A 144,179-nucleotide genomic window follows, 5' to 3' on the forward strand; every position below is an offset into this window, starting at 1 on the left:
ACATCAACATTGACAAAGGGACATGTACACAGTCACTTGGACACAGTTACTTGGACATAGAAACCTGAACACAACCACTTGGACACAGCCACTTGGACACAAACACATGGACACAGCAAATAGGACATAGGCACTTGGACACAGTCACTGGGACACAACCACTTGGACAGAACCACTTTGACACATCCACATTGACACTGGGACTTGGACACAGCCACTTGGACACAACCACATGGGCACTGGGACTTGGACACAGTCACTTGGACACAACCACTTTGATACAGTTACTTGGAGACAGTCACTTTGATACAGTTTCTTGGAGACAGTCACTTTGACACAGTCACTTGGCCACAGCCACTTGGACACAACCACTTGGATACAGTCACTTAGAATTAGAAACAGAGCAATGCAAAAGATGTACAGTGACCACAACACAGCAGTTGCAACATCAGGATCTGCGGGTTGGTACAAGAATTCAATCAACTACGAACCACTTAGTTTGATGAAAGGGAACAGTAGAGCAACAGAAGTGCACTTACATCGCATCAGTCTTGGATACCCATGTGCATGGGAAATAGGCTTACAGGTTCCGGATGATGAGAGGAAATGTCAACACTGTGGAGAAATGCCCGACAGACCACTGGAACATTATCTAACACAGTGCACAGTTACAAACCCATTAGGATTTCAACTTAGATTCAACCGAACAGAAGAAGTTGTTAAACACATATGGCAAAATCTTACTGAAACGACCATACGAGTAATAAATACTCATACTCCACCCAAGTAAAACAGAAACAAGCAACACTTAGTGGGCCAGCCAGAGGCTTAGGGCCGGCACAGGAATATACCTGCAAAAAAAAAAAAGTCACTTAGACGCCATCACTTGGACACAGCCACTTGACCACAGTCACTTGGGCACAGCCTCTTGGACACAACCACTTGGACACGATCATTTGGACACAGCCACTTGGGCACAGCCTCTTGGATAGAGTCACTTAGACATAGCCACTTGGGTACAGTCACTTGGACACAGTCACTTGGACACAGCCACTTGGACACAGCCTTTTGGACACAGCCACTTCGACACAGTCACTTGGACACAGCCACTTGGACACAGATACTTGGACACAACCACTTGGACACATTTACTTGGACACAGTCACTTGGACTCAGTTAATTCGACACAATCACTTGAACTCAGTCAATTCGACACAGTCACTTGGACACAACCACTTCCACACAGCCTCTTGAACACAGTCACTTAAACACAGCCACATGGACACAACCACTTGGACACAGTCACTTGGACACGGCACGGCAACCTGTTTTCTTAAAAAGAACGTCGCTTTTGGCCCTTTGCCCGTATAGCCGAATTTGGACGTAATTTGAAATTGAAAAAAAATGAAAATAAATTTGGGATTTTTTTTTCAACAACAGTAAGTTGAGGGTCCTCTGATAGGTTAGGTGGGCAGGAAATTCTCATAAAGTTTCAAAACGTTATGAAAAACGTTAATTTAAAGTGTCATCTTATAACCTCTGCGCGTAAGCCGGACGACTCAAATAGAAAACGGAACAGAACATCACTTTTGTTAGTAGATTTCATTTCAAATTACGTCCAAATTTGGCCATAGCGCGCATACGAGCCAAAAGTGACGTAATTTTTCAGAGGACGGGTTGCATGGACACAGCCACTTGGACACAGTTACTTGGACACAGCCACATGGACACAGCCTCTTGGGCACAACCACTTGGAAACAACAACTTGGACACAGCCAATTGGACACAGCCTCTTGGATACAACCACTTGGACACGATCACTTGAACACAGCCACAGTCCATACCTAGTTAAACACACGACAATGCTAGAGAAGATTCAGCGGTATGCCACCAGGCTCGTCCCGGAACTGACAGGAATGAGTTACGAGGAAAGGCTAAAGGAGCTGAACCTCACGTCCCTGGAAAACAGAAGAGAAAGGGAAGACATAATAACCACCTTCAAAATTCTCAGGGGAATTGACAGGGTGGACAAAGACAAACTCTTCAGCATGGGTGGGACACGAACAAGGCGACACAGGTGGAAACTTAGTACCCAGATGAACCACAGAGACGTTAGAAAGAATTTTTTCATTGTCAGAGTAGTTAATAAATGGAATGCACTAGGAAGTGATGTGGTGGAAGCTGACTCCTTACAAAGTTTCAAATGTAGCTATGATAGAGCCCAGTAGGCTCAGGAACCTGAACACCAGTTGATTGACAGTTGAGAGGCGGGACCAAAGAGCCAAAGCTAAACCCCCGCATGCACAATTAGGTGAGCAAATAGGTGAGTACAGGCACTTGGACACAACCACTTGGAGAGAACCACTTCGACACATCCACATTGACACAGGGACATGGACACAGTCACTTGAACACAGTCACTTGGACACAGTTAATTGGACACAGAAACTTGGACACAACCACTTGGACACTGCCACTGGGACACAGACACTTGGACACAGCAAATAGGACACAAGCACTTGGACAGAACCACTTGGACACATCCACATCCACATCCACATCCACATGATCTTCCAGATTGAATTGACTCGTTCCTTTCGATGTTTGCTGATGACGCGAAAATTATGAGGAGAATCAGGACGGAGGAGGATAGTATGAGGCTACAAGATGACCTAGACAAACTGAAGGAATGGTCCGACAAATGGCTACTAAAGTTCATCCCAAGTAAATGTAAGGTAATGAAACTAGGAGGCCAGTCTCTGGATACCGAATGGGAAATGAACGCCTTCAAGAAACGGACAGAGAGAAAGATCTGGGAGTTGATATCACGCCAAACCTGTCTCCTGAAGCCCACATCAAAATTAAAACATCAGCGGCCTATGCGAGGCTGGCTAACATCAGAACTGTTTTCAGAAACCTGTGTAAGGAATCCTTCAGAACCTTGTATACCACATATGTAAGGCCAATCCTGGAGTATGCAGCCCCAGCATGGAGCCCGTACCTAGTCAAGTAAAACGAAGCTGGAAAAAGTTCAGAGGTATGCCACTAGGTTAGTCCCAGAACTAAGAGGCATGAGTAATGAGGAAAGACTACGTGAACTTCACCTCACGTCGCTCGAACACAGAAGAGCTAGGAGAGACATGATCATCACATACAAAATTCTCAGGGGAATTGACAGGGTGGACAAGGATGGATTATTTAACACGGGTGGCACACGCACAATGGGACACAGGTGGAAGCTGATTACCCAAAAGAGCCACAGAGACATTATAAAGAACTTTTTCAGTGTCAGAATAGTTAGTAAATGGAATGCACTAGGAAGTGATGTGGTGGAGGCTGACTCCATACACTGTTTCAAAAGTAGATATGACAGAGCCCAGTAGGCTCAGGAATTTGTACATCAGTTGACAGACGGTTGAGAAGCGGGACCAAAGAGCTAGAGCTCAGCCCCCGCAAACACAACTAGGTGAGTACAACTAAGTGAGTACATTGACACAGGGACTTGGACATAGTCATTTGGACATAGGCACTAGAACACAACCACTTGGACACAGTTACTTGGAGACAGCCACTTTCACACAGTCACTTGGCCACAGCCACTTAGACACAACCAAAGCAAACGAAACAAAGCTAACGAAAACTATAACAAACGCAGTGTTTCTACAGGGCTACTATGTAGTGAGGAAAGAGAGAGAAGGGAGAGGAGGAGGTGGTGCAGCTTTGCTACTAAAAGAAGGTTGGAGCTTCGAAGAGATGGTAATTCAGAACTGTAAAGGTTTCAGTGACTACATTTCAGGCACCATAGCAACTGGAGGACAGAAAATTATAGTAGTAGTCATATATAACCCCCCACCGAATGACAGAAGACCCAAACAGGAATATGATAGAAACAACTTGGCCACCATCAATATAATAGAGAGAGCAGCTTCTGTGGCTAGCAGGAACGGATCCAGACTTCTAATCACGGGAGACTTCAACCATGGGAAGATAGATTGGGGGAACAGCGACCCACTTGGAGGCCCAGACACATGGAGAGCTAAGCTGCTGGATGTGGCAACAAGAAACTTTCTAAGTCAACACGTCAAGGGACCGACAAGAATGAGAGGAGGGGATGAACCAGCCTTGCTTGATCTGATATTTACCCTAAATGAATCGGATATAAGGGAAGTTAAGTTGGAAGCCCCATTGGGAATGACTGATCATAGTGTATTGAGCTTTGAGTACCTGGTTGAGCTAGGAATTATCAACCCCAAAAAAAGAACTGGGAAACAAAGGGCTGGCGTACCGAAAGGGAAACTATGAGGAGATGAATAAATTCCTATGGGATATACATTGGGACACAGAACTCGGAACCAAGTCCGTACAAGACATGATGGACTATGTCACCCAAAAATGTCAGGAGGCTGTAAGCAGGTTTATACCAGCCCGACAGGGAAAAACAGAGAAGCAAAGGAAGAATCCGTGGTTTAATAGGGAATGTATGAAAACAAAGGAGCTGAACAAAAGAGCATGGTGGAACTTCCGTAATAACAGAACACCAGGAAGTAGAGAGAGATATCAGAGAACCAGGAACGAGTATGTTAGTGTGAGAAGAGCTGCTGAGAAAAGGTATGAAAATGATATAGCTAATAAAGCCAAGACCGAACCAAAGCTACTACACAGTCACATCAAGAGGAAGACAACAGTGAAGGAACAGGTGATGAAACTTAGGGTGGGCGAGGACAGGTGCACAGAGAATGACAAAGAGGTGTGTGAAGAACTCAACAAAAGGTTCCAGCAAAAGGTTCCACCACATTACTTGGACACAACCATTTGGAAACAACAACTAGGATACATCCACTTGGACGCAGCTACTTGGACACAGTCACTTGGACACAGGCACTTGGACACAGGCACTTGGACGCAGCCACTTGGACAATCACTTAGACACAGCCACTTGAACACAGTCACTTGGACACAGCCACTTGGACACAACCAATTGGACACAGTCAGTCACTTGGACACTGTTAAATGGACACAGCAACTTGGACACAGTAACTTGGACACAGCCAATTGGACACTGGCTCTGGGATACAGTCACTTGGACAGAACCACTTGGAGAGAACCACTTGGACATATCCACATTGATACATGTACTTGGACACGGTCACTTGGACACAGCCACTTGGACACAACCACATAGACACAGAGACTTTGACACAGTCAATTGGACACAGCCACTTGGACACAACCACATGGACACAACCACTTGGACACAGCCACATGGATAAAGTCACTTGGACACAGCCACGTGAACATAGTCACTTGGACGCAGCCATTTGAACACAGTTACTTGGACACAGCCACTTGGACGCAGCTTCTTGGAGACATCCACTTGGACACAGCCCCTTGGACACAGCCACTTAGACGCAGCCACTTGGGCACAGCAGCTAGGACACAGAAGCGTGGACACAGTCACTTGAACACAACTCCATGGACACAACCACTTGGACAGAGTCACCTGGACACAACCACTTCAACCACTCCAAGCAACCTTGGAGGAATTTGACCTCACCAGTGATGAGGTCAAAAGGTGTCTGCTGGAGCTGGATGTGACAAAGGCTGTTGGGCCTGATAGAATCTCACCGTGGATACTAAAGGAAGGTGCAGAAGCACTAAGTGTGCCACTCTCTATGGTGTATAACAGGTCACTGGAAACAGGAGACTTACCAGAAAGTTGGAAAACAGCTAACGTGGTCCCAATATACAAAAAGGGTGACAGGCAAGAGGCACTGAATTACAGGCCAGTTTCCTTAACTTGTATACCATGCAAGGTGATGGAGAAGATTGTGAGGAAAAGGCTCGTAGAGCATCTGGAGGGAAATAACTTTGAAACGCTCCACCAACATTAGTTCAGAGATGGTAATGCGTGCCTCACAGGTTTAATAGAATTTTATGACCAGGCAACGAAAATTAGGCAGGAAAGAGAAGGGTGGGCCGACTGCATTTTCCTGGATTGCCAAAAAGCCTTTGACACAGTACCGCATAAAAGGCTGTTAATAATAATGGAGCAAAAGGCAGGAGTAAAATGGAAGGTGCTCCAGTGGATAAGGGAGTACTTAAGCAACAGGAAACAGCGAGTAACAGTGAGGAGGGAGACATCAGAGTGGCGAGATGTCACCAGCGGAGTCCCACAGGGCTCAGTACTTGGACCCATCCTGTTTCTAATATATGTGAACGATCTTCCAGAGGGTATAGACTTGTTCCTCTCGATGTTTGCTGATGATGCAAAAATTATGAGAAGAATCAAGACGGATGAAGATAGACAAAGACTACAGGATGACCTGGATAAACTGGAGGAATGGTCTAGAAAATGGCTGCTAAAGTTCATCTCAGGAAAGTGTAAGGTGAAGAAATTAGGCGAAGGGAGCAGGAGGCTAAACACAAGGTATCATCTGGGAGGTGAAATCCTGCAAGAGTCAAATAGAGAGAAGGATCTGGGGGTTGATATCTCACCGAACCTGTTCCCAGAGGCCCACATCAAAAGAATATCATCAGCGGCATGATATTCTAGTTGGCTAGACTGGCCAACATAAGAATTGCCTTCAGAAACTTGTGTAAGGAATCTTTCAGAACCCTGTATACCACATATGTAAGATCAATCCTGGAATATGCAGCTCCAGCCTGGAGTCCATACCTAGTTAAACACAAGACAAAGTTAGAGAAGATTCAGCGGTATGCCACCAGGCTCGTCCCGGAACTGAGAGGATTGAGCTACGAGGAAAGGCTAAAGGAGCTGAACCTCACATCCCTGGAAAACAGAAGAGTAAGGGGAGACATGATAACCACCTACAAAATTCTCAGGGGAATTGACAGGGTGGACAAAGACAAACTCTGCAGCACGGGTGGGACACGAAGACAGGTGGAAACTTAGTACCCAGATGAACCACAGAGACGTTTGAAAGAATTTTGTCAGTGTCAGAGTAGTTAATAAATGGAATGCACTAGGAAGTGATGTGGTGGAGGATGACTCCATACACAGTTTCAAATGTAGCTATGATAGAGCCCAGTAGGCTCAGGAATCGGTACACCAGTTGATTGACAGTTGAAAGGCGAGACCAAAGACCCAAAGCCCAACCCCCGCATGCACAATTAGGTGAGTACTTGGACACAGCCACTTATATGCAGCCACTTGGGCACAGCCACTGGGGCGCAGTCTCGTCGACATAGTCACTTGGACACAGCAACTTAGATGCAGCCACTTGGGCACAGCCACTGGGACGCAGTCACGTCGACATAGTCACTTGGACACAACCACTTGGATACAGTCATTTGGACACAACCACTTGGACACAGGCACTTGGACACAACCAGTTGGACACAGTCACTTGGACACAGCCAGAAGGACACAGGCACTTGGACACAACCAGTTGGACACAGTTACTTGGACACAACCACTTGAACACAATCACTGTGGGCACAGCCACTTGGACACAGCCACTTGGACTAAGCCACTTGGACACAACCACTTGGACACAGTCACATGGACACAGTCACTTGGACACAGCAACTGGGACACAACCACGTGAACACAGTCACATAGACACAGCCACTTGGGCACAAATACTTGGACACAACGACTGGGACACAACCACTTGGCCACAGCCACTGGGAAAAAACCTCTTAGACACAGTCACTTGGACACAAAATCTTCGCCAGAGCCACTAGGATACAAGCTCGTGGCCGCAGCCACTAGGGCAGAAACTCTTGGACACAACCACTTGTACACAGCCACTTGGACATAACCTCTTGGACACCGCCACTTTGACACAGCCTTTTAGGCACAACCACTTCGACACAGTCACTTGGACACAGTCACATGGACTCAGTCTCTTGGACACAGCCACTTGGACACAACCACTTGAACACAAAACTTGGACACAACCACTTTGACAGAGCCGCTTGGACATCATCACATTGACATAGTTACTTGGACACAGGCACTTGCACACATTCACTTGGACGCAGCCACTTGAACGCAGCCTCTTGGACACAGCCACTTAGACACAGTCACTTGGAGGCAGCCACTTGAACACAGTCACTTGAACACAGCCACTTGGACGCAGCCTCTTGGACAAATCCACTTGGACACAGTCACTTGGACACAACCACTTGGTCACAGCCACTTGGACACAGCCACTTGGACACAGCCACTTGGACACCGCACTTGGGCACAGCCACTAGGACACAACCACTTGGATACAGTCACCTAGACACAGTCACCTGGACACAATCACTTGGAAACAGTCACTTGGACACAACCACTTGAACAAAGTCCCTTGGACACAGGCACTTGCACACAGCCACATGGATCCAGCCACTTGGACAAAGCGACATGTGTTGGAAATTTCCAACACTAATACAATACTGTTGTATTGTAATAAATCAGTATTAAAATATACTAATTACAGTAGTTACTAAAACTTACTAACAGTAATGTTCACATAAACTATTATATCTGCATATGGATACTGGAATTCTTACGAAACCAAGCACCAGTATTGCGTCAGATTATATCTAGTTAAACACATTTATAGTCAATGTGTTAGAGAATTGAATGTGATTCTCTAAAATCATCAGTATTCCGTGTGATAATTATTTATGGATAACATAACTCCCAGATAATTCTAAATCGAGAGTTTTTAGTTACAATTGTTATTAAGTAAGAAATTTACCGTCACGCGTGAATGCCATGGAGAAAACTAAAATCTTCTCCATTTCTTGTTTACCACCATGAGACGAGAAAGTAATAATATTTAAATCCCTAGAATTACAACCCAGTCTTTATTAAAGTCTTTCAGCCACAATTGCGCGAAATAATATTATTCGTGATAAATAATTTCTGTGGTGAATGCGGGGACGCGGGTTGAAGAAGGAAGAGGAACGCCATTGTGTGTGTGTGGTGTACTCATGTTGCGGAATTGAGCAACAAAAGTCGTGGCGTCAGAGTTTGAGACACGTGACGTTGGGATTATCAGCAAGAATTACACTGATATTCAACCCAGAATGAATAATTATTATTCTACGTGATCTGCAGTGCTCGGTCAACTAATAACGCGTCGATATTCAAGCCAAGCTATCAACCACGTGTACGACATTGTGGAAGTTTGAGACTGAGACGCGATTCCGGCAGGCTTCACCATAATTTGCACCTTTCGATAAGTATATAGTTCTTTTTTGATGCATCATAAGAGATTGTATATGTCGTGGGCAGCCTGTCATTATATCGAACGACTACAAAAAATCCAACGTTAGTACCGAACTAATTTTTATTTTATATATCATGAATATTGAGATTTAAGTAGCCTAGTTCAATGCTACGTAATATCCCTTAAATTACAGCTCGTATGTGAGGAGTCAACGAGCTGTTACCTACATTCGTGTTATTCACCTCTAAGGGCTTCTACGTGGAATTCCTGAGATCACGAGGACGAGGCGTGAATGATGTCATAGAAATCGTTTTAAAGCTAAGACTTTTTTGTACACATTTAATTACTCCAATTTTTGTTATTTGTTCATGATTCTCTCAAATTGAATACTCGTCATGTACATTGGAGATAATATGTGTTTATTTAGATGATTGCTTGCTAATGCTAATAATCTTTATAATTTCTATTGGTAATCGCCTATTGATTCTTTAATATTTTGGTCACAATATTATTTATCAAACAATGAACTGGTGCACGAACCACACTAGTTCCTAGACGTATATGAAGTTCTAGCAATACCCCCCCCCCAATGTAGGTGTTTGAGGCTTTGACTTTAGTTAATTAACCATACAGCCCATTACTTATTTAAGTGATTATGCTTTCTAATATTTAGCCATAGACACTGGTTCTTCCTTGTGTTTCTAATGATCACTTTTTATTAGTTCCCTCTTTTCTTAAAAGTGGGTGGTCCTTCGTTATTGATTTCATTCATCATTATGCCTTATGTAGAAAAACTTCTACCCAATCCATGACAACTGGGGAGAATTCCACGAATTCTACCACAGTACAATATTGCAAGGTACATCAAGAAATAAATGTACTTGCTACTGAGTCAGGCAATAATACCACTCTGCCTACAGCTCAACTTAGATTAATTAACAGGAAATCTAGAGTTAACACTAGAGGTCTCTTTGATCAAGGATCACAGAAAACCTTCATTACACAACAATTAGTCGAGCAGTTAAAATTAAAACCTGCCAAAAGTGTGAGATTGAATATTTCTGGTTTCTTGACTAATAGCGGACCTCGTAAATACCAAGTAGTTAAGGTATTAGTGAGACTTGGATCTTCCACTAGTCCAATACAAGTGGTAGTAGTAGACAAACTTCCTACAGACCTGCAGGTCACAGGATTAGCTCGCACTGCGAAATATCTTAAACGAAACCGCATGAGGCTAGCAGATTACAAAATAAATTCTGACTGCCTCACTGATGTTGGAATACTTATAGGCGCTGACCATTATTATAAATTTATAACGGGATGCACCAGACAACACGGAATGAATTTGTTGTCATCTGCTGGAGGCAAGTTGCTTACTGGACCGGTGCTTTTCCAACAAAATCCAGTGTCAACCAACCAACAATCTAACAATACAATAGTGGCGTGACTAGGCTTGGAACAGTCACCCCTACATTTCAGAGAAATATCTGAAGATATTGAGTCTGACCCACCTGTACATCGTCTGTGGGATTTAGACACTTTAGGTATTATCCTTGAACAACCAAGCCCTGATGATATGTGGACTTACCAGCAATACCTGGATACAGTTGTCTATAAAGATAAACAATACTGGGTGAGACTGCCATGGAAGTTGAATCATCCACAACTTCCAGTTAATTATTTCATGGCAGCCTCACAATTACAGTCTCAATTAACACGACTGAAGAAGCAGCCAGACAAACTGAACATGTATCATCAACTAATCCAACAACAACTCAACAGTAAATTTATCGAGGTTGTTGATAATGATGACTGAAAAATAGGTCACTATTTACCCCATCACGCTGTGGTGAAAGATTCATTGACGACACCAATACGTATTGTCTTCAATTGTAGTGCTAAAGTGAAGCCAAACAGCGTGTCTTTGAATGAATGTCTCCAAACGGGACCTAGCCTAACACAAAGGCTACATGATGTGTTATTACGATTCCGAACTGGTATTTTTAAATACTGCTGATATCAGTAAAGCTTTCCTTAGAGTAGGTTTACAAGAGGAGGATCGTAATTACACCAAGTTTCTCTGGATTAAGGACCCACTGGATCCTAACAGTGATATCATAACTTATCGTTTTGCCTCAGTGCTATTCGGAGCGACTTCCTCCCCGTTTCTACTTCAAGCAACATTAGATACACATTTGAGGAAATCAAATAGCCCTTATAAGGCAGAAATCAGTGACAACTTGTATGTCGATAATTTCCAGGAACTACAAATGATCAATACAATTTGGTAGAAATCTACCATGAGGCTAACCGTGAGTTGTTAGGAGCCAATATGCCACTACAATCATGGGCCTCAAATAATAAATCATTAAACCAGATAATCGAGAAAGAGTTTCCAGGTTATCAGGTACCTAATCAATTAAAAGTTCTGGGTGTGGAATGGAACACAAGTACTGACGAGATGAATGTCAAGTCAGTACAAACCGATAATTCATCCCTTACCATGAGAAAATTACTCTCATATGTCAGTCAACCATTTGACCCTTTAGGCTTACTTAGTCCTATATTAATAAGGGGCAAACTCCTAATGCAGGAATGCTGGCAGAAACATATGGGATGGGATGATCCGTTGCCAATTGAGTTGCAAGATAAATGGCAGATACTCACAACGGATTTCAATCAGTTAGGTGTTTTGAAATTTCCTCGTAATGCTTCAGGACAAAACTTGCCCACAAATTTCCATGTTTTTTGCGATGCCTCTGGCAAAGCGTATGGCGCTGTAGCCTACTTAGTCAATAGTGCAGAATCAGTTTTGCTCACATCTAAAGCAAGAGTTGCTCCCATTAAGAAGAGATCTTTACCTCAAATGGAGTTAACTGCACTACTGGTGGGAGTAAGATTGGCTCATTGCCTGATCAAGACACTCAATAATATCCACTTTGGTGAAATCGTCGTGTAGTCAGACAATGAGGTAGTCTTACAATGAGTAAGAAACAACAACAATACAACTCCCTACGTCAGTAATCGTGTTAGGGAAATTCATGAATTATCTGCTGGATATAAATTCAGACATGTTCCCACTAAGGACAATCCTGCAGATTACTTATCTCGAGGATTGACACTAAAACAACTTATCAAATCTTCGATGTGGTTTAATGGACCTTCATGGCTTGTTAGTGGTCAGTGGCCCAAACAAAAGGCACAAGTCATAGTGACCAATATCACTACTCCCATGAAAGAACCAGTGTTGTAATCCACAAGTTAGTAGGAATTATTAGCTAGAGGATCATTACTACAACACTTAACGAATGATGATTGGAAGTACATGTAAGTAGACAGACTATGGATCACATATCTAAGAAAGGTCAATGGATTACGACCGAAGCATTTTAGCCAAATTAATAATTCCTGGAAAGAGGAATTATTCTTCGTCAGGCTTCTAGGATCAAGATTACCGCTCTAGGGATAAGGTTAATCGGATTATACCTTCCTTGAGAGGCCATGGCTGACTGGAGGCAGTCTGATTGTGGGAGTTGAACTGGCAAGTCCTCTGGATCCCCGTTTGCGGCAGCAGCGAAGTGTAGCAGACAGCAATGCGAGAACCTGATGTGATCTTAAACCAAGTTAAGTCTGCAGTATGTGAGTATTGAATGAAAGACTAACCGGGTGTGGAGCGTTGTAGTAATAATTCCATATTAGGGACTTAGGCGGAAGTTACGAGTGTGGGTGGTGATCGTGGAGGTCAAGTGGTCTATGGGTATTGGAAGTGTATGGACCTAATAGAGTATGTTAATATTTTATTATTTGTCAGAGTCTATTCTTTGTAATTAAATGACAAAACCCGACGGCCTTTAAAGACCTTCCATCTGTCCCCTCATAGTGTTCCTGGTGTGGTTGATGAGGGAATGTTAGGGAATTGGTAGGCGACATATTTGGTGGCAGCGCAAACAGGTTTTAGAACACTGTGCGAGATGAAGGAAGTGTGGTTCTGGTTTAGTTGGTGAGGGAATGTTCGGGAAATGATAGACGTCGGGTTGTGGTGAGAGTGGTGGTTACTAGACGGAGGAAAGAAGGGTCAGGTGAGACCAGGTCAGAGGAGTTAGTTAATTAAAAGGACTAGGCCATTGTGGGGCACATGTGGGGTTTATTTCTTTCTTTCCAGATTCCCGCAACGAGAGACGGCTAAAATGCAAGTCTGGACCACTGAAGCATCGGGATACAAAACAAGTGCAGTGTTCGTAGTGCGGATTATTCAGTGTTCGTTGTGCGGATTATAGAGCGTGGCGAGGTAAACTAGCGCGGGTGAATGTGGGCCAGCGTGGGCCATGTGCGGCCATGTGCGGGCCAAGCGATGGGTGGGCCAAGCGAGCCACACCTTGGAGCTTATTTTATATCGTTGGTAAGGCGGAAATAGTGAGAAACCGTTGCTAAGGTGAAATTAAGCGTGAAAACTACGTAATTTAAAGTTAAGTAAATTTCATGTAACGTGTAAATCGAATATTTTAAGGATAATGAAATATTACCTAAAGTACTGTGCGAGTTCCGGCGTTGTCAGGAGTAGATACAGAAAATAGGCGCAGTGAATTATGGACGCCTTGGCATAGCGAGCGGCGCATAATTTGACGTCTGGGGTTCGCCGTCTAGTGTACCCTGGAGAGGGCCATGGAGATTTTTAGTGGGTGCAGGTAGCATTATGGAGAATGTTACCTTGGGACACGGGGAGCGTGTCCCGTTGGTGGGGGTGTGTGGCGCCGGGAGTAGTGCATGGTTGTGTATTGGTGTTTGGACGCCAAGTGTAGTGCATGGTTGTGTATTGGCGTTTGTACGCCAGGGTGTGTAGTGTAATGCACGTGTAGTGGCTTATTAAACGCCAGCGTAATGCATAGTATTTACTGTAGTGAAATGTGCATGTGTTGACTGTTGATATTATGGATGTAGTATAGTGCATGACATTGTTGGCATTGTAGCGCCAAGGTGTAGCATGTGTAGCATAACTGGTTGTTGTAACACTGGGTGTATTGTAGACATTAGCGTTGAAGTATGTTAACGCAGGTGGTAGTGTGTGGCGGGTGGCCACTACACAAGAAATTATGCCTGACGAGTGTTGGTCAGGTAATTAACGGATTACGAGAGAGAACGGAGTGTGTGTGGCGTCTGATAACTTATTGGTGGGTTTATTGGTGGTGACGTCTCGTGGTGTTTTGATGCGCTCTGGCGCAAGGCATATGCCTGTGGTGGTAATGGTGTTGGGGACGCCGTGTGTTGTGTTGATGGCGTTGAAGACGCTGTGTGTATGTTGAGGGCGTTGGGGACGCCGTGTGTTGTGTTGAGGGCGTTGGGGACGCCGTGTGTTGTGTTGAGGGCGTTGGGGACGCCGTGTGTTGTGTTGATGGCGTTGGGGACGCCGAGTGTTGATGGCGTTGGGGACGCCGGGTGTTGTGTTGATGGCGTTGGGGACGCCGGGTGTTGTGTTGATGGCGTTGGGGACGCCGTGTGTTGTGTTGATGGCGTTGAGGACGCCGTGTGTTGTGTTGATGGCGTTGGGGACGCCGTGTGTTGTGTTGAGGGCGTTGGGGACGCCGTGTGTTGTGTTGATGGCGTTGGGGACGCCGAGTGTTGATGGCGTTGGGGACGCCGGGTGTTGTGTTGATGGCGTTGGGGACGCCGGGTGTTGTGTTGATGGCGTTGGGGACGCCGTGTGTTGTGTTGATGGCGTTGAGGACGCCGTGTGTTGTGTTGATGGCGTTGGGGACGCCGTGTGTTGTGTTGATGGCATTGGGGACGCCGAGAGTTGATGGCATTTGGGACGCCATTGGGTGGTGTAGTGTGGTGGCGTTTGGACGCCTGGTATGGAGTGTGGTGTTGTGGAGTATATGGTGGCGCAGGGGCGCCAGGTAGTGGTCGGTAAGGTGAGTGTTGGCTTAGCAAGGTCGGTGCGTTAGGACGCAGGAAGTGGTTGTAGGGATGTGTGGCGTTATATTGAGGTCATCAGTGGTAGGGATGACCAGAGGTAATGGTGTGTCGGAGTGGGTAAGTCTTATGGATAAGATGAAATGTGGATAATTGCAGGAGTTGGTGGCTGCAGTAGGCGAGCCAAGTCGATATATCTAGCAAAACTCATAAAAGACCAATAAAAATTCATTATTCTCATTAAAATTTTCATTAATTATAACAGAGTGGGTAAGTCTTATGGATAAGATTACAAGGTAGAATTTCAAAATTTCAGGTGTTGGTGGTTGCAGTGGGCGAGCGAAGTAGATATACTAATTTCTTATTAAGTTGTTACAGGAATCTCGCTAGAGGCGAGCCAGTGGCAATATGATGTTTTAGTGACATAAGTTGGAAATTATGTTAATGAGGTATTTATTGTGATAATATATGTGTATGTATATATTGTATATTACCTCATCGGCACCATTACTGAGTGTTAGGCTTGAGAAGGTCCCCCGGGATCATGTCACAGAGCTTCAGATAGAGTAGAAGAGAAGCCATGAGGCTACACTCAGTAATTCTAGAAAAAAGGGGGAGGAAGTGAAGCCAACGTGACGTTATAGGCGAAATTCGCCCCCTGACATCAAAGCAGGGATAAGGGCCAGCTGCAATGGTTTTGCAGCTGCGCTCAGGCTATATACAGGGAGAGAGTAAGGAGCCGAGGGGGTTCTGTAATAATGGGATCGAGCCAGGGGGCTCCGAGGGAATATTTTGCAGGTTCAGCGGTCGGGAAGGTGTGAATACAGGTGGACACACTCTGGGCAGATGGGCCTAGAGTAATGTGCTACAGCTGTGGTGAGCACAGCAAGGAAGGATGACCAGAGAGCTGTGAGGTATCTACAGCGTTCTGGGATTGGTGCCCTGGAACGAGACGTCAGCACAGACCCGAGGGAACATGACCCTGGGGTAGGAATCTCCGTTGCTCTGGAGGCCAGGATCACGTTAGCTCAGAGCAACGATGGGACATTGACAACATTCACCAGGCTGGACAGCCTGGGTTTTGTCTGGGTCATGGAGGATCTATGACCTAGCAACCATGGGACACGAAGACAAGAGAAGTGATGCTGCCAATTGTGGAGGAGGCCAGTGAAACATTGTGTGACCATTGTAAGCCCTTATGTCAACAGTACAGGGCAAGATGTTAAATTATAATTAACTTGTTACTAAGGATGAAGAACCTTAGATATATATGTGTTGTGTATATATTAATGACTAGTGTCATTTCTGTTTAAGTGCCAGCATTCTGGTCAATGTAATTTTATGGTTATGTTTGTATGTAATTATATGTCAGCAGTTTAGGTATATGTGCATTGATTGGAGATGGGAAAAATTATTACAGACTATTTTACCTGTGCTATGATGTGAATATAATGTATATGTTGGAGAAGTGTTGTGAGTCATGTCGGGGAAAATTTTAATATATTTAATCGTGTGTATGATGAACTTATTTGATGATTTTTTAGTTGTACATACATGGTGGGTGCATCCTCCAGGTCCTTGCACTAATGGAACCATTGCAATGATGCATATGGGGACATATGCGTGTTTAAGGAGGGGAGTGGTGTTGTAATCCACAAGTTAGTAGGAATTATTAGCTAGAGGATCATTACTACAACACTTAACGAATGATGATTGGAAGTACATGTAAGTACACAGACTATGGATCACATATCTAAGAAAGGTCAATGGATTAAGACCGAAGCTGTTTAGCCAAATTAATAATTCCTGGAAAGAGGAATTATTCTTCGTCAGGCTTCTAGGATCAAGATTACCGCTCTAGGGATAAGGTTAATCGGATTATACCTTCCTTGAGAGGCGGGGTGAAATGTTTGAGGCCATGGCTGACTGGAGGCAGTCTGATTGTGGGAGTTGAACTGGCAAGTCCTCTGGATCCCCGTTTGCGGCAGCAGCGAAGTGTAGCAGACAGCTATGCGAGAACCTGATGTGATCTTAGTGACGAAGTTAAGTCTGCAGTATGTGAGAATTGAATAAAAGACTAACCGGGTGTGGAGCGTTGTAGTAATCATTCCGTATTAGGGAGTTAGGCAGAAGTTATGAGTGTGGGTGGTGATCGCAGAGGTCAGGTGGTATATGGGTATTGGAAGTGTATTGACCTAATAGAGTATGTTAATATGTATTTATTTGTCAGAGTCTATTCTTTGTAATTAAATGACAAAACCCGACGGCCTTTAAATACCTTCCATATGTTCATTCATTGTGTTCCAGTACAAACCTAGTGGTACGCCTCAAGGGTCTGGTGTGTGTAGGAGTATAGGTGGTAGTAACGGTTGCTGAGGCAAGGTGTTATGTGTTGTGTAATCGCTGTGTTCGGAATGAACCGGGGTTCAGCGTCACGACACCAGAACCTCATCGAATCTTAGTTATTAATCCTCACAATTATTCTAACTTGAGTAAGTTATTAAGAATGACAGCACATGTGTTTGACTTTCTTGCTAAGATAGGAATCAGACATAAGTTTCCCAATCTTATCCTATACTGGATCAAACGTGCACAGCAAGAGACATATGGAAGTGAATATGAAAATCTTCCAGATAAATTAACCAAGTCTCTAGGTATCTGGTATGATGCCAACACTCATAATATATTAAGGTGTGAAGGACGTTTGCTTCATGCCAAAATTGATCTGGATACAAAGAATCCGATCCTTCTACCACGTCACCACATCATTACCAAACTTCTAGTTTTACATCACCATCAATATGGTACTTTGCATGGTGGAGTGTTAGACACTCTCACCGACCTTAGACAAAAATATTGGCTTCCTCAAGGTCGTCAAACAGTCAAATCAATTATTAAACTCTGTGTGATCTGCAAAAGATACGATGCTCGAGTGTGTCCTTACCCAGGACCTCCACCACGCCCTGAAGAAAGAGTAGTTCATCTTCGTCCCTTTGAGACCACTGGTGTCGTTACACAGGAGCCTTGCTTCTCACTGGCAATCCAGATAAGATACCAGTGAAAGCTTATATTTGCCTCTTCACATGTGCAACCACGCGAGGCGTACATCTAGAAGTGACTTCGGACATGAGTGCTGAAGCCTTCATCCAAGCTTTTCGTAGATTTGCAGCTCGCAGATCCTGTCCCAAACTAATAATATCGGACAATGGTTCAAATTTTGTAGCAGGAGAAGCCTGTCTGCGAGAGGTATGGAATCATCCAGAAGTGCAGTCAGTCCTGCAGAGACGACAATGCCACTGGAAATTTATTGCTCCCAGAGCCCCCTGGCAAGGTGGGTTCTACGAACGAATGATAGGAACTGTCAAGAAGTGTTTAAGGAAGACCTTGCATCGACAGAAAATCAGTTACTCTGAACTCCAAACACTTGTCGTGGAAATCGAGGCGCGAGTCAACAATCGCCCATTAACATACCTATCAGATGATTTCTCACAGAAAGAACCTCTGAGCCCCTCACACTTAATACATGGAGGCCTGCTGAGCCCTCTAATACCTTTGGCAGAAGAGGACCCCGTCGACCCTTCACATGTGACCAGGAGTGACTTAGTAGAAAGTTATCAACATCTCTCAAGAGAAATTGAAAGGTGGAATGAGGTTTGGACTCGAGAGTACCTCACAGCTCTACGAGAGTACCACTACGGAGCTTCGAGTCCTTATAATAAAGTACAACTTAAACTAGGAGACCTAGTATTGGTTAACAGTGATGGACCAAGGTCCGAGTGGCCGATAGGCAAAATTGTTGCTATCCACCCAGATCACCAAGGCATCCTGAGAGTAGTAAAGGTTTTATGCCGAGGCAGCACTACCCTAAAAACTTTAGAGAAGTTGGTACCTCTCGAATTAGCAGAACGAGAGTGTTTACCAGAACCAGCTTCACCAACAGTTTCCGAGGACAACAATTCTGATCCACCGAGCAACCGCCCTACTAGAGCTGCTGCTCAACAATGCAAACGGAAACTACAAGCCTATTATAGCTCCGACCAAGAGCAAATAATTTCCCAACCAATTTAAGTAATCATGATGATACTGTGTTGTGATGTCAAGTAACAAATCGTTACAAGTCACAATGACCCAGAACATTCTTATCACAGTGGATTCTCAGTTACTTTAAATTGTGTGATTTAATTCTTAATTTGTTGTATAGGCTATTAATAATAACATTATTTCGTCTAGAGTATCTGAGAGTTTACAAAACTTTAAGACTTAGTAACATAAACATTACATGTCATAGCGACACCAGTCCCAGAGTTTATTGTAGGCTATATTAGTCATTAACTTTAGATGATTTCCAATAACATGTTCCATTCAACATGAATTTCTTTGCAAGACTTAAGTTTCTTGTATGTCCTTGACAATTACGGGACATCCATTATGTGTGTACTGACATACTAACATACTAACATATTAACATTAATACTAACTTCGGGATAGGTATGTCAGTACTCAACAATGCACTGTGACCCGAAAAATCTCCCCCCAGAGTTATGTTGGAAATTTCCAACACTAATACAATACTGTTGTATTGTAATAAATCAGTATTAAAATATACTAATTACAGTAGTTACTAAAACTTACTAACAGTAATGTTCACATAAACTATTATATCTGCATATGGATACTGGAATTCTTACGAAACCAAGCACCAGTATTGCGTCAGATTATATCTAGTTAAACACATTTATAGTCAATGTGTTAGAGAATTGAATGTGATTCTCTAAAATCATCAGTATTCCGTGTGATAATTATTTATGGATAACATAACTCCCAGATAATTCTAAATCGAGAGTTTTTAGTTACAATTGTTATTAAGTAAGAAATTTACCGTCACGCGTGAATGCCATGGAGAAAACTAAAATCTTCTCCATTTCTTGTTTACCACCATGAGACGAGAAAGTAATAATATTTAAATCCCTAGAATTACAACCCATTCTTTATTAAAGTCTTTCAGCCACAATTGCGCGAAATAATATTATTCGTGATAAATAATTTCTGTGGTGAATGCGGGGACGCGGGTTGAAGAAGGAAGAGGAACGCCATTGTGTGAGTGTGGTGTACTCGTGTTGCGGAATTGAGCAACAAAAGTCGTGGCGTCAGAGTTTGAGACACGTGACGTTGGGATTATCAGCAAGAATTACACTGATATTCAACCCAGAATGAATAATTATTATTCTACGTGATCTGCAGTGCTCGGTCAACTAATAACGCGTCGATATTCAAGCCAAGCTATCAACCACGTGTACGACATTGTGGAAGTTTGAGACTGAGACGCGATTCCGGCAGGCTTCACCATAATTTGCACCTTTCGATAAGTATATAGTTCTTTTTTGATGCATCATAAGAGATTGTATATGTCGTGGGCAGCCTGTCATTATATCGAACGACTACAAAAAATCCAACGTTAGTACCGCACTAATTTTTATTTTATATATCATGAATATTGAGATTTAATTAGCCTAGTTCAATGCTACGTAATATCCCTTAAATTACAGCTCGTATGTGAGGAGTCAACGAGCTGTTACCTACATTCGTGTTATTCACCTCTAAGGGCTTCTACGTGGAATTCCTGAGATCACGAGGACGAGGCGTGAATGATGTCATAGAAATCGTTTTAAAGCTAAGACTTTTTTGTACACATTTAATTACTCCAATTTTTGTTATTTGTTCATGATTCTCTCAAATTGAATACTCGTCATGTACATTGGAGATAATATGTGTTTATTTAGATGATTGCTTGCTAATGCTAATAATCTTTATAATTTCTATTGGTAATCGCCTATTGATTCTTTAATATTTTGGTCACAATATTATTTATCAAACAATGAACTGGTGCACGAACCACACTAGTTCCTAGACGTATATGAAGTTCTAGCAATACCCCCCCCCCCCAATGTAGGTGTTTGAGGCTTTGACTTTAGTTAATTAACCATACAGCCCATTACTTATTTAAGTGATTATGCTTTCTAATATTTAGCCATAGACACTGGTTCTTCCTTGTGTTTCTAATGATCACTTTTTATTAGTTCCCTCTTTTCTTAAAAGTGGGTGGTCCTTCGTTATTGATTTCATTCATCATTATGCCTTATGTAGAAAAACTTCTACCCAATCCATGACAACTGGGGAGAATTCCACGAATTCTACCACAGTACAATATTGCAAGGTACATCAAGAAATAAATGTACTTGCTACTGAGTCAGGCAATAATACCACTCTGCCTACAGCTCAACTTAGATTAATTAACAGGAAATCTAGAGTTAACACTAGCAGGAACGGATCCAGACTTCTAATCACGGGAGACTTCAACCATGGGAAGATAGATTGGGGGAACAGCGACCCACTTGGAGGCCCAGACACATGGAGAGCTAAGCTGCTGGATGTGGCAACAAGAAACTTTCTAAGTCAACACGTCAAGGGACCGACAAGAATGAGAGGAGGGGATGAACCAGCCTTGCTTGATCTGATATTTACCCTAAATGAATCGGATATAAGGGAAGTTAAGTTGGAAGCCCCATTGGGAATGACTGATCATAGTGTATTGAGCTTTGAGTACCTGGTTGAGCTAGGAATTATCAACCCCAAAAAAAGAACTGGGAAACAAAGGGCTGGCGTACCGAAAGGGAAACTATGAGGAGATGAATAAATTCCTATGGGATATACATTGGGACACAGAACTCGGAACCAAGTCCGTACAAGACATGATGGACTATGTCACCCAAAAATGTCAGGAGGCTGTAAGCAGGTTTATACCAGCCCGACAGGGAAAAACAGAGAAGCAAAGGAAGAATCCGTGGTTTAATAGGGAATGTATGAAAACAAAGGAGCTGAACAAAAGAGCATGGTGGAACTTCCGTAATAACAGAACACCAGGAAGTAGAGAGAGATATCAGAGAACCAGGAACGAGTATGTTAGTGTGAGAAGAGCTGCTGAGAAAAGGTATGAAAATGATATAGCTAATAAAGCCAAGACCGAACCAAAGCTACTACACAGTCACATCAAGAGGAAGACAACAGTGAAGGAACAGGTGATGAAACTTAGGGTGGGCGAGGACAGGTGCACAGAGAATGACAAAGAGGTGTGTGAAGAACTCAACAAAAGGTTCCAGCAAAAGGTTCCACCACATTACTTGGACACAACCATTTGGAAACAACAACTAGGATACATCCACTTGGACGCAGCTACTTGGACACAGTCACTTGGACACAGGCACTTGGACACAGGCACTTGGACGCAGCCACTTGGACAATCACTTAGACACAGCCACTTGAACACAGTCACTTGGACACAGCCACTTGGACACAACCAATTGGACACAGTCAGTCACTTGGACACTGTTAAATGGACACAGCAACTTGGACACAGTAACTTGGACACAGCCAATTGGACACTGGCTCTGGGATACAGTCACTTGGACAGAACCACTTGGAGAGAACCACTTGGACATATCCACATTGATACATGTACTTGGACACGGTCACTTGGACACAGCCACTTGGACACAACCACATAGACACAGAGACTTTGACACAGTCAATTGGACACAGCCACTTGGACACAACCACATGGACACAACCACTTGGACACAGCCACATGGATAAAGTCACTTGGACACAGCCACGTGAACATAGTCACTTGGACGCAGCCATTTGAACACAGTTACTTGGACACAGCCACTTGGACGCAGCTTCTTGGAGACATCCACTTGGACACAGCCCCTTGGACACAGCCACTTAGACGCAGCCACTTGGGCACAGCAGCTAGGACACAGAAGCGTGGACACAGTCACTTGAACACAACTCCATGGACACAACCACTTGGACAGAGTCACCTGGACACAACCACTTCAACCACTCAAAGCAACCTTGGAGGAATTTGACCTCACCAGTGATGAGGTCAAAAGGTGTCTGCTGGAGCTGGATGTGACAAAGGCTGTTGGGCCTGATAGAATCTCACCGTGGATACTAAAGGAAGGTGCAGAAGCACTAAGTGTGCCACTCTCTATGGTGTATAACAGGTCACTGGAAACAGGAGACTTACCAGAAAGTTGGAAAACAGCTAACGTGGTCCCAATATACAAAAAGGGTGACAGGCAAGAGGCACTGAATTACAGGCCAGTTTCCTTAACTTGTATACCATGCAAGGTGATGGAGAAGATTGTGAGGAAAAGGCTCGTAGAGCATCTGGAGGGAAATAACTTTGAAACGCTCCACCAACATTAGTTCAGAGATGGTAATGCGTGCCTCACAGGTTTAATAGAATTTTATGACCAGGCAACGAAAATTAGGCAGGAAAGAGAAGGGTGGGCCGACTGCATTTTCCTGGATTGCCAAAAAGCCTTTGACACAGTACCGCATAAAAGGCTGTTAATAATAATGGAGCAAAAGGCAGGAGTAAAATGGAAGGTGCTCCAGTGGATAAGGGAGTACTTAAGCAACAGGAAACAGCGAGTAACAGTGAGGAGGGAGACATCAGAGTGGCGAGATGTCACCAGCGGAGTCCCACAGGGCTCAGTACTTGGACCCATCCTGTTTCTAATATATGTGAACGATCTTCCAGAGGGTATAGACTTGTTCCTCTCGATGTTTGCTGATGATGCAAAAATTATGAGAAGAATCAAGACGGATGAAGATAGACAAAGACTACAGGATGACCTGGATAAACTGGAGGAATGGTCTAGAAAATGGCTGCTAAAGTTCATCTCAGGAAAGTGTAAGGTGAAGAAATTAGGCGAAGGGAGCAGGAGGCTAAACACAAGGTATCATCTGGGAGGTGAAATCCTGCAAGAGTCAAATAGAGAGAAGGATCTGGGGGTTGATATCTCACCGAACCTGTTCCCAGAGGCCCACATCAAAAGAATATCATCAGCGGCATGATATTCTAGTTGGCTAGACTGGCCAACATAAGAATTGCCTTCAGAAACTTGTGTAAGGAATCTTTCAGAACCCTGTATACCACATATGTAAGATCAATCCTGGAATATGCAGCTCCAGCCTGGAGTCCATACCTAGTTAAACACAAGACAAAGTTAGAGAAGATTCAGCGGTATGCCACCAGGCTCGTCCCGGAACTGAGAGGATTGAGCTACGAGGAAAGGCTAAAGGAGCTGAACCTCACATCCCTGGAAAACAGAAGAGTAAGGGGAGACATGATAACCACCTACAAAATTCTCAGGGGAATTGACAGGGTGGACAAAGACAAACTCTGCAGCACGGGTGGGACACGAAGACAGGTGGAAACTTAGTACCCAGATGAACCACAGAGACGTTAGAAAGAATTTTGTCAGTGTCAGAGTAGTTAATAAATGGAATGCACTAGGAAGTGATGTGGTGGAGGATGACTCCATACACAGTTTCAAATGTAGCTATGATAGAGCCCAGTAGGCTCAGGAATCGGTACACCAGTTGATTGACAGTTGAAAGGCGAGACCAAAGACCCAAAGCCCAACCCCCGCATGCACAATTAGGTGAGTACTTGGACACAGCCACTTAAATGCAGCCACTTGGGCACAGCCACTGGGGCGCAGTCTCGTCGACATAGTCACTTGGACACAGCAACTTAGATGCAGCCACTTGGGCACAGCCACTGGGACGCAGTCACGTCGACATAGTCACTTGGACACAACCACTTGGATACAGTCATTTGGACACAACCACTTGGACACAGGCACTTGGACACAACCAGTTGGACACAGTCACTTGGACACAGCCAGAAGGACACAGGCACTTGGACACAACCAGTTGGACACAGTTACTTGGACACAACCACTTGAACACAATCACTGTGGGCACAGCCACTTGGACACAGCCACTTGGACTAAGCCACTTGGACACAACCACTTGGACACAGTCACATGGACACAGTCACTTGGACACAGCAACTGGGACACAACCACGTGAACACAGTCACATAGACACAGCCACTTGGGCACAAATACTTGGACACAACGACTGGGACACAACCACTTGGCCACAGCCACTGGGAAAAAACCTCTTAGACACAGTCACTTGGACACAAAATCTTCGCCAGAGCCACTAGGATACAAGCACGTGGCCGCAGCCACTAGGGCAGAAACTCTTGGACACAACCACTTGTACACAGCCACTTGGACATAACCTCTTGGACACCGCCACTTTGACACAGCCTTTTAGGCACAACCACTTCGACACAGTCACTTGGACACAGTCACATGGACTCAGTCTCTTGGACACAGCCACTTGGACACAACCACTTGAACACAAAACTTGGACACAACCACTTTGACAGAGCCGCTTGGACATCATCACATTGACATAGTTACTTGGACACAGGCACTTGCACACATTCACTTGGACGCAGCCACTTGAACGCAGCCTCTTGGACACAGCCACTTAGACACAGTCACTTGGAGGCAGCCACTTGAACACAGTCACTTGAACACAGCCACTTGGACGCAGCCTCTTGGACAAATCCACTTGGACACAGTCACTTGGACACAACCACTTGGTCACAGCCACTTGGACACAGCCACTTGGACACAGCCACTTGGACACCGCACTTGGGCACAGCCACTAGGACACAACCACTTGGATACAGTCACCTAGACACAGTCACCTGGACACAATCACTTGGAAACAGTCACTTGGACACAACCACTTGAACAAAGTCCCTTGGACACAGGCACTTGCACACAGCCACATGGATCCAGCCACTTGGACAAAGCGACATGTGTTGGAAATTTCCAACACTAATACAATACTGTTGTATTGTAATAAATCAGTATTAAAATATACTAATTACAGTAGTTACTAAAACTTACTAACAGTAATGTTCACATAAACTATTATATCTGCATATGGATACTGGAATTCTTACGAAACCAAGCACCAGTATTGCGTCAGATTATATCTAGTTAAACACATTTATAGTCAATGTGTTAGAGAATTGAATGTGATTCTCTAAAATCATCAGTATTCCGTGTGATAATTATTTATGGATAACATAACTCCCAGATAATTCTAAATCGAGAGTTTTTAGTTACAATTGTTATTAAGTAAGAAATTTACCGTCACGCGTGAATGCCATGGAGAAAACTAAAATCTTCTCCATTTCTTGTTTACCACCATGAGACGAGAAAGTAATAATATTTAAATCCCTAGAATTACAACCCAGTCTTTATTAAAGTCTTTCAGCCACAATTGCGCGAAATAATATTATTCGTGATAAATAATTTCTGTGGTGAATGCGGGGACGCGGGTTGAAGAAGGAAGAGGAACGCCATTGTGTGTGTGTGGTGTACTCATGTTGCGGAATTGAGCAACAAAAGTCGTGGCGTCAGAGTTTGAGACACGTGACGTTGGGATTATCAGCAAGAATTACACTGATATTCAACCCAGAATGAATAATTATTATTCTACGTGATCTGCAGTGCTCGGTCAACTAATAACGCGTCGATATTCAAGCCAAGCTATCAACCACGTGTACGACATTGTGGAAGTTTGAGACTGAGACGCGATTCCGGCAGGCTTCACCATAATTTGCACCTTTCGATAAGTATATAGTTCTTTTTTGATGCATCATAAGAGATTGTATATGTCGTGGGCAGCCTGTCATTATATCGAACGACTACAAAAAATCCAACGTTAGTACCGAACTAATTTTTATTTTATATATCATGAATATTGAGATTTAAGTAGCCTAGTTCAATGCTACGTAATATCCCTTAAATTACAGCTCGTATGTGAGGAGTCAACGAGCTGTTACCTACATTCGTGTTATTCACCTCTAAGGGCTTCTACGTGGAATTCCTGAGATCACGAGGACGAGGCGTGAATGATGTCATAGAAATCGTTTTAAAGCTAAGACTTTTTTGTACACATTTAATTACTCCAATTTTTGTTATTTGTTCATGATTCTCTCAAATTGAATACTCGTCATGTACATTGGAGATAATATGTGTTTATTTAGATGATTGCTTGCTAATGCTAATAATCTTTATAATTTCTATTGGTAATCGCCTATTGATTCTTTAATATTTTGGTCACAATATTATTTATCAAACAATGAACTGGTGCACGAACCACACTAGTTCCTAGACGTATATGAAGTTCTAGCAATACCCCCCCCCCAATGTAGGTGTTTGAGGCTTTGACTTTAGTTAATTAACCATACAGCCCATTACTTATTTAAGTGATTATGCTTTCTAATATTTAGCCATAGACACTGGTTCTTCCTTGTGTTTCTAATGATCACTTTTTATTAGTTCCCTCTTTTCTTAAAAGTGGGTGGTCCTTCGTTATTGATTTCATTCATCATTATGCCTTATGTAGAAAAACTTCTACCCAATCCATGACAACTGGGGAGAATTCCACGAATTCTACCACAGTACAATATTGCAAGGTACATCAAGAAATAAATGTACTTGCTACTGAGTCAGGCAATAATACCACTCTGCCTACAGCTCAACTTAGATTAATTAACAGGAAATCTAGAGTTAACACTAGAGGTCTCTTTGATCAAGGATCACAGAAAACCTTCATTACACAACAATTAGTCGAGCAGTTAAAATTAAAACCTGCCAAAAGTGTGAGATTGAATATTTCTGGTTTCTTGACTAATAGCGGACCTCGTAAATACCAAGTAGTTAAGGTATTAGTGAGACTTGGTATTCCACTAGTCCAATACAAGTGGTAGTAGTAGACAAACTTCCTACAGACCTGCAGGTCACAGGATTAGCTCGCACTGCGAAATATCTTAAACGAAACCGCATGAGGCTAGCAGATTACAAAATAAATTCTGACTGCCTCACTGATGTTGGAATACTTATAGGCGCTGACCATTATTATAAATTTATAACGGGATGCACCAGACAACACGGAATGAATTTGTTGTCATCTGCTGGAGGCAAGTTGCTTACTGGACCGGTGCTTTTCCAACAAAATCCAGTGTCAACCAACCAACAATCTAACAATACAATAGTGGCGTGACTAGGCTTGGAACAGTCACCCCTACATTTCAGAGAAATATCTGAAGATATTGAGTCTGACCCACCTGTACATCGTCTGTGGGATTTAGACACTTTAGGTATTATCCTTGAACAACCAAGCCCTGATGATATGTGGACTTACCAGCAATATCTGGATACAGTTGTCTATAAAGATAAACAATACTGGGTGAGACTGCCATGGAAGTTGAATCATCCACAACTTCCAGTTAATTATTTCATGGCAGCCTCACAATTACAGTCTCAATTAACACGACTGAAGAAGCAGCCAGACAAACTGAACATGTATCATCAACTAATCCAACAACAACTCAACAGTAAATTTATCGAGGTTGTTGATAATGATGACTGAAAAATAGGTCACTATTTACCCCATCACGCTGTGGTGAAAGATTCATTGACGACACCAATACGTATTGTCTTCAATTGTAGTGCTAAAGTGAAGCCAAACAGCGTGTCTTTGAATGAATGTCTCCAAACGGGACCTAGCCTAACACAAAGGCTACATGATGTGTTATTACGATTCCGAACTGGTATTTTTAAATACTGCTGATATCAGTAAAGCTTTCCTTAGAGTAGGTTTACAAGAGGAGGATCGTAATTACACCAAGTTTCTCTGGATTAAGGACCCACTGGATCCTAACAGTGATATCATAACTTATCGTTTTGCCTCAGTGCTATTCGGAGCGACTTCCTCCCCGTTTCTACTTCAAGCAACATTAGATACACATTTGAGGAAATCAAATAGCCCTTATAAGGCAGAAATCAGTGACAACTTGTATGTCGATAATTTCCAGGAACTACAAATGATCAATACAATTTGGTAGAAATCTACCATGAGGCTAACCGTGAGTTGTTAGGAGCCAATATGCCACTACAATCATGGGCCTCAAATAATAAATCATTAAACCAGATAATCGAGAAAGAGTTTCCAGGTTATCAGGTACCTAATCAATTAAAAGTTCTGGGTGTGGAATGGAACACAAGTACTGACGAGATGAATGTCAAGTCAGTACAAACCGATAATTCATCCCTTACCATGAGAAAATTACTCTCATATGTCAGTCAACCATTTGACCCTTTAGGCTTACTTAGTCCTATATTAATAAGGGGCAAACTCCTAATGCAGGAATGCTGGCAGAAACATATGGGATGGGATGATCCGTTGCCAATTGAGTTGCAAGATAAATGGCAGATACTCACAACGGATTTCAATCAGTTAGGTGTTTTGAAATTTCCTCGTAATGCTTCAGGACAAAACTTGCCCACAAATTTCCATGTTTTTTGCGATGCCTCTGGCAAAGCGTATGGCGCTGTAGCCTACTTAGTCAATAGTGCAGAATCAGTTTTGCTCACATCTAAAGCAAGAGTTGCTCCCATTAAGAAGAGATCTTTACCTCAAATGGAGTTAACTGCACTACTGGTGGGAGTAAGATTGGCTCATTGCCTGATCAAGACACTCAATAATATCCACTTTGGTGAAATCGTCGTGTAGTCAGACAATGAGGTAGTCTTACAATGGGTAAGAAACAACAACAATACAACTCCCTACGTCAGTAATCGTGTTAGGGAAATTCATGAATTATCTGCTGGATATAAATTCAGACATGTTCCCACTAAGGACAATCCTGCAGATTACTTATCTCGAGGATTGACACTAAAACAACTTATCAAATCTTCGATGTGGTTTAATGGACCTTCATGGCTTGTTAGTGGTCAGTGGCCCAAACAAAAGCCACAAGTCATAGTGACCAATATCACTACTCCCATGAAAGAACCAGTGTTGTAATCCACAAGTTAGTAGGAATTATTAGCTAGAGGATCATTACTACAACACTTAACGAATGATGATTGGAAGTACATGTAAGTAGACAGACTATGGATCACATATCTAAGAAAGGTCAATGGATTACGACCGAAGCATTTTAGCCAAATTAATAATTCCTGGAAAGAGGAATTATTCTTCGTCAGGCTTCTAGGATCAAGATTACCGCTCTAGGGATAAGGTTAATCGGATTATACCTTCCTTGAGAGGCCATGGCTGACTGGAGGCAGTCTGATTGTGGGAGTTGAACTGGCAAGTCCTCTGGATCCCCGTTTGCGGCAGCAGCGAAGTGTAGCAGACAGCAATGCGAGAACCTGATGTGATCTTAGTGACCAAGTTAAGTCTGCAGTATGTGAGTATTGAATGAAAGACTAACCGGGTGTGGAGCGTTGTAGTAATAATTCCATATTAGGGACTTAGGCGGAAGTTACGAGTGTGGGTGGTGATCGTGGAGGTCAAGTGGTCTATGGGTATTGGAAGTGTATGGACCTAATAGAGTATGTTAATATTTTATTATTTGTCAGAGTCTATTCTTTGTAATTAAATGACAAAACCCGACGGCCTTTAAAGACCTTCCATCTGTCCCCTCATAGTGTTCCTGGTGTGGTTGATGAGGGAATGTTAGGGAATTGGTAGGCGACATATTTGGTGGCAGCGCAAACAGGTTTTAGAACACTGTGCGAGATGAAGGAAGTGTGGTTCTGGTTTAGTTGGTGAGGGAATGTTCGGGAAATGATAGACGTCGGGTTGTGGTGAGAGTGGTGGTTACTAGACGGAGGAAAGAAGGGTCAGGTGAGACCAGGTCAGAGGAGTTAGTTAATTAAAAGGACTAGGCCATTGTGGGGCACATGTGGGGTTTATTTCTTTCTTTCCAGATTCCCGCAACGAGAGACGGCTAAGATGCAAGTCTGGACCACTGAAGCATCGGGATACAAAACAAGTGCAGTGTTCGTAGTGCGGATTATTCAGTGTTCGTTGTGCGGATTATAGAGCGTGGCGAGGTAAACTAGCGCGGGTGAATGTGGGCCAGCGTGGGCCATGTGCGGCCATGTGCGGGCCAAGCGAGCCGCACCTTGGAGCTTATTTTATATCGTTGGTAAGGCGGAAATAGTGAGAAACCGTTGCTAAGGTGAAATTAAGCGTGAAAACTACGTAATTTAAAGTTAAGTAAATTTCATGTAACGTGTAAATCGAATATTTTAAGGATAATGAAATATTACCTAAAGTACTGTGCGAGTTCCGGCGTTGTCAGGAGTAGATACAGAAAATAGGCGCAGTGAATTATGGACGCCTTGGCATAGCGAGCGGCGCATAATTTGACGTCTGGGGTTCGCCGTCTAGTGTACCCTGGAGAGGGCCATGGAGATTTTTAGTGGGTGCAGGTAGCATTATGGAGAATGTTACCTTGGGACACGGGGAGCGTGTCCCGTTGGTGGGGGTGTGTGGCGCCGGGAGTAGTGCATGGTTGTGTATTGGTGTTTGGACGCCAAGTGTAGTGCATGGTTGTGTATTGGCGTTTGTACGCCAGGGTGTGTAGTGTAATGCACGTGTAGTGGCTTATTAAACGCCAGCGTAATGCATAGTATTTACTGTAGTGAAATGTGCATGTGTTGACTGTTGATATTATGGATGTAGTATAGTGCATGACATTGTTGGCATTGTAGCGCCAAGGTGTAGCATGTGTAGCATAACTGGTTGTTGTAACACTGGGTGTATTGTAGACATTAGCGTTGAAGTATGTTAACGCAGGTGGTAGTGTGTGGCGGGTGGCCACTACACAAGAAATTATGCCTGACGAGTGTTGGTCAGGTAATTAACGGATTACGAGAGAGAAGGGAGTGTGTGTGTGGCGTCTGATTACTTATTGGTGGTGTTATTGGTGGTGACGTCTCGTGGTGTTTTGATGCGCTCTGGCGCAAGGCATATGCCTGTGGTGGTAATGGTGTTGGGGACGCCGTGTGTTGTGTTGATGGCGTTGAAGACGCTGTGTGTATGTTGAGGGCGTTGGGGACGCCGTGTGTTGTGTTGAGGGCGTTGGGGACGCCGTGTGTTGTGTTGAGGGCGTTGGGGACGCCGTGTGTTGTGTTGATGGCGTTGGGGACGCCGAGTGTTGATGGCGTTGGGGACGCCGGGTGTTGTGTTGATGGCGTTGGGGACGCCGGGTGTTGTGTTGATGGCGTTGGGGACGCCGTGTGTTGTGTTGATGGCGTTGAGGACGCCGTGTGTTGTGTTGATGGCGTTGGGGACGCCGTGTGTTGTGTTGATGGCATTGGGGACGCCGAGAGTTGATGGCATTTGGGACGCCATTGGGTGGTGTAGTGTGGTGGCGTTTGGACGCCTGGTATGGAGTGTGGTGTTGTGGAGTATATGGTGGCGCAGGGGCGCCAGGTAGTGGTCGGTAAGGTGAGTGTTGGCTTAGCAAGGTCGGTGCGTTAGGACGCAGGAAGTGGTTGTAGGGATGTGTGGCGTTATATTGAGGTCATCAGTGGTAGGGATGACCAGAGGTAATGGTGTGTCGGAGTGGGTAAGTCTTATGGATAAGATGAAATGTGGATAATTGCAGGAGTTGGTGGCTGCAGTAGGCGAGCCAAGTCGATATATCTAGCAAAACTCATAAAAGACTAATAAAAATTCATTATTCTCATTAAAATTTTCATTAATTATAACAGAGTGGGTAAGTCTTATGGATAAGATTACAAGGTAGAATTTCAAAATTTCAGGTGTTGGTGGTTGCAGTGGGCGAGCGAAGTAGATATACTAATTTCTTATTAAGTTGTTACAGGAATCTCGCTAGAGGCGAGCCAGTGGCAATATGATGTTTTAGTGACATAAGTTGGAAATTATGTTAATGAGGTATTTATTGTGATAATATATGTGTATGTATATATTGTATATTACCTCATCGGCACCATTACTGAGTGTTAGGCTTGAGAAGGTCCCCCGGGATCATGTCACAGAGCTTCAGATAGAGTAGAAGAGAAGCCATGAGGCTACACTCAGTAATTCTAGAAAAAAGGGGGAGGAAGTGAAGCCAACGTGACGTTATAGGCGAAATTCGCCCCCTGACATCAAAGCAGGGATAAGGGCCAACTGCAATGGTTTTGCAGCTGCGCTCAGGCTATATACAGGGAGAGAGTAAGGAGCCGAGGGGGTTCTGTAATAATGGGATCGAGCCAGGGGGCTCCGAGGGAATATTTTGCAGGTACAGCGGTCGGGAAGGTGTGAATACAGGTGGACACACTCTGGGCAGATGGGCCTAGAGTAATGTGCTACAGCTGTGGTGAGCACAGCAAGGAAGGATGACCAGAGAGCTGTGAGGTATCTACAGCGTTCTGGGATTGGTGCCCTGGAACGAGACGTCAGCACAGACCCGAGGGAACATGACCCTGGGGTAGGAATCTCCGTTGCTCTGGAGGCCAGGATCACGTTAGCTCAGAGCAACGATGGGACATTGACAACATTCACCAGGCTGGACAGCCTGGGTTTTGTCTGGGTCATGGAGGATCTATGACCTAGCAACCATGGGACACGAAGACAAGAGAAGTGATGCTGCCAATTGTGGAGGAGGCCAGTGAAACATTGTGTGACCATTGTAAGCCCTTATGTCAACAGTACAGGGCAAGATGTTAAATTATAATTAACTTGTTACTAAGGATGAAGAACCTTAGATATATATGTGTTGTGTATATATTAATGACTAGTGTCATTTCTGTTTAAGTGCCAGCATTCTGGTCAATGTAATTTTATGGTTATGTTTGTATGTAATTATATGTCAGCAGTTTAGGTATATGTGCATTGATTGGAGATGGGAAAAATTATTACAGACTATTTTACCTGTGCTATGATGTGAATATAATGTATATGTTGGAGAAGTGTTGTGAGTCATGTCGGGGAAAATTTTAATATATTTAATCGTGTGTATGATGAACTTATTTGATGATTTTTTAGTTGTACATACATGGTGGGTGCATCCTCCAGGTCCTTGCACTAATGGAACCATTGCAATGATGCATATGGGGACATATGCGTGTTTAAGGAGGGGAGTGGTGTTGTAATCCACAAGTTAGTAGGAATTATTAGCTAGAGGATCATTACTACAACACTTAACGAATGATGATTGGAAGTACATGTAAGTACACAGACTATGGATCACATATCTAAGAAAGGTCAATGGATTAAGACCGAAGCTGTTTAGCCAAATTAATAATTCCTGGAAAGAGGAATTATTCTTCGTCAGGCTTCTAGGATCAAGATTACCGCTCTAGGGATAAGGTTAATCGGATTATACCTTCCTTGAGAGGCGGGGTGAAATGTTTGAGGCCATGGCTGACTGGAGGCAGTCTGATTGTGGGAGTTGAACGGGCAAGTCCTCTGGATCCCCGTTTGCGGCAGCAGCGAAGTGCAGCAGACAGCTATGCGAGAACCTGATGTGATCTTAGTGACGAAGTTAAGTCTGCAGTATGTGAGAATTGAATAAAAGACTAACCGGGTGTGGAGCGTTGTAGTAATCATTCCGTATTAGGGAGTTAGGCAGAAGTTATGAGTGTGGGTGGTGATCGCGGAGGTCAGGTGGTATATGGGTATTGGAAGTGTATTGACCTAATAGAGTATGTTAATATGTATTTATTTGTCAGAGTCTATTCTTTGTAATTAAATGACAAAACCCGACGGCCTTTAAATACCTTCCATATGTTCATTCATTGTGTTCCAGTACAAACCTAGTGGTACGCCTCAAGGGTCTGGTGTGTGTAGGAGTATAGGTGGTAGTAACGGTTGCTGAGGCAAGGTGTTATGTGTTGTGTAATCGCTGTGTTCGGAATGAACCGGGGTTCAGCGTCACGACACCAGAACCTCATCGAATCTTAGTTATTAATCCTCACAATTATTCTAACTTGAGTAAGTTATTAAGAATGACAGCACATGTGTTTGACTTTCTTGCTAAGATAGGAATCAGACATAAGTTTCCCAATCTTATCCTCTACTGGATCAAACGTGCACAGCAAGAGACATATGGAAGTGAATATGAAAATCTTCCAGATAAATTAACCAAGTCTCTAGGTATCTGGTATGATGCCAACACTCATAATATATTAAGGTGTGAAGGACGTTTGCTTTATGCCAAAATTGATCTGGATACAAAGAATCCGATCCTTCTACCACGTCACCACATCATTACCAAACTTCTAGTTTTACATCACCATCAATATGGTACTTTGCATGGTGGAGTGTTAGACACTCTCACCGACCTTAGACAAAAATATTGGCTTCCTCAAGGTCGTCAAACAGTCAAATCAATTATTAAACTCTGTGTGATCTGCAAAAGATACGATGCTCGAGTGTGTCCTTACCCAGGACCTCCACCACGCCCTGAAGAAAGAGTAGTTCATCTTCGTCCCTTTGAGACCACTGGTGTCGTTACACAGGAGCCTTGCTTCTCACTGGCAATCCAGATAAGATACCAGTGAAAGCTTATATTTGCCTCTTCACGTGTGCAACCACGCGAGGCGTACATCTAGAAGTGACTTCGGATATGAGTGCTGAAGCCTTCATCCAAGCTTTTCGTAGATTTGCAGCTCGCAGATCCTGTCCCAAACTAATAATATCGGACAATGGTTCAAATTTTGTAGCAGGAGAAGCCTGTCTGCGAGAGGTATGGAATCATCCAGAAGTGCAGTCAGTCCTGCAGAGACGACAATGCCACTGGAAATTTATTGCTCCCAGAGCCCCCTGGCAAGGTGGGTTCTACGAACGAATGATAGGAACTGTCAAGAAGTGTTTAAGGAAGACCTTGCATCGACAGAAAATCAGTTACTCTGAACTCCAAACACTTGTCGTGGAAATCGAGGCGCGAGTCAACAATCGCCCATTAACATACCTATCAGATGATTTCTCACAGAGAGAACCTCTGAGTCCCTCACACTTAATACATGGAGGCCTGCTGAGCCCTCTAATACCTTTGGCAGAAGAGGACCCCGTCGACCCTTCACATGTGACCAGGAGTGACTTAGTAGAAAGTTATCAACATCTCTCAAGAGAAATTGAAAGGTGGAATGAGGTTTGGACTCGAGAGTACCTCACAGCTCTACGAGAGTACCACTACGGAGCTTCGAGTCCTTATAATAAAGTACAACTTAAACCAGGAGACCTAGTATTGGTTAACAGTGATGGACCAAGGTCCGAGTGGCCGATAGGCAAAATTGTTGCTATCCACCCAGATCACCAAGGCATCCTGAGAGTAGTAAAGGTTTTATGCCGAGGCAGCACTACCCTAAAAACTTTAGAGAAGTTGGTACCTCTCGAATTAGCAGAACGAGAGTGTTTACCAGAACCAGCTTCACCAACAGTTTCCGGGGACAACAGTTCTGATCCACCGAGCAACCGCCCTACTAGAGCTGCTGCTCAACAATGCAAACGGAAACTACAAGCCTATTATAGCTCCGACCAAGAGCAAATAATTTCCCAACCAATTTAAGTAATCATGATGATACTGTGTTGTGATGTCAAGTAACAAATCGTTACAAGTCACAATGACCCAGAACATTCTTATCACAGTGGATTCTCAGTTACTTTAAATTGTGTGATTTAATTCTTAATTTGTTGTATAGGCTATTAATAATAACATTATTTTGTCTAGAGTATCTGAGAGTTTACAAAACTTTAAGACTTAGTAACATAAACATTACATGTCATAGCGACACCAGTCCCAGAGTTTATTGTAGGCTATATTAGTCATTAACTTTAGATGATTTCCAATAACATGTTCCATTCAACATGAATTTCTTTGCAAGACTTAAGTTTCTTGTATGTCCTTGACAATTACGGGACATCCATTATGTGTGTACTGACATACTAACATACTAACATATTAACATTAATTGTCGGAAAATCCGACACCATTTAATAATCATACAGATAATAGCTGTATTGTATAAACAAGTTACCCATAGAAAACGTAACTTGTAGTGGAATTACCGTCTAAAGAAAACGGGATATCATCACCACATACTATTATAATTCACCAGCTATTCTGCTGGGAATTATTCTTAAATACATTAGTCTTTGGACTTTACCATCATAAAACATCTTATATAAATTAACTTAATTATCAATATTAAAGTAGAGTAAATGTGACCCTTCTATCACTTTCTGAAATGTGGACAATGTAAGCCAGGCGTCAGAGTGAGGAAGGAGGGCAGCCATTGTTGTTTATACTAGACCAGAGGCTCACACGGGAGCAAATTCGGCTCCTGTTAATTTACTTGGACGTAGTGTTATGGAAACCAAAGGTGTACCATTTTTCAACACGCTGTCTACATATCAAGTTAAGTGTCTATCCGAAACCCGTTTATCATTCATTTATGGCCATTAATGTCAGGATATAGGGTGACCCGGTTAGATCACGTGGAAGCCTCAAACTAAAGGTAATTAAGCCAGGTCTTCAATGTTCCATGTACTGTATAGTGTTTTCTCTGATATAACTTGTCATATATAGGATTCTGGCTTCACAGTTAGCGCCCTTTTGACAGGTCAAGACGAGGAAGAGTTTGTGCACCAGTTACCTGGGTGATGAAAGCTACCTCAAAGAGGATAATTTGGTGTCTACACCCTAGTTATACCTGGTGGACTAACCTGCTGTACTATAAGATAAGGAACCTCATCAATGTATGTAGCTATTACTGTAGTTTGATTGGCTGCATATATATTAAACTATTAAACCCCCCCTAATGTGTAGAGGATCGATTTGTGAGATTATGAGATTATTGCAGAAATACAGTCCACTTAACATTATACAAATTGCTATCGAAGTATATAAATTAACGTAAATATAAATTCATATAAATTAAATAAATATAAATCTCACAGGTCGGTTCCCATATTATTTGGTCATCTTCGAACCGGATGACGGATTATTTGATCCTTTGAACCCACATTTGGTCATCTTAGTACCGGATGAACCAGTTAACCAGTGGATTCATTAAATATACTAGTGCAGTGTTATTTAAACAAGGCCAGCCAGTCAAAGACAGCGGCGAAGCCTCGTGGGAGCTCAGGAGCCTCCCTCAGCCCAGTTCAGCTTCGTCAGCGGTTTCATGCACACCCACAGATAGTTGGTGGCGTGTTATTTCGTGAAATGACAGTGCTAATATAGAAGCCAGCCAAATTAGTGACTGTGTCTTCGCGATATTGTTCACGGATTTCGTGGTGTTACATTTCGCGAGAGATTATCTACGAATTTTGTGGAGTTTATTTCGCGAGGTCACTAATAATATTTAATACTTCTAGATAATATTAGAAGTTTCATAGAGGCTAATTAAGAGGCTATTATCAATAATTGTGTATATTATTTCTCCAAAATAGAGAATTATTTAATATATATTGCACTAGTGATCACAGTATAATATTTACTAATTGCCAACCCACAACAGGGTAGGATATTAACCACTGACTAGTTGAACTATTATCGTTCATCCTAGTCCCATTATTACTATAGTCAGTTGTACTATATTCAATAATCTAACACCATTAATGAATGGTCCAGACCCTATTTTGGGTGTAATTTTTATCAACTCGAGTTGAGTTGTGTATATAATAATTTACTTATGATCATTACACCTTTGAGTGATTAATTAGTGTCTCTACCATCCTAGGGTGATATAGAAGAGCTAACCTAAAGGTACTTCCAGTGACACTGGTTTATCACTCAAATCATTAGTGTGTATGATTGTATATATATAATGTGTATTAATTTTAAGTGCTAACCTCTAGTAGAGGTAGGATTATTGCCTAGTGAGTTCAGAATTTACCCTAGGCTACCATTAGTGTTTGTTCAGTATTATGAGCAGCCCAAGTACAAGTCCCACAAGGCTTCACCAACGAGCCAGTATGGATAATGCAGGGAGAATGAAAAGAACCCTTGCAGGTCTTAAAGGCCACTTAACAAGACAGATCAAGAAATGTGAAGATTTGTCACAACAATCAACAGTTGATTATGCTGACCTGGAAAGCTATTATCAAGCAGCTGCAGGTAAATTTGAGCAAATCAAATGTCAAATAGCAACATATGTGGCTGAACTTGCCAACACCAATTTATCAGAAACAGAAATAGACGACATTATGGTTGATCTTGCGAATTATGAAGATCAGACTCAAGCCACATTACAGCCTTATGTCAAATTAATTGCCCAGAACAAGGCAGCAACAACAACAACAGTTGCATCTAATACGAGTCAAGCAGAAGCTCGACTCCCTCCAATTAATTTACCCACTTTCTCAGGAAAAGATGAGGAAGATTGGGACGAATTTTGGAACAAATTCGTTGACCTTGTAGACTCAAAACAATCTTTACCAAAGAGTAGTAAATTCTCTTATTTGCAAGGCCAATTATCAGGTGAGGCTAAAACAGTAGTATCCCATCTGAGATTAACTAATGACGGCTATGATCTGGCAGTAAAACTCCTCAAGGATAATTATGCTGATCCAGAAGTAAGAACATCACATTTAGTTCATGAGCTGTTGCATTTACCCCCACCGGAGGCTTCAGCTGATTCACTCCAAGTATTCAAGCTGGAGGTAGAATCATTGATCAATGCCCTCAGCCTGACAGCAGATACAAACGGGGCTGAGTGGGTCTTGAAAATAATTGTCCAGGAGAAAATACCTAGGGACATATTGAGACAAATGAGTGCTCATTACAATAAAAGCATCTTATCTATGAATGAAATATCTGAAGGTTTAAAGTCAGTAGTTCATCAATTACGAACACATGACAAATTAAAACCACCAAGTAAACCCTCAGAAACCAATAATAGTAAACCACAGAGTACCAAAGGTACTCCAAATCAATCTAGACAATGTAATTCAACACCAAAGTGGAACAGTGGCAGTGTGGGCGTATATGCAGTGGGACCCTCCAAGCCTATAGTTCCTGTGTCACCCAAGAACGTGACACCAAAGGGTACTGGAAGCTATGGAACATGTTTGTTCTGCAATGAGAAACATTCAATGTACCACTGCTCTAATTTTCCTGATCGTGACGCCCGTGTTGAGCGACTCAAAGATTTGCAACATTGCACGAGGTGCCTCAGGAAACATAACATCAAGGATTGTGATACCCAATTACACCCTTGTAATAGGTGTAACAAAGGTCAGCACCATGCAGCATTGTGCAGAGACACCAAAACAACGTCTCCAAACCCCAAGGTGGAAGATAGCATTCCCACCACAGTACAGTACTGCAAGGTGCAACAAACAAAGAGTGTCCAATCAGCAAAGTCTAAAGGTAATACGACTTTGCCTACTGCCCAAATTACCATCCTGAATAAGAGGGCCAAGGTCCATACCCGTGGGTTGTTTGACCAAGGATCCCAAAGAACATACATCACTAAAAGGTTGGCAGATGAATTACAATTAAGGCCTGTAGCCCAGATGTCATTCAACATCTCAGGGTTTGTAACAGATGCAGGACCTCAAGTCTACCAGGTGGTACAACCATCAGTACGCTTAGGCAGGTACGTCTGTCGAGTACAAGCCATTGTGGTGGACAAAATACCAGTAGACCTACAAGTTCAAGGTCTGAGAGCAACAGCCAAATTCCTGAGAAATAGAGGAATAAAATTGGCAGATAATATTAAGTCTGATCACCTCACCGACTTCGGTCTCCTTGTAGGGACAGACTATTGTCATCGATTCATCGGTAGCCCTACTAAATATCAGGGTATAACCATGTTAAACTCTGCAGGAGGTAAATTACTCTCAGGCCCAGTATCAAGCCTGAGGAGACCTATGCCTGCAGATAAACAATACCAATAGAAACTAAATTTGTCAGCTGATTATATTTCTCCAGTAGCATTATACTAAGGAGATTACAGCTGACTATACCAACAGAGGTTGATGTTAGTATCATCATTTAAAGCTGAAGATGAGTTCATGAGGCCTCAGTGGCAAATCAGTGAACAGTAGCTTAAACAGCTACAAGTCACTGCGACCAATGTCACTGAACCCACTGCAGTCTCAGAACCATACTTTACTTTAATGATGAGCTATTCAATCTTCTGAATCAATTAACTAAATTAAACCCTAATAAATCTGATGACTGATTTGATACATTTATTATTTAATCAAGATGTATTCCATGGGCCTCAGTGTTTATATATCAGTGACCAGTTACCTGAAGAAACTTCAAGTTATATCTAATGTCACTGATCTCACTGCAGTCCCTGAATCATACTTGACTGTAGTACTTGATCACATTCAGTCTTCTGGGTTAAATAATATGTAATAGGCTTGAATATTAGCCTTTCAAGAGTTGACAGGGAAATGAAATCGCATTAGACTTCTAACCCCTACAACTCTAGTACGGGACATCCGTCCTGTACGAACAGACGCACAAATTTGTGATTACTAACTACTAACATCAAATTAATCTAATAATTCGAAGGAGGAGTATCGGTGTTCGTCTGTTCTAAAGAGGACTTCGACCCGTGAGCAGCCCCCTGGGGAATTATGTCGGAAAATCCGACACCATTTAATAATCATACAGATAATAGCTGTATTGTATAAACAAGTTACCCATAGAAAACGTAACTTGTAGTGGAATTACCATCTAAAGAAAATGGGATATCATCACCACATACTATTATAATTCACCAGCTATTCTGCTGGGAATTATTCTTAAATACATTAGTCTTTGGACTTTACCATCATAAAACATCTTATATAAATTAACTTAATTATCAATATTAAAGTAGAGTAAATGTGACCCTTCTATCACTTTCTGAAATGTGGACAATGTAAGCCAGGCGTCAGAGTGAGGAAGGAGGGCAGCCATTGTTGTTTATACTAGACCAGAGGCTAACACGGGAGCAAATTCGGCTCCTGTTAATTTACTTGGACGTAGTGTTATGGAAACCAAAGGTGTACCATTTTTCAACACGCTGTCTACATATCAAGTTAAGTGTCTATCCGAAACCCGTTTATCATTCATTTATGGCCATTAATGTCAGGATATAGGGTGACCCGGTTAGATCACGTGGAAGCCTCAAACTAAAGGTAATTAAGCCAGGTCTTCAATGTTCCATGTACTGTATAGTGTTTTCTCTGATATAACTTGTCATATATAGGATTCTGGCTTCACAGTTAGCGCCCTTTTGACAGGTCAAGACGAGGAAGAGTTTGTGCACCAGTTACCTGGGTGATGAAAGCTACCTCAAAGAGGATAATTTGGTGTCTACACCCTAGTTATACCTGGTGGACTAACCTGCTGTACTATAAGATAAGGAACCTCATCAATGTATGTAGCTATTACTGTAGTTTGATTGGCTGCATATATATTAAACTATTAAACCCCCCCTAATGTGTAGAGGATCGATTTGTGAGATTATGAGATTATTGCAGAAATACAGTCCACTTAACATTATACAAATTGCTATCGAAGTATATAAATTAACGTAAATATAAATTCATATAAATTAAATAAATATAAATCTCACAGGTCGGTTCCCATATTAATACTAACTTCGGGATAGGTATGTCAGTACTCAACAATGCACTGTGACCCGAAAAATCTCCCCCCGGAGTTATGTTGGAAATTTCCAACACTAATACAATACTGTTGTATTGTAATAAATCAGTATTAAAATATACTAATTACAGTAGTTACTAAAACTTACTAACAGTAATGTTCACATAAACTATTATATCTGCATATGGATACTGGAATTCTTACGAAACCAAGCACCAGTATTGCGTCAGATTATATCTAGTTAAACACATTTATAGTCAATGTGTTAGAGAATTGAATGTGATTCTCTAAAATCATCAGTATTCCGTGTGATAATTATTTATGGATAACATAACTCCCAGATAATTCTAAATCGAGAGTTTTTAGTTACAATTGTTATTAAGTAAGAAATTTACCGTCACGCGTGAATGCCATGGAGAAAACTAAAATCTTCTCCATTTCTTGTTTACCACCATGAGACGAGAAAGTAATAATATTTAAATCCCTAGAATTACAACCCATTCTTTATTAAAGTCTTTCAGCCACAATTGCGCGAAATAATATTATTCGTGATAAATAATTTCTGTGGTGAATGCGGGGACGCGGGTTGAAGAAGGAAGAGGAACGCCATTGTGTGTGTGTGGTGTACTCGTGTTGCGGAATTGAGCAACAAAAGTCGTGGCGTCAGAGTTTGAGACACGTGATGTTGGGATTATCAGCAAGAATTACACTGATATTCAACCCAGAATGAATAATTATTATTCTACGTGATCTGCAGTGCTCGGTCAACTAATAACGCGTCGATATTCAAGCCAAGCTATCAACCACGTGTACGACATTGTGGAAGTTTGAGACTGAGACGCGATTCCGGCAGGCTTCACCATAATTTGCACCTTTCGATAAGTATATAGTTCTTTTTTGATGCATCATAAGAGATTGTATATGTCGTGGGCAGCCTGTCATTATATCGAACGACTACAAAAAATCCAACGTTAGTACCGCACTAATTTTTATTTTATATATCATGAATATTGAGATTTAAGTAGCCTAGTTCAATGCTACGTAATATCCCTTAAATTACAGCTCGTATGTGAGGAGTCAACGAGCTGTTACCTACATTCGTGTTATTCACCTCTAAGGGCTTCTACGTGGAATTCCTGAGATCACGAGGACGAGGCGTGAATGATGTCATAGAAATCGTTTTAAAGCTAAGACTTTTTTGTACACATTTAATTACTCCAATTTTTGTTATTTGTTCATGATTCTCTCAAATTGAATACTCGTCATGTACATTGGAGATAATATGTGTTTATTTAGATGATTGCTTGCTAATGCTAATAATCTTTATAATTTCTATTGGTAATCGCCTATTGATTCTTTAATATTTTGGTCACAATATTATTTATCAAACAATGAACTGGTGCACGAACCACACTAGTTCCTAGACGTATATGAAGTTCTAGCAATACCCCCCCCCCCCCCCCAATGTAGGTGTTTGAGGCTTTGACTTTAGTTAATTAACCATACAGCCCATTACTTATTTAAGTGATTATGCTTTCTAATATTTATCCATAGACACTGGTTCTTCCTTTGTTTCTAATGATCACTTTTTATTAGTTTCCCTCTTTTCTTAAAAGTGGGTGGTCCTTCGTAATTGATTTCATTAATTTAATAATTAAATAAATTGAGTCAAGCCCCAGATATCCCACAACATGTACACAGGTACTTGGACACAACCAGTTGGACACAGTCACTTTGACACAACCACTTGGACACAACTACTTCTCAGGAAAGAGAAGGGTGGGCCGACTGCATTTTCCTGTACTACCAGAAAGCGTTTGATACAGTACCCCATAAAAGGCTATTGCAAAAGTTGGAGCAACAAGAAGGAGTAAAATGGAAGGTGCTCCAGTGGATAAGGGAGTACTTAAGCAACAGGAAACAATGACTAACGGTGAGGGAGGAGATATCAGAGTGGCGAGATGTCACCAACGGAGTCCCACAGAGTTCAGTACTTGAACCCATCCTATTTCTAATATATGTAAACGATCTTCCAGAGGTTATAGACTCATTCCTCTCAATGTTTGATGATGATGCAAAAATTATGAGAAGAATCATGACGGATGAAGATAGACAGGGACTACAGGACGACCTGGATAAACTGGAGGAATGGTCTAGAAAATGGCTGCTAAAGTTCAACTCAGGAAAGTGAAAGGTAATGAAATTAGGCGAAGGGAACAGGAGACAGAACACAAGGTGTTCTGTCTCTGATCTGGGAAGTGAAATCCTGTAAGAGTCAAATAGAGAGAAAGATCTGGGGGTTGATATCACACCGAACCGTTTCCCAGAGGCCCACATCAAAAGAATATCGTCAGCGGCATATGCTAGACTGGCCAACATAAGAAGTGCCTTCAGAAACTTGTGTAAGGAATTGTTCAGAACCCTGTATACCACTTATGTAAGACCAATCCTGGAGTATGCAGCTCCAGCCTGGAGTCCATACCTAGTTAAACACAGGACTAAGTTAGAGAAGATTCATCGCTATGCCACCCGGCTTGTCCCGGAACTGAGAGGAATGAGCTACAAGGAAAGGCTAAAGGAGCTGAACCTCACATCCCTGGAAAACAGAAGAGTAAAGGGAGACATGATAACCACCTACAAAATTCTCAGGGGAATTGACAGGGTGGACAAACACAAACTCTTCAGCACGGGTGGGACACGAACAAGGGGACACAGGTGGAAACTTAGTACCCAGATGAGTCAGAGAGACGTAAGAAAGATTTTTTTCAGTGTCAGAGTAGTTAATAAATGGAATGCAGTAGGAAGTGATGTGGTCTAGACTGACTTCATACACAGTTTCAAATGTAGATATGATAGGGCTCAGGAATCTGTACACCAGTTGATTGACAGTTGAGAGGCGGGACCAAAGAGCCAAAGCTCAACCCTTGATTCTTGGAGTACTTGGACACAGCCACTTTGACTCAGCCACTTGGACACAGCCACTTGGATGCAGCCACTTGGACACAGCTATTTGGACGCAGCCACTTGGACACAGCCACTTGGGTACAGCCACTTGGACACAGGCACTTGGACACAGCTATTTGGACGCAGCCACTTGGACACAGCCACTTGGGTACAGCTAATTTGACACAGCTATTTGGACGCAGCCACTTGGACACTGCCGCGTATGAAAATGTCAAGACCCACTAGCCTGGAAACACACTTTGCCAATCATTATGCAGATACCCACACCCACGTACAGACTTGCTAAGCGACTCAACGGCTTGCTGACTCCTTACCTTCTTTTGCGTCTCGAGGTCGAATATGTAGTCCAATAGGATTGCACACTCCACTTTCCGGGCCATCTCACTTGGTCTGGACATAACGTTACAGTTTATAACCAGATTTAGGAGAGTGATTTGGTTCTTAGTGAGGCTGATTCCACCAAGGTTCAAGAAGCCATCTCTGGGTCGTGGAATCGCCAAAAAAAACGGCCAACCTACTCATGAAAAACTCTCCAGACACAAAGCAGAACGCCTTGAAGGAAACCAACGTTGGAAAACAACCAACGTTGTTTTATCAAATCAACCAAATCAACCTAATCAACCAAATCAACCAATCAACCAAATCAAAAAAGGAGGTGATATGATAAAACAACCATGCCCAAGATTACCATCAAAGTGCCATCGGGGAGGTGGTTCAAATAGCCTCGGCTATCACCTATTTTTGTACGGTCACTGATGGTCGAGTGGTTAAGGACTCCCTGTATACCAGTTGCATAGTGCTCCTGGCAGTATATATATATATATATATATATATATATATATATATATATATATATATATATATATATATATATATATATATATATATATATATATATATATATATATATATATATATGTATATGTATATGTATATATATATATATATATATATATATATATGCGAACAAGCCTGAATGGTCCCCAGGACTATATGCGAATGAAAACTCACACCCCAGAAGTGACTCGAACCCATACTCCCAGAAGCAACGCAACTGGTAACTACAGGGCGCCTTAATCCGCTTGACCATCACGGCCGTCAAAAGGAAGTGATAGCCGAGGCTATTTGAGCCACTTCCCCGACGGCAACTCGGATGGTAATCTTGGGCATAGCATTTCACCAAATCACCTCATTCTTTGGGGCACACGTGAGGAACACAAATGCGAACAAGCCTGAATGGTCCCCAGGACTATATGCGAATGAAAACTCACACCCCAGAAGTGACTCGAACCCATACTCCCAGAAGCAACGCAACTGGTAACTACAGGGCGCCTTAATCCGCTTGACCATCACGGCCGTCAAAAGGAAGTGATAGCCGAGGCTATTTGAGCCACTTCCCCGACGGCAACTCGGATGGTAATCTTGGGCATAGCATTTCACCAAATCACCTCATTCTTTGGGGCACACGTGAGGAACACAAATGCGAACAAGCCTGAATGGCTTGTTCGCCATTCGCCATGTTCGCCACAGCCACTTGGACACAGCTATTTGGACGCAGCCACTTGGACACAGCCACTTGGGTACAGCTAATTTGACACAGCTATTTGGACGCAGCCACTTGGACACTGCCGCGTATGAAAATGTCAAGACCCACTAGCCTGGAAACACACTTTGCCGTTTGCCGTTCGCCGTTCGCCATGTTCAGCCGAATGGCTGAAATGCTATGCCCAAGATTACCATCCGAGTTGCCGTCGGGGAAGTGGCTCAAATAGCCTCGGCTATCACTTCCTTTTGACGGCCGTGATGGTCAAGCGGATTAAGGCGCCCTGTAGTTACCAGTTGCGTTGCTTCTGGGAGTATGGGTTCGAGTCACTTCTGGGGTGTGAGTTTTCATTCATATATATATATATATATATTGTGACAATAATCTCCTTCAAGAGATTGAGCCTGCTCTTCCCTTCATAATTACGTCGTCACAATTATATAAAAGACTATGGAAGAAATGTCCAACAACACCAGCAAGGCTTGCCAGGGTGAGCAGAAACGTATGCAACCAGCCACCTGTTCGAACTCCAACCACCAAACTACCCGTTGATCGCTACGACTCCGCTGATTGGTCGCCGGTCTGGCTGCACCTGCCTCGCCCCCCCCAATACTACCTGATGTCTGGGGTCGCCCCAACATCAGTCTTGAGAATGTTCCGTGCTTTCGTAGCCAGCACTCCTCCCAGCTAGACTCTAGAGTGTACTGAGAGAGGTGGTGGCTTTAAGCCAATATTCCAGCACCTCCCACTTACCTTTGTGTTGCACTTCTTGTTATTTTGCCTTAACGTAACTTTTCATTTTGTCATTTAAGTATTCTTATTATTTTGATTCATTGATTTTATTATAAGAATTTGTTTGTGCATTATTTTCATGTTTGATTTATTTAACGTAATTAAAATTTCATTGTTAAAGTTTTACTTGTGTTTTGTGTGTCTTCTCCTTACCTTACCACAGACGAAGTTCCAGTTTTTCTATTTTTTTTATAACTATGTGACGAGGCCATACCCCTAGCCTTAAACAGCCGAACACCAACGCGTTACCGTCACAAGTTATATGGGGGCCTGTCCGGGAGCCTCACTCAGGTACTGGTGCCAAGTGGTAATTTATGGTAAGCGTATTTAACTCTGTTAACGTAGCTTTACTATTTTTCATTCAATTTCATTTTTTATAAGGTGCGGTGTATTGTGCATTACGAGAGTAACATATAGTGAAGGTGAGACAACTTTGGATTACGTGGTGACTGTAGGCCTCAGTCATACTCTTAATTGGTCATCTCTCCCTCCATGTTATTACTCGTATTTACCATCTATGTCCCTTGAATATTTCTCATTCTGACAGATCATCATATTGGTACCCTGGTACTGTGGTCTGCCCCGGGTCAAGAGTACCCAATCTTCTGCAATCTGACTGTAGGAGGACAAAGAGGGCCATAGTTCCTCTAGCTCGAACTTTAGTTGCTGAATTGGGACCTCAGCAGCAGTTCTCGTCACAAGTTGACACCTCGCACCCCTACACGTCAGTCAGAGATGATGATACATACAACGGTAGGGAATTAGCTTATTTTTTCAGAGCACAAAAGTTCGCTAATTCTGTAAGTATCATATTAAATTCAGTAGGAAAAACTTGCTTTATGTCCTATAGAGACTTGGCAAGGTATGCCTACATCCTTGGACTACCAATTTTACTTTTGAAGCATTTAACTGTTTCATTTGTTTTCGAAACTTTGTTTCATTTGTTAGTAGGATTTTCTTGCCCTTATTCTCTTACATGAGTACCGGGTACAAGATTTCCTGCGCCCTTGATTTAATTTAATCATTTAATATCTTTCACTTAACGTTAATTGTTAAAGATCACACAGGATAGGTACCAGTTGCCACGTTGTCCTGTTTCTGACATTTCATTATTGAACATTCGTGTACCTTTATTTGCTAATTTCACCATGTTTCGTCTCCAAACTTTCCGTGCAAATCCAGCAGGTGAAATAGGGACTTTAAGTCGTGCCAAGAGGACTGAACTACAAACTCTTGCACATGAGTATCAACTAGAAGTTCCCTACCAAGCCAACAAAAATGACCTACACAACCTGTTGCTGGATTACTATTTAGAGCAAGGTAAGATAGACTCTGAAACTCATGAAACTTACTATATTGCAGATAAAACTGATTTGGCAACGCTGAAACTCAAACTAGAGCTGGCCAAGATTGAACGTGAGCAGCAAAGAGAAGCAGCTGCCATACGAAGAGAAGAACACGAACGTGGACTCGCCCTCCAGGAACGTGAGGTTGCACTACTCCAGGAGCGGGAACGAGTACAGCTTGAAACACTCCAGGAGCGGGAACGAGTACAGCTTGAAACCAAACGACGCGAGTTGGAGATGCAACGCGAACATGACAAGCAACAAGCAACTCTGGCTCTAGAGTGTCGTCAACGTGAAATCGCCTTGGAAACTTCACACTTCACTCAACGCCAGCAAGCTACTGCCAATCTTCCCGTCAGTTTTAATATATCACATGCAAGTAAGTTAATGCCATCCTTTGTAGAAGCAGAAGTTGATGTGTTCTTTACCACCTTTGAAACCCTTGCTAATCAACTCAGTTGGCCTGTCGACCAATGGGCCACACTTCTCAGAGTCCATCTTACAGGTAGAGCTGCAGTCACACTCAGTACTTTGGCGTCTGAGAATGACTACTACACTCTGAAACAAGCAGTGTTGGACGCCTACCTCCTCTCTACTGAAAGTTATAGAAGGAAATTCCGTGACCACCTGAAGGCAAGTACCACTACCTTCCTCGAGTTTGCTAACACGAAACGGAGGTATTTCATGAAATGGCTGGAAGCAGCACATGTCTCTACTTTTACAGAACTCGTCAACCTGATGCTTGTTGAAGAATTCTTGAGACGTGTGCCGCCTCCTGTCCGCCTCTACTTAGCAGATAAAGAAGAAACCGACTACCTGAAGTGTGCTAAGTCGGCTGACACTTACAGCCTCATCCACCGGCTGACACCTGAACCATCCTCCAGTAAGAAGTCGTGGTACAGTTACGAGAAGGTGAGCCCCGATCAAGCTGGTTCACAACTGTACTGCAAATATTGTAGACTCTATGGACATACCATAGACAAGTGTGGTAAGTCTCAATACAAGGGAACCACTGACCAACAACGACCCAAACCAACTCCTCCTAAGTCCGGTAAGCCTGTGATGAATGTTGGTGTTGATGTTAATGATCTTTCTCTTTTCAGTAACCACCTGTATACTGGAACTGTCTCTGCCAACGGTTCAAATCCGGAGGGACGTTTCAAATTGAAGATCTTGAGGGACACAGCGGCTCTACAATCAATCATCTTGAAGTCGGCTGTGCCCAACATAGTCTACACCGGGGAAACAGTCTTCATCACTGACCTCACTGCTACTACTCCATACCCTCTCGCCAGAGTCCACCTGGATTGTCCCTACGTGAACGGGGAAGTCCAAGTCGCCGTCAGGGAAAAGCCTTTTCCCATGCCTGGAGTGCAACTTCTCCTAGGCAACGACTTGGCAGAAGACCTGCAACCGACCAACCTGATCGTCATGGACAAACCCCAGGTGTGTAACTCTGTGCCCAGAAACCCTATTCTCGAGTATGTTCCAGCAGAGGTTCAAGAGAGTGATGAAGTTTCTCCTCCGGTTCTCGTGACCACCCGTGCACAAGCCGCACGTCCACAGCCAGCTGACTCTACTGCTACCGCTGTCCCTCAAGACCCTCAGAAACTACCCCCGCATCTGACCAAGTTGGAGTTCCGTAAGTTGCAGAGGGAAGATCTTACTTTAACACCATTGTTTTTCCAGGCTGAGACTCAACCCGACAGTATTCCTGGGTTCTTCCTAGAGAACGACTTGCTCTACCGCAGATATAGACCCAGTAAACTGAAGGAGGAGGACGATTGGGCCAACACCGAACAACTTGTGATTCCCACCAGCCTGCGGCCCACTATTCTACACCTGGCCCATGGAGCATTCTCCCACTACGGCTTCAACAAGACTTACCATGGGATTCGTCAAGACTACTACTGGCCAGGTATGGTAAACAACGTCAAACAGTACGTAAAACAGTGTCATACATGTCAGATGGCAGGCAAACCGAACGTCTCCATTCCCAGAGCACCACTGATTCCCATACAGGTGCCTGCGGAACCTTTCCACAGACTCATAATAGACTGTGTTGGTCCTTTACCTCGGACCAGTTCAGGTAACGCCTACATCCTAACCATCCTGTGTCCTACCACCAGATTTCCCATAGCAGTTCCAGTGAAGAACATCACGGCTGCTACGGTTATCAAACATCTATTGAAGATCTTCACTCAATACGGATTTCCCAGGGAGATTCAAAGTGACTGTGGCACCAACTTCACCAGTGATCTCTTCAAAAGGACACTGGAGGAGTTCAACATCAAACAGGTATTGTCCAGCCCCTATCATCCTGCTTCACAGGGTTCTCTTGAACGTAGTCATCAGACCATCAAAGCACTCTTGAAAAAGTTTTGTAGTGAAACCTCAAAGGATTGGGATAAGCAGATTGACCTAATAATGTGTATTTTCAGAAGTCTCCCCAATGAGTCCCTAGGAGTATCTCCTTATGAGATGCTCTACGGCCGTAAGTGCCGTACTCCCCTTAAGGCTTTCAAAGACTCTCTCAGAGATGCCACCTTCAGTGAGCATCAGAATGTGCCCCAGTTTCTTCAAAACCTTCAACACATTCTAGAGAGAGTCCACCGCTTTGCTCATGATAATCTATTGAAAGCCCAGGTGAGAATGAAGACTCATTACGACCAGACCAGCAAAGTAAGAAAATTCAAGCCGGGAGACTTCGTCCTTGCTTATTTCCCTATCCCAGGTTCACCTTTACAAAACAGATTTTCAGGACCCTACTGCGTCAAAGAGTGCAGGAATAATAATAATTATGTGATAGAGACTCCAGATAGGCGGCGGAAGACCCAGCTGTGCCACGTCAACCTCCTGAAGCAATATAATGGTACTCCTCCCACTGTCTTGACTAATTATTCCACATTCACAGAACCCTACATCCACAGTGAGACCTTCCCAGCTTCTTCTCCCGAAAGCACTGACAAGGAGTCTGCGCTTTCTAATTCCAAAATCCTTAATGATCTTCCCAAATGCTTTCAGGATAATACTCGTGCTCCTATGCCCTCTTCTAATTCCACTCTCACCTCGTCAGATAAGCCCTACATCCTCCATGTCGACGCCAATGGTACCGACGATGGTGGTGTCGTGATGCAGCAACGAGGCGAGAAGAATACACCTGTCAGCGACTACTGCTACAAGGAACGACGGAACAATTGGCAAGGAGCTACTCTTCCTCATCCTGAAGCTTCAGCACTTCACTCCACACCTGAAAAGTGCTCGGTCCACCATCAATACGGACCACACCACCCTACACCTCCTGCAGCACGCCCACTTCTCATCTCAACGTCTTCTACTATGGGCTTGCTAACTGCAGAAATTCAACCTGGAGACACGCTATACCAAGAGTCTGACAACATCTTAGCCCATGATCTCTCCAGAGTTTATGAAGTAGAAGCAACTCCATCTAATACTCCACCACATAACGACGTACTTCTTCCAGAACCGCAGGCTTCGGGGGAGAGTTGTGACAATAATCTCCTTCAAGAGATTGAGCCTGCTCTTCCCTTCATAATTACGTCGTCACAATTATATAAAAGACTATGGAAGAAATGTCCAACAACACCAGCAAGGCTTGCCAGGGTGAGCAGAAACGTATGCAACCAGCCACCTGTTCGAACTCCAACCACCAAACTACCCGTTGATCGCTACGACTCCGCTGATTGGTCGCCGGTCTGGCTGCACCTGCCTCGCCCCCCCCAATACTACCTGATGTCTGGGGTCGCCCCAACATCAGTCTTGAGAATGTTCCGTGCTTTCGTAGCCAGCACTCCTCCCAGCTAGACTCTAGAGTGTACTGAGAGAGGTGGTGGCTTTAAGCCAATATTCCAGCACCTCCCACTTACCTTTGTGTTGCACTTCTTGTTATTTTGCCTTAACGTAACTTTTCATTTTGTCATTTAAGTATTCTTATTATTTTGATTCATTGATTTTATTATAAGAATTTGTTTGTGCATTATTTTCATGTTTGATTTATTTAACGTAATTAAAATTTCATTGTTAAAGTTTTACTTGTGTTTTGTGTGTCTTCTCCTTACCTTACCACAGACGAAGTTCCAGTTTTTCTATTTTTTTTTATAACTATGTGACGAGGCCATACCCCTAGCCTTAAACAGCCGAACACCAACGCGTTACCGTCACAATATATATATATATATATATATATATATATATATATATATATATATATATATATATATATATATATATATATATATATATATATATATATATATATATGCGAACAAGCCTGAACGCTCTCCAGGCATATGTGCAACAAGTTGCATATATGTTGGTCGAGTGGTTAAGGGATCCAGTACATCAGATGCATTGCTTCTGGCAGTATGGGTTCGTGTCACTTCTGGGGTGTGAGTTTTCAGTTGCATATATGCCCGGAGACCGTTTAGGCTTGTTCGCATTTCTGTTCCTCACGTGTTACCCAAAGATTGAGGTGATTTGATAAAATACCATGCCCAACATTACCAACAGAGTTCCGGTGGGGGGATGGGATTTTGCGTCAGCTATCATTCTCTTTTGTCCGGTCGTTTTGGTCGAGTGGTTAAGGGATCCTATACATCAGATGCATTGCTTCTGGTAGTATGGGTTCGAGTCACGTCTGGGGTGTGAATTTTCAGTTGCATATATACCCGGAGACCGTTTAGGCTTGTTCGCATTTCTGTTCCTCACGTGTCACCCAAAGATTGAGGCGATTTGATAAAATACCATGCCCAACATTACCAACAGAGTGCCAGCGGGGGGGATGGGAATTAGCCTCAGCTAACACCCTCTTTTCTCCGGTCGTGTTGGTCGAGTGGTTAAGCGATCCTGTACATCAGATGCATTGCTTCTGGCAGTATGGGTTCGAGTCACTTCTGGGGTGTGAGTTTTCAGTTATATATATATATATATATATATATATATATATATATATATATATATATATATATATATATATATATATATATATATATATATATATATATATATATATATATATATATATATGTATATTAGTATATTTTGGTAGCAATCTTTCTTGTAAACATATTTTGTTCAATATGACCGAAAGGGAAAGATTCTAACACGAATTTTTTTAATATTTCTTGCGTTTTTCTTCGCTGTCAAAGGTAATTGAAAAATTAACTCTCCAAAGTTAATTTTCAAATTTTTATTGATGGTGTGACGCCTAGAAGCATTTCGTAAGAGACTTCTTAAATTTTCAAAGACAAATTTTTATGTACTCTGTTTCATGCTTATATTTGTTTTTGGGTGAGGTGATAAGACATAAATATTCTTGGGTGAAGTGATAAAACACGAACCAATGGGTGATCATGAGGTAAAGATAATTTTTCATAGTGAAAACACGAATTAGTGTTTATTTTCTTTTCCTGCTTCTGTGTTGGTTCGGGGTCTTGAAGTGGGTAGAATGTAATTATTTGTTAATTGGCTGTTAATTGCTGGTGTTGACTTTTTCATGTGTAGGGCCTCGCTGATGTCGAGTCTCTTGCTGTCGCTGTATCTATCGATAATTTCTGTGTTGCTTGCTAAGATTTCTCTTGTGATAGTCTGGTTGTGTGTGGAGATTATAGGCTCCTTAATGGAGCCCTGTTGTTTGTGTATTGTTAATCGCCTAGAAAGAGATGTTGTTGTCTTGCCTATAAACTAAGTCCCCAAGTGGGCATGTGAAAGTATAGACGACGTTAGTTTCTTTCAAGGCGTTCTGTTTGGTGTCTGAAGAGTTCTTCATGAGTAGGTTGGCCGTTTTCTTGTTTTTGCAGTAAATTGTCAATTGTATCTTGTGATTTTTGTCTGTTTCGATAACGTTCCTGTTAATAATGTCTTTCAGGTCACTTTCCTCCGTTTTAAGAGCCGTCGAAAAGACGTTCCAGTAAAATAGTCTAATAGGGGGTACAAGTGTTGTGTTAGTTGACTCATCAGAGATTGCATGGCGTTTCACCTTTCTTTTAATGACGTCCTCAACATAACCGTTAGATATGCCATTTTTGAATTAGGACCTGCCTTACCCTATAGAGTTTTTCATCGACCTGCTTCCAATCAGAGCTGTGAGTGAGAGCACGGTCGACGTATGAGTTGACAACACTCCTCTTTTTACCTGTCTGGGCAGTCATTATTGGCATTAAGGCACATTACTATGTTCGTTTCCTAAGTGTAGACTGCAGTGTGGAAGTCATAATTCTTTTCCGTGACTGTTACATCTAGAAAGGGCAGCTTCCAATCACTCTCCATCTCGTAAGTGAAACTTAACACCGAATTTTGCTCGAATGTCTGCTTCAGCTGCTGCAGACGTCTGTCATCAGGTTGCTGGAAATTTCCAACAATTATTCTCATCCCTAATACAATAGGATGTATTTCCTGTATTAGGCCTCACAATCATTTAATACTCATTTACTAATCCTTAGTACAATGGGATGTATTTCCTGTACTAAGTGTCATAATTAATTAACACCACTAATCCGTAGTCCTTCCACATATCTGTAGATCTAACAGAAGTCCAACCATTAACTTTCCTTTATCAAGGATTATTATTTAGTAATAGGTTACCTATATTTAGTATACAACAGTTTACTAGAATTCCTTTACCCTGCTAGATAGATGTTGTAGTAAATAATATCATAATCTAAAATAATTTTCACCTCCAAAGATTTTCGTTTTATTGTTCAGTCTGCATTAACTGACTTGCACTACGATAATCAAATATTACCACATAATGTATTCAATTATAATATCATCAGTCGTCATAAACACTTCCTTCCCTATTTAACTTTAATTATTGAAAAGCATTTATGCTCGGGCTCCCTACTGGGAGTTATCGTGCATGCGCGTCCCCCGAGAGGGAAGGAGGACTCTCGCCATATTAGATCTACTGGCAGCAAGGTATACCGAAGCTGTTCTTCTATATCAGACAATAATGCAAGCATCCGTTCATCATCGGGCTTCAGATTGAGGACCCAGCCTTTCAGTATCACGGACACCAGTATCGGCAGGCATTATTCCCTCTTGTATTATTATTGTGAGCTCAATAGATAATATTCATGTTGGTGCCCTGTCGTGACGCTCCAGGCAAAAATATAAACCCCATGTAAGTGCTGTTTCCTCCCTAACAATTATTTATATATTGCATTTATGTGTGTGAATATTAATCTGGAGTGGAAGTTATGTAAGTTAATTATTGCAGCATGGAGTAACACAACTGAGGAGGCGTGTGACTGTTCATATGCTCACGTGTTCCCAGGATCACTATCAGAGCTGATTCCAGACTGTTGTAGAGATTGGACTCCAACTACGTTCCTCTGTCACAGCTGAGATTTAATTAGTTCTTATTGTAGATAGTTCTCTCTCAGCTGTGTGAGTCAACACATACTATATTGCATATTGATTACATAATATTTAATCTTTAGCATGTAGTAGTTTATTTTTGCATTAGAATTTACTAATCAATATAATCTGTGTGTGTGCATATTATCATCATTATCATGTATACAATTATTATATATGCATCACGTAGACTAAACTCATAGAAGACCTCCCCAAAATGTGTAATGAGAAGATGGTTCTAGTATGTATAGAATATACGGTTCATTGCATAATAGAATTTATTGCATTTAATCATAGAGATCCATAAGCCACTGGTTCTCTCATTTAGAATATAATTCTAGTCTTTCGAGCTATCTTAGAAATAATTATTATTTTGCATTCATAGAATTATACATTTAATTAGTATTAAACTAGAGCCAGATTTCCCCTCACAGGTACCTGCATAAGAATGTCATCGACGTACCTGCAGTATATGGCGGGTTTCAAGTCCTTGTCAACTACGATCCTTTACTTTATGGTACCCATGTAGAAGTTTGCAAACAGGACACCTAGTGGAGAACCCATAGCGACCCCATCTACTTGCTTATACATGTGCCTATCCGGCCTCAAGAAGGGTGCTTCTTTAGTACAGTGTACGAGTAACTTCCTCAGTATGCTCTCTGTTATGTCTAGAAGGGTGCAAGCCAAATCACGATACTCTATGGCCGTCATCATCCTGATTGTTTCGTCCATAGGCGCCTTGGTAAACAGCGACTCCACGTCCAGAGAGGCTCTTACCCCTGTGCTCCATACTCCCCGTGCACCCCGCAGTAAGTCAACGAATTCCTTTGGAGACTTGAGGTTAAAAGCACAAGGCACATAAGGAGTCAGCAGGCAGTTGAGTCGCTTGGCTAGTCTATGTGGCTCTCTCACAGCTCTGGTTGGAAGTATGTCGATGAGGAACTCTGTAGAGTTAATCAGGTCCTAGTCAATAATGTCTTCTCTAACGGTTATGTTGAAGACGTTATTAAATAAAAGGTGACACGTCATGCAATCTCTGAAGAGTCAACTAACACAACACCTGTACCTCCTATTAAACTGTTTTACAGGAACTGCTTTTCGACGGCTCATAAAACGGTGGAAAGTGTACTGAAAGATGTTATTGATAGGAACGTTATACTATTGATAGGAATAATGACCCCACAGACACAAATCAGAAGATACAATTAACAATTTACTAAAAAACCAAGAAGACGACAAAGCGACTTATGAAGAACTCTCCAGACACCAAACAGAACACCTTAAAAGTGACCAACGTCGTCTATGCCATCCCATGCCCACTTGGGGACTGTCAGCTCCAAAGATATCAGTATATAGGCAAGACAACATCTCTCTCTCAAGGCGATTAACAATGAACAAGCAACAGGGCTCCATCAAGGAACATATAATCTCCTCCCACAACCAGATCATCACAAGAGAAATCTTAACAAGCAACACAGAAATTATCGACAGATACAACGACAACAGGAGACTCGACATCAGCGAGGCCCTACACATCGGAAAGTCAAAATCATCAATCATCTGCCAATTAACACATAATTACATTCTACCCACTTCAAGACCCCGAACCAACACAGAAACAAGAAGATAGAACACGCAATGACCTATTATACCCATTGTGTTATTGATCTACTTATTCATCTCAATCATGTCCTATATCACCTCACCCAAAGCGAATATAGACATTGGCTGTGTATGAGGCAATGGAGTGACTTGAACCCGTGTTCAGGTGATTTCCAAATACGTGCCTTAGCTGAATCGGCCACAGTGGTATAAAAGTCGACCAACCTGGAACACAACTGAATTCACTGGGAGTGCTAGAGGCCCCGAACCGAAGCCCAGCCAGGGTTTTACAGTCAATCCGACCACACTCTGGCCTACAGTAATGGTGCTCATACTCTAACACCATACATCAAATTGCAAAAAAATTCCAATAACGTGACATATTAATAAAATTAATTGTGAGGCAATAGACTCAATCCGGAACTCTGCAGGTGAATTTACTAGAGTTCCGGGTTGGTCGACTTTCGTCCTATCGTGGCAGAGTGGGTTAGGGCAGGTGTTTGCGATGTACCAGAACGTGGGTTCAAGTTACTCCATTGCCTCAGAATGATTTTCATGGATTTACAATGTCGTTGTGATTTCATTGCGATACTCACTCAAAAATGTAAATGCACAGGTTCGACCCCTCATCACTTCTCCTACGGATGTTCTCATTGATACAGTCCCGTTAGTGTGAATATTATCTGTGTAGTAATAATAAGTATTATTTATTTAAATACGATTTCCACGATCTTAGGGAGGAGGTATTTTTCCCTTGTGGTCATTACAGCGGTTGATTAATTATATTTGGACCGTTTTTTATTTTTTCACTCGGCGAGAGTCTAATTTACATAAAAGACAATTAATTATGCCTAATTTATACGGCAGCAGATGGCTTATTTTTGGGTCTGCATATCCAACGTCTGTATTGTTTAATCGTCTTAGTAGAGCGTGCTATGTCTTCACTGAGTAGTATATTTCATCGCAATATGTCTTGAAGGAAAGAGAGGGAGGGATAGAGAATATGATAATAGAAGGGAAAGTATGTGAAATGTAGGTAGAATGGAAGGAAGGGAGCCGGTCGGTCGAGCGGACAGCACACTGCACTTGTGATCCTGTGGTCCCGGGTTCGATCCCGGGCGCCGGCGAGAAACAATGGGCAGAGTTTCTTTCACCCTATGCCCCTGTTACCTAGCAGTAAAATAGGTACCCGGGTGTTAGTCAGCTGTCATGGGCTGCTTCCTGGGGGTGGAGGCCTGGTCGAGGACCGGGCCGCGGGGACACTAAAGCCCCGAAATCATCTCAAGATAACCTCAAGATCTCAAGATAGAAGGGGGACAGGGAGGGAGGGAGGGAGAATATGAGAATATGAGAATATGAGAATATGAATATATGAATATATGAATATATGAATATATGAATATATGAATATATGAATATATGAATATATGAATATATATATATATATATATATATATATATATATATATATATATATATATATATATATATATATATAAATATAACTTTTTAGACACTCAACCCACCAGGGGAATCGAACACTGGCCAACAAGGTGGCAGTTGCATGCTGTATCCACTACACCATACTTCAAAGCCATTAAGAGAGGTAGGAATTCTGGGGTATTTAATCAACCAGAACCCCAATCCTCTCCCAGCCAATGAGATAGTGTGGGACCTCTAATGCTCTTTCATCGGTTCCTGTTATATGGGAAAACTCAGTGCCAAATGCTTAATGCACAGACTACCCTATTCCAGTAGCTGAATATATATATATATATATATATATATATATATATATATATATATATATATATATATATATATATATATATATATATATATATATATATATATATATGTCGTACCTAATAGCCAGAACGCACTTCTCAGCCTACTATGCAAGGCCTGATTTGCCTAATAAGCCAAGTTTTCATGAATTAATTGTTTTTCGACTACCTAACCTACCTAACCTAACCTAACCTAACTTTTTCGGCTGCCTAACCAAACCTAACCTATAAAGATAGGTTAGGTTAGGTTAGGTAGGGTTGGTTAGGTTCGGTCATATATCTACGTTAATTTGAACTCCAATAAAAAAAAATTGATCTCATACATAATGAAATGGGTAGCTTTATCATTTCATAAGAAAAAAATTAGAAAAAATATAATAATTCAGGAAAACTTGGCTTATTAGGCAAATCGGACCTTGAATAGTAGGCCAAAAAGTGAGTTCTGGCTACTAGGTACGACATATATATATATATATATATATATATATATATATATATATATATATATATATATATATATATATATATGTCGTACCTAGTAGCCAGAACTCACTTTTCAGCCTACAATGCAAGGCCCGATTTGCCTAATAAGCCAAGTTTTCATGAATTAATATATTTTCTCTAATTTTTTTCTTATGAAATGATAAAGCAACCCATTTCATTATGTATGAGGTCAATTTTTTGTTATTGTAGTTAAAATTAACGTAGATATATGACCGAACCTAACCAACCCTACCTAACCTAACCTAACCTATCTCTATAGGTTAGGTTAGGTTAGGTAGCCGAAAAAGTTAGGTTAGGTTAGGTTAGGTAGGTTAGGTAGTCGAAAAGCAATTAATTCATGAAAACTTGGTTTATTAGGCAAATCGGGCCTTGCATAGTAGGCTCAGAAGTGAGTTCTGGCTACTAGGTACGACATATATATATATATATATATATATATATATATATATATATGTCGTACCTAGTAGCCAGAACGTACTTCTCAGCCTACTATGCAAGGCCCGATTTGCCTAATAAGCCAAGTTTTCATGAATTAATTGTTTTTCGACTACCTAACCTACCTAATCTAACCTAACCTAACTTTTTCGGCTACATAACCTAACCTAACCTAACTTTTTCGGCTACATAACCTAACCTAACCTATAAAGATAGGTTAGGTTAGGTTAGGTAGGGTTGGTTAGGTTCGGTCATATATCTACGTTAATTTTAACTCCAATAAAAAAAAATTGACCTCATACATAATGAAATGGGTAGCTTTATCATTTCATAGGAATAAAATTAGAGAAAATATATTAATTCAGGAAAACATGGCTTATTAGGCAAATCGGGCCTTGCATAGTCGGCTGAGAAGTACGTTCTGGCTACTAGGTACGACATATATATATATATATATATATATATATATATATATATATATATATATATATATATATATATATATATAAATAAATAGCTGTACCCGGCCACGCATTGCTGTGGTTCAGCAACGCATGTGTGTTGCTGAGCCACAGCAACCTTCCCTGTCCCCCAGTCCTCCCCACTCCCCCGTCCCTTCGTCCTCCCCACTATCTCTCACTTCCGTCCCCTCGTCATCCCCACCATTCCCCACTCCCTCGTCCGATGCCTTCCCAAATGGTCTGATGTTTCCATCGGAAAATTGGGAACATCAAGTGATCTGATGTTCCCATCACTGAAATATAATAAAAACAATTAAAAAATAAAATGAAAATATGAAAAAATTAAAAAATTAAATGAAAATATGAAAAAATTAAAAAATAAAATGAAAATATGAAAAAATTAAAAAATAAACTATACCTACGAAATGAACGGTATTGAAGAACACAGCTTAATTCCAAGCAATTCACACAAAATAATTAAATCGAAATGAAAATAAATCAAAATTTATGAAAATTCAATATATCAATGCAATTAGAAACCTTGAAATGGAATGGTAACATTTTGTATATCATGTGTGTTGCTCTTACATGCAACAGATGGTGTTGTTTTTCAAGGAAAGCATAGTTTTACCTGTCACAGGTGTGGCATCTATACCTATACTTACGAAATTAACGGTATGGTAAACACACAGCTCAATTCCAACACAATGTAACACAAAAGAATTCAATACAAAATTGAATATATCGAAATCAATATAAATAAATTTTATCAATGCAATCGGAAATATTGAAATGGAATTCGTGACATATTTAGTATAGCGTGCATGTTGCTATTATGTGCAACAGATGACGCTGTTTTTCAAAAACGCATGTTTTTACCTGTCACAGGGGTGGTATCTATATAGTAGGTGTATAATAAGACGCGCCAATTTGAATGCAACGTTGTGTCAAAATTGCAAAGCAATTGGTGAAGAACTTTTGGAGATTACAGCGTGTGTTGTTCTTACATCCAACAGATTTCGCTGTTTTTTAAAAAAACAGCATGTTTTTTTCCTGTCGCAGATGAGGCATGTAAATAGTAGGTATATAAAAAAACACGCCAATTCGAATGCAAAGTTGTGTCAAAATTTCAAAGCAATCGGTAGAGAGGTTTCGAAGTTTTCCCTCACACGAAAAACAGTTTTTCAGAAAAAGTATGTTTTTTTACTGTCACAGATAGAACATCTGTATAGTATGTAGATAAAATCCTGGCCAGATGCAAATGGAACGTAGTGTGAAAATTTCAAAGCACTCGGTGAAGAATTTTCGGAGATTGGCGATTATGCACAAACACAAACATTGAGACGGAATTGAAACATACCTAGTATAGCATTTATGTTGCTCTTTTATGCAACAGATGGCACTGATTTTCAAGAAAAAGCATAGTTTTAACTGTCACAGGTGTGGCATCTAAACTTATACCTACGAAATGAACGATATGCTAAAGAACACACCTCAATTGCAACACAATGTCACGCAAAATAATTCACTAAAAAAATAAAATATATCGAAATCTATGAAAATAAAATTTATCAATGCAATCGGAAACACTGAAATGAAATTTGTGACATATTTAGTATAGCGTGCATGTTGCTATTCTGTGCAACAGATGGCGCTGTTTTTCAAAAACGCATGTTTTTACCTGTCACAGGGGTGGCATCTATATAGTAGGTATATAAAAAGACGCGCCTATTTGAATGCAACGTTGTGTCAAAATTTCAAAGCAATTCGTGAAAAACTTTTGGAGATTACAGTGTGTGTAGCCCTTACGTCCATCAGATGGCACTGTTTAAAAAAAAAAACATGTTTTTTTCCTGTCACAGGTGAGGCATGGATATAGTAGATATAGGAAAAAACGCGCCTATTTCAATGCAACGCGGGTCAAAATTTCAAAGCAATCGGTAAAGAGGTTTTTAAGATTTCCCTACAGCCAGCCCCTCCTCCTCCTCCTCATCTCTTCATCCTACCTGACCCACCGTCGACTCCAGCACCATAATGGCGAGCCGAGAACCTTTCTTCCACCTCTGTGGCCTTCTACCACAGCTAAGATTTCCTCAAGAGATGGAATTCTAATTTGCTCTGTGTGACTTGATTTTTCCAACCACTGGAATGCGACCTTCCCGTCTGTATCAAAGAGATATCTCTCCCAACTAGCTTTTTTCTTTCATATATTCTTTAACAAGTTTTTATAATGTAGATATTTGAAAGAAGTGGAATGCCAAGTTAATTGGCATACCATACGAGGCATCCTCTGAAATTCCATCTCGCGCCTATACAGTTGAGAACTCTCTTGGAAGTGAAAGCTCCGATCTGATATGCAAGAGGAAAAGTGTCCCAAGAACTGAAACCCTAATTTTCAAGAGTATTGCTGGAGGCTAATCTTGGATTTCCTTTGTGTGCTCTCTCAAACATTCTCCTCCAAGTATCCAGCTCTCGTCTTCAACTGCTAGAGTCTTCACATTGCTCGTACACTGTGATTTTTCTATACTGAATGTAATCGCAACTTTCTTTCAAGGTCATAATAATATTTTCATGTGCATATTTCATCTCAGTGCAATTGATATGAGATAGTTAAGTTCGAAAATCCGGAGCTGAACGGACAACTAGAAGCCGGAGTCAGGAAACAATCACCTCACCCTATCCTTCGCCACTCCCTACTATTAACTATTAAAGGCGCTAGGTAAATCGTAGAGTATGTTCACGGGCGCCCCATAACCCATGCTAATTGGGACTTTTAGTTCACAGTAGCTGAATCTTAAACAACAACAGCATTGTAAAGTGTCAGTTACAGCCCCGCTCCTGTGCCAGGTAAGTCCAGAGGGGGCTCACCATAGCCCGTGCTACTTGGAACTTTTTGTTCCAAGCAAAGAATCTTTAATAACAACAACATCGTAGAGTAATGTGTACCCACACTTATAAATGTCTAGATTTCTCCTTGTAAAATTACGGGCTCACTATAGCCCGTGCCTCATGGACATTGGCATAAATATAATGTCCGATACTGTAACATCACTTGAGAATGAACCATGAAGGTTCGAAACGTTGTGCAATTTTATCATACATGTAAATACATTTAATATGTAAATATGTAATACATATGTAATACATTCTTTAGTTATTCACTTATTTTTTTTTCACCTTGAAAACAACATGACTTTTGCTGAACTTCTCTTCCAGCTGAACCCTGATGCAAGAGCACTAGTAAGGGGGGATAGAGGCCCTAAACCAGAAAACAGTTAATACGGAATATGCGGAATAATGCATTAAATATATATATATATATATATATATATATATATATATATATATGCAATTGACGATAACTAAACACTGATCATTTGTATGCGGAAAAAACACAAAGAAATGGGGAAGAGAGGTGAACGTTTCGGCCTGTTAAAGCCATTGTCAACACCAGACTGACTAGAGAAAGAGAGAGTTGATACAGGCCAACACCTGGAACCTGACCCACCCATCTCTAGGGAAAGAATTACCAGAAACAAGTATAGCTTAGCTTAGAATGGTCAAAGAGGATTAAGCGGTCAGAGAATAAGAATGAAAGATTAAAGAAAAGCCTCATGAACACACAATAAATGAATATAAAATTGTAATGAGACATTGTAAGCCTCCCTTTCAGAGCTTTTTCTTAAACTGTTGTGAAATATTGTAACTTAAAACTGGGTCAAGTTTGTACATACCAGTACTAACATTGAGAAGATTTGGACATTGACTAATTAGGGCAGACTCAATTAAATTCTGTTCCACAAAACCATTGCAATTGGCAATGCTTTTCGCCCCATCCCAATTAATAGTGTGATCACACAAACTTGTATGTAGATACAAAGCATTAGACGTTTGGGCAGTTCTTATACTATAAGCATGTTGGGACATACGTAATTGTAAGGATTTTCCTGTTTGCCCAAGGTACACAGACTCATAATCATTGCAGGGAATCGAATACACACAACCTGCTGTACCAGGGGAGTTTTTTTTTATTAAATTAGACTTAATCGTATTATTAGTGAACACAAAATTGATATTAAGGTTCTTAAAAACTGGGGAAAGTTTCTCAAATCCCATCGCATAAGGTACCACCAATGAGTTTCTATTTTCTGGTTTCGCTATGGAGACATTATTATATAACATACGTTTAGCTTTCCCAAACGAAAAATCCAAAAACATCTTAGGGTACTGTAAACTGTTCCTAATTTCATATATTTTAGCTATCTTTTCATCAAAAAACTCAGGGCTGCATACCCTCAAAGCTCGAAGAAACATTCCTGAAAATACTGCCTGTTTAACTTTACTATGATGATTCGAATAATAATGAACAAACAACCCCACGTTGGTAGGTTTTCTATACACATTAAATTTGAACCTTCTATTGACTCTATGAATCCTAATGTCCAAAAACGGAAGAGTATCATTCTCCTCATTTTCACATGTGAATTTTATTGAAGGTACCAAAGAATTAAGTTCATTAAGAAAAACAATTTGATCTTGGTCACTCGACCATAAGCACAAAATATCGTCGACATACCTAAACCAGACTACATTAGAGGGGATAATCCTGGATAAGATTTTTGTTTCGAAGAACTCCATATACAAATTGCTCAAAACTGGGGAAAGGAGATTGCCCATTGCCATTCCAAATGTTTGTTTGAAAAATTTTCCATTGAAAATGAAATAATTGTCTTTTATACATATTTTGATAAGTTCCAACACATTATCTAGTCAGTCTGGTGTTGACAACGGCTTTAACAGGCCGAAACGTTCATCTCTCTTCCCCATTTCATTGTGTATTTTTCCGCATATATATATATATATATATATATATATATATATATATATATATATATATATATATATATATATATATATATATATATATATATATATTAGTATATTTTGGTAGCAGTCTTTCCTGTAGACATATATTATTAAATATGACCGAAAAAGTAAGATTAATAATTCTAACACGAATTTTCTCAATCTTTCGTACATTACGCTTCACTGTTGGAGGTAAATCAAAAATCACTTCTCCAAAATTCATTTTTATTTCTAGTCTGACGCGACACGGGCGCGTTTCGTAAAACTTATTACATTTTCAAAGACTTCACAAATACACAACTGATTAGAACGTATCTCTGATTTTATATCTACATTTGAGTGAGGTGGTAAGGGTGATGTGGCATTAACACAAGACAGAACAGGAGGGGATATTAATAGGGTATTAAAAGTATCAACACAAGACAGAACAGAAACAATGGGTATTGAATAGAAGTGTTTGTAGAAAGCCTATTGGTCCATATTTCTTGATGCTTCTATATTGGAGCGGAGTCTTGAGGTGGGTAGAATATAGTTGTGCAATAATTGGCTGTTGATTGCTGGTGTTGACTTCTTGATGTGTAGTGCCTCGCAAACGTCAAGCCGCCTGCTATCGCTGTATCTATCGATGATTTCTGTGTTGTTTACTAGGATTTCTCTGGCGATGGTTTGGTTATGGGAAGAGATTATATGTTCCTTAATGGAGCCCTGTTGCTTATGCATCGTTAAACGCCTAGAAAGAGATGTTGTTGTCTTGCCTATATACTGGGTTTTTTGGAGCTTACAGTCCCCAAGTGGGCATTTGAAGGCATAGACGACATTAGTCTCTTTTAAAGCGTTCTGATTTGTGTCTGGAGAGTTTCTCATGAGTAGGCTGGCCGTTTTTCTGGTTTTATAGTAAATCGTCAGTTGTATCCTCTGATTTTTGTCTGTAGGGATAACGTTTCTATTAACCTCCGTTTCCCTTTCCTCCGTTTTATGAGCTGTGGAAAAGAAGTTCCTGTAAAATAGTCTAATAGGGGGTATAGGTGTTGTGTTAGTTGTCTCTTCAGAGGAAGAGACTTCTTCTTCTCCTCTGAAGAGACAACTAACACAACACCTATACCCCCTATTAGACTATTTTACAGGAACTTCTTTTCCACAGCTCATAAAACGGAGGAAAGGGTCCTGAAAGATATTGTTAATAGAAACGTTATCCCTACAGACAAAAATCAGAGGATACAACTGACGATTTACTATAAAACCAGAAAAACGGTCAGCCTACTCATGAGAAACTCTCCAGACACAAAACAGAATGCTTTAAAAGAGACTAATGTCGTCTATGCCTTCAAATGCCCACTTGGGGACTGTAAGCTCCAAAAAACCCAGTATATAGGCAAGACAACAACATCTCTTTCTAGGCGTTTAACGATGCATAAGCAACAGGGCTCCATTAAGGAACATATAATCTCTTCCCATAACCAAACCATCGCCAGAGAAATCCTAGTAAACAACACAGAAATCATCGATAGATACAGCGATAGCAGGCGGCTTGACGTTTGCGAGGCACTACACATCAAGAAGTCAACACCAGCAATCAACAGCCAATTATTGCACAACTATATTCTACCCACCTCAAGACTCCGCTCCAATATAGAAGCATCAAGAAATATGGACCAATAGGCTTTCTACAAACACTTCTATTCAATACCCATTGTTTCTGTTCTGTCTTGTGTTGATACTTTTAATACCCTATTAATATCCCCTCCTGTTCTGTCTTGTGTTAATGCCACATCACCCTTACCACCTCACTCAAATGTAGATATAAAATCAGAGATACGTTCTAATCAGTTGTGTATTTGTGAAGTCTTTGAAAATGTAATAAGTTTTACGAAACGCGCCCGTGTCGCGTCAGACTAGAAATAAAAATGAATTTTGGAGAAGTGATTTTTGATTTACCTCCAACAGTGAAGCGTAATGTACGAAAGATTGAGAAAATTCGTGTTAGAATTATTAATCTTACTTTTTCGGTCATATTTAATAATATATATATATATATATATATATATATATATATATATATATATATATATATATATATATATATATATATATATATATATATATATATATATATATATATATACTAGCTGTACCCGTCCACGCGTTGCTGTGGCTCAGTAACGCACATGCGTTACTGAGGCAAAGCAATCTTCCCCTTGTCTCCCAGTCCTCCCCAACCTTTCCCCATCCCTTCGTTCTCCCAACCATTCATCACTCTCCTGTCCCTTCGTCCTCCCAACCATTCCCCATTTCCTCCCCACCATCCCCCAATCTTCCGTTACCACGTCCTTACTATTCCCAACTCCACATTCCCCCTCGTATTCTCCTCCATCACCCACTTCCCCGTCCCTCCGTCCTCCCAATCAATCCCCCTCTCCCCAGTCCCCTCATCCTCCCCACCATTACCTCCTCCCTTGTCCCATCTTCCTCAGTACCATCCCTCACTCTCGTCCTCTCGTCGTCATAAGGACATAAGGAGTCAGCAAGCCGTTGAGTCGTTATGCCAGTCTGTACGTGGGTGTCTGTATCTGGCTGATGATTGGCCGAAGTGGAACTGTCAAGACACATAAGCCTGGAAACCCACTTCGGCCAATCATCAGCCAGATACCCACACCCACGTACAGACTGGCAAAACGACTCAACAGCTTGCTGACTCCTTATGTCCCTTGCACCTTCAGCCTGAAGTCTCCAAAGGAATTTATTGACTTACTGCAGGGAACACGGGCCACAGGGATAAGAGCCTCGTTGGACGTAGAATCACTGTTTACCAGCGTACCTGTGGATGAAACAATCGGGATGATAGCGGACAGAGTGTATCGTGATCCGGCCTGTACTCCTCTTGACATACCAGAAAACATTCTAAGGACACTACTCCAAGCTTGTACTAAAAAGGCACCCTTCTTGAGCCCGGATGGGCACATGTATAAGCAAGTAGATGGGGTCGCCATGGGTTCTCCCCTAGGTGTCCTGTTTGCAGACTTCTACATGAGTACCATCGAGCAAAAAGTCTTAGTCGACATGAACTTGAAACCGGCCATATACTGCAGGTATGTTGATGACATTTTTACACAGGTACCTGATGTCAGACATCTGCAGGAGCTGAAGGAGGCATTTGAGCTGAATTCTTTGTTGCATTTCACTTACAAGATGGAGAAGGATGGGAAGCTGCCCTTTCTAGATGTAACAGTCATGGAAAGGAGCGGAGGGGTCCACACTGCAGTCTACACTAAGGAAACAAATATAGGAATGTGCCTAAATGCCAACAGTGACTGCCCAGACAGGTACAAGAGGAGTGTTGTTAACGCTTATGTCGACCGTGCTCTCAGCCACAGCTCAGGATGGAAGCAAGTCGACGAAGAACTCTGTAGGGTTAGGCAGGTCCTAGTCAACAACGGCTTCTCCAATAGTTTCGTTGAAGACATCATAAGAAGGAAAGTGAAACGCCATGCAACCTCTGAAGAGACAACTAACACAACACCTATATCCCCATTTAGACTATTTTACAGGAACTTCTTTTCCACAGCTCATAAAACGGAGGAAAGGGTCTTGAGAGATATTGTTAATAGAAACGTTATCCCTACAGACAAAAATCAGAAGATGCAAATGACGATTTACTATAAAACCAAAAAAACGGCCAGCGTACTCATGAGAAACTCTCCAGACACAAAACAGAACGCTTTAAAAGAGACCAACGTCGTCTATGCCTTCAAATGCCCTCTTGGGGACTGTAAGTCTAAAAAAACTCAGTATATAGGCAAGACAACAACATCTCTTTCCAGGCGTTTAACGATGCATAAGCAACATGGCTCCATTAAGGAACATATAATCTCTTCCCAAAACCAAATTATCACCAGAGAAATCTTAGCAAACAACACAGAAATCATCGATAGATACAGCGATAGCAAGCGGCTTGACATCTGCGAAGCACTATATACACATCAAGAAGTCAACACCAGCAATCAACAGCCAATTAATGCACAACTATATTCTACCCACTTCAAGACTCCGCTCCAATATAGAAGCATCAAGAAATATGGGCCAATAGGCCCTCTGCAATTACTTCCATTCTTACCTTAAATACCCATTGTTTCGTGTTCTGTCTTGTGTTGAAAGTTTGTTTTCACCTCATCCAAAACTGTTTTAACATATCACCTCACCCAAATGCAGGTATAAAATATCGAAAATGTTTAAGCTCTATTCAGTTATAGTTGTGTGTGTGTGAACTAAAGTCTTTGAAAATGTAATAAGTTTTATGAAACGCGCTCAAGTGTCGCGTCAGATTAGAAATAAAAATGAATTTTGGAGAATTGATTTTTCAATTACCATCAACAGTGAAAAGAAACATAAGAAAGATCGAGAAAATTCGTTGTGTGTGTGTGTGTGTGTGTCTAAGTGTGAGTGTGTGTGTGTGTGTGTGTGTGTGTGTGTGTGTGTGTGTGTGTGTGTGTGTGTGTGTGTGTGTGTGTGTGTGTGTGTGTGTGTGTGTGTGTGTGTTTGTGTGTGTGCATATGTGGTCACAACATCCCCCCTCCCCCAAACAAAAATGCTTTCCTCTCATGTTAAAGTTTAATAAACCAAATCGTATCAATTTTCTAAACATTTATATAATGCAATACACCATCAGGGGTTACAAGATTTTCCTAACGAGGAAAATGTCAACTTACCAGCCCAGAGAAGGTTGAATCTCTTTCATAAGAAAAGGTAACAATAACAGAAGAGCTGCTGGCTTACCTGGGGTGTACCTGGAGGAGGGGCTGTCCTCACCTCTGCTGTGTACAGGCACCATCTTCTTGTTCAGCTTGACCTGTTGTACAGAGAAGCAGAGAGTCACAGACGATCAAGGCCTCATAACAGAGCAGTATAACGCCTTGTGAAGGAGCTGGACAAAGGGAAGGAATTAACAACCCAAGATGACTTGTGTTTATTCTTTAACCTATATTGGGCTTTACCTAATTATTATTGTTTGTTCTGTTAGGATTTATTTAGTTGCAGCTGTGTATATTATTACGGAGCTTCTTCTCACAGTTACTGTGTGTACCACACTGGCACATCTCACAGTAAGTCACAACAGTTACTTCCTAATAGTCTCACAGTTGTGGTATTATATTACTTTTGATTTTATGGAATTCACAATCTGTCTTTGTATGTCGTTTATTATATGCTGATTATTTTGTCCTTAAACGAAACCTTTCCTTATAATGGTTGTTAAATATAGCAGTTCAAAAATAGTTTCTAGCACATTAAGGCACATAGTTGTTAAGAGAAGCTCTGCATTTGTCTTCACACGTAAATTAACCCTACCACACACCTGGATCTCTAACACATACCTGAACCACTACCACGGTCTCACACCAGATCCTCCTGACACTCCCACAACCAATATGTCTACCACTACACTCCTGCACCACTGCACATGCCTCACCACTGCACATGCCTCACCACTCCTCACACAAACACACCAGCACCCCCACACACCTGCTTAACAACACCCCTACTTAACCACACACACCTGTTCCATCTCCTGCTCCAGGCGTCTCAACCTGCCCCGTCTCTTCAGAAGAAGAATCACCAGGAGCGCCATCACCAGGATGGTGGTCAGGGAAGCCACCAACACTATGATCATGGGAGGCACCAGCTCCAACAACCTGTTGTTCCCACCGGGGCCCTCATCCTCCTCGGCGTCCACGCTGCCCACGCCCACACCTGCCTCAGGGCCACCTACGCCACCCCCAGGAGAGATCCCGTCACCACCGCCCACACTTCCGACGCCGCTGATGGGACGAACACCGTGCCCAGTTGGCATACCTGGAACCACCAAAGAAATAATTAAAATTTAAAGATATATTCTCAAAAGATTAATATATATATATAATATATATATATATATATATATATATATATATATATATATATATATATATATATATATATATATATATATATATATATATGTGTGTGTGTGTGTGTGTGTGTGTGTGTGTGTGTGTGTGTGTGTGTGTGTGTGTGTGTGTGTGTGTGTGTGTGTGTGTACTCACCTAGTTGTGTTTGCGGGGGTTGAACTCTGGCTCTTTGGTCCCGCCTCTCAACCGTCAATCAACAGGTGTACAGATTCCTGAGCCTATCGGGCTCTGTCATATCTACACTTGAAACTGTGTATGGAGTCAGCCTCCACCACATCACTTCCTAATGCATTCCATTTGTCAACCACTCTGACACTAAAAAAGTTCTTTCTAATATCTCTGTGGCTCATTTGGGCACTCAGTTTCCACCTGTGTCCCCTAGTGCGTGTGCCCCTTGTGTTAAATAGACTGTCTTTATCTACCCTATCAATCCCCTTCAGAATCTTGAATGTGGTGATCATGTCCCTCCTAACTCTTCTGTCTTCCAGCGAAGTGAGGTTTAATACCCGTAGTCTCTCCTCGTAGCTCATACCTCTCAGCTCGGGTACTAGTCTGGTGGCAAACCTTTGAACCTTTTCCAGTTTAGCCTTATCCTTGACTAGATATGGACTCCATGCTGGGGCTGCATACTCCAGGATTGGCCTGACATATGTGGTATACAAAGTTCTGAATGATTCTTTACACAAGTTTCTGAATGCCGTTCGTATGTTGGCCAGCCTGGCATATGCCGCTGATGTTATCCGCTTGATATGTGCTGCAGGAGACAGGTCTGGCGTGATATCAACCCCCAAGTCTTTTTCCTTCTCTGACTCCTGAAGAATTTCCTCTCCCAGATGATACCTTGTATCTGGCCTCCTGCTCCCTACACCTATCTTCATTACATTACATTTGGTTGGGTTAAACTCTAACAACCATTTGTTCGACCATTCCTTCAGCTTGTCTAGGTCTTCTTGAAGCCTCAAACAGTCCTCTTCTGTTTTAATCCTTCTCATAATTTTAGCATCGTCCGCAAACATTGAGAGAAATGAATCGATACCCTCCGGGAGATCATTTACATATATCAGAAACAAGATAGGACCGAGTACAGAGCCCTGTGGGACTCCACTGGTGACTTCACGCCAATCGGAGGTCTCACCCCTCACCGTAACTCTCTGCTTCCTATTGCTTAGATACTCCCTTATCCACTGGAGCACCTTACCAGCTACACCTGCCTGTCTCTCCAGCTTATGTACCAGCCTCTTATGCGGTACTGTGTCAAAGGCTTTCCGACAATCCAAGAAAATGCAGTCCGCCCAGCCCTCTCTTTCTTGCTTAATCTGTGTCACCTGATCGTAGAATTCTATCAAGCCTGTAAGGCAAGATTTACCCTCCCTGAATCCATGTTGGCGATTTGTCACGAAGTCCCTTCTCTCCAGATGTGTTACCAGGTTTTTTCTCACGATCTTCTCCATCACCTTGCATGGTATACAAATCAAGGACACTGGCCTGTAGTTCAGTGCCTCTTGTCTGTCGCCCTTTTTGTATGTGTGTGTTTTGTGTTTTCCTTCCTGTTTTGTGTGTGTGTGTGTGTGTGTGTGTGTGTGTGTGTGTGTGTGTGTGTGTGTGTGTGTGTGTGTGTGTGTGTGTGTGTGTGTGTGTGTGTGTGTGAAAGCTGCATGAACCCACAAGCCATATACCACAAAGAACTCTTTGACCCGGCCAGGATTCGAACCCATGCCGTCCAGGATCACCCCTAAACGTACACAGTACTGTCAACACCGCACCAATGAGACGATCATTGGTGCGGTGGTCACAGTACTGTGTACGTTTAGGGGTGATCCTGGACGGCATGGGTTCGAATTCTGACCGGGTCAAAGAATTCTTAGTGTTATATATATATATATATATATATATATATATATATATATATATATATATATATATATATATATATATATATATATATATATATATATGCAAACAAGCCTGAATGGTCCCCAGAACTATATTCAACTGAAAACTCTCACCCCAGAAGTAACTCGAACCCATACTCCCAGGAGCAACGCAACTGGTATGTACAGGGACGCCTTAATCCGCTTGACCATCACGACCGGACATAAGGAAGTGATAGCCGAGGCTATTTGAACCACTTCCCCGCCGGCACTCGGATGGTAATCATGGGCATAGCATTTTATCAAATCACCTCATTCTTTGGGGCACACGTGAGGAACACAAATGCAAACAAGCCTGAATGGTCCCCAGGACTATATACAACTGAAAACTCACACCCCAGAAGTGACTCGAACCCATACTCCCAGGAGCAACGCAACTGGTATGTACAGGGACGCCTTAATCCGCTTGACCATCACGACCGGACATAAGGAAGTGATAGCCGAGGCGAGGTACATACCAGTTGCGTTGCTCCTGGGAGTATGGGTTCGAGTCACTTCTGGGGTGTGAGTTTTCAGTTGTATATAGTCCTGGGGACCATTCAGGCTTGTTTGCATTTGTGTTCCTCACGTGTGCCCCAAAGAATGAGGTGATTTGATAAAATGCTATGCCCAAGATTACCATCCGAGTGCCGGCGGGGAAGTTGTTCAAATAGCCTCGGCTATCACTTCCTTATGTCCGGTCGTGATGGTCAAGCGGATTAAGGCGTCCCTGTACATACCAGTTGCGTTGCTCCTGGGAGTATGGGTTCGAGTCACTTCTGGGGTGTGAGTTTTCAGTTGTATATAGTCCTGGGGACCATTCAGGCTTGTTTGCATTTGTGTTCCTCACGTGTGCCCCAAAGAATGAGGTGATTTGATAAAATGCTATGCCCAAGATTACCATCCGAGTGCCGGCGGGGAAGTGGTTCAAATAGCCTCGGCTATCACTTCCTTATGTCCGGTCGTGATGGTCAAGCGGATTAAGGCGTCCCTGTACATACCAGTTGCGTTGCTCCTGGGAGTATGGGTTCGAGTCACTTCTGGGGTGTGAGTTTTCAGTTGTATATAGTCCTGGGGACCATTCAGGCTTGTTTGCATTTGTGTTCCTCACGTGTGCCCCAAAGAATGAGGTGATTTGATAAAATGCTATACCCAAGATTACCATCCGAGTGCCGGCTGGGAAGTGGTTCAAATAGCCTCGGCTATCACTTCCTTATGTCCGGTCGTGATGGTCAAGCGGATTAAGGCGTCCCTGTACATACCAGTTGCGTTGCTCCTGGGAGTATGGGTTCGAGTCACTTCTGGGGTGTGAGTTTTCAGTTGTATATAGTCCTGGGGACCATTCAGGCTTGTTTGCATTTGTGTTCCTCACGTGTGCCCCAAAGAATGAGGTGATTTGATAAAATGCTATGCCCAAGATTACCATCCGAGTGCTGGCGGGGAAGTTGTTCAAATAGCCTCGGCTATCACTTCCTTATGTCCGGTCGTGATGGTCAAGCGGATTAAGGCGTCCCTGTACATACCAGTTGCGTTGCTCCTGGGAGTATGGGTTCGAGTCACTTCTGGGGTGTGAGTTTTCAGTTGTATATAGTCCTGGGGACCATTCAGGCTTGTTTGCATTTGTGTTCCTCACGTGTGCCCCAAAGAATGAGGTGATTTGATAAAATGCTATGCCCAAGATTACCATCCGAGTGCCGGCGGGGAAGTGGTTCAAATAGCCTCGGCCATCACTTTCTTATGTCCGGTCGTGATGGTCAAGCGGATTAAGGCGTCCCTGTACATACCAGTTGCGTTGCTCCTGGGAGTATGGGTTCGAGTCACTTCTGGGGTGTGAATTTTCAGTTGTATATAGTCCTGGGGACCATTCAGGCTTGTTTGCATTTGTGTTCCTCACGTGTGCCCCAAAGAATGAGGTGATTTGATAAAATGCTATGCCCAAGATTACCTTCCGAGTGCCGGCGGGGAAGTGGTTCAAATAGCATCGGCTATCACTTCCTTATGTCCGGTCGTGATGGTCAAGCGGATTAAGGCGTCCCTGTACATACCAGTTGCATTGCTCCTGGGAGTATGGGTTCGAGTCACTTCTGGGGTGTGAGTTTTCAGTTATATATATATATATATATATATATATATATATATATATATATATATATATATATATATATATATATATATATATATATTGTGACAGTAACGCGTTGGTGTTCGGCTGTTCAAAGCTAGGGGTATGGCCTCGTCACATAGAATTAAAAAAAAATAGAAAATCTGGAACTTCGTCTGTGGTAAGGTAAGGAGAAGACAGACAAAACACAAGTAAATTTTAACAATGAAATTTTAATTACGTTAAATAAACAAAACATGAATAAAATGGACATACAAATTCGTATAATAAAATCAATCAATCAAAATAATAAGAATAATTAAATGAAAAAATGAAAAGTTACGTTAAGACAAGTGAGCAATAACAAGCTGTGCAATATACAATAAAATGAGAGGTTCAGGAATATTGGCTTTAAGCTATCATCTCTCTTAGTACACGTAAGCCAAAGCTCAGTCTACCAGGGAGAAGTGTTAACCGTATGAAAGCACTGAATATTCTGAGGACTTAGGTCGTGGCGGCCCCAGACATCAAGTAGTATAGTGGGTGGAGTGCAGTTGCAGCCAGACCGGCGGCCAATCAGCGAGGAGCCGGCAACAAGACAGGTAGTTTGGCGGTTTGAGGTGAGGCAGGTGTTCCTGGCTGCATACGTTTTGCTCTCTGGCAAACCTTGGAGATGTTGTTGTCGTTGTTGGACATTTCTTCCATAGTAGTTTTATATAGATGTATCGACGTATTTTTGGAGGGAAGAGCAGGCTCAATCTCTTGAAGGAGATTATCGTCACAACTCTCCCCCGAAGCCTGCGGTTCTGGAAGAAGTACGTCATTATGTGGTGGAGTAATAGATGGATTCGCTTCTACTTCATAAACTCTGGAGAGATCATTGGCTAAGATGTTGTCGGAATCTTGGTATAGCGTGTCTCCAGGTTGAATTTCTGCAGTTAGCAAGCCCATAGTAGAAGATGTTGAGGTGAGAAGTGGGCGTGCTGCAGGAGGTGTAGGGTGGTGTGGTCCATGTTGATGGTGGACCGAGCACTTTTCAGGTGTGGAGTGAAGTGCTGGAGCTTCAGGATGATGAAGAGTAGTTCCTTGCCAATTGTTCCGTAGTTCCTTGTAGCAGTAGTCGCTGACAGGTGTATTCTCCTCGCCTCGTTGCTGCATCGCGACACCACCAACGTCGGTACCACTGGCGTCGACATGGAGGATGAAGGGCTTATCTGACGAGGTGAGAGTGGAATTAGAATAGGGCAAAGGAGCACTATTATTATCCTGAAAGCATTTGGGAAGATCATTAAGGATTTCGGAATTAGAAAGTGCTGACTCCTTGTCAGTGCTTTCGGGAGAAGCTGGGAAGGTCTCACTGTGGATGTAAGGTTCTGTGAAGGTAGAACAGTTAATCAGGACAGTGGGAGGAGTACCATTATATTGCTTCAGGAGGTTGACGTGGCACAGCTGGGTCTTCCGCCGCCTATCTGGAGTCTCTATGACGTAGTTGTTGTTATTTCTGTACTCTTTGACGCGGTAGGGTCCTGAAAACCTGTTTTGTAAAGGTGAACCTGGGATAGGGAAGTATGCTAGGACGAAGTCTCCCGGCTTGAATTTTCTTACTTTGCTGGTCTGGTCGTAATGAGTCTTCATCCTCTCCTGGGCTTTCAATAGATTATCATGGGCAAAACGGTGGACTCTCTCTAGAATGTGTTGAAGGTTTTGAAGAAACTGGGGCACATTCTGATGCTCACTGAAGGTGGCATCTCTGAGAGAGTCTTTGAAAGCCTTAAGGGGAGTACGGCACTTACGGCCGTAGAGCATCTCATAAGGAGATACTCCTAGGGACTCATTGGGAAGACTTCTGTAAATACACATTATAAGGTCAATCTGCTTATCCCAATCCTTAGAGGTTTCACTACAAAACTTTTTCAAGAGTGCTTTGATAGTCTGATGACTACGTTCAAGAGAACCCTGTGAAGCAGGATGATAGGGGCTGGACAATACCTGTTTGATGTTGAACTCCTCCAGTGTCCTTTTGAAGAGATCACTGGTGAAGTTGGTACCACAGTCGCTCTGAATCTCCCTGGGAAATCCGTATTGAGTGAAGATCTTCAATAGATGTTTTATAACCGTAGCAGCCGTGATGTTCTTCACTGGAACTGCTATGGGAAATCTGGTGGTAGGACACAGGATGGTTAGGATGTAGGCGTTACCTGAACTGGTCCGAGGTAAAGGACCAACACAGTCTATTATGAGTCTGTGGAAAGGTTCCGCAGGCACCTGTATGGGAATCAGTGGCGCTCTGGGAATGGAGATGTTCGGTTTGCCTGCCATCTGACATGTATGACACTGTTTTACGTACTGTTTGACGTTATTTACCATACCTGGCCAGTAGTAGTCTTGACGAATTCCATGGTAAGTCTTGTTGAAGCCGTAGTGGGAGAGTGCTCCGTGGGCCAGGTGTAGAATAGTGGGCCGCAGGCTGGTAGGAATCACAAGTTGTTCGATGTTGGCCCAATCGTCCTCCTCCTTCAGTTTACTGGGTCTATATCTGCGGTAGAGCAAGTCGTTCTCTAGGAAGAACCCAGGAATACTGTCGGGTTGAGTCTCAGCCTGGAAAAACAATGGTGTTAAAGTAAGATCTTCCCTCTGCAACTTACGGAACTCCAACTTGGTCAGATGCGGGGGTAGTTTCTGAGGGTCTTGAGGGACAGCGGTAGCAGTAGAGTCAGCTGGCTGTGGACGTGCGGCTTGTGCAGGGGTGGTCACGAGAACCGGATGAGAAACTTCATCACTCTCTTGAACCTCTGCTGGAACATACGCTAGAATAGGGTTACTTGGCACAGAGTTACACACCTGGGGGTTTGTCCATGATGATCAGGTTGGTCGGTTGCAGGTCTTCTGCCAAGTCGTTGCCTAGGAGAAGTTGCACTCCAGGCATGGGAAAAGGCTTTTCCCTGACGGCGACTTGGACTTCTCCGTTCACGTAGGGACAATCCAGGTGGACTCTGGCGAGAGGGTATGGAGTGGTAGCAGTGAGGTCAGTGATGAAGACAGTTTCTCCGGTGTAGACGATGTTGGGCACAGCCGACTTCAAGATGATCGATTGAAGAGCCGCTGTGTCCCTCAAGATCTTCAATTTGAAACGTCCCTCCGGATTTGAACCGTTGGCAGAGACAGTTCCAGTATACAGGTGGTTACTGAAAAGAGAAAGATCATTAACATTAACACCAACATTCATCACAGGCTTACCGGACTTAGGAGGAGTTGGTTTGGGTTTCTGTGGGTCAGTGGTTCCCTTGTATTGAGACTTACCACACTTGTCTATGGTATGTCCATAGAGTCTACAATACTTGCAGTACAATTGCGAGCCAGCTTGATCGGGGCTCACTTTCTCGTAACTGTACCACGACTTCTTACTGGAGGATGGTTCGGGTGTCAGCCGGTGGATGAGGCTGTAAGTGTCAGCCGACTTAGCACACTTCAGGTAGTCGGTTTCTTCTTTATCTGCTAAGTAGAGACGGACAGAAGGCGGCACACGTCTCAAGAATTCTTCAACTAGCATCAGGTTGACGAGTTCTGTAAAAGTAGAGACATGTGCTGCTTCCAGCCATTTCATGAAATATCTCCGTTTTGTGTTAGCAAACTCAAGGAAGGTAGTGGTACTTGCCTTCAGGTGGTCACGGAATTTCCTTCTATAACTTTCAGTAGAGAGGAGGTAGGCGTCCAACACTGCTTGTTTCAGAGTGTGGTAGTCATTCTCAGACGCCAAAGTACTGAGTGTGACTGCAGCTCTACCTGTAAGATGGACTCTGAGAAGTGTGGCCCATTGGTCGACAGGCCAACTGAGTTGATTAGCAAGGGTTTCAAAGGTGGTAAAAAACACATCAACTTCTGCTTCTACAAAGGATGGCATTAACTTACTTGCATGTGATATATTAAAACTGACGGGAAGATTGGCAGTAGCTTGCAGGCGTTGAGCGAGGTGTGAAGTTTCCAAGGTGTATTCGCGTTGACGACACTCTAGAGCCAGAGTTGCTTGTTGCTTGTCATGTTCGCGTTGCATCTCCAACTCGCGTTGTTTGGTTTCAAGCTGTACTCTTTCCCGCTCACGGAGCATTGCAAACTCACGTTCCTTGAGGGCGATTTCTTCCCTTCTTAAGGCAGCCTCACGTTCTTGTTCTTCCCTTCGTATGGCAGCTGCTTCTCTTTGCTGCTCACGTTCAATCTTGGCCAGCTCTAGTTTGAGTTTCATCGTTGCCAAATCAGTTTTATCTGCAATATAGTAAGTTTCATGAGTTTCAGAGTCTATCTTACCTTGCTCTAAATAGTAATCCAGAAACAGGTTGTGTAGGTCATTTTTGTTGGCTTGGTAGGGAACTTCTAGTTGATACTCATGTGCAAGAGTTTGTAATTCAGTCCTCTTGGCACGACTTAAAGTCCCTATTTCACCTGCTGGATTTGCACGGAAAACTTGGAGACGAAACATGGTGAAATTAGCAAATAAATGTAACACAAATATTCAATAGTGAATGTCAGAAACAGGACAACGTGGCAACTGGTACCTATCCTGTGGGATCTTTAACAATTAAAGTTAAGTAAAAGATGTTAACTGATTAATTTAAATCAAGGGCGCAGGAAATCTTGTACCCGGTACTCATGTAAGAGGATAAGGGCAAGAAAATCCTACTAACAAATGAAACAGAGTTTCGAAAACAAATGAAACAGTTAATTGCCTCAAAAGTAAAATTGGTAGTCCAAGGATGTAGGCATACCTTGCCAAGTCTCTATAGGACATAAAGCAAGTTTTTCCTACTGAATTTAGTATGATACTTACAGAATTAGCGAACTTTTGTGTTCTGAAAAAGTAAGCTAATTCCCTACCGTTGTATGTATCATCATCTCTGACTGACGTGTAGGGGTGCGAGGTGTCAACTGGTGACGAGAACTGCTGCTGAGGTCCCAATTCAGCAACTAAAGTTCGAGCTAGAGGAACTATGGCCCTCTTTGTCCTCCTACAGTCAGATTGCAGAAGATTGGGTACTCTTGACCCGGGGCAGACCACAGTACCAGGGTACCAATATGATGATCTGTCAAAAATGAAAAATATCCAAGGGACAAAGATGGTAAACACGAGTAATAACACGGAGGGAGAGATGACCAATTAAGAGTATGACTGAGGCCTACAGTCTCCACGTAATCCAAAGTTGTCTCACCTTCACCATATGTTACTCTCGTAATGCACAATACACCGCACCATATAAAAAATGAAATTGAATATGAAAAATAGTAAAAGCTACATTAACAAAGTTAAATACGCTTACCATAAATTACCACTTGGCACCAGTACCTGAGTGAAGCTCCTAGGACAGGCCCCCATATGATATGTGACGGTAACGCGTTGGTGTTCGGCTGTTCAAAGCTAGGGGTATGGCCTCGTCACATAGAATTAAAAAAAAATAGAAAATCTGGAACTTCGTCTGTGGTAAGGTAAGGAGAAGACACACAAAACACAAGTAAATTTTAACATTGAAATTTTAATTACGTTAAATAAACAAAACATGAATAAAATGGACATACAAATTCGTATAATAAAATCAATCAATCGAAATAATAAGAATAATTAAATGAAAAAATGAAAAGTTACGTTAAGACAAGTGAGCAATAACAAGCTGTGCAATATACAATAAAATGAGAGGTGCAGGAATATTGGCTTTAAGCTATCATCTCTCTTAGTACACGTAAGCCAAAGCTCAGTCTACCAGGGAGAAGTGTTAACCGTATGAAAGCACTGAATATTCTGAGGACTGAGGTCGTGGCGGCCCCAGACATCAAGTAGTATAGTGGGTGGAGTGCAGTTGCAGCCAGACCGGCGGCCAATCAGCGAGGAGCCGGCAACAAGACAGGTAGTTTGGCGGTTTGAGGTGAGGCAGGTGTTCCTGGCTGCATATGTTTTGCTCTCTGGCAAACCTTGGAGATGTTGTTGTCGTTGTTGGACATTTCTTCCATAGTAGTTTTATATAGATGTATCGACGTATTTTTGGAGGGAAGAGCAGGCTCAATCTCTTGAAGGAGATTATCGTCACAATATATATATATATATATATGCCAGTGTCAGACCATGGAGGAAAAATGAAACAGGAATTTCCTTAAGACTCCTTCTGAAGATGTGTTAATATACGAAATTACTTAAGGAAATTCCTGTTTTTTTATTTTTACTCCGTGGTCAGGCACTGTCACATTTTTAATCACGTGTTTATTTTCGTGATACACACACACACACACACACACACACACACACACACACACACACACACACACACACATATATATATATATATATGTGCGAACAAGCCAGAATGGTCCCCTGGACAATATGCAACTGAAAACTCACACCCCAGAAGTGACTCGAACCCATACTCCCAGAAGCAACGCAACTGGTATGTACAAGACGCCTTAATCCACTTGACCATCACGACCGGACAAAATGAGGTGATAGCCGAGGCTATTTGAACCACCCCACCGCCGGCACTCGGATAGTTATCTTGGGCATAGCATTTTACCAAATCACCTCATTCTTAGGGGCACACGTGAGGAACACAAATGCGAACAAGCCAGAATGGTCCCCTGGACAATATGCAACTGAAAACTCACACCCCAGAAGTGACTCGAACCCATACTCCCAGAAGCAACGCAACTGGTATGTACAAGACGCCTTAATCCACTTGACCATCACGACCGGACAAAATGAGGTGATAGCCGAGGCTATTTGAACCACCCCACCGCCGGCACTCGGATAGTTATCTTGGGCATAGCATTTTACCAAATCACCTCATTCTTAGGGGCACACGTGAGGAACACAAATGCGAACAAGCCAGAATGGTCCCCTGGACAATATGCAACTGAAAACTCACACCCCAGAAGTGACTCGAACCCATACTCCCAGAAGCAACGCAACTGGTATGTACAAGACGCCTTAATCCACTTGACCATCACGACCGGACAAAATGAGGTGATAGCCGAGGCTATTTGAACCACCCCACCGCCGGCACTCGGATAGTTATCTTGGGCATAGCATTTTACCAAATCACCTCATTCTTAGGGGCACACGTGAGGAACACAAATGCGAACAAGCCAGAATGGTCCTCTGGACAATATGCAACTGAAAACTCACACCCCAGAAGTGACTCGAACCCATACTCCCAGAAGCAACGCAACTGGTATGTACAAGACGCCTTAATCCACTTGACCATCACGACCGGACAAAATGAGGTGATAGCCGAGGCTATTTGAACCACCCCACCGCCGGCACTCGGATAGTTATCTTGGGCATAGCATTTTACCAAATCACCTCATTCTTAGGGGCACACGTGAGGAACACAAATGCGAACAAGCCAGAATGGTCCCCTGGACAAATGGGGTGGTTCAAATAGCCTCGGCTATCACCTCATTTTGTCCGGTCGTGATGGTCAAGTGGATTAAGGCGTCTTGTACATACCAGTTGCGTTGCTTCTGGGAGTATGGGTTCGAGTCACTTCTGGGGTGTGAGTTTTCAGTTGCATATTGTCCAGGGGACCATTCTGGCTTGTTCGCATTTGTGTTCCTCACGTGTGCCCCTAAGAATGAGGTGATTTGGTAAAATGCTATGCCCAAGATAACTATCCGAGTGCCGGCGGTGGGGTGGTTCAAATAGCCTCGGCTATCACCTCATTTTGTCCGGTCGTGATGGTCAAGTGGATTAAGGCGTCTTGTACATACCAGTTGCGTTGCTTCTGGGAGTATGGGTTCGAGTCACTTCTGGGGTGTGAGTTTTCAGTGATATATATATGTATTATATATACATATATATAATATATATTATATATACATATATATAATTCTAAAGTTGTATACTTAACTCTCGTGTTTAGGAGAGTTGTGCCTTAAGCAGAGACACTGTGTCTTCCCATATTAACAGGGACTTGATGAAATTAACGTATAAATGACCCCTCACTTGCTCTGGTGCTCTTGGGAGGTGTTGATCTTTGGGGTATTTAAATACTCCGAAATTACCATCTCTTCTAAGGGTCTGAGCGGGTGGTGGAGCGGGTTAAGGCGTACCTGTTATGCCAGTTGCTGGAAGGCTTCTGTGCTGGCTAGGGTTCGAGTCTCCTGGTGGGAAAGTGTTCTAAAGTTGTATATATATATATATATATATATATATATATATATATATATATATATATATATATATATATATATATATATATATATATATATATATATATTTATAAATATATATATATATATATATATATATATATATATATATATATATATATATATATATATATATATATATATATATATATATATATATATATGTCGTACCTAGTAGCCAGAATGCACTTCTCAGCCTACTATGCAAGGCCTGATTTGACTAATAAGCCAAGTTTTCATGAATTAATATATTTTCTCTATTTTTTTCCTTATGAAATGATAAAGCTACCCATTTCATTATGTATGAGGTAAATTTTTTTTTATTGGAGTTAAAAATAACGTAGCTATATGACCGAACCTAACCAACCCTACCTAACCTAACCTTACCTATCTTTATAGGTTTAGTTACGTTAGGTAGCCGAAAACGTTAGGTTAGGTTACGTTAGGTAGGTTAGGTAGTCCAAAAACAATTAATTCATGAAAACTTGGCTTATTTGGCAAATCGGGCCTTGCATAGTAGACATAGAAGTGCGTTCTGGCTATTAGGTACGACATATATATATATATATATATATATATATATATATATATATATATATATATATATATATATATATATATATATATATATATATATATATATATATATATATATATATATATATATATATATATATAAATGTACATGTAGAAAGATATCTATGTTGATATACATATAGTTATATAGTTAGACATATCTAAGTAGATATATATATATATATAAATATCTACTAATATATGTATACATATCTAGACATATGAAGATAGACATATTCACACATATACATTAGAAAAAAAGAGAAATACATTCATTCCTTGAAAATGTGTTGATATGTTGATATATTTACTTATTTATTTATTTATATGTATGCATAATTAAAGAACAATAAATAAAGAGATATAAACATAATGAAAGTCAATAGTAAACACCACTAAAGTGATTGTATCGGGAAATTAGTTTCATTATATTTCATTATCACACAATACAAATATCTCCCGTCAACAGTCACATGTTCGGTCATGACAAATGGTGAACCACAGAGATATTGACGGGGGTTCATAAACAGGAAGAAGTAGTAGTAATAATAATAATAATAATAATAATAAAAATAATAATAATAATAATAATAATAATAATAATGCTAAAGTCAATGGAGTAATCTTGGGATAAGAACCAGTGTTCTGGGTCCCCTCAGACGCGCCCCTTTACGAGCCCAGGTTTAATTACTTACAGCGTAGCATGGTCGACTGGGTTAAGTCGCGTGGCTTGGGGGATCCAGAACGTTGGTGCGAATCTTCGGTTTGCTCCTGTGGTTTCTGCTTCAGGTATTTCATGCCTTTGTGATTTTTGGGTGTGGATGATAATAATAATAATAATATTATTATTATTATTTTTATTAATAATAATAATAATAATAACAACAATAAAACTCAAATATATATGGATGAGTTCAAGTGAATGTATTATGTTTTGTGAGTGTTATTTGGCTCAGTGATCTGACTGTTGGTGTGGGAACTATGCAGGTTATTGTGCTCCAGTTACCCATCCTGTGACCGCTTACCCATCCTGGGAGTTCTTACCCATCCTGTGAGCACTTACCCTTTCTGTGTGAGCACTTACCCATTGTCTGTGAGCACTTACCCATCCTGTGAGCGCTTACCCATCCTGTGAGTGCTTAACCATCTTTTACACAGGACCGTAAATAGGATTACAGAGATCACAAACAAACTTAATCTGACTTCAGCGGGTAATTTGACTTTAAACTTGAGCTACTCTCCACACCTTATAACAGTAACACCAACCAACTAACTGGCTTCTTACACTGCAACATCTATGCATGTATAGCATAATATTATACATTGCAGGAACATCTAATGCTAATACATAAAATATTTTTCACCTTAGAAGAGTTGCTGTTTATAATTTTCATTCTGCAGGCTACACAGGTTAAGTTCCCTTCACCTGCAGTATACGAGTCTTAAACCCAGGACCACATGCGTGAGCGGTCGTAGCTCTATCAACTGGGCTATGAGTAGTTTTAAATAGGAAAGTTTCCAGAAAGTGGAACTGTCCACTTTCCCTGTAGTAGGACTTCAGTAATAGTCAGGTTATGTTTTAATCATTCATATGTCCTTTTTCTCCTTAACTCAGCATGTGGGAACAGTGCTCAAGAATTTCAGATGTTTTATCAAATACAATAATAGAGTTGACGTTTCATGCGACGTGAGTTAAGAATGATCTCTAATTTGCAAAATTATGACACAATTTAAAATATAATGTTCTAGCGTGTGTCCTTCTCTAAGTTCACACCCTTTACACTTTATGTCGGTGAGGTCATCTTGGGTGTCAGTCTGCCAGAAATACTTGTAGCGAAGTTGTCGTCGAGCTGTGACAAGGCCAGTCAGTCTACTGATGCTGTTACTTGTTATGTACAAGTGTCTGGTTTGACACATTGCTATAGTCAAGGACGTGCTAGTTCCTTTATGCAGTCCTCCTGCTTTCTTCAAATTCTCTTAAGAGTTCTCGTCTAATAGCTAATGACGGTTTTTTTTAGATGTTTTTGACAGCCAAAGACTGCCTTCAGCCTTGTCATTATTTACTGCAAGCTTAGCAAGGGACTCCACATTATCAGGTTCTTGCCGCCCGGTGTGAGAGGAGACCCGCATCACTTTGAAGTAATCCCCTTTATTAAGTTCGCAAATATATAGATGTCTAGCTTCGGAGAAAAAGAATGTTACAATTTTATTATTAATGAGGAAAGGGAGCGTGAAATAACTATGCAGTCTACTGGAATGGCTTGAAGAATTGTAAATGCTACAATGTTGCTGCTGTTGTTTAAGATTCACTACTCAGAACAATAAGTTCCAGTAGCACGGGCTATGGTGAGCCCGTAAGTGGAGGCTCTTTGGAGCCATTATCTGTATCAGTGACTAATACTAAAGATCTGGCGATGGATTGGGGTCTTCATGATGGTTTTCAGCCTGGAGGGCTGGCTATACCAGTTATGGAGCTGGTGGGGTTAGTGTAGACCTCTAGGTTTTCCGTTTTTTCTTTGCCTGCGACTTTGCCTGAGCAGTGCTGTCGTTGGAGTTTGGTGACGTGGCCTCCATGAGGATGTCTTGAACCGTGTAGGTGTCGTATTTGTGATGCGGCGGTGGAGCTCCTACTATGATTTCCTCGTCTGAGGAGTCCGTAACCTCCGTAGTGGGCGTTTTTGTCTTTCGCCTTGCAGCCTTAGGTAGGCTTACGTGTCGTTGATTGGTGGTTGTAGCTATTTCAGGAGCGCTGGTGGTGCTGTTATCGTTTGTAGACAGCACGTCTGCTAGCGCGGCTGCTGAGATAGTGATTGTAGGAGTGTTGGGAGCTGGAGAAGGAATTACCTCTGTGTGTGTCGCCCGGGTCATGGGGGGTTCTGGAGTCGGTGTTGAAGTTGACCGCATGGTCGTCCTGGTGGTAGTTTCCGGAGTGGTAGAGGAGGCAGTGAGATTTACGCTAGTGGCTATGATGGGGGCCAGGCCATTGTCTATGTATAATGCATTTAGTTCACTGACAAAGTGCTGGTTGTCTGGTCCTGCAAGCCTTTCCGCAAGTCTAATAACACCAGGGATAATGCCTGCACGTGATGCTGGGGGCTGTAAAGGAGCCTGTGGGACCTTGGGCTCTCAATGAGAAGGCTGTGTCGCCTGCTGGGAGGAGCCACATGTTGGTAAGACCGGAAAGTCTTCTGGTCGACTAGTGAGAGCTAAGGTGGTGGGTTGAACTCTTGGGGCTCTGGTTGCGGAGGTAGAAGGGTTGTTTCTCTTGGCTTCAACCTGGGCCTTGATGCTTTCCTGTCTGCGGGGGCAGCGGTAGGAAATTGCGGGGTGATTGCCCTCACAGAGCAAGCAGTGATGGACTGTTGCCTTACATATGGAGTAGTGATGGTCCAGTGCGCACAGGCTGCACTTCTGAACAGGGTGCTGACACTTGTTGGTCGGGTGGGAGAGCTCGTAGGACTTAAAGCACTGCTGGATCTCATGGAATCGTTCCTTTTTTATTTGGTGGGGTGGTATTTTTAGGCCGAAGCAGTAGAATCCTTGTGTGGCAGCCTGGGTGGCCGCAGCTATGGTGGTGAACGTAATCTTCATTGTTGTTTTGTCGGTGTTGGACCACACTAGGTTGAATACCAACAGGTTTGGATTTTCGTCCTCGATATTGTCCATGATATGATGTTGAGGTCGCTCAGCGATCCACCGGCTAGTCCTACTGGTAAAAACAGTTCTTCCGGCCAGGAACTGACGTGGGAAGTGAGGATGTAGGTAGTGCTCTTTGCGAAGAATGGCATCGTTAGTGAGGAGTTTTTCTAGCTCCTCTTCACATGAAAAAAAGAGCACGATATCTTCATCTTTCTGACTAATGTCAGCGGATTCGAGGCCAGTAACGTCCTTCAGGACCTTTAAAGTATTGCTTCTCCCGATAGCATGACCGTCAAGTGGAGTCGCTCTAAACTTATGAGGATTGGGTAGCATTGTGACCACACTGCTCCTTGTGATGTGTTGGCGGGAGATGTCTCCCCCGTCTGCTCTCTGTAAATGCTACAAGGTTAGTTAACAGTTCACCTTGCAAAGGTGGATGGCCAATGACTGATCCCTACATTCTTCTGTACTGTGATGCCGTCCGGCTAATTAACAATGACGATACTTCCTGCCCTCCGTCGAAGCCGAGTTGAGAGATCAGTCAGTGCGTGTGGTCTGTGTAGGGTTGCTTTAAGTTTGTAGACTGTTAATTTAAGTACTAAGGTACTTATTTTAGCAGCAAGCTGAGCAAGAGAGTTCAGTGATTAGCTTTTGGTGTAGAATATAGGCGTTAAATGCCAAAAGGTGTTATCTGCCACGGTTGATTGATGAAGATTAAGCCATCCAAAAGGTGGCACGGGCATGAATAGCCCGTAAGTGGTGGCCCTTTTGAGCCATAACCAGTATCAGTAGATGATACTGTAGATCTGTGGAGGTGCAACTGCACCCTGCGTGACGGGAGATGTCTCCCGTTCTGCCACGGTGATTGGAAGTGCTGTACTTTTTCATCTTTACATACCTAGTGCAATCAATACATTAATATGAGTGCTGTTCTTTGAGTTCACCTAAGATCACGTTCTGCTTCATATTTGTTCTAACACTTCAACTGTGTGGAAATTTGCTTTTCCCCGACACTGTTGCATACAACTTTGCCACTTTCCAATGGCTGACAGTTTTAAAAAATGCCAATTGAACTGTTGCAACTATGAGAGCACGTATATATACACAGGGTGCACTTAGTAAATTGTCCTCTCTGTGGGGCGTCCTTGTTGGCAGGCTTCACCTGTTCCCGTCTCCACTCACACCAGAAGTGGCACGCGATCACGGCCGTGCAGAACTAGACAGAATGCCAAAAGAACGGGGACTCATCTCCTCTGCCCTGAGGGACCTATGTAACCTGGCAAAGCAGGAAGACCCCGACCCCTAGCAGCAGAACAACGATTGATATCATCGACACGTCCGACGGCCCAAACCCCGACCAGCAGTGGAGGGTTGCAACAAGACACCAGCGAGCTAAAAGACGCCAAATTAACAAAGAAAATATAGCCATCATCAAGTGAAGGCAGCCGCCTTCTTCCCTTTATTTAGGGAAATAAGGACTTAATTTTGCCTGTTCGGAATTGGAGGATGCCATTTTCGCCACCGTGAAGACCGACGTTAAAGACAGAAGACTTCAGCATCAAAGAAGAAAGAAGACTTCAGCATCACAGAAGAATGAAGACTCCACGACCCAAGAGGACCGCCGTCCTCGCCTCCTTGCCTAGCTGGCCAGGTTGTTGAGAGCCTCAGAACTACCATGAAGCTGGGTTTAGCCCGGGCTCTGTCTCTCCGACTTCGACGTTTCTTATCATCGTCTTTTCTTCTGCTATACCTACTTCCCTGCTTACCCGAAGGGTATCTTGTCCAATATCTCGTTTGTTCTTCACCTGTTCCCTGTTCACTGTGGTCATCAGATTTCAAGATGCAACAAGGGCACTCTGAAAAACTTCTGAATAGGTCCTTATTAAAATTTGTAATTAATGGCTCAAGGCTTTTAGCCTTTAGCCATACGGTGTTGAAAACTTTAGAGTATTTGTTTTCAGTGTTGTAAACATTAGAGTATTAGTGCTGACGACAGTTATGAAAAGGGAAATATTTAAAGAGGGCTCTTTTGCAAAGAAAAATGTGAAATGTAGCAATGTTTATTCACTATAACTAATGTACTATTGCATAGAGTGCGTTTGTTACATTAGATTGGTGTCGTCTAAGCTAATATCGCTTCAAAGGGACACAGGAATGCCTCAATTAATCCATATTGTGGTTCACGAGTGTATAATTTTGTCTTAATACTTTCGTAGACAGCTAATTACAAACACGGCTTTCCTAACACTGCTGGATGCAAGGGAAACACAGGAGTTTCAAACTGAATACTCGGAAAACCAATATAATGGCATGTACAAACACAATAATGACACGAATGACAGGAAGTCAATAGAACATGAACATACATGTAAATGTGCTTTGTGTGTGTAAGATACATATTCACTAAGATACAAATTCACTCTGATAGGTGAAACAATCACAATACTTCACAGTCACTTGTCACTGTTGTGTTTGTCTTTACCTGAAATCTAAACAACTTGGGTGTGTGGCAATGTAATTCGGGCTTATAAAAGCGGTCGACGCATAGATTGATAATAACGTGATCAAACAGAGTTCAACACTTATATTATGCCAGCCTCACACACTCATACCACACGATCTGAATGGCTGATCTTCACTATGATCGGTCTCGTGGCTGGATGTGGCTACACTGGAGCCTGCCAGTCCTTCTGACCAACGTCGTGTTGACGCTCTACAATGAATGTATTAAAGCAGATCACAAACGTGGCAGCAAGCAAGCTGACGAGAGACCCCTGTTGAAGTGGCACGTGAGGTGTTGCTACGACCACTTTGGGCCAGTAACTGGATTCTTGCTGTTATAACCTCTTCTTTTACATCCAAACCTAAATCGTTTGGGCTTTAAGAACTGGCTGTGTCAAGTATTAGTGCGAAAAATATAGGGGGAGGGATAAACAATACACTATTACACCTTCACCACATTATATATTAAAATCATGTGGGAATAATAGGAAATGACATTGCAGACGAAGCAGCAAAACTTGCAACTAAGAGAAGAAATGGAGACATTTACACACCACAGAGTCAATCACAGATTAAGAAAATAATTAGAAACAGCAGTTCAAAAGATGTACAGTGAACCCACACAGCAGTTGCCACATTAGGATTCGCAGGTTGGTACAAGAGTTCAACCAACTATGCACCACTTAGTTTGATGAAGGGGAGCAGTAGAACAACAGAAGTACACTTACATCGCATCAGGCTTGGATACCCATGTGCATGAGAAATAGGCTTACAGGTTCTGGAAGATGAGAGGAAATGTCAACACTGGAGAAATGCCCGACAGCCAACTGGGACCTTAATCTAACACAGTGCACAGTTACAAACCCATTAAGATTTCAATGTAGATTCAACAGAGCAGAAGAAGTTGTTAAAAACATATGGCAAAATCTCACTGAAGTGACCATACAAGTCATGAATACTCATTCTCCGCCCAAGTAAAACAGAAACAAACAACACTTAGTGGGCCAGCCAGAGGCTTAGGGCCCGAACAGCAATATCCCCTCCCCCCAATAAAAAAAAATTATAAAGTATAATTATATATATATGTGTATATATATATATTTGTATATATATATATGTGTATATATATATATATATATATATATATATATATATATATATATATATATATATATATATATATATATATATATATATATATATATATTATTAAATATGACCGAAAAAGTGAAACGAAAGTGCAAACGTGAACGAAAGGAAAGTGAAACGCCATGCAACCTCTGAAGAGACAACTAACACAACACCTCTACCCCCTACTAGACTATTTTACATGAACTTCTTTTCCACAGCTCATCCACAAACGGAGGAAAGGGTCCTGAAAGATATTGTTAATAGAAACGTTATCCCTATAGACAAAAATCAGAGAATACAACTGACGATTTACTATAAAACCAGAAAACGGCCAGCCTACTCATGAGAAACTCTCCAGACACAAAGCAGAACGCTTTAAAAGAGACCAACGTCGTCTATGCCTTCAAATGCCCATTTGGGGACTGTAAGCTCCAAAAAACCCAGTATATAGGCAAGACAACAACATCTCTTTCTAGGCGTTTAATGATGCATAAACAACAGGGCTCCATTAAGGAACATATAATCTCTTCCCACAACCAAACCATCGCCAGAGAAATCCGAGTAAACAACACAGAAATCATCGATAGATACAGCGATAGCAGGCGGCTTGACGTTTGCGAGGCACTACACATTAAGAAGTCAACACCAGCAATCAACAGCCAATTAATGCACAACTATATTCTACCCACCTCAAGACTCCGCTCCAATATAGAAGCATCAAGAAATATGGACCAATAGGCTTTCTACAATCACTTCCATTTCAATACCCATTGTTTTGTGTTCTGTCTTGTGTTGATGAAATTAATACCCTATTAATGCCACCTCTTGTTCTGTCTTGTGTTGATGAAATTAATACCCTATTAATGCCACCTCACCCCATCCACCTCACTCAAATGTAGATATAAACAAAATCGGAGATGTGTAAGTTCTATTCAGTTGTGTATTTGTAAACTAAAGTCTTTGAAAATGTAACAAGTTTTACGAAACGCGCTCGTGTCGCGTCAGACTAGAAATAAAAATGAATTTTGGAGAATTGATTTTTGAATTACCTCCAACAGTGAAAAGAAATGTACGAAAGATTGAGAAAATTCCGTGTTAGAATTATTAAACTTACTTTTTCGGTCATATTTAATAATATATGTCTACAGGAAAGACTGCTACCAATATATATATATATATATATATATATATATATATATATATATATATATATATATATATATATATATATATATATATATATATATATATATATATATATATATATTGTGATGGAAAAAAAAGTGTAGGTGTTCGGCAGTCCTCCCAATGGCTGGTGTCAATGCCAATGACATTTACAAAAAAAAAGTTGACTGTGTGGCTGTTGCCTCCTGTGGTAAAGGGAAAAACACACAAAACAAATCTATGAAACTTCAGTTAACTTGAAAACAAATATGAACAAAGATAATCCCTTGGCTATGTACAGTGCAAATAAACAAGATTACAAAGTCAAAAAATAATATAAAATAAGACAGTGGTTACGTTACTCTCCAATGAATAAGACAAAAAATTAATCAAAAGGTGCTGAGAATATTGGCTGGCTGAACACATCCACTGCTACACAGAGCATATATTAGATAGGTGTGTCAGCTTTGAGAGCACAGAATATTCTAAATCCAATGGCTCGTGCACGCTTAGTCATCGGCAATGCAGATGGCGCTGAAGTCGAGTGCAGACGACGATTCACCAATGGGACACGTGCTGGCTGGAACTGGTGGTTTGGTGACCGACGAAGGTGGAGTGGCGACAGCGAGGGGGAAGGGGAGGTGGAGTGTGAGTGTAGGGTATGTATACGCCTGGTAGAAACGTATTCTACTAAATATGTGCTACACTTGCTTGTAGTATCTAGATGTTTTAGATGTACTAAAGTAACATGATGTTACGAAGGAGCAGGCCAAATCTCTCTGAAGAGAAGTTATACAACCTTAAAACACTTTCCCACCAGGAGATTCGAACCCTAGCCAGCACAGAAGCCTTAGAGCAACTGGCATAACTGGTACGCCTTTAACCCACTGCACCTCAGCTCAGACCCTTAAAAGAGATGGTAATTTCGGAGTATTTAAATCCCCCAAAGATCACCACCTCCCAAGGGCAACTAGAGCATAGTGAGGGGCTACTCACTTTCTTTCATCAAATTCCTGTTAATATGGGAGAACTCTGTGTCTATGCTTAATGCACAACTTGCCTAAACACGCAAGAGAAGTTACACAACCTTAGAACACTTTCCCACCAGGAGATTAGAACCCTAGCCAGCACAGAAGCCTCTCCAGCCATCAGTGGTTTACAGCAATGACTCCTGTCCCATTTCCCTATCATACCTAATTTTAAAGGTATGAATAGAGTTTGCTTCCACAACCTGTTCCCCAAGTGCATTCCATTTTCCACTTCTCTCACGCTAAAAGAAAACTTCCTAACATCTCTGTGACTCATCTGAGTTTCCAGTTTCCACCCATGTCCCCTCGTTCTGTGATTATTACATGTGAACATTTCATCTATTTCCACTTTGTCAATTCCCCTGAGTATATTATGTTCCTATCATATCTCCTCTCTCCCTTCTTTTCTCTAGTGTCGTAAGGTTCAGTTCCCTCAGACGTTCTTCATATCCCATCCCTTGTAACTCTGGGATCAAGCCTCGTCGCAGACCTCTGAACCTTCTCCAGTTTCCTTATGTGTTTCTTCAGGTGGGGGCTCCATGATGGCGCGGCATACTCTAAGACTGGTCTCACGTAGGCAGTGTAAAGCGCCCTAAAAGCCTCCTCACTTAGGTTTCTGAATGAAGTTCTAATTTGTAGAGTACGCTGCTGTCGTTATCCTATTTATATGTGCCTCAGGAGTTAGATTAGGTGTCACATTCATTCCCAGATCTCTTTCTCGAATAGTCACAGGTAGACAGTTCCCCTTATTTGTGTACTGTCCCTTTGGTCGTCTATCACCTGATCCCATTTCCATAACTTTATATTTACTGGTGTTGAACTCCAGTAACCATTTCCCTGACCATCTCTGCAACCTGTTTAAGTCCTCCTGGAGGATCCTACAATCCTCATGTGTCACAACTCTTCTCATTAATTTTGCATCATCCGCAAACATTGACATGTATGATTCCACTCCTGTAAACATATCATTTACGTAAATTAGAAAGAGGATTGGGCCCAGCACCGATCCTTGAGGTACTCCACTCGTTATTGTTCGCCAGTCCGACTTCTCGCCCCTTACCATTACCCTCTGGCTCCTTCCTGTTAGGCAGTTCCTCACCATGCTAGGGCCTTTCTGCTTACTCCTGCCTGCCTCTCAAGTTTGTATAGCAGTCTCATGTACGGTACTGTATCAAAGGCCTTTTGGCAGTCAAGAAATATGCAGTCTGCCCAGCCTTCTCTGTCCTGCCTTATCCTTGTTACTTTGTCATCGAATTCTAAAATGTTTGTTAGGCATGATTTCCCTGTCCAGAACCCATGTTGGCACTTGTTTACAAACCCAATGCTCTCCAGGTGCTCAACAAGTCTTAGCCTAATTATTCTTTCAAGTATTTTGCAGGAGATGCTTGTCAGTGATACGGGTCTGTAATTAAGTGCCTCCTCCCTATCACCTTTCTTGAAAATCGGTACGACATTTCCCTCCTTCCAGCAACTGGGCAATTCTCCCGACATAAGTGACTCATTAAAGATCATTGCCAGAGGCACGCTGAGAGCCTGCACTGCCTCTTTTAGTATCCACGGTGATACTTTGTCTGGTCCAACCGCTTTAATAGCATCCAGTGTTGTCAACTTTTTCATTACCTCCACTGCTGTCACCTCTATATCTGATAGTCTTTCATCTAGGGAATTCTCTTCTAACAATGGGAGCCACTCAGGCTCGGTTGTGAACACTCCATGGAAACTTGCATTCAGTACCTCGCATATTTCCTTGTCGCTTTCTGTATATGCCCCTTCTGTTTTCCTCAGTCTTGTCGCTTGGTCATTTACCGACATCTTCCTTCTTATATGGCTATGTAGTAATTTAGGTTGCTTTTTCACTTTGATTGCAATATCATTCTCATAATTTCTTTCCGATATTCGTCTTATGTTAATGTAATCGTTCCTAGCTCTGTTACATCTAATCCTGTTGTCCTCTGTCCTTTGTCTTCTGCATTTCCTTTAATCCCTCCTGCTTCTCACTTTTGCTTCCTGACACTGTCTATTAAACCATGGGTTATTATATTCACTCCTGTTTTTTCCTTTACTGTTGGGATAAATCTCTCTTCAGCCTCCTTGCATTTCCATATGACTTGGTTCATCATATTTTGCACTGTTTTTCCTCTAATTTCTTCTGTGTGTGTGTGTGTGTGTGTGTGTGTGTGTGTGTGTGTGTGTGTGTGTGTGTGTGTGTGTGTGTGTGTGTGTGTGTTTGTGTGTGTGTGTGTGTGTGTGTGTATGTGTGTGTACTCACCTAATTGTACTCACCTAATTGTGCTTGCGGGGGTTGAGCTCTGGCTCTTTGGTCCCGCCTCTCAACCGTCAATCAACTGGTGTACAGATTCCTGAGCCTATTGGGCTCTATCATATCTACATTTGAAACTGTGAATGGAGTCAGCCTCCACCACATCACTTCCTAATGCATTCCATTTGCTAGCTACTCTGACACTGAAAAAGTTCTTTCTAACGTCTCTGTGGCTCATTTGGGTACTCAGCTTCCACCTGTGTCCCCTTGTTCGCGTCCCACCAGTGTTGAAAAGTTCGTCCTTGTTTACCCGGTCGATTCCCCTGAGGATTTTGTAGGTTGTGATCATGTCCCCCCTTACTCTTCTGTCTTCCAGTGTCGTGAGGTGCATTTCCCGCAGCCTTTCCTCATAACTCATGCCTCTTAGTTCTGGGACTAGTCTAGTAGCATACCTTTGAACTTTTTCCAGCTTCGTCTTGTGCTTGACAAGGTACGGGCTCCATGCTGGGGCCGCATACTCCAGGATTGGTCTTACATATGTGGTGTACAAGATTCTGAATGATTCCTTACACAGGTTCCTGAACGCCGTTCTGATGTTAGCCAGCCTCGCATATGCCGCAGACGTTATTCTCTTTATGTGGGCTTCAGGAGACAGGTTTGGTGTGATATCAACTCCTAGATCTTTCTCTCTGTCTGTTTCATTAAGTACTTCATCTCCTATTCTGTATCCTGTGCCTGGCCTCCTGTTTCCACTGCCTAGTTTCATTACTTTGCATTTACTCGGGTTGAACTTCAACAGCCATTTGTTGGACCATTCACTCAGTCTATCCAGGTCATCTTGTAGCCTCCTACTATCATCCTCTGTTTCAATCCTCCTCATAATTTTTGCATCGTCGGCAAACATTGAGAGGAACGAATCTATACCCTCTGGGAGATCATTTACATATACCAGAAACAGTATAGGTCCGAGGACTGACCCCTGCGGGACTCCACTTGTGACGTCTCGCCAATCTGAGACTTCACCCCTTACACAGACTCGTTGTCTCCTGTTGCTTAGGTATTCCTCTATCCACCGGAGTACCTTCCCTCTCACTCCAGCCTGCATCTCCAACTTTCGCACTAGCCTCTTGTGTGGCACTGTATCAAAGGCTTTCTGACAATCCAAAAATATGCAGTCTGCCCACCCTTCTCTTTCTTGCCTTATTTTTGTTGCCTGGTCGTAGAATTCAAGTAACCCTGTGAGGCAGGACCTGCCATCCCTGAACCCATGTTGATGCTGTGTTACAAAGTTCCTTCGCTCCAGATGCTCCACTAGTTTTTTTCGCACAATCTTCTCCATCAGCTTGCATGGTATGCAGGTTAGGGACACTGGCCTGTAGTTCAGTGCCTCCTGTCTATCCCCTTTCTTGTATATCGGGACTACGTTAGCTGCTTTCCAAGTATCTGCCAGTTCCCCTGTTGCCAGTGATTTGTTATACACTATGGAGAGTGGTAGGCTCAGTTCTCTTGCTCCTTCCTTTAGAACCCAAGGGGAGATTCCATCTGGGCCTATAGCCTTCGTCACGTCCAACTCTAGTAAACTCTTCCTTACTTCCCCACTGGTAATCTCAAACTCTTCCAGTGGTTCCTGGTTAGCTATTCCCTCACTTACCTCTGGAATTTCTCCTTGTTCTAAGGTGAAGACCTCCTGGAATTTCTTATTCAATTCCTCACACACTTCCTTGTCATTTGTAGTGAATCCTTCCGCCCCTATCCTTAATCTCATAACCTGTTCCTTTACTGTTGTTTTTCTCCTAATGTGGCTATGCAACAATTTAGGCTGAGTCTTTGCCTTGCTTGCGATGTCATTTTCGTATTGTCTTTCTGCCTCTCTTCTCATCCTGACATATTCATTCCTGGCATTCTGGTATCTTTCTCTGCTCTCCAGTGTCCTGTTATTCCTATAGTTTCTCCATGCCCTTTCACTTTGCTGCTTAGCTAGCCTACATCTTTGATTAAACCATGGGTTTCTCATCTTCATTTCTCTGTTTTCCTTTTGGACTGGGACAAACTTGTTTGCTGCGTCCTTGCACTTCTGCGTGATGTAATCCATCATATCTTGGGCCGTCTTTCCCCTGAGCTCTGTTTCCCATGCTATATCTGTTAGGAATTTTCTTATCCCCTCATAGTTTCCCTTTCGGTATGCTAACCTTTTGGTTTCGGTATCCCTCCTCGAGTTCAATAACCCTTCTTCAATCAAGTACTCAAACACCAGTACACTGTGGTCGCTCATTCCTACTGGGTCCTCAAAACCGATTTCTCTTATGTCGGAGTCGTTCAGAGTGAAGACTAGGTCGAGTCTCGCTGGTTCGTCATTGCCTCTCATCCTTGTGGGTTCTCCGACATGCTGCGTTAAAAAGTTGCTTGTCACCACCTCCAATAGTTTGGCTCTCCACGTATCCTCGCCTCCATGCGGTTCCTTGTTCTCCCAGTATGTGTGTGTGTGTGTTTGTGTGTTTGTGTGTGTGTGTGTGTGTGTGTGTGTGTGTGTGTGTGTGTGTGTGTGTGTGTGTGTGTGTGTGTGTGTGTGTGTCAGCCATCTTGGAGGGCTGCTCGAGGGAGGGACCAAGGGGCGACAAGATCAGAAGGTCAGGTCAGCCTCAGTCACCTCAGGGTCGGTGATATATAGCTATAACACCATCACTACACACACCATCTCAAATGAGCCTATTGCCACCACAAGGCCTAAATATTTGACTGGAAAATATCTGATCACTAATTGGCCAGTCCCAGAGACAATGACTGGAGGTGAATAGACAATGCTTGTAGCACCAAGTTATTCCTTCACAGAACACCAGTCCTAGTAGACATGTGCGTCCTTGCTCCTCGTCAGTAAGTAGCGACATTATTATTGGAAAGTGAAGTTAACTGCAAAGTCCTAATTCGCTGTAACTATCACACAAATGCCGGAATCCCTTGTTGTATGCAGTTTTGTCAAAGTGATGTGTCTGCTGAAAGATACCACGAGGAACATTGCAAAGTAACAGGACTTTGAGAAAGTATACCACTCTGATCGTGATCAAAGTAATCTCTATAGCTCTGATACAGAAATAGTTCAGCCAAGATTGAATGTAGACAATAAGGTCCACTACAGATGATCTAAGGGTGAAGTGCCTTAAAGGCCAGTTAGGAGGAAGGATTGGCGTTTAAGACGTTGCAAGGACTGGCATTGCAAGACAGTATCCGCTTCTGTGTATTTTACACGATCAAATCAGTGTATAGCTGCAGACCCCTACCACGTGTTAACCATCAGTCACACCTGTAAATAAGTCTAGCTGTCGGTGGCGCATATGCCACCCATATGCCCACCACCTGATACTACCACCCACCTGCACACCTGTTATGGTATCGACACCGTCGTTGGAATGTGGAGTGGCGATTTCAGCGCCATCTATGGGTCTGCACTCCAACTCCTTGGTATTGGGTGCTACGCAGACAACTCCATCTGTTGTTGGTGGCGTGGTATCAGTGAAAGACTCCAGTTTCTTGTCTTAGTCAGAATGTGAGGTCGATGATGATGACCTCTGGTGGGTGGTATATTGATATCAACACCATCTAGGTGTGGCTACAAGTTACAATTTCAATTCCCCGGTGGGTGGGTGTTATCCTACGATCACCCAGTGTACTGTCCGTTTAGTTAATGACGTTTTATGTTCACAGAGGCGACGTAAGCAGTTGATTGCACTGAAGAGGGCAGTTCACCTTAGGCAGTCCAAGACTCTTGACTTGGCCCTGTGAGAGGACAAAGTGGCCGCCGTCAGTTTTAGCAGTGTTGGCTGCTGTTTAATGCAGTGTTGGATTTGCCAACATACCCTGTATTGGCCAGTAAAAGTTACAAGACAGTGGTGCATCTCGAGAAGTGCTGCTAGCGAGCTGCTAGCGACTTCTGTCGGGGTATAGTTACACCTGCATGTGATTGTTTGAGACCCCTGTCAACGTGTTGCTGAATCCCTCTGGCCAGTGTGTATCTGGGGAGCAGAGGTGGGGGGTATTGGTACATTGTGAAGATACGGTGTGCGTGGACTGGCCCATGTTGAAGAAGGTGAACTCGCCGGTGTTTGCCATTAGGTGTGGACGACGTGTACCTGGAAAGTGGATTCACCGGGATTGATGAACACTGCCAGTGTATTGTCTCCTGAGTGAAAACGGCACTTTGTAAATAAGTGTAGTAATACTTATATATATATATATATATATATATATATATATATATATATATATATATATATATTAGTATATTTTGGTAGCAGTCTTTCCTGTAGACATATTTTATTAAATATGACCGAAAAAGTAAGATTAATAATTCTAACACGAATTTTCTCAATCTTTCGTACATTATGCTTCACTGTTGGAGGTAAATCAAAAATCACTTCTCCAAAATTCATTTTTATTTCTAGTCTGACGCGACACGGGCGCGTTTCGTAAAACTTATTACATTTTCAAAGACTTCACAAATACACAACTGATTAGAACTTGCGTTTCCCTGATTTTATATCTACATTTGAGTGAGGTGGGAAGGGTGATGTGGCATTACATTTGAGTAAGGTGGGAAGGATGATGTGGCATTAGAGGATATTAATAGGGTATTAAAAGTATCAACACAAGACAGAACACGAAACAATGGATATTGATGTCAGACATCTGCAGGAGCTGAAGGAGGCATTTGAGCAGAGTTCCGTGCTGCGTTTCACTTACGAGACGGAAAAGGATGGGAAGCTGCCTTTTCTAGATGTAACAGTCATGGAAAAGGGCGGAGGTTTCCACACTGCAGTCTACACAAAGGAAACAAACAGAGGAATGTGCCTAAATGCCAACAGCGACTGCCCTGACAGGTACAAGAGGAGTGTTGTTAACGCATACGTCGACCGTGCTCTCAGCCACAGCTCAGAATGGAAGCAAGTCGACGAAGAACTCTGTAGGGTAAGGCAGGTTCTAGTCAATAACGGCTACTCCAATGGTTTCATCGAAGACATCATAAGAAGGAAAGTGAAAAGCCATGCAACCTCCGAAGAGACAACTAACACAACACCTATACCCCCTATTAGACTATTTTACAGGAACTTCTTTTCCACAGCTCATAAAACAGAGGAAAGGGTCCTGAAAGATATTGTTAATAGAAACGTTATCCCTACAGACAAAAATCAGAGGATACAACTGACGATTTACTATAAAACCAGAAAAACGGCCAGCCTACTCATGAGAAACTCTCCAGACACGAAACAGAACGCTTTAAAAGAGACTAACGTCGTCTATGCCTTCAAATGCCCACTTGGGGACTGTAAGCTCCAAAAAACCCAGTATATAGGCAAGACAACAACATCTCTTTCTAGGCGTTTAACGATGCATAAACAACAGGGCTCCATTAAGGAACATATAATCTCTTCCCATAACCAAACCATCGCCAGAGAAATCCTAGTAAACAACACAGAAATCATCGATAGATACAGCGATAGCAGGCGGCTTGACGTTTGCGAGGCACTACACATCAAGAAGTCAACACCAGCAATCAACAGCCAATTATTGCACAACTATATTCTACCCACCTCAAGACTCCGCTCCAATATAGAAGCATCAAGAAATATGGACCAATAGGCTTTCTACAAACACTTCTATTCAATATCCATTGTTTCGTGTTCTGTCTTGTGTTGATACTTTTAATACCCTATTAATATCCTCTAATGCCACATCATCCTTCCCACCTTACTCAAATGTAATGCCACATCACCCTTCCCACCTCACTCAAATGTAGATATAAAATCAGGGAAACGCAAGTTCTAATCAGTTGTGTATTTGTGAAGTCTTTGAAAATGTAATAAGTTTTACGAAACGCGCCCGTGTCGCGTCAGACTAGAAATAAAAATGAATTTTGGAGAAGTGATTTTTGATTTACCTCCAACAGTGAAGCATAATGTACGAAAGATTGAGAAAATTCGTGTTAGAATTATTAATCTTACTTTTTCGGTCATATTTAATAAAATATATATATATATATATATATATATATATATATATATTATATATAACATATATATATATATATATATATATATATACACAACCTTAGAACACTTTCCCACCAGGAGATTAGAACCCTAGCCAGCACAGAAGCCTTACAGCAACTGGAAATCAAAGAGCCAATGCTCGATCCTGCAAGCACAAATAGGTTAGTACACACACACACACATAGGGCCTGGTAGCCTGGTGGATAGCGCGCAGGACTCGTAATTCTGTGGCGCGGGTTCGATTCCCGTGTAACAAACTAGGTTTGTTTTAAGAAATTATGTATTTTAGATTCATTATTTGCTCCGTGGGGTCTTGAAAGTGGAGTGAGAGGGTAGCCTACCTCACCTTGGAAGTGGGAAGGTCCTGCCCTGGGGACTAGGACAGGAGTGTATATACAGGGTCGCTAGCTCTCCTTGGTTTTAAAGTATCACTTTGAGTCATTCAGGTATTAAAGAAACTGTAATTAATAACTCCCCGTTGTCAAGCTTGTTGATTAATTTAACGTCAGTTATGAGTGTAGAATCAAATCCCTTTCTTTATCTGAGAGCAGATGACCCGGTTGGCACCACCGAGAGGACAGGTCACCATGTGGCTGGCCGCTCCCTCCTCTCTTCTCCCTCATGTTACTTCAGTAATTTACAGAAATTCAGGCTTTCATTTAATATTATATTCAGTAATACGGAGATTATGTGTAATAAACAGCCTGGTTAAATATGAATGTAAAGGGTGAGATCTGGGTCGTATACCATCAAAAAGACAGTGACGTCATGTACCTTTGAGGGTACTACTTGGCCGGGCGACGTACCTGACCTACCCGGGGTCAAGGTTAGGCGCCCGACGTCCCCACAATCTTCCATATTTACTAATTCATATTGTACAAATTAAAGCCCACTAGAGAATATTGTAATTGATATAGCTTTTCCCAAGATGACTAATGGAATTACCACCAGTTAAATGATAATTCAACCATCTGGGGTTTGCCAGTAATTAGGATTAGTCTGTTCAATTCACCCTGCTTTATAATTGATAACTAGGCGGAGGAATACTAGGGCAGCTCTCTCGGCTTGAGAGAGCAGGAAAAACAGTCAATGTAGTCTGAACATCAAGTGGAGACAAGACCTCTTCAAAAGCCGGCGAACATCAGGCCCGGCAGTGGTATTAAGGTATCTGTTTTTCTTGAACTTGGTATACCATAGGAATCCACTTTTATTGATTAAAGATTTTTCAATGCCTCCATTCACTAGGGTTATAGTCAGGGAATTTGTTAAATATTGTTTGATGCCTAAATTTTGATTTAATAAATAATTATAGAATTTATTTGGTTTAGTAATATTTTCCTTTCGGTTTTATTTTCACATTATTCTTGAATGCAATTCAAATGTCTATACCTAATCTCCGCATGCAAATCAACAAGCATTTTCTAAATTAAATTTTTTATTCCTTTTCTCGTAATTTATACATTAACGTAAAGCTTATCCCTCCTTTTCATTTCATTGGGGATAGAATTTCAGGGGACGCTTAATTGATAGTATCCTGCCTTCCATCAACTGAGAGCTTCACTCAGGCTTAGCAGATGGTGGCAGCGAATATTCAGAGTTGCGGTTTAATCTAGAGGAGACAGTGTCTCTGAGTTCGTGATATCCAAATGGTCAAACGTTTGGGTCTCGAGGGATTGTACTGTAGGTTACTCAGCAGAACTCTGGTTTCTGCATGCATTTTCTTTAACTTTTCTTCAATAACGGCCAACTTTTAATCAGTAGTGAGGTTAAAGGTTTGGCTCCCGTTACACCCGCACCAGGCAGAAACAAATGGGCAAAGTTTCTTTCACCCTGAATGCCCTTATTACCTAGCAGTAAATTGGTACCTGGGAGTTAGTCAGCTATCACGGGCTGCTTCCTGGGGTGTGTGTATGTGTGGTGTGGAAAGAAAAGTAGTTAGTAAACAGTTGATTGCCAGTTGAGAGGCGGACCGAAAGAGCAAAGCTCAACCCCCGCAAACACAACTAGGTGAATACACACACACACACACACACACACAGAGTACACAGCAACAAAGCCAGGACTCAAGTTCATGTTGGGTACATTGTGTATAAGAGCCGATTCTACAAGACGGCGTAGAGTAACACAGAGTAACTATACACTGTGTAGAGTTACTCTACACAGTGTATAGTTACTCTGTGTAGAGTTACTGTGTAGAGTTACTCTACACAGACGCCGTCTTGTAGAATCAGCTCTTATACACAATGTACCCAACATGAACTTGAGTCCTGGCTTTGTTGCTGTGGACTCTTCCCTTTCACAGTATATACTCAAATGCTCTAATCTTTCTAACAAACGTGACTTAACATAAGCTACCCCTTCCATTTATCTTTCTTTTTCTCTTTCCTTTTCTTTCTCTCTTCTTCCTTTTTCTGTGCATTGTCTTCTCCTACGCTCCCTTGCTATCCTCTTCTTATTCCTATTACTATCTCCTTCGGTAGTTATAATAGGAGCTGCCTCGTATGGGCCAATAGGCCTTCTGCAGTTCTCATTACTACTATCCCCAACACCTGACTTTCCTCCTCAGCTCTCTTTTGCCTATTTATTGCCTGTCCCTACCTCCTCATCACAATCGACTTGAGAATGGTCCAGGACGGACCGAAACGTCGTCGTCCCTTCAACTTCTAGTGTGTGGTCTGGTCAACATACTTCAGCCACGTTATTGTGACTCATCGCCTGAGTATCAAAATCTACTTATTTGCCATTAGGTCTAAGAATGTACGATTGTTCACATAGTTACAAAACCCTTCCAACTATTTTGTGAAAGTTCAGTCATTCAATCCCCGACCGTCCAAGTGGTTGAGTACTATTCCTTTTCCCCATCCCATCCCAAATCCTTATCCTGACCCTTTCCCTGTGCTATATAGTCGTAATAGCTTGGCGGTTCCCCCTGACAATTCCTTCCTTCCTTCCTTCTCTTATTTCAACAACCTAACCTGCGGAAGTTCCAACCTTTGTATTCAAAGACTCTTATGGCCTCTATTTGATTGTCGTCATTTATTAAAGATCTTCCAAATTAGGATGACGACAGTGGTGACTCCTTCTAACGTACCGACTGGTAGTTCTTTTCTTTTGGTTAAACTCGCTGATGTTGATAGTCTCGTCAGTTCTATTGATAAGATGTGTGGGAAATTTTACCCACCATATCTAATAATCATCTAAGAAATATATCATTTCTATATCATATCAAAATCATATCTAAATCGTATCAAAATCATATTAGAATCATTATAGATTCATTATATAGCTTGATCCTAGATGAGTGTCCACATGAATACGTACGCAACCGGGCCCTTTTGATGCCTACGTGACTTTGTACGTGATCTCTCAAGGATCCAGAAGCTTCTAGAAGGATTTCTTAATTAAAAAACTATTGGAACATTTATTCGCTTCCGGTAGAGATTAAAAATCGAATCCTTAATAAGATTCAGTGGTACTTTCAAATACTACTTATAATCTTTAAATCTTATATCTAATTATATTATAATCACATCTTATCTTAATCATAAGTCTAGACTGTAAAAATAATCAATCAATATTCATAGAAGGCTACCGTGCACAGAGAGCATGGCAGGGCGATGGGGGGAGTGAAGCGCCCACCAACAAAGCCCGGCGGCACTTCACGTTTGTTTACAACTGAGTGAACAAGTGACTGATCCTTAGCGAACATTACCAGCTCAAGGACACCTTATCTAATATTTTTATCGCCAGTGAACACTCTCTAGAACTGGGGGAGTACCTGGACAATATCTACAAGGAAAATCCTAGAACATTTATATAAAATAAGAGTGTATAGTGGATATCAGTGACACGGTTTCCTCCACCTTCATTCATAATCTTTTATCAACTCCAATCATTCTTCTGCAACTGCAGGGACAATCACGTAGCAACGCTACCAGATCATCATCCAGCAACGCTGTAGCAAAATATAGTGCCTAAACTCAACAAGAGAGAGTTAATCTGTCTGGCACCTTGTCAGACAAGGCACCCTGACTGGCCGAGAAGTATATTGAGGGTTATTTGGTATATGATTGGCCAATTGTATGCTTGTGTGACTTTAATATCCTATAAATCTGTCTGTTGGTTAAAAAGCGAGGCAAAGCCTCACATTTCGGTACGTTTATTAAAATTGTAGATGAGCAGCAGGTCCTTGTCCAGGCACTAAACTTCATGTGTGTCCAGTTGTCAGGAAAAGATTCAGTCGCAATGCTTAAATAAAGTCTCGTGAGTGTCCATTGTGTGGAAAAGGATTCAGTCAAGCTGACTACATAATCATATAAATTAAGTACCTTGCATATATACTTGAATATATAAATTAAGTTATCAATTGCTTGCTTAGTTATTTTTTAAGTTATCATATAAGTTCATTTAATTGAATATAATTTCTAGTACTTAGTTAACAGTATTTAGACTACATTTAAGGTCATTTATTATACTTTTACGATTTAATTTGTTGTTTATAGTATAAGTACATATTGGCTGTTAATAGTTATGGTGCTAGGTTAGACTTTGTATGTTTAAATCCCTGATTTAAACAGAGCCAGTGTTCAGTCAGATAACTGAATTTATTAAATCTTATCCTTGTATAAAATACAAGCTGATGTGAGATCCCTGTCTACAGGTGGACTGGAACTTCTATCAACAAAGTCATTCACCCCACCTGTCCCTTACAGCCCACAGTCTGTCATTAGGAAAAGAGGAACTAGGATTTACAACCCTAGCTAGAGATTTTAATTGAATTAATTTGCAGACAGTAAATTTTTAATTTAGTTCAGTACAAGTCCCTGGTAGTCTCCTCTTATATCAATCCCAGCAGGTTTTTCCCACAAGATGGATCTTAAAAAGTTGTAAATTTCAAGCACGTAATTTTTACACCAGTTTTCAAGTCTGAAGTGTGTAAGTTATCTAAATATTCTTTTCTCACTGTTAACCTTCGTCTAATCAGTACTAGGAACAACAACATTAGCCACATGTATGTATGCTGTTATTGCTGAATGGTCAGATATGTACAGTATCAGAATAATGAGTTGTGGATGAGTGATTCAAGTCAATATGTCTGTTGTGTACTCCTTCATATATATGATCTGGCTCATTCAGACTGATAATTTTACACCATAACGTGCACTAAGAAGTGTAATCACTCTTATCAAGTCATTGCAATCACAATCAAGCACCGTTGCTGTTTGTGAATTAATGTAATGTTTTGTGTCTAGCATATAACTCACCAGTTAGGATGGTAGGATCAGCACAAACAAAAATCTGGAAGACTTGTATAATAGAGGAGGTCAGAAGAGGTATAATAATTTAAAGCATTAAGTGTAACACGAGAGATATCCGGTATTATATATCACTGAGCAGCCCAATGAACTACGGTGCGAACTACAGTAGTTCATCCACCGCCACCTGACACCACAACCACAGAACCTTGACATCTTCGGTCTAAGAAAACATGCACGTTTGTCAACTTATCTCTTTGACTCATCCCCTGACCAGGTGATCACGGCAGAAATGCTAGTTACATTTGGTCCCCTTGAACAATGTTAGCCTCCCAGAGCACCTCGTAGCTCACATCGCCGTAAATACAGAGATAGCTTGAGACAGTGTCCCATAAAGCGCCTCCTGGCTCTTGGTTCGAGGAAATTCTCAAGAACTGTGTTACAACCTTAAAAATTATTATTTATATTTTTGTGCTTCTTTTTCTCTCATTGCGACAGTTTCTTTATATTGATTGTGTTTAATACATTCTAGCATTAATTATTAACAATAATATTTTGGTAACTTAAATTTAAGCAAAGATTTACTAACTGTATAAACCTCATGAGTGTACAGGTGTACAGATAAAATGCTTCTGAAACAAATGAAGTCAAATATAAATAACTCTGTGTCGCTGAAAACGGAAATGATATTTCAAATTGTTGATTAGATCTAGTTTTCACCAAGACGAGTCTTAAATGGGTATTGTTGCCTAACAGGAGTGTTTTGTTTCATAACAGGAGTGTTTTGTTTCATAACAGGAGTGTTTTGTTGCATAACAGGAGTGTTTTGTTTCATAACAGGAGTGTTTTGTTTCATAAAAGGAGTGTTTTGTTTCATAACAGGAGTGTTTTGTTTCATAACAGGAGTGTTTTGTTGCATAACAGGAGTGTTTTGTTTCATAACAGGAGTGTTTTGTTTCATAACAGGAGTGTTTTGTTTCATAACAGGAGTGTTTTGTTTCGTAACAGGAGTGTTTTGTTTCGTAACAGGAGTGTTTTGTTTCGTAACAGGAGTGTTTTGTTTCGTAACAGGAGTGTTTTGTTTCGTAACAGGAGTGTTTTGTTTCGTAACAGGAGTGTTTTGTTTCGTAACAGGAGTGTTTTGTTTCGTAACAGGAGTGTTTTGTTTCGTAACAGGAGTGTTTTGTTTCGTAACAGGAGTGTTTTGTTTCGTAACAGGAGTGTTTTGTTTCGTAACAGGAGTGTTTTGTTTCGTAACAGGAGTGTTTTGTTGCATAACAGGAGTGTTTTGTTGCGTAACAGGAGTGTTTTGTTGCGTAACAGGAGTGTTTTGTTGCGTAACAGGAGTGTTTTGTTTCGTAACAGGAGTGTTTTGTTTCGTAACAGGAGTGTTTTGTTTCATAACAGGAGTGTTTTGTTTCATAACAGGAGTGTTTTGTTTCATAACAGGAGTGTTTTGTTTCATAACAGGAGTGTTTTGTTTCATAACAGGAGTGTTTTGTTTCATAACAGGAGTGTTTTGTTTCATAACAGGAGTGTTTTGTTTCATAACAGGAGTGTTTTGTTTCATAACAGGAGTGTTTTGTTTCATAACAGGAGTGTTTTGTTTCATAACAGGAGTGTTTTGTTTCATAACAGGAGTGTTTTGTTTCATAACAGGAGTGTTATGTTTCATAACAGGAGTGTTTTGTTTCATAACAGGAGTGTTTTGTTGCATAACAGGAGTGTTTTGTTTCATAACAGGAGTGTTTTGTTTCATAACTGGAGTGTTTTGTTTCATAACAGGAGTGTTTTGTTTCATAACAGGAGTGTTTTGCCATCAGATCTTTCCAGTTATGCAGCTCGAGTGAAGGAAACTTATGTCAACATTAAGAAGCTTTTGAGGCCCATAAACGATGACCAACATGAGTGTCAGCTGTGTCGCGTCTGGGGGGTCGTGGGTCACGTGATGGGACTGCCGGGTGGACACACAGAGTACTATTCTTGTCTGTGTCGCGTCTAGGGGGTCGTAGCTCACGTGATGGGACTGCCGGGTGGACACACAGAGTACTGTTCTTGTCTGTGTCGCGTCTGGAAGGTCGTACGAGTGGGAGACAGTAGCTCTATCAACTGCACTATGGACAGCTTAATAAGGAAGGATTCCAGGAGCAACTAACCGCTGCCCAACTGGCACATTAAGCCTTCCATTGCTGTCAGTAGAGCACAGAGGAATTATGACACTACCGTGGATAATAACATTTCATTAACTTGGGTATTAGGAGTCTCGAACCACCGACCCCAGGAGCAAGTACCCTGCTGGACCCAGGTCTCTTCCCTCTCATTCTACCACTTCCCTTCTTCAACCAATTTTCCCCCTTACCTTACATTTGGTCCCCCACACATCTTCCTCTTCCCTTCTATCCCTATCCCAACCCTTCTGTTGTACCTCTCCTCCCCCCCCTCCACCATTCTCTCAGAAAATGTATTATTACGAAACAGTGAAAAGCTGTATAGGAAACACAAAATACTTTACACTTGACTCCATGAAAATACTATTGGTGTCTCTATAAATATTAATATTTCCTAAAGCATTTAACTTAGGCCAACCCCTGACCAGCCTTTGTCTGTCCCCAGATATTTTTCCCAGCAAAGAGGGAAGAAACTTTAATTAATTATTTGACTTATCTAACTACATACAGGTCGGGCTTTACTACAAGTATTTCCGCAGTCACAATGTTGTTTTGAAAACAAAAAGAATCAGATCTGTTGAACTTATATTAGTTTATAAAGTTTCACCATACTACACTATGGTGAATTTTCATATATATCAAATTTTCAAATACTTATAATTAACAGTATATAAAACAAGAATACCAACTTGAAGCAACCAAAATAGCTATCTTGTGGCACAACAAGTTATATAAATATTAATTATAAAATATTTAAAAATAATAATTATCAAACTGTAAATACAACTCATATTTATAACGTAACGCGTAAATCATCGATTTTTTAGATGATTAATTGAATTCTATGATTATGATTAAAAATAAAGCTGGAACCGAAAAGTTCCAGGAAACTATTTATAAAACACCGCCCAAAATATTCAGTAACGACCCAAATTTTCACTTGTAGCGTCATTATTATGGAGGTGGTGATGGCCGGGAGGAACTATTGACCATCAGAGGAAGACAACTTCTGGTAATCACTAATGGAGGTTAAATCCGGAAGATCTTGTGTTTTATGGAGACATTAATTGTGTCGGGTCGGAATGTTTTTATTAGAATTTATGAAGATGAAGTTTATTTCCGGTATGGGATTGTGATTCTCTGAGAGCACTGTGTAGACCGTAGCTACTGTAGCTTTGTCCTCTTCTCACAGTGTTCCGTGACTTCTCTGAGAGCACAGTGTAGACCGTAGCTACTGTAGCACAGTGTAGACCGTAGCTACTGTAGCACAGTGTAGACCGTAGCTACTGTAGCACAGTGTAGACCGTAGCTACTGTAGCACAGTGTAGACCGTAGCTACTGTAGCACAGTGTAGACCGTAGCTACTGTAGCACAGTGTAGACCGTAGCTACTGTAGCACAGTGTAGACCGTAGCTACTGTAGCACAGTGTAGACCGTAGCTACTGTAGCACAGTGTAGACCGTAGCTACTGTAGCACAGTGTAGACCGTAGCTACTGTAGCACAGTGTAGACCGTAGCTACTGTAGCACAGTGTAGACCGTAGCTACTGTAGCACAGTGTAGACCGTAGCTACTGTAGCACAGTGTAGACCGTAGCTACTGTAGCACAGTGTAGACCGTAGCTACTGTAGCACAGTGTACACCGTAGCTACTGTAGCACAGTGTAGACCGTAGCTACTGTAGCACAGTGTAGACCGTAGCTACTGTAGCACAGTGTAGACCGTAGCTACTGTAGCACAGTGTAGACCGTAGCTACTGTAGCACAGTGTAGACCGTAGCTACTGTAGCACAGTGTAGACCGTAGCTACTGTAGCACAGTGTAGACCGTAGCTACTGTAGCACAGTGTAGACCGTAGCTACTGTAGCACAGTGTAGACCGTAGCTACTGTAGCACAGTGTAGACCGTAGCTACTGTAGCACAGTGTAGACCGTAGCTACTGTAGCACAGTGTACACCGTAGCTACTGTAGCACAGTGTACACCGTAGCTACTGTAGCACAGTGTACACCGTAGCTACTGTAGCACAGTGTAGACCGTAGCTACTGTAGCACAGTGTAGACCGTAGCTACTGTAGCACAGTGTAGACCGTAGCTACTGTAGCACAGTGTAGACCGTAGCTACTGTAGCACAGTGTAGACCGTAGCTACTGTAGCACAGTGTAGACCGTAGCTACTGTAGCACAGTGTAGACCGTAGCTACTGTAGCACAGTGTAGACCGTAGCTACTGTAGCACAGTGTAGACCGTAGCTACTGTAGCACAGTGTAGACCGTAGCTACTGTAGCACAGTGTAGACCGTAGCTACTGTAGCACAGTGTAGACCGTAGCTACTGTAGCACAGTGTAGACCGTAGCTACTGTAGCACAGTGTAGACCGTAGCTACTGTAGCACAGTGTAGACCGTAGCTACTGTAGCACAGTGTAGACCGTAGCTACTGTAGCACAGTGTACACCGTAGCTACTGTAGCACAGTGTACACCGTAGCTACTGTAGCACAGTGTACACCGTAGCTATTGTAGCACAGTGTTCCGTGACTTCTCTGAGAGCAGAGTGTACACCGTAGCTACTGTAGCACAGTGCTCCGTGACTTCTCTGAGAGCAGAGTGTACACCGTAGCTACTGTAGCACAGTGCTCCGTGACTTCTCTGAGAGCAGAGTGTACACCGTAGTTACTGTAGCACAGTGCTCCGTGACTCCACTGAGAGCAGAGTGTACACCGTAGTTACTGTAGCACAGTGCTCCGTGACTTCTCTGAGAGCAGAGTGTACACCGTAGCTACTGTAGCACAGTGCTCCGTGACTTCTCTGAGAGCAGAGTGTACACCGTAGCTACTGTAGCACAGTGCTCCGTGACTTCTCTGAGAGCAGAGTGTACACCGTAGCTACTGTAGCACAGTGCTCCGTGACTTCTCTGAGAGCAGAGTGTACACCGTAGTTACTGTAGCACAGTGCTCCGTGACTCCACTGAGAGCACAGTGTACACCGTAGTTACTGTAGCACAGTGCTCCGTGACTCCACTGAGAGCACAGTGTACACCGTAGTTACTGTAGCACAGTGCTCCGTGACTCCACTGAGAGCACAGTATACACCGTAGTTACTGTAGCACAGTGCTCCGTGACTCCACTGAGAGCACAGTGTACACCGTAGTTACTGTAGCACAGTGCTCCGTGACTCCACTGAGAGCACAGTGTACACCGTAGTTACTGTAGCACAGTGCTCCGTGACTCCACTGAGAGCACAGTATACACCGTAGTTACTGTAGCACAGTGCTCCGTGACTCCACTGAGAGCACAGTGTACACCGTAGTTACTGTAGCACAGTGCTCCGTGACTCCACTGAGAGCACAGTGTACACCGTAGTTACTGTAGCACAGTGCTCCGTGACTCCACTGAGAGCACAGTGTACACCGTAGTTACTGTAGCACAGTGCTCCGTGACTCCACTGAGAGCACAGTGTACACCGTAGTTACTGTAGCACAGTGCTCCGTGACTCCACTGAGAGCACAGTGTACACCGTAGTTACTGTAGCACAGTGCTCCGTGACTCCACTGAGAGCACAGTGTACACCGTAGTTACTGTAGCACAGTGCTCCGTGACTCCACTGAGAGCACAGTGTACACCGTAGTTACTGTAGCACAGTGCTCCGTGACTCCACTGAGAGCACAGTGTACACCGTAGTTACTGTAGCACAGTGCTCCGTGACTCCACTGAGAGCACAGTGTACACCGTAGTTACTGTAGCACAGTGCTCCGTGACTCCACTGAGAGCACAGTGTACACCGTAGTTACTGTAGCACAGTGCTCCGTGACTCCACTGAGAGCATAGTGTACACCGTAGTTACTGTAGCACAGTGCTCCGTGACTCCACTGAGAGCACAGTGTACGCCGTAGCTACTGTAGCAGTGCTCGCAGAGAATCATATACCGTGGTCTGGACGTCTTTTCTGGCTAAAACGGGACGCAGAGCATGTTTGGCCCGTGTCATGGTGGACATTTTTTGTTAAACTGTGTCATTTTGCCCCAAGATATTCTATTGTATGCGGATATATTCTACAGTATTGTATCCAGATATATTCTACAGGGGGGCCTGACAACTGAGTGGACAGCGCTTCGGATTCGTAGTCCTGAAGTTCCAGGTTCAATTCCCGGTGGAGGCGGAAACAAATGAGCAGAGTTTCTTTCACCCTGATGCATCTGTTCACCGAGCAGTAATTAGGTACCTGGGGGTTAGACAGCTCTTACGGGCTGCTTCCTGGGGATGTGTAACAAACAGGAGGACTGGTTGAGGACCGGGACGCTAAGCCCCGAAATCATCTCAAGATACAGTATTGTATCTGAATATATTCTACAGTATTGTACCCGGAGATATTCTACAGTATTGTACCCGGAAATATTCTTCAGTATTGTATCCGGAGATATTCTACAATGTTGTATCCAGAGATATTTGCAGTATTGTATCCGGAGATATTCTACAGTATTGTATCCAGAAATATTCCACAAGAATATCCAGAAATATTCTTGCCTCTCATTCTTTTTGTATATTGGTACTACATTAGCTGTTTTCCATATTTCTGTTAGTCTCCCGTCTAAAGTGACCTACTATACACTGTGGAGAGTGGCAAGCAAAGTGCTTCTGCACACTCTTCAATTACCCATGGCGAGATTCCCCCCGGACTAATAGCCCTACTCCCGTTCAGGTCCAACAGGTGTCTCTTGACCTCATCTCTTGTAAATTCGAACCATTCCAAGGCTGCCTGGTTTACTGCCACCTGTCCTACCACAAGGACTTCACCTCGTTCTAATGCGAACACCTCCTGGAATCTCTTGTTGAGTTCTTCACACATCTCTTTGTCATTCTCTGTGTACCTGTCCTCACTCATTCTAATTTTCATCACCTGTTATTTAACTGGTGTTTTCCTCCTGATGTGCAGTTTTGGTTCGGTGTGTGTTGTGTAATCAACTCGTTGTTCTTGTGGTGGTTGAGCTTTAGCTCTTTGGTCCCACCACTTAACCATCTAACTACTGGTGTACAGATTCCTGAGCTTCTCGAGCTCTATCATATCTACATTTGAAACTTTGTATGGAGTCAGCCTCCACCACATCACTTCTTAGTGCATTAGATTTACTAACTACTCTAACACTGAAAAAATTCTTTCTAACATCTCTGTGGCTCATTTGGGTACTCAGCTTCTACCTGGTTCTCCTTGTGCGTGTACCACCCGTGTTAAATAGTCCATCTTTGTCTACTCTGTTAATTCCCCTGTGAATTTTGTATGTGGTGATCATGTCTCCCAGAGCTCTTCTGTCTTCCAGCGACGTGAGGTGCAGTTCAAGCAGCCATTCCTCATAACTCATGCTTCTTAGTTTCGGGACTAGCCTAGTGACATACCTCTGCACTTTTTCCAGCTTCGACGTGTGCTTGACAAGGTACGGGCTCCATGCTGGGGCCGCATACTCCAAGATTGGTCTTACATATAGAGTATACAAGGTTCTGAATGATTCCTTACTCAGGTTTCTGAACGCTGTTCTGATATTAGCCAGCCTCGCATACGCCACAGATGTTATTCTTTTGATGAGGGCTTCAGGAGACAGGTTTGGCATGACATCAACTCCTAGATCTTCTCTGTCCATTTCGTGAAGGATTTCATCTCCCATTCTGTATCATGTTTCTGGCCTTCTATTATCTCCGCCTACTTTCTTTACCTTACATTTACTTGGTTTAGTAGACATTTGTTGGACCATTCATTCAGTCTGTCTAGGTCATCTTGTAGCCTCCTCCTTCATCCTCAGTTTCAATCCGCCTCATAATTTTTGCATCATCAGCAAGTAATGAGAGGAACGATTCTATACCCTCAGGGAGATCATTTACATATATGAGAAACAGTATAAGTCCAAGAACTGAACCCTGCGGGAATTCACTAGTGATGCTTCGCCAATCTGAGACCTCACCCCTCACTGTGACTTACTGTCTTCTGTTGCTTCGGTACTCCCTTATCCAATGGAGTTCCTTCCCTTACAAACCTGCCTGCATCTCCAGTTTTAGCACTAGCCTCTTGTGTGGTACTGTGTCAAAGGCTTTCTGGCAATCCAAAAATATGCAGTCTGCCCACCCCTCTCTTTCTTGTCTGATTTTTGTTGCCTGGTCGTAGAAATCAATTCATCCTGTGAGGCAGGACTTGCCATCCCTGAACCCATGTTAATGCTGTGTTACAAGGAGTCCCTTCTTGTATATCGTGATTACACTAGCCGTCTTCTAAATTTTTAGCAGTTCACCTGTTACCAGTGATTTGTTTTACACTATGGAGAGTGGCAGGCACAGTGCTTCTGCTCCTTCCTTTAGTATGTAAGGGCAGAGTTCATCTGGGCCTATAGCCTTTGTCTCATCCGTCTCTAGCAAAAGCTTCCTTACATCTCCACTGGTATTCTCAAATTCTTCTTGTTGTGCCAGGTTATCTATTCCCTCTCTTATCTCTGGAACTTCTCCTTGCTCTAATGTGAAAACCTTTTGGAATTTCTTATTGAATTCCTGGCGCACTTCCTTGTCGTTTGAAGTGATTCTGTCTTCCCCTAACCTCAGTTTCATTACTTGTTTCTTCACTGTTCTTTTCCTCCTGATGTGGATAGGCAGCAGTTTGAGTTGAGTCTTTGTCTTGCTCGCTAAGGCATTTTCATATTGTCTTTCTGCCTCTCTTCTCACCCTGACGTATTCATTCCTGGCGCTCTTGTATCTTTCTCTACTCTCCAGTGTCCTGTTATTTCTATAGTTTCTCCACGCTCTTGTGCTTCGTTGCTTAGCTAGCCTACATCTGTGATTAAACCATGGGGTTTCCCATCTGCATGTCGTTGTTTTCCTTTTGGCCCGGGACAAACTTGTCTGCTGCCTCCTTATATTTCTGCGTGATGTAGTCCATCATGTCTTGGGCCGTCATTCCCCTGAGCTCTGTTTCCCATGTTGTATCTGTTAGGAATTTTCTTATCTCTGCATAGTTTCTCTTTCGGAATCCCAGCCTTTTGTTTTCAGTTCCCTTCCTCGAGTTCATTAACCCTTCTTCAACCAGATACTCAAACACCAGTACACTGTGGTCGCTCATTCCTACTGAGGCCTCGAAACCGATTTCCCTTATGTCGGAGTCGTTCAGAGTGAAGACTAGGTCGGGTCTCGCTGGTTCATCGTTTCCTCTCAACCCTTGTGGTTCCCTGACATGTTGGCTTAAAAGCATTAACGTTTTTGTCTCCACCTCTAATAATTTGATTCTCCCATGTATCCTCACCACCATGTGGTTGCTTGTTCTCCCAGTCTATACATCCGTGATGAAGTCGCCCATGATGAGCAGGTGGGATCTATTTCTACAGGCAGCAGAGGCTGCTCTCTCAATTATAGTGTTAACTGCTATTTTGTTGGTGTCATACTCTTGCCTGGATCTTCTGTCATTAGGTAGAGGGTTATATATCACTGCTACTACTACTCCTGGTCCTCCTGTTGTCATGGTGCCTGATATAAGGTCTTTGAATCCCTTGCAGCCCAGGTTAACCATTTCCTTGAAACTCCATTCCTATCTCATTAGTAGGGCCACTCCGCCTCCTCCTCTTCCTCCCCCCCCCCCTTGTGTGTGCACTCACCTAATTGTGCTGGCGGGAGTTGAGCTTTGGCCTCTTTGGTCCCGCCTCTCAACTGTCAATCAACTGGTGTACAGATTCCTGAGCCTACTGGGCTCTATCATATCTACATTTGAAACTGTGTATGGAGTCAGCCTCCACCACATCACTTCCTAGTGCATTCCATTTATTAACTACTCTGACACTGAATAAATTCTTTCTAACGTCTCTGTGGCTCATCTGGGTACTAAGTTTCCACCTGTGTCCCCTTGTTCGTGTCCCACCCATGATGAAGAGTTTGTCTTTGTCCACCATGTCAACTTCCCTGAGAATTTTGTAGGTGGTTATCATGTCTCCCCTTACTCTTCTGTTTTCCAGGGATGTGAGGTTCAGCTCCTTTAGCCTTTTTCTCGTAGCTCATTCCTCTCAGTTCTGGGACGAGTCTGGTTGCATACTGCTGAATCTTCTCTAACTTTGTTTTGTATTTAACTAGGTATGGAATCCAGGCTGGAGCTGCATACTCCAGGATTGGTCTTACATAAGTGGTATACAGGGTTCAGAAAGATTCCTTACACAAGTTTCTAAAGGCAGTTCTTATGTTGGCCAGTCTAGCATATGCCGCTGATGATATTCTTTTGATGTGGGCCTCTGGGGACAGGTTCGGTGTGATATCAACCCCCAAATCTTTCTCTCTATTTGACTCCTGCAGGATTTCACCTCCCAGATGATACCTTGTGTTTAGCCTCCTGCTCCCTTCGCCTAATTTCATCACCTTACACTTTCCTGAGTTGAACTTTAGCATCCATTTTCTAGACCATTCCTCCAGTTTATCCAGGTCATCCTGTAGTATCTGTCTATCTTCATCTGTCTTGATTCTTCTCATAATTTTTGCATCATCAGCAAACATTGAGAGGAATGAGTCTATACCCTCTGGAAGATCGTTCACATATATTAGAAACAGGATGGGTCCAAGTACTGAGCCCTGTGGGACTCCGCTGGTGACATCTCGCCACTCTGATGTCTTCCCCCTCACCGTTACTCGCTGTTTCCTGTTGCTTAAGTACTCCCTTATCCACTGGAGCACCTTCCCTTTTACTCCTGCCTGTTGCTCCAACTTTTTTAACAGCCTTTTATGGGGTACTGTGTCAAAGGCTTTCTGGCAGTCCAGGAAAATGCAGTCGCCTCACTCTTCTCTTTCCTGCCTAATTTTTGGTGATTGGTCATAAAATTCTATTTAAACTGTGAGGCACGATTTAGCATCCCTTAACCCATGTTGGTGGTGCGTTACAAAGTTATTTCCCTCCAAATGCTCTACGAGCCTTTTCCTCACGATCTTCTCAATCACCTTGCATGGTATACAAGTTAAGGAAACTGGCCTGTAATTCAGTGCCTCTTGCCTGTCACCCTTTTTGTATTTTGTGTGTGTGTGTGTGTGTGTGTGTGTGTGTGTGTGTGTGTGTGTGTGTGTGTGTGTGTGTGTGTGTGTGTGTGTGTGTGTTTGTGCGTGTGTGCTCAAATGTCATTTTATTTATTATTGTTTAAACCCGGATTGAACCAGAAACATTATTTATGCCAATTATCTGCGACCTCCAGTGTACCCTCCCCCCCCCTCCCTTCATCTCCCTGCTGCCCCTCCAAACATGTACAACTTGTACTAAAGTGTGTCCAAAACAAAACGAAGACACTTTCATATACAGTATAACTTTTCAATATAACAGTCAATACCATGAGTGACTTACCTATAACAGTCTGGGCATTGTCTTTAAGAGTGAAGGCACTGAGTACAACAGGAGGGCTGACCCCTTCCTCATTGGACACTTGAACCACCAAGGCAAACTCTTGGCCAGACTGTAGACCTCCCACACTGTTGGAGGAAGGTGAGGGAGTTAGTGGTGGCACCGGAACTGTTGTCGGGAGGTTATGAGGGAGGGTGAGGGAGGAACACTGCTGGAGAGTGTTACTGGAGTTACTGAAATACAATGGTGGAGAATTAGTGGAGAAAGAGACATGATGTTGTGGATAATGTTGAGGAGGTAGTTACGATACATCAATTATATAGGCAGATATTATTGAGAGGAAATAGGTAAGTAATGAGAGTGTGAAGGGAGAACGTTAGTGAGCAACACTGATGAGAGTTACATATGTTGTGGATTGATGACCTGCTCTAGTGCACGACCTGCTCTAAGGGCCGACCTGCTTTAATGCACGACCTGCTCTAAGGGCCGACCTGCTTTAATGCACGACCTGCTCTGCCAACCTGCTCAGACGAGCCAAGGCTGATCGTATTGAGATAGTCATCCTTCTTGTCCAGTTCAACATATCCACAACTGCAAGGCCTTCCAGTTGAACATAATTATCTTCACTCCAAGAAACCACAGTGAAAATAACAATGTTGAAGAGAAAACACAGTTTTTCAACTTATGTATAGAAGAAGGGAGGTTCTATAATGCAAAGTTCCAGTTTCAAGAAACCATGCTGTGTTAGCATTTGTTTTATTTGGAAATAACATGAGTACACGTTTCTCAAAGCATCTTGCAAAATATAGCAATTATATTAGTGTTAGATTTTTAATGGTTAATAAGGAAGTTGATGAACTACGTCTCCAAAGTTCATTGTATTGTTATGGCCAGCTGCTAAGACATGCGTTTTCTTGACTCTTATCGACATTTTCAAAGGAAGTGTAGACGTGGGTATATACAGCATAGGACATAACCTTACTAATACGAACATATTATTCATAAATATTCATACACCGCCTCAGTAACACTGAAAGGAAAAACTAGTACCACTTAGTGGGTCAGCCAGAGGCTTATTCCTGCAAAACCATTTATTAGAATATTCCTGCAAAACGAAACAAATATAGGAACTCATAGCCTGGGAAAAGGAAACAATGAGCATTCAGAGCAAATCCTACTATTGGACTCTGATTTCCTGAATAATTGTTGTCACAGATCAAACACCACTTTTAACTCCTCCGGGACCGGACACGTAGCCAAGATACAAAAGACATTTTTCCTCATAACCGCGACATTAAGGGGCTGGAAGAAGAAACTTGTCGATCGATGGTATTTTCTTACCCTAGTCTCTGTGTGTGTGCATTCACCTAGTTGTACTCACCTAGTGATGCTTACGGGAGTTGAGCTCTGACTCTTTCAGCCCGCCTCTCAACTGCCAATCAATCAACTATTACTAACTACTTTTTTGTCCCCCCCCCCCACACATACACACACTTACAGCGGCTGGCTGGCTGAGTGGACAGCGCTTGAAACTCGTGGTCCTAGGGACCAGGGTGTGTGTGTGTGTGTGTGTGTGTTTGTGCTTATTTCCTTATCAAACTGTTTACAGGACACATTACGTCACAGGATTACAGGAAGGGGGAGCAGAATTCCCTTTGCGTCAGAATAATCTCCAGACTCCCACAAGGTGGGATAAACTGAGAGCATCTTGCGCCTGAATGAGACCAGATCACCCCGCTCATAACACCAGCAATTAAGCCGATTATGGAGAGCTTCGCCAAGTACCGGGGGAGCAGCCGGAGAAATGTGTGCCCATTAGAAACACAGAACGAGGGAGCGTCTCGCTCCAAACACACTCGGAAGAGAGCCGGATGCTAAAGCATTGTAAATCAGCTAATCGCGTGGGATCCTTCTCTCGAGATTTGTCAGTAGTATACTGCTTCAAGCAGGAGCAGAGATGAAAAGGATTGAGCAGTACAGATGAAGAGTCACAATAACGTGGCTGAAAGATGTTGACCAAACAACCCACTAGAAAATGAAGAGACGACGACGTTTCGGTCCGTCCTGGACCATTATCAAGTTGATTGTGATGAGACGAAGGAAGCAAGGGCAATAAGTAGGCAAGAGAGTGGTGAGGAGATGGAAATGTTACGGGAAGAAAAGAGCAAGACAAAGGGCACGGAAGGTAAGGGGTAATAAAGGGTGTAATAATAGGAATAAGAAAGGGATCGTAAGAGAAAACAAGAGAAAGAGAAAGAAAGATAAAGGGAAGGGTAGGCTTATGTTAGATCACGTTTGTTAGAAAGATTCAGCAGTAGTTGATGTTTTAACAGAATGTGAATCAGCGGTTAACAACTTCTTAACTTGTTCATTAACTTATATACTTATTTTCAAATTCTTAACAACTTATACATATCGTTAACTTCTGACTTCGCATGGGATAGAACAGTGTGAACTAATGTAGATTTTGTTAGACATTAATTAGAACATATATAATATTTATTTTGATTTGTAGTATTCGAAATACTCTTCCAATGTATAAGTAATGGTAGCAGTACTATCAAAGTAATAACTCTGCTATATTTAAGTATTATGCTGCAATTAAGTAACAGTAGAACAGTAACGGCATAAGACACAGTAATGACAATAATAATTCGGAGTAAATCAGTAGGAGCCGTGAGGCAGATTCAAACCCTATGTGCTGGGTACTCCCAAGCACACGCCTTAGGACCACTACACCAGGATATGGTCTAAGGCGTTTGCTTGGGAGTACCCAGAGCATTGGTTTGAATCCTCCTTACGGCTCCTACGGATTTGGTGATTTATTCATCACGTTAAGATGATTTCTGTGAGCATAACAGTAGTAGTAATAGCAACAGTAATTTTAAGGCCAACAGCAGTAGCAATATGCATAAAGAAATCACACTCAAGTGATCAATGAGAAAATAAATTGGAGCAATGAGGTGACTCGAACCAGCGATCAAGATTATCCGCAGCCACTCAACCATCATCACTGACTCGAGAAACCTCACTGCTCTATCTACTCCATCTATCTAGCAACAATATTAATAGTAATCAGTAATTAATAATATATTCACGATAGCACCAAACATGATCAGGACAAAGGAAGGGGTTTCACAAGAACCTTGAGGTGTGCTGAGGTTCTGTGTTGGTGATGAGCTGTTGTGAAGTGCAATAGGAATTAAATGTAACTTGAAAAGCATTTTTTAGTTGTGAAATTCCATTCATCAATAACTGGGACTCGCTCATTGTCCAGAACGTAATGTACATGAGGTTCTGGTTGCACTTATCTAGGGATGAAGTGGCGTTCTTAGCAGACTCTTTAGATTGGGTAACTATTAAGACTTCAAACTTATAGACTCTAGAGTTATGACCGAAAGAATGCTACACAAGAACTCTAGAAACAGGGCACAAATATGGAAATATCAATTTGTAAACGAAATGAAAACAAAAATTGGCTAGTAGTGTAGTGGATTGAGACAGGCATCAGCATTATGTTATGAATGTGTACTACACAAACAGTAGTAGTATTACACAACAAAATGGACGATTTAAGTGATCATGTGGTCACTGAAACACCAAATATTGCACTAGCCCAAACATGGAGGAATGTAGCAAACGGGGAACTGTTAGCTGAATATCTCATTAAGAGGGACAAATTACTTCACACAAACAGATTACACGAGGAGGAGCAGTAATATGTGTCAGAGGAGATACAAATTTCACACATTGAAACTATTTGGCTAGAATAAAATAATAAGCGCCTAAACATAAGAGGTTTAAAGGCCATGAACAATATCAGAATGTAGGCAAAGCAAATATGTATTGAAATATCTAGAGGATCTTGCACAAATAAATAGCATTTGAATAGAGAATGAGTTAGGAACAGCGATCGCAAGGAAATTAGATTGAACTGATGAAATAGTTCTGTATAAGAAAGCTTTTTAGTGGCGCCAAATTTCCTAAAAGCATTTGGAGGGATTTAAGGATTTCTTTAGAAGGATAGATCGGGCACATTGAATTACGAGAGATGGAAAGTTGTTGGGTCGTGTCAAGAACTTCTTGTGGTTTACAAGGAAAATGATAATTATGATTTAAGACATTCTCAGTAAAGCACAGGGACGTGTATACCTTATAAATTAATTAGGTTGAATAACAATGACTCCAAATAGATAAGCATGAGACTAAAGAACCTTGTAGGAAAAGAATGCTATATAAAAAAGGATTATGAAGAGGGAAGTCAATCACAAACACAAACTTCTCAAACTAGATAGAAATGTTAAAATTAAATAAGGAAAGAAAGCAAAATAAGGAAATATATAAAACAGTCAAGCAAAGACAAGTACCAAAGATTCTTTTCAGATATATTAAACAAATATTAGAGAGAAGACAGAGTAATTAAAATCTAAATAAGGTTAGGCAACTGACAAAGAAATGAGAAATGTTTCAAATTATTACTGTGTATCTATATTGTCACAAATTGACTCTCCACATTTGGATACTGGCTTCCCCCCAGCAGTTTTTCCTCGACTCTACGTTAACTCAACGTCAATCCAGGTGTCTTTATACGCTTATCCTATGCCTATTATGTCTCATAATGTTATATTCTAGTGTGTTACTCTGTGGATTAATGTATTTATTGGTTTGTGGTTTTCATTTACTTACTGTGTTATGATGCACTATGTAACCACCGGGTGAACTAGTTTGTGGTCACGCCACCGGCACTCCAGGGAGCGAGGGAGGTGATGGCATGTGGAGACGAGCCTCCCAGGTCTGACAACTTCGGACGCTCGTCAGCACAAGACTGACACCGATCATGGTAAACTGCTCCGGCAGGTTGGCAAGAAGGGAGAGTCTGAGTAGTATTGATTTGTTGTATATATTTATATTTTTACTTTGCTATTTTAGTGTCTGAGTCAACCGAGTTGTCATTTGTGTAAATATTTTATTTAAAGCGCAATGAAATCACATTAATGTGATATGTCAATGAGAAAATTAGCAAGAGATCTGAGGAGGATTCGAACCCGCTCACTTGGTACTAGACCACCACGCCACGAGATGTTCAAAGGAATGAAACCTGGGATTCCACTGAACCCTCTAGGACTCCTGAGGCTTACAACCTTACATTAGCCAAAGTACATGGAAGGGCCATGCTTAAAATCATTTTTCGGCTTCAGTTCTTAGCTTCAGGAGTCCTAGAGGATTCAGTGGAATCCCAGGGTGCACTTTTTTTTTACCGTGTTGTGGCATAGTGGTCTAGCACCCTTGCTTGGGAGTACTACGTGAGTGGGTTCGAATCCTCCTTATGGCTCCTACTGATTTTCTCATTTTATTTGATTTCAAATGTAATTTTATATTACATTTAAAAGCCAGTTCTATTGCAGGTGTTAGTTACTTTTGTTGGTTTTATTTCATGAACCTCTGTTTTAACCTCAGTTTTTTTTACTTTATTCTTGTTTTCCTTAATCACATTTAGTTAAATGCATTTTTTTTGTCTTATGCTGGCAGTCCATCAGCTGGGGATAACCGCAGTACCTTTATTTAACCAAAACAGTTCACTACAGAATAACTTGACATTATGCGGCAGTTGAACACACCAATGTAGGTGATCGAGAGAACATGATAACTGCTTTAATTGTTATTAGGCAGAATGTTGTTACACAAATAAAAAATTAAAAAACAGATAAGTTCACAGGGCCAGGCGAGGTGCTTACCAGGGTGTTTAAAGAATGTGATGAGAGTCTTTGTGAGCCCCTGTATTGAATCTATATAGATAAAAATGTAAATGTTCGTTTGTTTAAAAAGCGCTAATCTCCGAAGGTTTTTCACAGATTGCTTTGAAATTTTCACATAACGTTTCATTCACATCTGAGTGAGTTTTTATATTCATACTATATAGATGTTACGTCTGTGACAGGAAAAAAACATTTTTTTTTATATACTTGTTTTTCATGTGTTTTCATGTGAGGGAAATCTTCGAAACCTCTTTACCGATTGCTTTGAAATTTCGACACAATGTTGCATTCGAATAGGCACGTTTTTATATACCTACTTTATTCATGCCTCACCTGTGCCAAAAAAAACATGCTTTTTTGAAAATCAACACAATCTGTTGGACGTAATAGCAACACACGCTATGCTAAATATGTTATGATTCCATTTCAATGTTTCCGATTGCATTGATAAATTCAATTTTCAAAGATTTCAATTTATTTTCATTTTAATTTAATTATTTTTTGCGACACTGCATTGGAACTGAGCTGTGTTGTTTATCACACCGTTCATTTTGCAAGTATAAGTGCAGATGCCACACCTGTGACATTTAGAAACATTAGTTTTTTAAGAAACAGCGCCATCTGTTGCACATAGGAGCAACACACGCTATGTTAAATATGTTTTAATTCTATTTCAATGTTTCTGATTGCATTAACAAATAGAATTTTCATAGATTTTGATTTATTTTCATTTTGATTTAATTATTTTGTGTGACATTGCCTTGGAATTGAGCTGCGTTTTTTACCATACCGTTCATTTCGTTCATTCAGCATAGTTTTTTTTTTATTTTGTCATTGTTTTTCATTTCCCTTTTTTAACTGTTTCTCTTATATTTCAATGATGGGGAACATCAGATCATTTGGGAATTGCATCGAACGAGGGAGTGGGGAGTGGTGGGGAGGACGAGGGGACGGGAGTGAGGGGGATGGTGGGAAGAACGAGGGGTGTGCAGGAAGAGGTGAAAGGGAAAGCGGAAATGGTTGGGAGGACGAAGGGACGGAGGAGGGGAAAATGATGGGGAGGGCTGAGTGTCAGGGGAAGGTTGCTGTGGCTCAGCAACGCACATGCATTGCTATGCCACAGCAATGCGTGGCCGGGAACAGCTTGTATTTAATAAATCAGTATTGTTTAGCAATATCTATATATAAAATCAATATTGATTTTATTTTATTTAAAAATCAATATTATTTTATTTATACTTTATTTAAAAGGCAATATTAATTTATTTATATTTTATTTAAAACTCAATTTATAATAAAAAATCAATGAATATTTAATAAAAACCATAATTATTATTTAAATCAATATTTAATATTTAATAAATATTTTCTTTAAACATCACTATATAAATCAATATATAATAAATGAATATTACCGTAGTGTGTAGTGTTGCTGACATTGAGTAATTATTGACCCGCAACATTGTTCTACTTACAGCCCCACATAAATAAATTAAGTTCAACAGGTTGAATATAATTCATGGAGCAGAAGGATTGCTAAATTCGTTGAATTATCAAAGCCTTTGTTACTGTGCCTTAGAAAGACGCTCATTAAAAGTTACAAGTTCCTGGAATTGTGGGGTGAGGGGTGAGGAGGTCATCTGAAGCTGTAATACAACTTCACATTTAAAAAAAAATCAGAGTTATCATCAATGGAGTTAAATGTGAGTGAGAGACTGTTGTAAGTGGTCCAGTGCTCTGTTCGTGGTCATGTTTACCGTACATAGAAGCAGTTTAGACACAGGATTTAACACGAACATGTGCAAATCTGCAGATGATTAAAAAATAGGGCGGGAAATGTAGAGTAAAAATTATAGACTAGACTAGGCTAAATCTAAATCTATGAAAATCTAGGTGATCTAGACAGGCTTTCAAAATGGACGCAAGTCTGGCATATGCAGTTAAATACTGAGGCATATGTAGTTCTCAGTATAGGTAAAAATAATACAGTTCTGGACATCAGCTGGAGGATGTTGAAATCCCCAGGCATAAATGAGAGAGATCTCAGAGACATATTAGCTATTTTAAGACAAAGAATGGATATATAAAAAATTAAGGCTAAAAGACTATTCAAATTTATTACTAGAAACGTCAGCAGTAAAATACGTGAAATCCTAACGTTAGTTTTAACTTGCTCTTGATTCGGCCCATTTAGAATATGCGGCTCAGTTTTGAACTCTGAATTATGGAATGGGTATAAACTCACTTCAACGTTTTATTCACTCGGGGCCCCTAGAAGCTATGAACCCCTGACCCACTGAGCGGGAAACGGAAGCTCTATCAAACACGCTACGGTTTGATAGCGTGATCATAAGGAGTGCTCTGGAGGACAGAGGTTCGAGGCTCCTAGGGCCCTAGTGAATGAAGTGTTATTACCTGCATTTATTATGACTGACAAGTCATTTGAACTTGTAAACAGGAAGATGACGAAGCTAATCCCAAGAAATACAAACCTCTTCATGAGAACGTAAAAAACACCATAATATACACATCCCATCCTCCTGTTTAGATAGTACATTTTGTAACTATGTGCACCATAGTACAAAATTGATGTACTAAGCAGTTAGTAGAATTTCGAACTATTAATTTCATAGAGTCCGAAAAATAAAGCTAAAAAAACAACTTCAATATTCCTAGGCCTAGTATAGCACACATATGTACTATATTAGGCCTCAGAGAGCGTGTGTTGGGCCAAGGAAGGTTAGGTTAGATGAGTTTAGGTTGTATTTGCAGCATAAATACGAAACCTTTTCCAGTTTGTCCAAATTCAGTGGTACAGATTTCTACTTCCTAGTTGTATTGTACGTCGGTATATGTACAATGGTCCTCATTGTTACTTTAAGTACTTCCTAAATAGGTGGATGGGCTGACTTACATTTCATAAACAACGTGTAAGGGATGTCTTGCCTGAAGTATAATTCGATGAAAGGGAACAGTAATTGGGAAATGAATAAGACTTTAATGGCCAAAAATGATTCGATAAACGGTTTTGGTAAGACACCTCCCTTGTGTTTGTTGACAGCGTGTTGATGATGACAGAACTTTGGTCTCCACAACACCTCGTCCAAGAGAATTTATAGGAGCTGTTTACTCCGTGACTCTAGTCTAACAACAATGGCTGACCTCTCCTTCCTCACCACTGTCGCCTCCCTCACATTGTAGAGATGTCCGTAACTGATAGAAGGGTCACATTTACTTTATTTTGATACTGATAATTAAGATAATTCAAATGAGATGTTTTTTATGATGGTAAAACTCCAAAGACTAATGTATTTAGGAATAATTCCCAACACAATAAGTGGTGAATTTATAATAGTACGTGGCAATGATATCCCGTTTTCTATAGATGGAAAATTCCACTACAGGCTACATTTTCTATGGGTTAACTTGTTTATACAACGGCAGCAGCAATATCTGCCTGTTGAATGTAATATTATTAAATGGTGTCGGGTTTTCCGACACTTGCCCCTCGCCTGCCCATACACCAGCACTGCCCCTTGCCTTCCCATACACCAGCACTTGCCACTCGCCTGCCCATACACCAGCACTGCCCCTTGCCTTCCCATACACCAGCACTTGCCCCTTGCCTCCCCATACACCAGCACTGCCCCTCGCCTCCCTATACACCAGCACATGCCCTCACCTACCCATACACCAGCACATGCCCCTCACCTCCCCCCATACACCAGCACTAGCCAGCACTAAAATCTAATAATATAATAAAATATAAGTGTTTACTTACGATAATATTTGCATGATTGCATGAAGCTTTTGTCCGCCCGCTGACTGCACTGACGACAAAATGGCCGCTCTGTTGATACTGGCGGCGGATGATGCTGTGACGTCACAGGTGAGGGCAGCACTGCACATTTCCTTCCTCAATCGTCCCTCGACCCTTAATCATTCCCTTGTATATATAATTGGTGAGACAATTTACTTATCTTAGTTAGCAAATAGGGGAGATTTGGGTAAGATTTCTGGTAGCACATCATTTTGAATGAAATATTTAAACATCTCTGGAACATTTATTATAAAATTGTCTCTGAATTCATGTATCTTTCGCACTCCATCACATAGTGATGGAGGATGTGCTTTTTGACACAGTTTACATTTGGTCAGGTCTACATCAGCAGATAATTAGAAATCCCAGAGAGAGTTGTAACACAGTTTAAGCCGAACAGTAGTAAATCTAGAAGTCTGCTGAATTTATTGGATGATCCATAAATGTGTTGCTCCTCTTGCATGATAGTATGATGATAGAGTTGCTGGTGTCGATTTCACTTTACCTCAGATCTACAAGATTTTGTTTAAGTTCTTGATGAACTATTGCTCCCAGACTCCTTACTGGCAATCCAAGGTTACACTCAATTCCTCTTTTAAAGACAGATTCTTTGGCTAACTCATCAGCTCAATCATACATTTGGAGGCCAACATGAGATGGAGTCCACATGAAATGGATTCTGTTACCATCATTAATAGATTTGTTGTATTTGTGTTAAAAGGGTTTTGTGTATTTTGTGTTCCAGGTTCCAAGGGTTGTTATAGCTGGGGGGAAAGGTTGTAGAGATAAGCTCCCACAGCCTGTAAAGTGCCCTTGATGGCGTGCGACTCAAATAGCCTCTGACAACCAAGTCCAGCTCCTGGCCTGCACATGTGGCTTAGCCTCTAGGCCTGGCAGAACTGCTGCTACCAACAGGAGAAGGAGCGAAGGCGGGTCTCTGGCGCCTTAAAACCACTTGCTTCGGGCAGATGGGACTTGTTAGCCTGGAAAGGCAGCTCATCTTGGGGAAGGAAAACCCTGAATTCAAACCTCTGCTGTCTTGTGGCTAAACCCACTCATGGGAAAGACTTCGGGAGTCAACCCTGAGGAAAAATCCGGAGTCGGAGTCCCTAAGGCAGTTTGCAGCTGTTTACAGCTACATTCTGGCAACTCCTGCGACGACACTGGTGCCAAGCGTATCGGCGCCTACCCTTCCCTTGGATCACATCAGTGGCGTGGAGAGGGTGGATCTGCTGCATGGGCAACAGCTTCTCCTCCATAATTACTGCCCAGGCCTGTGATCTGGAGAGGACACTCGAGCATCGCCTTCGCGATGGCTCAACACGGGAAGTGACAGTTACCGGTGATAAGCCTACCACTCAATTGGCGTGGAGTAAGGCGCCAGGGGTTGCTTCCGTCGGTGGGAGAAATCATCCGATTTCATAGGACAGCTACCGCCCGCCTCAAGCTGGGCAGCCCCCAGCCAATAAGGTGCCGTCTCGCCATGGTCCGCCTGCTCCACTGGGTGTGTCGGAAAATCCGACACCATTTAATAATCATACAGATAATAGCTGTATTGTATAAACAAGTTACCCATAGAAAACGTAACTTGTAGTGGAATTACCGTTTAAAGAAAACGGGATATCATCACCACATACTATTATAATTCACCACCTATTATGGTGGGAATTATTCTTAAATACATTAGTCTTTAGACTTTACCATCATAAAAACATCTTATATAAATTAACTTAATTATCGATATTAAAGTAGAGTAAATGTGACCCTTCAATCACTTTCTGAAATCTGGACAATGTAAGCCAGGCGTCAGTGAGGAAGGGGGGCAGCCATTGGTGTGTCACATCCGAGACGCGTGGAGCAAATTCGGCTCCTATCATATCTGGACAATGTCGGCCAGGCGTCAATAGTATGGAGTGTTAGACGCAGCCATTGTTGAGACTAGACCAGAGGCTCACACGGGAGCAAATTCGGCTCCTGTTAATTTACTTGGACGTAGTGTTATGGAAACCAGAAGTGTACCATTATCAACACGCTGTCTACAAATCAAGTTAAGTGTTCTTTCCGAAACCCATTATCTATCATTAGTGGCCATTAATGTCATTGGGTAGGGTGAGTCGGTTAGATCACGAAATCGCCTCATACTAAAGGTAATTAAGCCAGGTCTTCATTGTTCCATGTACTGTATAGTGTTTTCTCTGATATAGCCTGTCATATATAGAATCTGGCTTTACAGCTAGCGCCCTTTTGACAGGTCAAGACGAGGAAGCAAGATTTTGTGCACCAATTACTGGGTGATGGAAGCTACCTCAAAGAGGATAATTTGGTGTCTACACCCTAGTTATACCTGGTGGACTAACCTGCTGTACTATAAGATAAGGAACCTCTTCAATGTATGTAGTCTATTACTGTAGTATGATTGGCTGCATATATAAATTTAATAAACCCCCCTAATGTGTAGAGGATCGATTTGTGAGATTATGAGATTATTGCAGAAATACAGTCCACTTATCATTATACAAATTGCTATCGAAGTATATAAATTAACGTAAATATAAATTCATATAAATTAAATAAATATAAATCTCACAGGTCGGTTCCCACAGGGTGCGTGGGGCTTAGGCCACAATCCAATAAGCGGATCGTCAACCATGCACCAGGCAAAAGAAAACAAACACAGAGCCACCCAGCTCTCAAACTGGGCACATGGAATGTAAGAACCACGACACCGAGTCTCTCGGAAGATCTACTGGAAGAGAACAACGCACGCAAGACAGCTGTGATCAACAATGAACTGTGCAGGCTCCAGATGGACATAGTCGCCCTGCAGGAGACACATCTTCCCGCAACCGACAGCATACAGGAGAAGGACTTTACCTTCTTCTGGCAGGGCAAACCACCAGAAGAGGTAAGGGAGCATGACGTTGGCTTTGACATCAGGAACAGGTTGTTTGGGTCCATAGTACCGCCTATGGAGGGGTCTGCAAGGATCATCAAACTTCAGCTTCATACAGCAGCAGGAATGGTCAGCCTCATCAATGCCTATGCACCAACTGTTACGAACCCGGATCCAGCATCCGAGCCTGGAGCAGTGACAACCACGCCATCTGTGAGTCAGCTCCCGAAACCCCCGCCAAACGGACGACGACACCTGGTGAGGACAGCGTGTACTGGCCTCGAGGACCAGTTTCCAGTCTGGTTCCGCGCTCAACACCGCCGCTCCTGACCTCTGGTGAAGTGGTGCTCCGACGACAGCGCCATCTATGGGCTGGATACGTCAGGTGTTTGTGCCCGAGCCCGTAAGTGAGGTGTATTAGTGTCCCGGTTATTGATGACGTGTCTGCTTACAGAGCAGACCTGGGACCACTGTGATGGAAGTGAAGTCAGTCTACCCGAGGCAGCCAGTCTCCATACCTTGAAGTTTGCTGCAGCTATTGTGAAGTCGTCCCCCCGGAAGAACACTGTGGTGTGTTAGCCTGTCAGTAGAGTGGCAGTAAAAGGATTTACCCGGGACCGACTGTTGGAGACGATCATCCACTGGGGTATTGAGGACAGGAGGGTGATTTGTGATATCACACGAGACTCCTGTCTAGGGCGTACCCCCTTATATCGTTCGTGGAGTGGCCGTACCAGCCTTGGTGGCTCAGAACCTGCCAGCAGACCAGCTGGACGTGTGGTTGACGGCCTCCACGGCGGTGCCCCCAGTGGACCTGTGTTTTGGCTGACCTGTGGCCCGGGTAGGCTCGGCATTCTCAGAGGACACGTCGTGAGGCCACGAAGAAAGCACCGCAGACTCAGCACCTAGCTTCTTGATCCAGAGTCTTCTGCAGAAGACTATATTGTGCATAATCCCCTTGTATAGTGTTAATACCCCTCCCCCTGTGCACTTTTTGATTTTATATATTTAATTGGTGATGGTGACAAGTATAATATTAAGTTCTTAACTTTCTTTCCCTACTCCCTTTTAAGTTACTTGCGTCACGGATCTCATCCCTTGATAGCCACTACTGGCTTGGGAATGGATACATATATCTTCCTCTAACAACATCAGAGTGAGAACCCCGTTGCGCCCCGAGAGGGCCGTAACATAATTGGCATCCCCAGCGGGATCCGTCTCCTTGTTAAGTATGTTTGACAGGGGTGGTGAAGTGGCGTAATCCCTGTAAATAATTCCCCCTGCGTGTGACGATTGTGACGTTATACGTCCTGTGCGGTGCTCAGAGTGACCAAGTGCGATATTGTGCAGTACGGTGCTCGCTGTGATTAAGCGATTAAGTGCAATATTGACTAGTGCGGTGCTCAGTGATTCAGTGCAATATTGTAGAGCGAAGTGTTCGCTTGGACTCAGTGCAATATTGGGTAGTGTGGTGCCCGAAGTGATTACGTGCAATATTGGCAAGTGCAGTGTTTGGTGCGATAAAGGGCAGTATTGGCGTAGAACAGTGCTCGGTGTGTTAAGTGCTAACGTGTAAGCAGTGTGTTAAGTGTAAAAGTGTGTGTGCAAAAGCAGTGTGTTAAGTGTAAAACACAATGGCAGACAAAGCTACCATCGATGATCTGGACGAGGTTCAGGCTTTTCTGAACAGAGAGGACTGTCTTGCCAGATTAAAATATCTGAGCAAACCAGAGCTTGTACTAGTGAGCGCTTACCTGGAGATCAAGATCCGTGCCAGTGATTCCCGTGTGGAAATATTGTCCAAGGTTCACCGACACTTGAAGGCAGAAGAGAAACAAGGAAGCGAGACTCCTAGTACAAAGGAATGTGAGGAAATAGCTTCTACAGAAAAGGAAGATAAGGGCAGTGACGTTGACAGTGATGCAGGTGAGCTTAATATCAGCTTCCTAACAGTCAAGATGCGTGCCCTAGAGATCAATCGTGAAATAGAATGGAAGAAATTAGAAATGGAACGAGAGAAACAAGATAAAGAATTAGAGATGAGACGTTTAGAATTAGAGGAAAGGAAAGCAGAGAGAGAAAGAGAAGAGAAACGAGAAAGAGAAGAACGAGAAAGAGAAGAGAAACGAGAAAGAGAAGAACGAGAAAGAGAAGAGAAACGAGAAAGAGAAGAACGAGAAAGAGAAGAGAAACGAGAAAGAGAAGAACGAGAAAGAGAAGAGAGACGAGAAAGAGAAAGAGAAGAACGAGAAAGAGAGAGAGAAGAGCGAGAAAGAGAAGAAAAAGAAAGAGAGAGACAACATGAACTAGAAGTTTTGCGATTAGGCGGTGGTCGGAGGCAAACAACGGACACCAGTAGCTTCGATCCGGTAAGAAACATCAAAATGGTCCCCAAATTCCATGAGAAGGAAGTGTCAAAATTCTTTGCAGCCTTCGAGAAAGTCGCTGCCTCTTTGGAGTGGCCAAGGGAGAATTGGGCCATCATGATACAGTCAGTCTTGACTGGGAAGGCCCAAATCGCCTACTCTACGTTATCCCTTGACGACTCCAGCGATTACGACAAGGTGAAGAAAGTTGTGCTCATGGCGTACCAATTGGTACCTGAGGCTTACAGGCAAAAGTTCAGAAACCTGAAGAAGACCTCAGAGCACACGTTCACCGAATTCGCCACGATCAAGGAGCGACTTTTCCAGGAATGGTGTGCCTCTCGGAAGGTGGAGACCAGGGAAGACCTCGAGCAGTTGATTCTGCTGGAGGACTTCAAGGATTGTTTGTCTGGAGACCTGAAGACGTACCTAGAGGAACAGCAGGTGGAGACCTTGAGTGCAGCAGCCACCATGGCCGAGGAATACATCCTGACGCACAGGCCTTCTGCTAAGTACGTCCCAAGGCATTACCAACGCCGGTTTGATAAACCTCCGGACGAAGAAGAGGAAAGACCCGTCCCACGAAGCGCTAAGAAGACGCCCCCAAGTAGCCCTCGAAGAACAAGTCCAAGCAGTCCGAAACACCGGAGCCCGAGGAGGAATATGGTGTGCTGGACCTGTGGGCAGAAAGGGCATGTAGCTGCTAGGTGCCGAGGCAGAAGAGGTGGCAGCGCACGAAGGGAGGTGATGTTGATGAGCTGTGTTACACCACCAGCAGGAAACCAGCCTACGACGACGCAGGAAGGACCACGTTTGTTTTCCCCTCACACTTCAGGCGGGTATGTATCGAGTGATCATACTGGTAGATCAGTTGTAGTGCTCAGAGATAGTGGAGCAGCCCAGTCCCTGATCGTGAAGAGCTCGTTACCCGAGGGAGTAAGTGTGGATGGGAGACCAGAGGTTATCCTAGTTGGGTTTCCGAGAACGCAGTATATCGCCCCCTTAGTGCCGGTGCATCTCGACTCGCCTTACTTCAGTGGCACCTGTGCGTTGGCAGTAGTCAATACCCTCCCTGTGGCTGGGATTGACGTGGTACTAGCCAACGACTTGGTGACTGATTGGAGCACCAATCATCCCAAGATAGCGGACGAGTCTGCCAGAACATCAAAGTCTGAGGTGTCTACAGGCAATGGTAATGTCCAGGTAAAGACAGACCCGGATGTAACTATGTTTAATTTGTCCTCTCGCCTACAGATTGAGAACGATCTAGCAGTGTCTCCTGATTCTCTCGACAAGGAACATGAGGTTACGATGGCAGAAGTACCTGAGCTAGAAGAGAGGCCTTGTGTGCAGGCACCCACGGATACCAACGAGTCTGGAGCGAAGGCGGATGTGTGCTTGCGGTATGGCAAGTTACAGCATGTAGTGAACCAGCCAGAGATTCCCCAGACGTCAGAGGTAGGTGCGGTGTGCTCAAAAGGTCTAGTGCCCTCTTCGGTCCAAGCCAGGCGTGTGGATGTTGCCGGCTATGGACATGACTGGCTCGGGAAGCTTATCCCTCAATTGGCCCCATGTTTCTTAGCGATATTTTGTTTTATTCTCCTATGTATTCTATGTGTTCTCAGTGAGGATCAGTGGACGACCCGAAGGATGGTGGCTCCCGTGAACATCGTGAAGAGGTCCCAGGGATTGGAGATTTGTACTGCAGGTGTTGCAGTTGAAGAAGGGACCTGGAAGGTGATGGTTGATACAGGAGGTACGACATGTGATAATATGAGTGACTGTTTCCGACAGGTTGACACCCCCCGCGTGACTGCTGAGCCTCAACACAGCGTTATGCGGAACGTTGGTCGACCTGACGGTGGCAGAGCGAATGCCATCTGCGGCGTACGAACAGCCCCGTTGGGACTAGGTGTGGACCTAGTAGAGTATGCTGTAAGTACTGTTTTACCCGCTGTCGCTATCACTCTGAATTATCAGACCCCTGTATTCCAGGTTCCTGTCTCCCCTGAGGACCATCGGACCGGTACCAGAAATGCCGTCTGTGTCCAGCCATCATCGGTGCCACGACATAAGGAAGTGTCGAGTCGCCCCAGATCGTGTCCACACAGATCCTTACTTGAGACATGTGAGATGATGCCCCTGTTTGACATCGCAGTGGAGACGTGGAAGATTACGTCAGGCAGGTCATCGCCTGCCATTTTCAAGCTCCCTTTGTGCCAGGGTTTCTCAGTAGAAAAGTTCTGTGGACAAGACAGCCTCATCACTCCAGTTCATAGTATAAGTAAGTCTATTTGGAGTTGTGTCGCCGTATTAATTTGGTTTATGTTTCTTTTTATAGAACCTCAAACCAAATTCTTTTTGGTGGGGAGGTGTTACGAACCCGGATCCAGCGTCCGAGCCTGGAGCAGTGACAACCACGCTATCTGTGAGTCAGCTCCCGAAACCCCCGCCAAACGGACGACGACACCTGGTGAGGACAGCGTGTACTGGCCTCGAGGACCAGTTTCCAGTCTGGTTCCGCGCTCAACACTGCCGCTCCTGACCTCTGGTGAAGTGGTGCTCCGACGACAGCGCCATCTATGGGCTGGATACATCAGGTGTTTGTGCCCGAGCCCGTAAGTGAGGTGTATTAGTGTCCCGGTTATTGATGACGTGTCTGCTTACAGAGCAGACCTGGGACCACTGTGATGGAAGTGGAGTCAGTCTACCCGAGGCAGCCAGTCTCCATACCTTGAAGTTTGCTGCAGCTATTGTGAAGTCGTCCCCCCGGAAGAACACTGTGGTGTGTTAGCCTGTCAGTAGAGTGGCAGTAAAAGGATTTACCCGGGACCGACTGTTGGAGACGATCATCCACTGGGGTATTGAGGACAGGAGGGTGATTTGTGATATCACACGAGACTCCTGTCTAGGGCGTACCCCCTTATATCGTTCGTGGAGTGGCCGTACCAGCCTTGGTGGCTCAGAACCTGCCAGCAGACCAGCTGGACGTGTGGTTGACGGCCTCCACGGCGGTGCCCCCAGTGGACCTGTGTTTTGGCTGACCTGTGGCCCGGGTAGGCTCGGCATTCTCAGAGGACACGTCGTGAGGCCACGAAGAAAGCACCGCAGACTCAGCACCTAGCTTCTTGATCCAGAGTCTTCTGCAGAAGACTATATTGTGCATAATCCCCTTGTATAGTGTTAATACCCCTCCCCCTGTGCACTTTTTGATTTTATATATTTAATTGGTGATGGTGACAAGTATAATATTAAGTTCTTAACTTTCTTTCCCTACTCCCTTTTAAGTTACTTGCGTCACGGATCTCATCCCTTGATAGCCACTACTGGCTTGGGAATGGATACATATATCTTCCTCTAACAACATCAGAGTGAGAACCCCGTTGCGTCCCGAGAGGGCCGTAACACCAACACTGACCTTTTCTACCGAAGCGAATGACAAGTTTTATGATGACCTCGGCCTAGCTCTCAGAGAAATACCTCAACAAGAGCCAGTCTTCCTCCTGGGAGATTTTAATGCAAGAGTTGGTTCTGATCACAGCTCTTGGCCTTCCTGCCTGGGCCAGTTTGGATTTGGGAACATGAATGAGAGTGGGCAGCGCCTCCTGGAGTTCTGCTGCCATCATGATCTCTGCATCACCAGTTCCTTCTTCGACACCAAGCCCCAGCATAAGGTTTCCTGGAGACACCCCAGGTCTAAGCATTGGCACCAACTCGACCTGGTGCTTACGGGGCGTAGCAAACTGAGAAGCATCAGACTGACCCGCAGCTTTCAGAGCGCAGATTGTGACACCGACCACTCTCTCGTCGTTTGCAGAGTAAAGTTCCAGCCCCGGAAAATCCACAGAGCAAAGAAGGAGGGAAGACCACGCATTAACGTAAACAAGACCCGTGACCTTCACAAGGTGCAGGAATTCACTGCGGCGCTGGTAAATGCCCCTCCTGTACCACCCAGCAACAGCGCAAGTGAGAGGTGGTTACATCTCAGGGGCACTATTTTCCACACTGCCATGTCCACCTTCGGTAAGAGGCAGAACAAAGCAGCAGATTGGTTGGAGGCCAGTGCAGAGGAACTGTTACCGCTCGTAGAGGAAAAGAGACGAGCTCTCTCATCCTACAAGAACCTGCCCTTAGAAAGAACATATGAGGCATGTACGAAGGGATCAAACAAGCAACAGGCCCTACACAAAAGCGGACGGCTCCTCTGAAGTCAGCCACTGGAGAGATCATTAAAGACTGTGATCAACAGATGAATCGCTGGGTGGAACATTACTCCGAACTCTACTCCAGAGAGAACTTGGTCAGCGTAGAGGCTTTGGATGCAATTGAATGCCTGCCCATCATGGAAGAACTTTATCTTGAACCAACTGTGGAAGAAGTTGAGAAACCAGTGGATTCACTTTCCTCAGGGAAGGCCCCAGGAGACAACGAGATTCCGCCTGAAGTTCTCAAGTGCGCTCGTGGAGCACTTAAATCTGAGCTTCATGAACTTCTGTGCCAGTGCTGGAGGGAGGGCTCGGTGCCACAAGACATGAGAGATGCAAACATCATCACTCTACAAAAATAAAGGTGACAGAAGCGATGTAAACAACTATCGCAGCATATCCCTCCTCAGCGTTGTTGGCAAACTCTTCGCAAGGGTCGTTTTGATCAGGCTTCAGATTCTTGCCGAAAGAGTGTACCCCGAGTCACAGTGTGGTTTCTGAGCAGAGAGGTCGACCACTGACATGGTGTTCTCCCTGAGACAGCTTCAAGAAAAGTGCAGGGAGCAGAGAAAATCCTTGTACATTGCCTTCATTGACCTTACAAAGGCCTTCGACCTCGTGTGTAGGGACGGACTCTTAAAGATCTTGGCCAAAATTGGCTGTCCACCCACCCTACTCAGCATGATACAATCGTTCCACAAGGACATGAAGGGGACAGTCGTGTACGACGGCTCAACTTCTGAACCATGCAACATTAACAGTAGTGTTAAACAGGGGTGCGTTCTTGCTCCAACCCTGTTCGGCATCATCTTCGCGATCCTAGTTAAGCATGCCTTTGGAACAACCACAGAAGGCATTTATCTCCGTGCAAGATTTGATGGAAAGCTCTATAATCCATCCAGACTCGGAGCAAAAACAAAAGTACAGATGCGAATCCTCAGGAAGTTCCTCTTCGCCGACGACGCAGCGATCACCACACACACAGCAGAAGGCCTGCAGCAGCTACTCAACCGCTATGCCACAGCCTGTTCCGCATTCGGCCTGACAATCAGCCTGAAGAAGACACAGGTAATGGGGCAAGATGTCAATGATCTACCCTGTATAAATATAGCAGACTATGTGCTGGAGGCAGTTCACGAGTTTGTGTACCTGGGCTCCACAATGTCAGACACCCTTTCCCTGGACACTGAGCTCAACAGGCGTATCGGGAAGGCCGCAACAACACTGGCCAGGCTCACAAATCGCGTTTGGGAAAATGCCAAACTGACAGTACACACCAAGGCACAAGTCTACATGGCATGTGTGGTGAGTACACTTCTCTACGGCTCGGAATCCTGGACCCTGCGCTCTCGCCAGGAGAGACGGCTTAATACCTTTCACATCTTTCACATTTCACAGTCTTAGGAGAGACTACGGGAATTAAACCTCACTTCGCTGGAAGACAGAAGAGTTAGGGGGGACATGATCACCACATTCAAGATTCTGAAGGGGATTGATAGGGTAGATAAAGACAGTCTATTTAACACAAGAGGAACACGCACAAGGGGACACAGGTGGAAACTGAGTGCCCAAATGAGCCACAGAGATATTAGAAAGAACTTTTTTAGTGTCAGAGTGGTTGACAAATGGAATGCATTAGGGGGTGATGTGGTGGAGGCTCACTCCATACACAGTTTCAAGTGTAGATATGACAGAGCCCGATAGGCTCAGGAATCTGTACACCTGTTGATTGACGGTTGAGAGGCGGAACCAAAGAGCCAGAGCTCAACCCCCGCAAACACAACAACTAGGTGAGTACATGCGGAACCTGAGACGCATCCTTGACATTGCGTGGAAAGACCACATCACCAACAACACTGTACTCGAGAGAACAGGAGTTCCTGCAATGTTCACTCTCCTGAAACAGAGACGCATGCGATGGCTGGGACATGTCACACGCATGATCGATGGCTGCATACCGAAGGTCCTCTTGTATGGAGAACTGGCATCAGGAAGGAGACCCACCGGAAGACCTCAGCTGCGTTTCAAAGATGCCTCCAAACGCGACCTCAAGCAGATGAACATCGACATCAACACTTGGGAGGCAGCAGCTGCGGACAGATCTGCCTGGAGATGTAAAGTGCAGAAGGGACTCCAGCAATTCGAGGATGAACTGAAGAGGCAGGCGGAGGATAATAGATTTCAGAGGTCTAGACCACTGTCAGGCGCACCCGCTTCGGCGTTTATCTGCGCTCGCTGCAGTCGAGACTGTCATTCGCGGGTTGGCCTTCACGGCCACAGCAGGCGCTGCATCCAACTACACTACAACAACTAGACACCCAGGGCACAACTCCATAACCCCACGGGATTGACGGATGCCTACTATTTGTGTCTATCTTCAGACACGAGCATGTTACAGTTATGTCTTAAAGAGTTGAGAGCTGTTAATTTAATGATGATCAAGAGTCACTTACAATTAATGTATCAAGTTTGGATACTTGTTCACATTTCAGTGCATGATGCAAGGCAAATAATTCGGTCTGAAGGGTAGAGGCCAAGTTGTTTATAAAGACTCCCCCACAAAAAATATAAGCCAACGCCCATTGTCAGGACAACTATGCTTCCAGATGCACCCGTGGGGCGCTGTAAGAAATTTTCAGTATATATGATTTGAGAGAGAGAGAATGCTCTGTGGACAGAGCATCAATATTGCTTAAGGCTTATATTTTAGCTTTGCCTCAAGACGAAACTTGGGCTGATCTTTAATTTGCTTCTTTGTTGGAAAGGGAGGGATTAAAATTGGAAAGGGTGTAATTTCCTACAGTGCAGGAAAGTGCTGTTGTTGTCTCTCTGGGTACAAATTATAGATCTGATACTTTCTGAGTTCAATTCCAGTTTTATTTATCCATTTGAAACAATGTTTATATTTAATAAAGACATTCTCGAGGACTTCAGTTCAAGGGTTAGGATGAGATAGCCTAAGCCTTTTTTATACTAATTTGACAGTTAATTTCAGTAATACGATAAACAACGCTCGGAATATTAAGTTCCTTCCTCATGTTAAGTATCTTTGTGGTACGAGGGGCACCCAAGGATTATCTTCAAGGCTTCGTTCTGCAATTTTTCACGCCCTTCCAAACTTTCTTTCAGGCATCAAAGCAAGCAGAGGTGTAGCATAATCCACTAAAGATCCGATGTATGCAAGGTAAATAATTTTGACTATTAAGAATATAAGAACAAAGGTAACTGCAAAAGGCCTATTGGCCCATACGAGGCAGCTCCTATTTATAACCACCCAATCCCACTCATGTACATGTCCAACCCACGCTTGAAACAATCGAGGGACCCCACCTCCACAACGTTATGCGGTATAATTGGTTCCACAGATCAACAACCCTTCTACCGAACCAGTATTTACCCAAGTCTTTCCTAAATCTAAACTTATTTAATTTAAACCCATTGTTTCGTGTTCTGTCTTGTGTTGATACTTTTAATACCTTGTTAATATCCCCTTTGTTATGTTCATTCATCCACTTGTAAACCACTATCATGTCACCCACAACTTCACCTTTCCAGTGAATGCAATTTAAGCTATGTTAATCTTTCTTCATATGATAGGTTTCTAATTTGGGGAGTTAACTTTGTCATCCAACGCTGGATACGTTCAAGTAAATTTATATCCATTCAAAAGTATGGCGACCAAAACTGAACTGCATAATCTAAATGGGGCCTAACCAGAGTAAGATATAGCTAAAGAACAACACCAGGGGATTTGTTACTAACGCTTTGATTAATATATCCCAGTGTCATATTTGCCTTATTACAAACATGACAAATCAATGAATTCTGACATTGGCACCATTGCCTGAGTGATAACCTGCAACAGCCTTGAGAGCTTGGAGCCTGTCTTTATACTGATCACAGAGTTTGAATACAACAGGACCATACAGTGGTACCTCAAGGCCAAGGTATTTGAATCTGTTTACATAGTCAAGCTGGGAGCCATAATACAGTTGCATCTTGTGAACAACTCCTCCCTGCCTGGGTGGACGCCAATTTAGTATTTTTTTTTTTTTTCCTGAGATGACTAAACCTAGGTCCTGACATGAGTCTAATACAGAGTTAACACTTTCGCGCTCCGTGGAAACTCGCGGTTGACAGGGGGTAGGTGGCCCCTCCGTGCGGGTAAGCGCGCGGTGACACCCAAATGTGTATACTCGTTCCAGCTTTCTCACCTTAATTCTCGTGCTAAGTCGCTCGTTTTGGTATCATTGTGTTCGCAATTAAATTCCCTACAGATGTGTATGAATAAAATGTACAAAAGGCTGGAGTGCCTCCCCGCAGAAAAGCCTACAGATACCCGTGAACGAGCACCATTTTGTACATTGCAACCTAATGTTCAACTCGTTCAATTTGATAACATCAAATTTCGTGCTACGTCGCTCATTTTGGTATCAAATTGTTCGCAATAAAAAGGCGATTATTTTAAAACTAGTGCCAGAATAATAGAGCAATAACTGCATGTTAACATACCCAGTGGTGTGTATCATTAGTTAACCAGCATACCCAGTGGTGTGTATCTATATCATCATCATAACAGTTGTGTGTATCATTATATCATCAGCATACCCAGTGGTGTGTATTATTTTATCATAGGCATACCCAGTGGTGTGTATAATTATATCATCAGCATACCCAGTGGTGTGTATCATTACATCATCAGCATACCCAGTGATGTGTATCATTAGGAGGCGCAGATAGTCTCAGTGAGAGGTTGTGTTAACCGGAGCTCCTGAGTGTTGTTATATTATCATAGCAATATGGAAGTTGTAGTTAAGGACCTGGTGACTCTAGTGGGAGCCCTGAGGACAGAGTTGGACTCTCTGCGGGAGGAGGTGCGTCAGCTGAAAGAACAACGAGAAGTAACGAAGGAGGAGACCAGTAGTAAAGGGACCTCGTCTTGGAGAGTTGTGAAAGACAGGGGCCTTAAGAAGACTTTGATAAAGCCGCCTTCAAACGCTATAGCAACTTCTAATTCATTTGACGTTTTGGAGGACGAGTGCTGTGGTGAGACTGCGGATCGCGCAAAAGAGAAAGCAACGAAGAGCAAGGAAGCGCAGGCCCCTCAGAGAGTAAAGGAAGTACCTAAGCAAACCTTAGTTGTGGGAGATTCCCAGATAAGGTATTTGGATAGAACGTTTTGTGCTAGAGATAGGGGGAACAGGTTAAGGGTTTGCTATCCCGGAGCTGGCATTGGTGATATTATAAACAACATGAATGATATTATGGCTGGTAATGGGAACAATCCCATTATTTGCATTAGCGTGGGAGGAAATGATGTTGGTCGAGTTAGGAGTGAGGAACTGATTCAGAGGTATAAAACAGCCATAGAATTAGTTAGGAGCAAGGGAGGAATCCCGATCATATGTGGCATTCTTCCAAGAAAGGGAGTGGGAAATGAATGGATGTCGAGGGCACTTGGTGTCAATTGCCGGCTGGAAAGATATTGCAAATCAAATGCAATATCTTTCATAGACAACTGGGAACACTTCTATGGAAGAAATGAAATGTATGCTCGTGATGGGGTGCATCTATCGAGAGCTGGGGTTGTTGCTGTTGCGAACTCCTTGGAAGAAGTGGTTAGAGGTGTTTGTTTGGGTTTAAACTGTTAGTAGATAGAGGTATGGGAATTGATTTGGAGGAAGGAGGTAATAAAAGTATGTGTTTGTGGGAGAAAGGAATTGGCAAAATGATCAGAGAAAGAGAAGGGCCTCAAAATAACAATTCA

General features: G+C 42.5%; 1 protein-coding gene across 1 annotated transcript; it reads right to left on the bottom strand.

Annotated features, from left to right (window-relative positions):
* Positions 1-5,272: 5,272 nt before the first annotated feature.
* On the bottom strand, positions 5,273-119,934 carry LOC138360169 (uncharacterized). Its single transcript, XM_069320114.1, has 6 exons — positions 119,894-119,934; positions 119,376-119,605; positions 71,700-71,995; positions 70,855-70,994; positions 8,263-8,406; positions 5,273-5,429 (listed from the first exon to the last, which is right to left on the bottom strand). The coding sequence occupies exons 1-6, from the start codon at positions 119,932-119,934 to the stop codon at positions 5,273-5,275; spliced, it is 1,008 nt and encodes a 335-aa protein (XP_069176215.1).
* Between the last annotated feature and the right edge of the window lie 24,245 nt (positions 119,935-144,179).

The sequence above is a fragment of the Procambarus clarkii genome, unplaced genomic scaffold, assembly GCF_040958095.1.
Source record: "Procambarus clarkii isolate CNS0578487 unplaced genomic scaffold, FALCON_Pclarkii_2.0 HiC_scaffold_98, whole genome shotgun sequence".
Classification (NCBI taxonomy): Eukaryota; Metazoa; Arthropoda; class Malacostraca; order Decapoda; family Cambaridae; genus Procambarus; species Procambarus clarkii.

Bases quoted from the DNA above. Each gene is read 5' to 3' on its own strand.
- LOC138360169 (XM_069320114.1), bottom strand. From the start codon at position 119,934: ATGACTATCTCAATACGATCAGCCTTGGCTCGTCTGAGCAG. The intron at 71,996-119,375 runs GTAAGTCACTCA...TGGTGGTTCCAG, and splicing joins CAATGCCCAGACTGTTATAG to GTATGCCAACTGGGCACGGT. The intron at 70,995-71,699 runs GTGTGTGTGGTT...TCTGTACAACAG, and splicing joins TGGAGCAGGAGATGGAACAG to GTCAAGCTGAACAAGAAGAT.